Here is a 144179-nt window from a genome sequence, read left to right as displayed (position 1 = left end):
GGACGGAGATTTGTCTTCCAACAAGACAATGATCCAAAACATAAAGCAAAATCTACAATGGAATGGTTCAAAAATAAACATATCCAGGTGTTAGAATGGCCAAGTCAAAGCCCAGACCTGAATCCAATCGAGAATCTGTGGAAAGAACTGAAAACTGCTGTTCACAAATGCTCTCCATCCAACCTCACTGAGCTCGAGCTGTTTTGCAAGGAAGAATGGGAAAAAATGTCAGTCTCTCGATGTGCAAAACTGATAGAGACATACCCCAAGCGACTTACAGCTGTAATCGCAGCAAAAGGTGACGCTACAAAGTATTAACTTAAGGGGGCTGAATAATTTTGCACGCCCAATTTTTCAGTTTTTGATTTGTTAAAAAAGTTTGAAATATCCAATAAATGTCGTTCCACTTCATGATTGTGTCCCACTTGTTGTTGATTCTTCACAAAAAATACAGTTTTATATATTTTATGTTTGAAGCATGAAATGTGGCAAAAGGTTGCAAAGTTCAAGGGGGCCGAATACTTTCGCAAGGCACTGTACATTTGCACACACTGTACATATATTTCTCTATTGTGTTATTGACTTTATGTTTGTTTATATGTAACTCTGTTGTTGTTTTTGTCGCACTGCTTTGCTTTATCTTGGCCAGGTCGCAGTTGTAAATGAGAACTTGTTCTCAACTGGCCTACCTGGTTAAATAAAGGTGAAATACATGTTGTTTTTTAATAACCCGCTGGGGGAATGAGGGGGCGGAGTTTGGTTACAAAGATTTGACCACTGTCCAGAATTTAGCTGATGTACAATTGAATGTTTACATACGCCTTAGCCAAATACATTTAAACTCAGTTTTCCACAATTCCTGACATTTAATCCTAGTAAAAATTCCCTCTTAGGTCAGTTAGGATCACCACTTTATTTTAAGACTCTGAAATAATATAATAGCAGAAAGCATGATTTATTTCAGCTTTTATTTCTTTCATCACATTCCCACTGGGTCATCAGTTTACATACACTCAATTGGTATTTGGTAGCATTGCCTTTAAATTGTTTAACTTGGGTCAAATGTTTTGGTTAGCCTTCCACAAGCTTCCCACAATAAGTTGGGTGAATTTTGGCTCATTCCTCATGACAGCTGGTGTAACTGAGTCCGGTTTGTAGGCCTCCATGCTCGCACACGCTTTTTCCGTTTTTCCTAGAAATGTTCAATAGGATCGAGGTCAGGACGTTGTGATGGCCACTCCAATACCTTGACTTTGTTGTCCTTAAGCCATTTTGCAACAACTTTGGAAGTATGCTTGGGGTCATTGTCTACTTGGAAGACCCATTTGCATCCAAGCTATAATATATGCTTCAATATATCCACACAATTTTCCTTTCTCATGATGCCATCTATTTTGTTAAATGCACCAGTCCCCCCAGCAGCAAAGCACCCCCACAACATGATGCTGCCACCCCGTGCTTCACGGTTGGGATGGTGCTTCAGGGTTGGGATGGTGTTCTTCGGCTTGCAAGCCTCCCCCTTTTTCCTCCAAACATAACGATGGTCATTACGGCCAAACAGTTCTATTTTTGTTTCATCAGACCAGAGGATATTTCACCAAAAAGATTCTTAATTGCTGAGTGGCCTTTCAGGTTGTGTCAATATAAGACTCATTTTACTGTGGATATAGACAGTTTGGTACCTGTTTCCTCCAGTATCTTCACAAGGTCCTTTGCTGTTGTTCTGCGATTAATTTGCACTTTTCGCACCAAAGTACGTTAATCTCCAGGAGACAGAACACGTCTCCTTCCTGTGCGGTATGACGGCTGTGTGGTCCCATGGTGTTTGTACAGATGAACATGGTACTTTCAGGCATCTACAATTCTTTTCTGAGGTCTTGGCTGATTTATTTTGGTTTTCCCATGATGTCAAGCAGAGAGGCACTGAGTTTGAAGGTAGGCCTTGAAATACATCCACAGGTACACCTCCAATTGACTCAAATTATGTCAATTAGCCTATCAGAAGCTTCTAAAGCCATGACATAATTTTCTGGAATTTTCCAAGCTGTTTAAAACGCACAGTCAACTTGTTGTATGTAAACTTCTGACGTCCTAACCGACTTATAGTTTGTTTACAAGAAATTTGTGGAGTGGTTGAAAAATGAGTTTTAATGACTCCAACCTAAGTGTATGTTAACTTCCGACTTCAACTGTATGTTGTCTTTGCTTTTCTAACCAGAGTAAGATATCAATTTCTCAAATGTCTGAAGGACTGCCAGTCGGAGGTAGAACCAGTGAATCTAGCCTTAGCACAAGCTAAGTTTCTTTCATAAAATCTTTCAGATAATTAATGCGTGAACCATGGGTTAGATTTGTCCTTTACCCTTAATCTCTTATATGGGGGATACTTATCTGTAACAGAGTTAAATAAAGAGGTAAATCATTTAAGGTCCTGATCCAAATCAGAGATAGAGGACACAACCTCCCTATCATACAACCCCAGGTCATACAGGAAAGGTTGCTCATTGAAAGCTCTAAAATGTATCTTTGTAATAATGCGCAGATGGAATTTAGGTAGCTTAGTATCTCTAATGCAGGCAATGGGACAATGGTCACTAAGCTTGTTAGCAAATATTCCATTGGCTCTATACTTATGAGGGGTGTTTGGCAGAATGATATCCAAAATAATAGATTATTAAATTTTTTTTAGAAGTTTGTGCGGGTTGATTTAGTTGAGTCAAATTTAACTCCGTACAAATATCTTTCAGTCTATCTGATACTGGCATCAACCAATCCGGGTTAAGATCACCCAATATTAATAATTCAGATTTAGCATTGTTAGACAGCAATTCAGACAATTTTCTAAGAGCAATTGGGAGGGCCGAGGCAGGGCGATAAACTCCCACTAATGTTAGTTGGGCATTATAACCAAGGCCCACATTTAGGATAATACGTTGAAATTGCTTGGAGACAGAGGTGAAACACACAGTAACATTCAAGTTGTTCTTTAGGAATATGGTGACACCCCCACCTCTGCCAGACCTATGAACATTTTATCCATTCAGAGACGCATCAGAATCTTACACAGACTTTTTTAAACCAAGTTTCAGTATTATCAAAATGGCTGGGCTGGTTTGAGAATCTAGAATCACAATAAGTTTGATTTTCGAAATCAAACTTTACATTAATCAGTCCAAGGCCACAGCTGCGGGAATTCAGATCAGTCGGAGTCTCTAACATAAACATGCTATGATCAGTAGGTAACCCTCTATATAAAATAGCCATGGAGTTGGCTTAAAATGGTATAGATACAAGATTGTTTAGAACTGTGCAATTTGGTCTATGTCTCGAACGAGGACGTAGATTAAAACAAGAATCAATGAGGGTTACCTGTTGCGGGCAAGGACTGATATCCCATCATAGCCTTTTTGGTACCTTTTCGATGTTCGCACTCAGCATCCAAGCTGCTCTCCTGTTCGGGTGCAGGCCGTCCATTTTTAGAAACTGCAGTTGCTCCCAAAACAGATCGAAATTGTCAATAAAATCCTATGCTTTTTAGAGAAGAGTCCTGATTTCTTCCAAAAGTCCAGTGCGAATAGCCGGGAGAGGCGATCAATTCCACAACCATGTTTTTGGATAGGGACAGAAAAAATGATCTGCTTGCCCGTAGTCTGTCTCACAGTTATTCAAAGTCCTGTCTCAACTCAGCCCATTGCCGCAGCTTGATGTCATTTGTAACAGCATGCACAACCACTGCGTCCAGCTCTGGGTTTTGGTCTAGAATGATCGCAAGCTCCCGAGTGATGTCATGCACTCTGACACCAGGGAAACAGAAAGTCTTTGCGCTGTTAACCACCTCATCCCATACAATGGAACTCCCAACAATGGCTACCATGGGTGGGGGAGTTTGTGGATTTCCAGGTGGCACAGAGCCAGTGGTCTGTAATGGCTGTATGGAGGAATGGTCTAAGAACCCTCCCAATGTGTTCTCCAATCTCATAAAATATTTTAGAAAAAGGCTCAGTCCCATTATCCTTGCAGGGTGAGGTATTGAAAGGTATTGAAATATTGCCAATAATTTTGACACCTATCTTTTTGAGAGAAAGTATTACTTCTTAAACAAAATCTTTCTCTGAGCAATTGTATTAGTATAAATTAATTCAATTCTCACCACCCAAAAAATTGCATACTATATAGCTCAGTATTTGTATTATTTATGTTAGTCTTTTTTGCTCATCTGTATGAAGGGTGCCAGTAACTTCAGACCTGACAATATAGGCCTTGTGTCTCAGAGTCCACCAACCTCTGTGTGGCTCGACTTCTTCATGGTCCTTCGAGCCAGATAGTCTGACCAATTTGAAGACATTGAGGAGCCCATCCTGATTGATGGCCATGCTCACAAACAGCAGAACAAACAGGACCTGGCCAAACGACTATCAAGCATGTACATGGAATAATTTTTCCTGATTATCTGTGTAAAGTACTGTGTTGATTGTGCTTTTCTATCCAATGTAAGGTAATTACAAAGATAGTTTGCCACAGTTACTCTGGAACTATTCCACTGTAATGTCAAGTGTTGAGAAAATATATATTTTTCTATCCCTTTGAATGGGTTAGGGGCATGATGTCAGATATTCATAGCTTGTAAGAGGGAGAAAAATACACTGGAAAAGCTGTTGTGGAGTGATGAAAATTCTCTCTCTCTCTCTCTCTCTCTCTCTCTCTCTCTCTCTCTCTCTCTCTCTCTCTCTCTCTCTCTCTCTCTCTCTCTCTCTCTCTCTCTCTCTCTCTCTCTCTCTCTCTCTCTCTCTCTCTCTCTCTCTCTCTCTCTCTCTCTCTCTCTCTCTCTCTCTCTCTCTCTCTCTCTCTCTCTCTCTCTCTCTCTCTCTCTCTCTCTCTCTCTCTCTCTCTCTCTCTCTCTCTCTCTCTCTCTCTCTCTCTCTCTCTCTCTCTCTCTCTCTCTCTCTCTCTCTCTCTCTCTCTCTCTCTCTCTCTCTCTCTCTCTCTCTCTCTCTCTCTCTCTCTCTCTCTCTCTCTCTCACTCTCACTGAGGGGCAAATAAACACTCCTTTAAGGGAAGTCTGGGATTTTGACATTGGAAGTAAAATAAAATGTGTGCAATGGAGGGCTCTTAGACTACCTCATGAAAATAATATGGCAGAGTGTTTCCGAGAATACCAATGAGCTCAGGACAATTCCAACAACTAAGAGGTTGCAACACTTTCCACTGCCAACTCAAACTGATTATCTAATATGCTCAGGCACAGAGTAAATATAAATTTGCATTCCCCCCAAAATTATATTAGAGAAAGTGTGAAAGCAGAAAGCTGTACAATAGGTCAAACATAAGATGTTATTTTTCTGTTAGTCACACAACTATATTTTACATGAAACAATGCTCGGAGAATGAGAGAACTTCAGGGTAAATCCATTGAATAACACAAACTTTACTGGAAAATAACATCATTCTGGCTCACCCTGATAACTCCAGGATAGCAGATTTGATTGCATAGGAACCTGCAATTTCTATTGTGCACAGAAATGAATCTGTCCACAATACACACTTCAATGTGATGGGTTTGATTATGGCTTTCAAAGGCAGACACACATCGACTTGGTACAAGGCCAATGTAAACCATGTAAGACAAGACAGAATCTCTGTCGTCGTATAGACATGATTGACAGATTCCTTTCACTTGGGTGGCTGGCACTGGTAAGCTGCTAGCTTATGTAAATGTCCTCGCTCAACCAGAGTATTTGGTGGTGAGTCAGTGCATATGTATGTCTGACAGTGCTAGGTTGGGAGGGGAAGGCTTTGTATGGTATCCTCTGGTTACCCCTGTCCCTATGGAGAGCCCACATATCTGTGAGGATACAAAGCCGCAGGCTGACTATGCTAAGCTAGTGAGTCATCCTTACAGACAGAAGTACATGCTAGGGGTAGAAGCAGTGTGTAACCAATAGCCTGTAGGGCAAAAAGCCTATAAACGGGGAGTGTGTGTGACGCAACTGGATTGCTAGGAGTCCAACTGTAAAGAGCTGGTTGGACACCGACCTAGGTTGTCCTCACAAGTCTGGCTAGGCCACAGAGGAATATGCCGGGCTACAAGTCCACGCTTAGCTAATCCGGGAGGCATTTCGAAGGACTAAAATATCCCCTGGAACTACTTAAGGGCTCAGCGACTTCCAAAAAAAGACCGGAAACTTCCTCAAAAGAGACACACAGTAGGTTCTGAAGCAGAGAAATCAATGCCGCTTCTCTTTCTCCAAAAGTTAGCTGAAGAGTAGAGCGAGTAGAAGTTTTGCCGAGCTCTGGGCGACCTTGTTGTTTGTAAAGACTCAGTGAGCAATGTGTTTGAACAGAATGTCTACTCTCTGTGAGACCGAGGGATATGGAGGTGGTACGGCGTGGTGGTGGGGGACGACAAGGCTCGTTGCTGAGCAATACTGACCCATAAGCCTCACTGTCTGAGCGGGAGCACAAGGCCACACCGTCATTCGCGGTTTTAGAATCACATACCTTTGTTTAACACAGCCTTGGCTTTTGTGACGTGTGTATCAGGTGCCTTTACCAACCCACGCCCTCCGGTGCTTTCAGTGCAAACACCTCATAACAATTTCTTGTTCATTGAAGAAACGTTGCCAGGAATGCCTAGGGTCTTTTGAAAAGATGCTGTTCATACAGTTCTCAAAATACTTTCCTTTGACATGGTGGGCCGTTGTGGCAAGGTTCAGTGAGAAGCTATTGTATAGCATGCATATATAGCATGCATATATACAACTGTATAGCATGCATAACTCAGTGATTTTACCATTCAATCACTCATAACTTCTTAGACAAAATAATTCATGTGATTTGTTTGGGGGGATGAAGTGAAATATGTGTGACGTCAATGCATGCTACAATGACCAAGCTTATACAATCAATTGATTGTAGTTTAAGCTAGTTTAAGTGCTTTGTGGTGAACAGAAATAAACCCATTTACACTTCCTGCATTGGTTATGGCCATTTACACCAAATCCTTATACATAAATCAAGGCTAGAGCACTCCAGCATAAGTGTACATGGAACCATGTAATTGCAATGTAGGAGCACTGCCACAGGGCTATTCTTTTAAGATAAGTGTAGGTGTCAGAAGAAATGTAAAAGCATCACAAATTGATGTTCATTTCCAGTCTCATCTCTAAGCTGAAATGCTTTGAGGGGATTCTGAATCAGGCTTTGTTTGCCACAAAGGCGGCATCATCATATACCCACATGTGGGTATTGTCCTAGGGTAACACAAACAAGAAGAAAAAGTGCACAAACCCGAAAAAAACTGACAAACAGGGAGGGACTATGGTGAAGGCCAGGGGTGAACCTAGAGTATATTGTTGCTTCCAATAGGTCCCCTGCTTCATCCGTTTGTGGACCAACTTAAGCGTACACACACAGCTGCACAGCTCTCACACACAACACTTACAGAAGCCCTTGCGTGGACTGAGAACCATTTTGACTGTGATTGGGCCTCTAGGGCCAGGGCCGAGGGGCCACATTGGCAGGGGAGCCCCATTACCTATGTAATGTGATGGCTATGGAGTGGGCTCCCAATCGGCGCTGGCCCCCAGGTGCTGACACAGGGCAAGTGTACGAAGCGGGCCCCTGACAGCAGGCGAGGGCACTGAGAAGTACTTGTTTGTTAATGAAATGGCACCAACTGTCATCATCCACTGTAAAGGTTTTTGTTTTTCAAACTCATCACCAAGAGAAAAGGCAAAAATAGCATGCACTGCACGGTACAATTGACTTGGTACAAGAGGAGTGGTAACAGACGCTAAACACCAGGCACGACATAAAATCAGGCACTATGGTGACCGAAACAGTGAAACTACTGTTCTGGTAATGGCACTGGCTTCTAAACATCGTAAATAATCTACTCCATATACCTGAAAGTTAATATTCTAGAAAGTAGAGATCACAGTGCAACTAAAGATCGGGAGTAAGAAGATAAGCAGGATTAAAACGGAGATCATTTCCTCAGATGCACAATATTCACCATATACATTTGCAGTCATTCAGAGAGAGACAGAGAGAGAGAGAGAGACAGAGAGAGAGAGAGACAGACAGACAGACAGACAGACAGACAGACAGACAGACAGACAGACAGACAGACAGACAGACAGACAGACAGACAGACAGACAGACAGACAGACAGACAGACAGACAGACAGACAGACAGACAGACAGACAGACAGACAGACAGACAGACAGACAGACAGACAGACAGACAGACAGAGAGACAGACAGGTATGTAGTAGAAAGACAGATGGAATATTACAATTCAATCATAAACATTCCACATTTTAAAAAGTCCCTTTTCATTAGGCTTATCAAGTAAGGACTATAGGAGTATTGACTGGAAGTGGCCCGTTTTCCAATTCCATTCAATACAACTTTATTAGGTTCCACAGGCATCAGCTTAGAACCAAGCAAAATCTGTAATATTTAACATTTTCAGTAAAAACATTTAAACATTTTGTGGGAAATAGTAGGGAGAAGAAAACAGAAGTATGAAAACAGTATAAAAACACTTTTTGCGCACACTTTGTGCTCCAAGAGCAACAGGAGAGATGCAAGTGATGTGTCTGCATGCGTGTCTGTGTGTGCCTCCTGCAATGTGTCTATTAGGCAGGTTTTAATAGCTGTGTAACGCTTTAGTATTTTTAAAGGTTGTCACTGCGATTTAGAGGCCCCTGAAAGCCTGCTCCATTCTGCCAGCGATTCCCCGGTTTTCTGTGTGCTCTCCAAGACGCAGGATCTTCAAAGAATGGTGAGACCACTAGAAAAACAACACTGGAAAAACAGGCCATTGAACAAGATTGAAGATTGTAGCACAGTGTCCATACTCCTGTGCTACAACACAAAAAGACAAACCTCATGTCAAAGTATAACTAAGACTACGAAAGTCATTATCGAGGGCTTTCCCTCAAGAATAAGCAATTCTACATAAACTGTAACTTGGTGTTTCAATCATGATCAATACAATTTTAGCATTGTCAATCCATTCCTGTACACAGGTTGTCTATCAGGAATTTTTTTAAATTATGGAATGAGTTCACATTGAAACAGGAATGCAACCAAATCGGACTAACATCACTACAAAAAGGAAGCCCTGTAGCTCTGCCACAGTGGTATGATTAAACCCATACCTCCAGACTCTGAGCTGTGGGTTAGAGGTGGAGAACCACATAGCTTATCCAACTGCATCTCCCTACTTCCTAGTAGGGGTCAGAGTTTGGGGTTGGCTCTGTGGTGAGGACGTGTCCCCACCACTGTGGAGGGGGCATATGAAGGGTGCCCGCTGTGCTAAGGCCGGCAGGTGGTCATCACTGTCAATCAGTGTAACGCAGCGCGGCGGGCACACAGACACACGCGACCCCGCAGTCCCACCAGGCCGACTCTGGCACCATGGAGAGCCTGTCTGCTTCCCCTCTCAGTTCATAATTACCGAAATGACTCATCAGAACGCAGTTAAGAACAACAGAGCCCTCACATCCTCTCGTCCAATAGAACTAATAGCTGTTGGAAAGCCACATGAAATTCAATTCAATTTACTTTTTTCTCCACAGTGCATAGGAACAATAGGGAAAGCACAAATGATCTACATGGTACAATCAATTTCAGGTGCTTAATGGTAAATGTGGAGGACAAACAAGCTATTCAAACAACATTCTGTTAATGGACAATCGGGGCATTCTTGTCGCGAGAAGGTGGCCATCAATAAAACCCTTCTTTGGAAATTACAGATGGCCATTTCAGTAGACTGAGTAAAGCTTAAAATATAACAATAATTGTGGAATAGGGGTTCAAATCAAACTGAATTCTTGTTAAAATTATCCCTTTGAAGAGTTGATCCATAACATCACTGCTTCTGTACAGGGAGCTGGTCATGTGCTTGACTGCACCTTAGATTCCAGGACCAGTACAGCATCATATCTACCCCTCACCATCTCCTACTGTAGTTTATGTCTATATTTTAAGAGTAATCCACCACCCCTCCATGCTAATACAATTACCGACCATTGAGGGAGGACTGGCACAGTCCACAATTAAATTAATACTGCTGTTTGTGTCACACAGTCATTTTCATTAAAGGGGATCTGCTGGAACACGGCTCCAGGAAGGAAGAGCCTGCTGTCTGTCTCCAGGCAACCAGGCAACCAGGTAGCCCATAACCCCACCATAGTGATACCGCACATGCTCAGAAACCATAGAAGAATTGATATCACATCAACACTATCCAAATGGATAGGGAACTGATCTGAGGGAACCACCGAATGAGCAAATAAGAGTGTAAAGACTGCAATGGTACCTTATGCATGAGTAGATAATAGATCAAAACAGATAAGCCATTATTTATCTTCCTTTAAAAAGGGCAACTTAAGCAAAGCCGTGGTTGAGTGCTAACACTCCCGGCACATGTCATGTATACAAATCCCCCTACCGAAGACCAGGTTCAATCCGTGTCCACCCTTCCCACTGTTACTCCTGTATCCCCTTCTGATTTCCATATGGTCTCAATAAAGTGTCAGAATACCATAAAGATTCAGTATGTTTAAACAGTAAACTTCACAACTATCACTGAACAGCTATTGAAACTAACACAAGAGTTTTGTGGTCTCTGGCCAGTGCCAAAGAGGTTTGGTTTGTTGGATAAGAAGATAAATATTGAGAATGCAGAGGACACACAGAGGTAAGAGCATCACCATTAAACATTATATATGGGTCGTTCCACAAATAGAATACCCTAAATGTGTGTACCCTAACTTGGTAAAAAAAAAAAATGAAAATAATAAAAATTAATTTGAACATTCTGTCATAAATGCTCAAATTCATACAAAAACATGCTTTCCCATCTCAAGAGGTTAAATAAAAGTGCCAATAAAGTGCCATTAAATTTGATTGACCATAACATGGTTGAGGTTTTCACCTTAAATCAACCATAAATCCCCTTGTGACAGGGGAAATGGAAGCTTGTTGTGTGCAACAGGGAGGGGCAATTGAATGCAAGCTTCACAAACCTTTTTTAAATGTAAAAAATGTCTAGCCTATGGGTTACAGGATTGACGTGTTATGCTTGAAGATCTCAGTTTTCCATCACAAAACACCAAAAAAATTGCCAAAAAGAGTAGCAGCAGCTCATCTGTTTTTACACTATGACTTTACTATTGCTTATATGTTCAATGTTTCTTTTGAAAAATTATTCTAAAATTAATAGTTTTCCCATAATCAAACAAAAGTTCTGTTCACTTAACCTGAAAATGAGGAAGAGACTTAAATGTATCAATAATTACATTAAATATATAATCATCTTCAGAAATGACAGTCAAAGCAAGAACATAACTAGGGCTTTACAATGATGGTAAAAAACGTAGACATGTTGGGGTTAAGTGGGTTAAAATCAGAACGTTGATTATTAGAAATGCTGATTTTTACACTTTAGCAAGTCTTTATTTGGATACATTGAGTGCTCATGTGGTCTATATTGAAGGGCACATTTAATATAACAGGCTATTACAATGTAATATTGGTGCACAATTTCTACTTACAACATCAAAGGGATGCAAAATGTACTCTATTCGTGGAATGACCCAACTTCTTAGGTAAGTCATTGGCCCCATTGAACAAAAAAAGTGTAGCGTCCAAGCCAAGAGCCTGTCTGCATGGCACACGACAAGGTTTTCCACACAGAATGGGCCCTCCGCAGCTTCTTACTATGCTGTAGTGAGGTGTGTGTTCGGAGATGCAGTGCATGACTAACTTACAATCTTTATGTCCAGCTTTGGGGAAACAGCAGGTGAACCAGACATTAAGGTTGGCCTTGGTGATAAAGGTTGACAACAGGGTTGAAGAGGGAAAGCATTCCATTCATCTCAGCGGAGACAATCACTTGGGATTTTGACTGGCCATTTTCTTTTGTGTTGAGACAATTTTTCTGAAAGATGCCTCCGGACATAGTTAGCAATGAATAGCCAGTCGCTGTGGCGCAGTTGAGGTGTAACTGAAAGATCATTCATGAAATTAGGATATTTAATACAATTAAAAAGTAATTTACGAATCATTCAAATCCACTTGTGGCATTCACCTCACTCAGTCATTTACCAATTTCAAATGGGAATATACAAAGTATCAAATTACTCTGTCTGTGTGATAACTGCATACACCTTTTGTTCCAGCATCCCTTTTACTTTCTTTTTTTAAGAACAACTATAACGGTGGACCCTTTAGTGATTAATACATTCCTTGCTAAGGGCCCAGATAACATTTCATACAGGCTTAAATAAAGACGCCTTAGGAACCTGAATGACTATCGGTAAGATCTACTGCCCATAAAAAAAGAGCTGTCGGACCACTGAATAAACCGACACAGGTCTGTTTTGCATACTAATACCTTTAACTGACACCGACACAATTACTGCAGCCTCCTGGGGAGATAATAGGGCTGCGTGTGGGAGACAGAGTCTCCTCCATCGGTGCATCAGCATTGCTGACGAGCGCCACATAAAGAGTTGCGGGCCAAAAGGACCCCTGTCTCCTGTTAGCTTTTCATCCATCCAGATCATTAGGAGAGCCACGTTTAGCTAAAGTGTTCCACTCTACTTACTTCGCACACCTTTGGCTATAGCTAGTACAGTTTCCCTCACTTAAATGAATAACTAGAGTGTGAATCACTACCATTGTATGTGCAGCTCAATAGAGTGGTGAGGAGGAGGAGTCTACTGTGTCTGGAAGCGACTTCACCATACATTTTCTGGATTAAGGTAAAAACTCAAATATCGTTTTAAACTTTGTTTTATCATTGACAGTTACAACTGAATTCGGAATTGTATATCGATTCGCTCTCCTTAAATATTTGTAATCTGATGTATTTGTTTCAGTCTCCGAATTGTTTAATCAAACTTTGCACAGTCAGCTCCTGATATCACGGCATAAAAACTACAGTCTGTGTACCGAATTAGCCTAGTACGCATGTCTGCCCAGCTATATCCTGTCCAAAGCTTGTTTTCCTTGGCTAAACTAGCTGAACTATGCTAGTTTTCAAAATTCATAAATACTGCACCCTCAACTTCAAAACTCGTTTGCTAGTTATACAATTATGTAACTAAGAAATTCGCTGGAAAGAAAATGTAAAATTAGTTACTGTTTTTTTGAATATTCATGACTGGTTCGAGCTATCTATCGTGCCGTAAGACAACAGTGGCGAAGGATATAATTTCTACTTAAAATTAATTTTAACGGATCCAAATTCAGTTTTGGGATCTACCAGCATCATTTGCGTATGGTTGGCTGGATGTTTTTTGGCTCAATGGGATACGTAGTTATTTTGCCAGCATAGCCAGATACAGTTGAAGTCGGAAGTTTACATACACCTTAGACAAATACATTTAAACTCAGTTTTTCACAATTCCTGACATTTAATCCTAGTAAACATTCCCTATTAGTTAGGATCACCACTTTATTTTAAGAATGTAAAATGTCAGAATAATAGTAGAGAGAATGATTTATTTCATCACATCCTCACTGGGTCAGAAGTTTACATACACTCCATCACAGGGTTTGTGATGGCCACTCCAATACCTTGAATTTGTTGTCCTTAAGCCATTTTACAACAACTTTGGAAGTATGCTTGGGGTTATTGTCTATTTGGAAGATTTGCAAACAAGCTTTAACTTCCTGACTGATGTCTTGAGATGTTGCTTCAATATATCCACACATTTTCCATCGTCATGATGCCATCTATTTTGTGAAGTGCACCAGTCTCTCCTGCAGCAAAGCACCCCCAGAACATGATGCTGCCACCCCCATGCTTCACGGTTGCCTGCCCCTTTTTCCTCCAAACATAACAATGGTCATTATGGCCAAACAGTTCTATTTTTGTTTCATCAGACCAGAGACCATTTCTCCAAAAAGTATGATCTTTGTCCCCATGTCTGGCTTTTTTATGGCGGGTTTTGGAGCAGTGGCTTCTTCCTTGCGCTCCTTTCAGGTTATGTCGATATAGGACTCGTTTTACTGTGTTTCCTCCAGCATCTTCACAAGGTCCGTTGCTGTTGGTCTGCGATTGATTTGCACTGTTCGCACCAAAGTACGTTCATCTCTAGGAGACAGAACGCGTCTCCTTCCTGAGCGGTATGACGGCTACATGGTACCATGATGTTTACAGTTGCGTACTGTTGTTTGTACAGATGAATGTGGTATCTTTGGGCATTTGGAAATTGCTCCCAAGAATGACCCAGACTTGTGGATGTCTACAATTTTTTCTGAGGTCTTATCTGATTTCTTTTGATTTTCCCATGATGTCAAGCAAAGAGGCACTGAGTTTGAAGGTAGGCCTTGAAATACATTGTAACGGTCTTCTAGGTGTGAAGGAGAGTCGGACCAAAATGCGGCGTGTAGATTGCGATCCATGTTTATTGTGACTATAGCAACATGAATCCAAATACAAACAGTGCAAAATAATAAACGTAATGAAAACCGAAACAGCCTAAACTGGTGCAAACTAACACTAAGGACAATCACCCACAAACACACAGTGAAACCCAGGCTACCTAAATATGGTTCCCAATCAGAGACAATGACTAACACCTGCCTCTGATTGAGAACCATATCAGGCCGGACATAGAAATAGACAAACAAGACATCCAACATAGAATGCCCACCCAGTTCACGTCCTGACCAACACTAAAACAAGGAAAACACACACGAACGATGGTCAGAACGTGACAGTACCCCCCCTCCAAGGTGCGGACTCCGGACGCACAACTTAAACCTATGGGGGAGGGTGTGGGTGGGCATCTGTCCGCGGTGGCGGCTCTGGCGCTGGACGTGGACCCCACTCCATAACAGTTTTAGTCCACCTCCTTAGCGTCCCTAGATAGGTGACCCTTCTTAATGACAGCTCGGGACAGAGGGTCAGCTCGAGACAGAGGGGCAGCTCGGGACAGAAGTAGCTCGGGACTGATGGGTAGCACAGCACTGAGAGGAAGCTCAGGCAGGTAGTTAGATCCGGCAGATCCTGGCTGGCTGGCGGTTCTGGCAGATCCTGGCTGACTGGCAGATCTGGAAGAGTCTGGCCGACTGGCAGATCTGGAAGAGTCTGGTCGACTGGCAGATCTGGAAGAGTCTGGTCGACTGGCAGATCTGGAAGAGTCTGGTCGACTGGCAGATCTGGAAGAGTCTGGTCGACTGGCAGATCTGGAAGAGTCTGGTCGACTGGCAGATCTGGAAGAGTCTGGTCGACTGGCAGATCTGGAAGAGTCTGGTCGACTGGCAGATCTGGAAGAGTCTGGTCGACTGGCAGATCTGGAAGAGTCTGGTCGACTGGCAGATCTGGAAGAGTCTGGTCGACTGGCAGATCTGGAAGAGTCTGGTCGACTGGCAGATCTGGAAGAGTCTGGTCGACTGGCAGATCTGGAAGAGTCTGGTCGACTGGCAGATCTGGAAGAGTCTGGTCGACTGGCAGATCTGGAAGAGTCTGGTCGACTGGCAGATCTGGAAGAGTCTGGTCGACTGGCAGATCTGGAAGAGTCTGGTCGACTGGCAGATCTGGAAGAGTCTGGTCGACTGGCAGATCTGGAAGAGTCTGGTCGACTGGCAGATCTGGCTGCTCCATGCTGACTGGCTGCTCCATGATGACTGGCAGCTCTGGCTGCTCCATGCTGACTGGCTGCTCCATGCTGACTGGCAGCTCTGGCTGCTCCATGCTGACTGGCTGCTCCATGCTGACTGGCAGCTCTGGCTGCTCCATGCTGACAGGCTGCTCCATGCTGACTGGCAGCTCTGGCTGCTCCATGCTGACTGGCTGCTCCATGCTGACTGGCGGCCCTGGCTGCTCCATGCTGACTGGCGGCCCTGGCTGCTCCATGCTGACTGGCGGCCCTGGCTGCTCCATGCTAACTGGCAGCTCCTTGCAGACTAGCAGCTCTGGCGGCTCCTTGCAGACTGGCAGCTTTGGCGGCATCCTGCAGACAGGCAGCTCTGGCGGCTCCTTGCAGACTGGCAGCTCCTTGCAGACTGGCAGCTCTATGCAGACTGGCAGCTCCTTGCAGACTGGCAGCTCCTTGCAGACTGGCAGCTCCTTGCAGACTGGCAGCTCCTTGCAGACTGGCAGCTCCTTGCAGACTGGCAGTTCTGAACAGGCGGGAGACTCCGGCAGCGCTGTAGAGGAGGAAGGCTCTAACAGCGCTAGACAGGCGGGAGACTCCAACAGCGCTGGAGAGGAGGAGGGCTCCGACAGCGCTGGACAGGCGAGGCGCACTGTAGGCCTGATGCGTGGTGCTGGCACTGGTGGTACTGGGCCGAGGACACGCACAGGAAGCCTGGTGCGGGGAGCTGCTACCGGAGGGCTGGGGTGTGGAGGTGGTACTGGAAAAACCGGACCGTGCAGGCGCACTGGAGCTCTTGAGCACCGAGCCTGCCCAACCTTACCTGGTTGAATGCTCACGGTCGCCCTGCCAGTGCGGCGAGGTGGAATAGCCCGCACTGGGCTATGCAGGCGAACCGGAGACACCGAGCGCAAGGCTGGTGCCATGTAAGCCGGCCCAAGGAGACGCACTGGGGACCAGCTGCGTAGAGCCGGCTTCATGGCATTAGGCTCGACGCTCAATCTAGCCCGGCCAACACGTGGAGCTGGAATATACCGCACCGGGCTATGCACCCGCACTGGAGACACCGTGCGCACCACTGCATAACACGGTGCCTGTCCGGTCTCTCTAGCCCCCCGGTAAGCACAGGGAGTCTGCCCAGGTCTCCTACCTGGCGTAGCCATACTCCCTGTTAGCCCCCCCCCAAGAAATTTTTGGGGCTGCTTCTCAGGCTTCCATCCGCTACGTCGTGCTGCCTCCTCATATCTGCGCCTCTCCGCTTTCGCCGCCTCCAGTTCTTCTTTGGGGCGGCGATATTCTCCTGGCTGAGCCCAGGGTCCTCTTCCTTCTAATTCGTCCTCCCATGTCCATACCTCCTCTTTGGGCTGCTCCTTTGGGCGGCTACACTCCCCTGGTTTAGCCCAGGGTCCTCTCCCGTCGAGGATTTCCTCCCATGTCCAGAAATCCTTATTGCGCGTCTCCTCGCGCTGCTCCTGCCTGTTGACACGCTGCTTGGTCCTTTTGTGGTGGGTGATTCTGTAACGGTCTTCTAGGTGTGAAGGAGAGTCGGACCAAAATGCGGCGTGTAGATTGCGATCCATGTTTATTGTGACTATAGCAACATGAATCCAAATACAAACAGTGCAAAATAATAAACGTAATGAAAACCGAAACAGCCTAAACTGGTGCAAACTAACACTAAGGACAATCACCCACAAACACACAGTGAAACCCAGGCTACCTAAATATGGTTCCCAATCAGAGACAATGACTAACACCTGCCTCTGATTGAGAACCATATCAGGCCGGACATAGAAATAGACAAACAAGACATCCAACATAGAATGCCCACCCAGTTCACGTCCTGACCAACACTAAAACAAGGAAAACACACACGAACGATGGTCAGAACGTGACATACATCCAGAGGTACACCTCCAATTGACTCAAATGATGTCAATTAGCCTATCAGAAGCTTCTAAAGCCATGACATAATTTTCTGGAATTTTCCAAGCTGTTAAAAGGAACAGTCAATTTAGTGTATGTAAACTTCTGACCCACTGGAATTGTGATACAGTGAATTATAAGTGAAATAATCTGTCTATAAACAATTGTTGGGAAAATGACTTGTGTCATTCACAAAGTAGATGTCCTAACCGACGTGCCAAAACTATAGTTTGTTAACAAGAAATTTGTGGAGTGGTTGAAAAATGAGTTTTAATGACTCCAACCTAAGTGTATGTAAACTTCCAACTTCAACTGTATGTAACCTTGAAAAAGGTTAAACCTGTTGTCTAAATTAGACTTTATTCCTATAATTTGTAATCCAGGCATGTCAGGAGTTAATTGACACGAGAAAACTAGTAACAATACAGAGCACAAATGGCTGTAATAAATGGATAAATCACTTCCGGAAACAAAGGGTCTGCAGAGCTCCTCCCCCTCCCCAGCACTCTATTAGACTTGTGTTTCTGTTGAGAGACGCTCATGCGAGACAATGCCTCACCATAAGGTAAGGTAGACCTACAATCAATAATAAAGTGCAGATTACTTGGCTTACGAATATGCAGAGCTCTTGTAACATTTACAATTTGGGGCAAGGCTCTTTTTTAATCCACACTATTTCTGCAACTCACCGCAGTACGATTAAATTAAGAGCCCATTGCAAAATGCACACCACATAGCTCTACTGCAGCTGTTTTATCAACAACTTTAATACAGCCAGTTACTGGACAGGCTAGTGAGAGAACCACATCAGTGCTGGACCAAAATGTCAAGAGACACCAAGTGTGTATTCCCATCAACCTCCCTGTCCCTCAAGTTTTTCTGTAAAGTTATTTCACCACATCCAATCATGACTGCCTGTCAAAGCAGAAGGAATTGCTTGACATTGTGAACTTCCGTGGAGAATGCCTGAACACAGCACTGCAGTCTGACTGTGTCCCTTAGTGGGAAGATAATTATTAATTTCCTAAGACACATTTTGAATGGAAACCCATACTAGCTCATTTTAATGTCTGCAGATTACTTCATCGACTCGACTGTGTGTTACAACAATTGTGTCAATTCCAAATATTTTTACATGAGAAGTGGGTGAAAGGCATCTTTTTGGTGTTTCTCAATGGTAGAGATGGTACAGTATAAAGCAAATCAAGCAACATTGTAAATACATCCCAATAGGCCTCTATGCTTATCCAATGTTAAGCCGAAACTACAATAGGCTTTCACTGTTTTCATAATGCCTCCTAGAATAATCATTAGGTCGGAGTAACACATCATCGCTCCCTGGGCAAAGCTCCAGCAGACTCTCTATAGCCAGTCCTCATCTCGTATTCAGGCCGTGTCTGGAGCTAATCAGGGGAGACTGGAGTGTTATTAATTATGTTTGCCAAATGACTGCCCCCACCCTCCCTCCACCGCACCATCACCCACCCCCTCCTTCCCCAACCCGTATTAGAAAATGGCAGTCGTTGCATCCGTCCCCATCCTTGGCAGAGGAGGTGTTTTGTATTCCTGAAAGAGGTGTCATGTTAGCATTTCGCAACAGTGTAACTGACAGATCAGAGTCATTATCGGATATTTTGTAGGGGGAGGCTACGTTCCGCAGACGCACATTTGGAAATGTTAAATCAATTATATCAAACTTGCGCTGTAAGTGAGGTAATGACATCGTATATTGCAGGTTGATCATTGCTTTCATCGGTGACTGAGGCCACGTATATAGTGCACTACTTTTGATCGGGTCAAAATTAGTGCTCTATGTAGGGAACAGGGTGCTATTTGGGACACAGGCTGAGTGTCATATTAATGTTCAGTTGTTGCTGATACCAATGGCCAGGAATAGAAGGTGTTAATTATACATCTTTTTGTTATGTTGTGAAGAACGGTATCAGTCAGACTAGTGATGCTCTTCAGGTGAAACTGTTGCTGGCCAAGGGAAAAGGTGAGGGTGGATGACTCATCTTACACAGAGGACAGAAGGATCATTAAAAGGGTGTTGAAATGCCAATCTCTCCAATAACCTTCAACTACAAGACCCAAACAAACTGCCTGCGATTGACCAATCTCATATAGAGCGCTTACATAAGGGGTGTGTAACCTCTGACCCGGTCTACAGCATATCGCATGCAGAACGACACCATTTTGCTTCAGTTGAAATCAACCAATAGAAAATGAGAACAATAATGTAACTCAAATACAGTAGCCTATAAAATGGCAGAGTACTAGCAAACAGGTTTTGAGGAAGTATGAGTAGTATGAAGAAAAACAAAGATGATGTTCTCAATCAGCCAGCAGCTCTGCATCACAGCCGGTAACTTGATTGTATTTACGTCAATGATTTCCTGTGTGGCTGTTGTGTAATTAACTGTAATTAATGACAAGAACAGAGTAAAATGGACTTGTGTACTCCAGTTCATACAAGAACAGTTAGCGCTGATAGTGTGTTAAGCAGGGTCCTGGTACATATTGTACCGAGCTCTGCAAATGCTACTGATTTCACATAAGAGATTTATCACATATTGGAGCCTCAGAGTCCCAGGTTCTCATTAGATGGGCTCAATCGGTGCTAACTGACAGGGAGAAAAAATGTCACTTCATCAAGCCTGTGTATGGCATCGTCTAATTGAGTAAGCTCATTTGAGGAAGACGCGATCACTAAACAGCATTTCATTAAACCAAGACGGAGCAGCACGTGGAAAATGCACATTTCCTATTCTCTCTCATCAGGTTAACTGCAGGTAATGTTAGGGTAGCTCTTAAAGAAAAGGGGAGACTGTCAACATACATGTACGTTGTGTTAAAACGGCGAGCGTATACAGGAACTGGCCGCGGTGTGTATGTAAACGATTCCTCTTCAGTGCCGAATCCCTCAGGTCATTTTTCATTCAGAAAACCTTTGCTCAAACACTGTGGCAGGTTTTGGAATGGAAGAGTGCACAATGAAGTGCAATTATACAACCTCAGCGTAAAGAGAAAAGAAAAAAAAGAAAAAAAGAATAGCAGCAAACTTCAGAAATGTCAAGGTAGATTAGATAAATTAAGTGAGGGAGAGAGAGGAGGAGTGGAGAATGGTTGGAAGTATAAGACTGGGGTGCATGGGGAAGTGGGAGGGTTATTCACAGAGACCGACAACAAGCAATTTTCCCTCCTGCTATCAGGGAAATCAATGAAAGACTTACAGACACTACTGTAAGAGCCTTATTGGTTATTTTCCCTCTCTCGCTTCAAATTCCAGTTGAGCTGGCACACAGCTGCACACGGCTACCTTGGTAATGACAGAAAAAGTAGCTTGAAAGACTACATCAAAACAAAGCGATGTGAACATAAAGACCCAGGTTGTGCGTGGGCTCAAGGCTTCATTGAAGGAACGCACACAAAGCCAACTAGCGTGATTTCACATTGGATAGAGTGACAAAAAAACAAAAAAAAAACAGATTGAATTAAGAAATGGTTGCTTGGGGTGATATGATGACATTCTTCCTTTTTTACTTAGCATCTTATGATGTCCATCATTCATTCTTGCGAGAACAGTAGTCTGGCCATGGTTGCATCATCTACAATGATCGGAGGTAGAAATTAATTTGTAAAAAAAGAGTACCATAGAGACAAATACTTTTCATATATCTCCTTTTGCACCTTCAGTGCTTTGGATTCCAGTAAATATACCTAGTAAAGTACACAATGTCTGCTAAATGTCATCGTCATTAAAAGCTACTCCAGTCTAGAGCTATATATCATGGTGAATAGCTTCAACATACAGATTGTGTCTAAAAGGGAGTCAAATAGACTGGATCGAAAGTGTGCTAGTGTCTCAAATAGAAGAAAATAAATCACAAATCAATGCAAAAACCAAGATCTAATGGGAAATCTGGAGACAAAACTCAACTATAATAACACACTTAAAAATGGTTGCTATTCAAGCTCGATTGAACATGCACACACATGAAATGGTTCTGCTACCTTATAAAGACTAATGAATAAGATTCAAATGAAGAAATAGTGGGAATGAGTAATTGCTCTGACTAATCCCTAAGTGGCTTGAAACAGGACGATGTTGAGTGAAAACAAATGAGTGAGCAGGGGAGTCCCAGCGCCTTGCATAGGGCTAAACCCCATTATGTTCTGATTAATGACGGCCCGCCGCTCGCAGGCGACATAAATCAACGCCTTATAAATAGAAATCCATTCTCCGGCTTCCCTGGAGGTAATCCATGCAGTGGCGCATTCTACACAGCCCGGGCTATCCTTGATGTCCACATTTGTATATAAATTACATTCATATTTTCAATCAATTACAGCAATGGGGTATTAGGCGGAGAAGTGGAAACAACAAAAAAAAGACTGTGGACCATTATCCATGCAGTCTATTCCCAACTATTGGGCAGAGATGGATTTCCGGGTCCTTTTCCATTTAGTGGTGCAGAGTAATTTTGCTAGTTGGCTAACAGAGTACACGTAGATGAAAATGTTTTGCCATTAAGCAGACACTCTGATCCCGAGCGACAGTAGTGAGTGCATACATTTTCATACTGGTCCCCTGTGGGAATCGAACCCACAACCCCGGTGTTGCAAGCGCCATGCTATACCAACTGAGCGACACAGGACCCTGAAGTCAAATGAAGTCATTATCCTGCAAAGTTAGCCAACACGTTTACGGCACTGGACGGCGGTAGCTGGCGTTGGTGATACAGTACCGCTTAAGTAATGATATAAAAGTATACAGGAAAAGGGCAGATAAAAGAAGAGGGTATGAAATGTGGTAAATTGCTTTCTTTGTATGGATGCATGAAGGCCAAGAGAAGTACAAAATAAAATACAAATTAAAATCCCCAAATAAATTAAGGCTCCACGTTCTGCATGGTCACAGTCGGGAAAGTCAACGCTTTCAACAAATGTGTCAAGTGAGCACATGAAAGAGAGTTGTTATCTTTAAAAAAGCGGGAGCCACAAATTGGCGAGACACCATTGCTGTGCAAATGAGACCTAATTGGGCTTGAGTTGTGCCAGCGGGCGTTCTGGCTGTGGAGGGCAGGGATAGCGGTGGGGGATCCCATACTGGCATTACACCACACCCACTGGCAGAAACCGAGAGAGACAGGGGGTCTTGTCGGGGCTGGAACACCCGAGGACAGGGTTTCCTTCCTGGGATGGAGAACAGGAGCTTTGCTCAGTATTTACATTTTACATTTGTCAGAGGGCTAAGGGGGGTTCAGCTCTGTAAGCACTCCTGTTCAGGTTTCTTCCGGTAGGTGGGTGTGCACATACTGCTTCCGAATTTAGAGACATTATTGTTGGGAACGCAACATGGAAGGGAGAGCGCAAACAAGTGCCCTTCTTGGGCACCAACACCTGTTGCTCTGAGCTCACATCCCCTCAAGAGTCCTCTACACAGAGTCAATCTAGGCCGGCTTGACATGGCAGCCAAAGCGGTCAGAGCTCTTAATTTGCAATGCATTGCAACAGGCTAGACTTGTTAGATACTGGCCTAGTGTGTAGGGTTAGGCAACACACAGGGGCTGATTCACTCTCTCACCTCTGCCCTTATTGATTAGGCCTATGAGATGTGAAAGCAGTGTAAACAACACCTTGTCTAATAAAAGGTGATGTGGGTCCACACAGCATTCCCATATTGCTTAAATCTAGCTCGTCCTGTCAGGTCCGTTGAAAGTAGTCAACAAGAACAGGGGGAAGGGAGGGGTTTGATGGATTAGAACACACTCTGGGTATAATATGGGACTTTTATCCAAGGCCACATTGAAAGTCACACCTATATGGCCAATGCAGTACATATTCCACAACCCTGACCATGCTCTGTCTAACCGACTGAGCCATTGGAGCCACATAGATAATGTTGAGTTCTGGGTGTACTCACTGGGGGAGGGGAAGCTGTGGTCTGTGTCGTAGTCCTCAGGGGGAGCGGTGCTGTGGGGGGGCTTGCTGGTTAGGCTGGAGCGGCTCTCTGACAGCAGGCTGCCCTGTGGTCCCCAACCCAGCCCTGTGGGGGTCCCAATCCACCCCCCACTGAACACTGTGGACAAACACACAGGGCCAATAGGTTAAAAGGCACAGTCTGAAAGATTTCCTACTGTTCAATAGTTTTGCTGTTCATTGTGATTGATATTGATTGTTCAAGAATAAAGCTCATCAATGGCTTACACTCGAAGTAAAACTGTCTTATCCCCATACAATTTATAAATCAAAGGTTGTATTACTCCATTGTGTATATTTGTGGTGTCTTATGCATGCCAGGGTCAGAGAGAAGGTATACAGAGGGATGTACCTGAGTCAGTACGCTGCTTGCCCTCAGGGAGACCCTGGCTGGACACCTTGCTCTTCACGCTTCCCTCACTGTGGTCCGACTCACTGTCGCTGCCACTAGACACCACTGCAGACACACAGAAGAGACAAGACAAGAGGGCACGTCAAATAGGGGATTATAACAAGACCAGTAGGTATCACATAAAAACAACACAACACCTTAGCTCTTATATCAAGAGATCTGAACCTCTTGACGAAGTGACTAGGTGATTCTCCTACAATATAGACCACGTGTAAATTAATAAAAAAGTTTAAAAGGGACAGCCCAGTGTCACCCCATAATGGCATTAATGTGTTAATTAAGAAGTTATGGGCGTTATTCATAGGGCTGGGCGATATGTGCAAAATATTATATCACAGTATAAAAAATAAAAAATGAAGGTATTTTATGTTTTTGAACAATAAAAGTTCTGAATTTGCTTTATGAGTAGTGCGTGACCCTAGGTTGGCAACACATACATTCTAAGTGAATTCAATGGGTCTTTCGCCATTCTTATTGCTTTATACTGTTCAATTTAACATCAACCCCCCCAAAAAAATCTGCATTTTCATCAGTTTCTGCATTTCCTGCACTCATTTGAGATAATTTCCATACTGCCACATAGGGCTGCACGATATGGGCAAACAATCTAGGCCTTATTTTTAATCAAATGTTGCAATTGCGATATCAAACAACTGTTGGAATCATGGAAATAGAATGACTATTCTAGTTCTATAGTTAGAATATAATAGTGGGCACTTTGAATACAGTGTTGTTTGACTTGACCACGAATTAAAATACCAGGGAAGTGTTATTGTCACATGGTAGGAACCAAAGTGTTGAGAAGTGTTTCCTAGAGGCCCCTATAATCTTTGGCTACATTAAATGTTTTCTCCTAGCTACTTTATGTAGCTAACATAAGCTTGCTTTGCGTATTCCTCTTTGATTTAGAAGACACTGTTGCATAAACAACATGCCAATTTAGGTCTACACCATCACTGGTATTATCATGCTGTATAGCCAATTTACGTTTGCTCTGACTCAGTACATTTATTGGCTAGCAAGCGATTAGGATTAGCATTAGTGGCTAAAAACTTGCTAAGAAAAGACAAACTAGCTGTTTGCAGATGTAAGAAACAAACTTACATTATTCAGCCCCCTTAAGCCCCCTTAAGTTAATACTTTGTAGCGCCACCTTTTGCTGCGATTACAGCTGTAAGTCGCTTGGGGTATGTCTATCAGTTTTGCACATCGAGAGACTGACATTTTTTCCCATTCCTCCTTGCAAAACAGCTCGAGCTCCGTGAGGTTGGATGGAGAGCATTTGGGAACAGCAGTTTTCAGTTCTTTCCACAGATTCTCGATTGGATTCAGGTCTGGACTTTGACTTGGCCATTCTAACACCTGGATATGTTTATTTTTGAACCATTCCATTGTAGATTTTGCTTTATGTTTTGGATCATTGTCTTGTTGGAAGACAAATCTCCGTCCCAGTCTCAGGTCTTTTGCAGACTCCATCAGGTTGTCTTCCAGAATGGTCCTGTATTTGGCTCCATCCATCATCCCATCAATTTTAACCATCTTCCCTGTCCCTGCTGAAGAAAAGCAGGCCCAAACCATGATGCTGCCACCACCATGTTTGACAGTGGGCATGGTGTGTTCAGGGTGATGAGCTGTGTTGCTTTTACGCCAAACATAACGTTTTGCATTGTTGCCAAAAAGTTCAATTTTGGTTTCATCTGACCAGAGCACCTTCTTCCACATGTTTGGTGTGTCTCCCAGGTGGCTTGTGGCAAACTTTAAACGACACTTTTTATGGATATCTTTAAGAAATGGCTTTCTTCTTGCCACTCTTCCATAAAGGCCAGATTTGTGCAATATACGACTGATTGTTGTCCTATGGACAGAGTCTCCCACCTCAGCTGTAGATCTCTGCAGTTCATCCAGAGTGATCATGGGCCTCTTGGCTGCATCTCTGATCAGTCTTCTCCTTGTATGAGCTGAAAGTTTAGAGGGACGGCCAGGTCTTGGTAGATTTGCAGTGGTCTGATACTCCTTCCATTTCAATATTATCGCTTGCACAGTGCTCCTTGGGATGTTTAAAGCTTGGGAAATATTTTTGTATCCAAATCCGGCTTTAAACTTCTTCACAACAGTATCTCGGACCTGCCTGGTGTGTTCCTTGTTCTTCATGATGCTCTCTGCGCTTTTAACGGACCTCTGAGACTATCACAGTGCAGGTGCATTTATACGGCGACTTGATTAAACACAGGTGGATTGTATTTATCATCAATAGTCATTTAGGTCAACATTGGATCATTCAGATATCCTCACTGAACTTCTGGAGAGAGTTTGCTGCACTGAAAGTAAAGGGGCTGAATAATTTTGCACGCCCAATTTTTCATTTTTTGATTTGTTAAAAAAGTTTGAAATATCCAATAAATGTCGTTCCACTTCATGATTGTGTCCCACTTGTTGTTGATTCTTCACAAACAAATACAGTTTTATATCTTTATGTTTGAAGCCTGAAATGTGGCAAAAGTTTGCAAAGTTCAAGGGGGCCGAATACTTTCGCAAGGCACTGTATATAACTTTAGGGGATTTATATTAAGAAGAAAAGTTAATACAGTATCGTTGCCATCAACATTGTTGCATGTGCTGCATTGACCAAGCACACTGAACACAAGTGTCTTGTGGTTGAGGAACAACAAATGCACTCCTTGAGTGACAGAGGGCTGGGCTAGGTCTGTGTGGAAGCGGCATGGAGAGAGAGAGAGAGAGAGAGAGAGAGAGAGAGCGTGGAGAGAGATGACTCAAGTAGCAAAGTAAACTATAAAAATGTACTTTACACGTGGCACATCACATTTAACAAACCAAACATTCAAATACCGTTAAAGAAGGTAAAGTAAAATCCCAAACCGGTCCGTGCATCAATACCGGTATATCTTCAAATATGGTATACTGCCCAGCCCTAGTTATCCAGCTGCAGGTGCCTCTGTATGACCTGAAGAGGGGTTCCAGTTATCATGCAAATATAATCATAAACCATTATCATAGCACAGAGACAAGCTCTCGCTCTGCTGGGACCTTCTATTGGTCTAGTTCATACTGGTTTAAACAACCACATCATGCTAGCTGCAGTATCGTAAACGACACATGGCAGCCAGAGAGAGAAACTGAATCTGATTAAAATGTAAACCAATGGCTTCAGAGAGCAAGTTGCATAATCCCCTGTGCTTCGGGGTGTGCTGGGGCAATTTAGGAGTTAGGCAGGGGTGTAAGGGCACCTAACCAAGTCTGCGCCGCTCTGGCCCTCGCCATTGCATCACCCCACACTGGCCCTGATCAGTGGCCTGAGGCCAGTCTGCAAATTATAATTTTTTATAAAGGTGAGAGAGAAATAAAAAAATGCGGGAAGACCGGTGCGGGTCTGCCTTCCAATTTTTCGCAACCCATCTGCCATGGTTTCAATCAGGCAGGAAGGCTGGCAGTGCAAGGACTGAGTGTGTGCCTTCTCTCTCTCGCTTTCTCTCCAAAGAAACAGTCTCCTTCATTTATACACACACATTCACACATTCATATTGACTTGCATATACACAGGTGCAGCCACAAACCCACACTGTCATATTGTACACACACACACACACACACACACACACACACACACACACACACACACACACACACACACACACACACACACACACACACACACACACACACACACACACACACACACACACACACAATCCTTTCTCATGCTCCCTGTGAAATACCACCCGGCTCTTCAATCTGGTCTAATGAATACGGCCAAGGGAGCAGCGACTTCTATGTCATTGCTGACTCACGCGATTCCCTCCCGCACCAGCCCAAACTGTGTCAGCCCCGCAGGCAGGCAGCTATGGAGGTGAATATGAGTGCGTGTTTTGGCTTTTCAACTTTCCCCAATCCAAAACGACTGCGCGGATCAAGTGGGGAAAAAAGTTACTATTGGAGTGGAAAATGTAAAGTTCTCAACTTCAGATTGTGCTATGCAAAACATGACACCACTTTATACAGCCTAAGCCTCAAGGACCTTTTGAATTCAAGTTTTCTAGTGTTCTAGAGGATTACAGACAGCCAGATCTAAAAGGCATATTTCAGCCATTTTATGGGAAGACCTATATTTAGGTTTTTATTTCCAGTACATCTTGCTGCTCGACATCAATTCTCTGAGGATACCATCGTAATGTGCAGCATATGTGCAATTTCCTTCCATTGTGCCCTTGAGCAAGGCACTCAACTCCAAAACTACACCCAGAAGAGTTGCCAAGTGATTGACTCTGTACTTTTCTCCACCCTTATTGTGCCAACAAACATCTGGGGTGCAGAGGTAAACATCATTCACCTAAAAACACAGAGCTGCACAGCAATAAGCTAAAAGGAAATAAGGAGAGCCTCTGGCTGGTCTAGTGGGTAATGCTGCCTGCAGCACATATTGAGTACAGGTTAGCGTGCAAACTAATCCCACTGCTCTTACCTATATGGCTCATTCAACCTACACCCCTCACCCACACAACTATCTATCCCTATAAAATTTGAAAAATACGAGTGAAATTCCAGTCTCCTTAAAAAAATACAATGAAAAAAGGGAAACCAGTGGCATTTTGCGCGCTCTCTACATGCTTGTTGCTGTTGGCATATTGTTCCTCCCATCTCATTAAACAACCAATCAACAGCGGTGGCAAACTAACCAAATGAAGAGTAATGGCTTCACTGGAGGAGACACTCTGGTTTCAATTATTTGACTTCCCGATTCAGATGTGGGGCGGCAGGTAGCCTAGTGGTTAGAGTGTTGGACTAGTAACCGAAAGGTTGCAAAATCGAATCCCCGAGCTGACAAGGTCTGTCATTCTGCCCCTGAACAAGGCAGTTAACCCACTGTTCGTAGGCCGTCATTGAAAATAAGAATTTGTTCTCAACTGACTTACCTAGTTAAATAGAGGTTAAAAAAATACAAATAAATGTCATAGCTAGTGTGGTTGGGTAATGCAGTCAGCGGTCTCAGTGAGTACAATGTGTTTGTGTGACTCAGTCACACAGCGAAGGGCAAGAATGTGAGTGAGGCATGACTGAGGTGTTCATGACTGTGTGGAGACTGAGGTGTTAATGACTGTGTGGTCATGTTCTGTTATAATCTCCACCTGGCACAGTCAGAAGAGGACTGGCCACCCCTTATAGCCTGGTTCTAGGGAGTTTTTCCTAGCCACCGTGCTTCTACACCTGCATTGTTTGGGGTTTTAGGCTGGGTTTCTGTACAGCATTTTGTGACATCAGCTGATGTAAGAAGGGCTTTATAAATACATTTGCTTGATGGAGTAGATGGCACCAAATACAAATGACAGACTTCTTAGATAGAGGTCAAGATTTAACATGTCGCTCTAACTAACAGATTGAACAGCACTATTTGTGTAGGTTGTTTGCTAGTATAAAAAAAATAGCCCAAAATATGTATTGTCACACACACCAGAGACTTAGTGGTAAGTCTTCATCCAGTAGTACAGTATGTGTATTGCACCTGCAGTACTGTGGGAATGCACACGGCAGCCATTTTAGCGCTTCATTTGAACAAACACAATAAAGCGCATGGCTCACGTTGAGGTTTGACTAGGAAAGTGGTGTTACCCTCTCCTTCATAAAAATAAATCTACCTCAGAAGACATTTGGCCAAATAAACATTTTTAAGAGTCACCGTCTCGAGCCTACGCCACAGATGGCGTCTGCGTTAAAAGCGTGGTTGTTCTGTCAAGTTTTCTTATTTCTCCCTGTCTCTGTGAGCCAATTTGGAAGGCCCTGTTGAATGATTGGTAGCATCACCGGCAGGCTGGCTATCTCTACCACTTATCATGCAGAAACCTGGGGTCTCCAAAGAGAGAGAGAGCAAGAGCAAGATCTCTAATTTCAATTGATCTTGTCCACTTCGAATATGACTCATACCTCTGAACAGCTCGTTTTAAGCACAACTCACGGGCAAGGAATGTTCATTGGCGTTTTTTCAATATTTATCATCATCTTCAAAGCGTGATGTTTAAATGGGTGTCGGAGTAGGAAAACACACAGTGTGAATTTCTGCAGCGTTTATCCTGAATTACAGATTGAAATGCCTCCCTTTTTAGTTGCCAAATGGAGCACTTATTCAGGCACATCACTTAGTACGAGAGATTCATCCTGTTAGTGGGAATGGGGAGATTGTCACCCAAGTCAATGAAAGCACATTTAATTGATGGTCATGATGACATGCAGTGGCAGGGTTATAGAATTCTTCTGAGCAATGGTATACAAAGCCATTGACCTAGAACCTTCCTTACTTTTAAAGCTATGGACAAAGCCAATGAGATTGTACAGTTTTGTCATTTAAAATCACTGTTACCGATAGCCTTAAAACAGAACAGATGTATGGTAAAAGGAGAATGGATGTGGGACAGGTTCACTTGATTAAAAAGACCTGAATCAATATCAAATCTAAATGTATTTGTCACATGCTTCGTAAACAACAGAAGTAGACTAACAGTGAAATACTGACACAATGAGTAACGGATAACTTGGCTATATACCAGTACCGAGTCAATGTGCAGGGGAACGAGGAAATTGATGTAGATATTTACATATAAGTAGGGATAAAGCGACTAGGCACTTTATCCCTAAAGTGACATAGCAGTGGCTATGTGATGAGTCAAAAGAGTTGCAAAAAGGGTCAATGCAGATAGTTAAATAGTTAACCAATAGCTACCCGTACTAACTATTTAGCAATCTTATGGCCTGGGGGTAGAAGCTGTTCAGGGTCCTGTTCCGGGCCTGAAACTAACTTGTTGGTCAACCAGCCACAGTGGAAGGTAGATTAAAAAAAAGATCTACCAGCCACTCAGATTTTTTACCAGACAACACATTTTTTGGGGGCCAATGTTTTAGTCCTGTATTGACAGTTTGATGGCTAATTGGAGGTCATAATGGGATTTATTATAAGCGTCTGAATTAGTGTCCCGCTCCTTGAAAGCAGCAGCTCTAGCCTTTAGTTCAGTTGTGATATGTACGTACGGTCACGACGTGAATGACGTCGTCGATGCACTTATTAATGAAGCCGCTGACTGATGTGGTAAACTCCTCAATGTTATCGGATGAATCCCAGAACATATTCCAGTCTGTGCTAGTGAAACAGTCCTGTAGCTTAGCATCTGCTTCATCGGACTACTTCCATATTGAGCGTGTCACTGGTGCTTCCTCTTTGAGATTTTGCTTGTAAGCAGGAGGATAGTTTGATTTGGTTAGATTTGCCAAATGGAGAGCGAGGGAGAGATTTGTATGAGTTTCTGTGTGTGGAGTAAAGGTGATGAAGTGTTTTTTTTTGCTTTTAGTTGCACAGGTGACATGCTGGTAAAAAAAAAAGTCAGCAGACACTAGGAACGCTGGCTCTGGATGTGCATTTGTAATTTCTTGTTTGCTTATGGCCCTATACAGCTCGTTGAGTGCAGCTTTAATGCCAGCATCGGTTTGTGGTGGTAAATCTCGCTCAACAGAGAAGAGGGCATTTCCCATTTCAACCTTTGACTGAATGGAGATCCAAAATATATTATCCAGAGACAGAGCAACCCTCCCTCTCCCTCCATGTCAACCCAGCATCCCTCCATCCTATAGCGGGATATTATGATCTTTACTCGATTAGCACAGCCAAATACAGAATTTCAGGCACACTAATGAAACCCATTTTGGGAATTTACATAACTGATCTCTGATTAACCCAGGGAAATTAATTCAAATGATCTTGGGGCATTTCACCATGGAGGAAGAGCTGATAGATAGTCGGAGCTAACCGAAATGTAGCCCCAGACAATAAGGCTGCATCTCAAATGGCACTCTATTTCCTATAAAGTGCACTATATAGGGAAGAGGGTGACATTTGGGACTCACACCATTCATCTAGATAGGTGGGGCGAGGTCAAGCACAATATCTTTATCTATGGCCGATTCGAAACAACACAGGTCAATGAATAATAAGCAAGATGCTATTTGGACATGGTTGTGATTAGTAAAATGACTGGTTTCGTGCCTCGAAAAAGAAAAGGTTGATTAATACATGAACACGCACACGACTCACAAACAAACAAAAAAATGGTTGAAGCATCCACCCACACTAAGAAAAGGCTGTACGCTTTTTATTTAAGTAATATGTGTTCAGGTAGTGGAAATGTGTCTAATAAGCTATGTTTGTTAATGAATATTTATATTTTGTGTTTTTAAGTTATCATTTCAGTTTTACTTGGTGTTATCACTGTTACACACAATAAGTTACACACAATAAGTTACACACAATAAGTTAGACACAATAAGTTACACACAATAAGTGTGTAAGTAAAACAAACTCGTCATCCAAACACAGAATCCTCTGTATTCTAAGTGTTCTAAACTGGTGGATATTTTAATATATTTTAATGAGCCGAGCCAGTCATTAGACAGTGAATCATCTCCCTATCTTTAGAGCCCAGTGTCTCTCCATGCTGTGCAACAGCCACAAGGCTCCACCTAAAGCTGGAAATAGGACTGAGGCCAGACCAGTGCTCTCATTGCTCAATCTCACACTTCCCTGATGAGAGCCCTTCATGACTAGGAAGAGAGGTAGGGAGTGATATCAGTGCATGCCCGCTCACAAAACAAGGCAAGAATTGGTTCAGAATTCCATTTGTGTGTTATAGATGCACTAGATAAGTAGCCTATAGAGGTAAATTCATGGAAATCACCACTATGGATGTGGGAAGACTGAATCACAAAAGCCCATCAATCCCAACCCCAAAAAATACATGTGGTTCAAAAATCTTATTTGTGGCTTCATAGTTCATAAGAGTAAGATGCTTCACTCCAATCACTCAAATCAAATCATGCTGCCAGAATGAGGTTTATAGTAATGTTTTGCTCTTGATGCTGTATTGTTAGTCCTTCATGTTCTAATACTTTAATGTTACCCCTTCCTTGTGTTTTTTGTATTAAATAATTTTTTTAAAACAATTTGTTTTGCTCTTTGCACAATTATTTTGCGATACAAAAATGTTGCACTTACAGTACTACACCCCTGCAGAGTCCCCTTGTACCTTCCACTGACACAGTGTGGTGTTACTCTGCGTGCTTCCTTAGCTCCTAAAAACTATACTCAGATCAGCTTTTACACCTTCTGGAGTCTGTGTCCAGATTGTTTCGCGGTGAGCCCTCCCCTGCCTCTGCAGCTCTGTATCCGCTCACCTGCACTGAGGGGGTTGGCCACGGTGCACACAGGTCACAGCCGGAACTGCCTGCACCATCTGATCCCACTCGTGCTTTTTGCTGGGACCACAATGGCTGACCATGACTCAGCCTGGACTATTGGAAAGCACAGGTGAAGCGGGCCCAAACGTGACAAGCCCATAGCTCATGCTATATGATGTAATGTGAAATGTGTAATGCTATGTAATGTGTGCGTGTGCAGTGTCTTCTGAAGTGCTGATGAAAAGATGACTGTTTGGTAACCTAGTTCATCTGTAATGTGAAATAACAGTAGACAGTATGTTAATACAGTCTCAAATATTAATGTACTGGGTGTATGATTCATATTGTAATGATTATATTGCAGTGTTTCCCCTATATTCATTTAGCAGTGGCAAGCCGCTGGTGCTAAATCGTTGCTGCCACTCCAATAAATATATTTTAAAAAGATATGATTATCATTTTTGGCAGTGTAAACGTAAAACAACAAAAAACATATATAAAGTATGTTGAAAAGATAACAGAACTATATATACTGTATGTTTAAATAAGATCATAATTCAGAACTAACTAAAAAACTAGACAGTCAGAGAATCTAAAATTCCCCAAATGTCTTGGCATGGGGCTCTCAATGATTTTGTTATGTTTGAGTCACTCATATAGCATAATAACACAGCATAAGCTATGGCAAAATGTGTAAAATTGCAGGGAACTATCTTTAAAACGGTAAAATGTTCTCTCCGCCCCATGGAAAAATGTGTAGAATAGTAGGAAAGTAGCTTTAAAACAGGTTTTTTTTCTCAGCCCCATGAAGGGAGACTTTATAGAAATCCCCTTAAAAATCCCACAGGTCCACACCCTGACAGGTATGTGTAGTGACCTACAGTATACATAAAAATACACACACACATACATACACATACACACACACACACACACACACACACACACACACACACACACACACACACACACACACACACACACACACACACACACACACACACACACACACACACACACACACACACACTTCATGTGTATTGAACTATACAGGTTATGCACAAACACACAAGGTACAGGGAGTGTGCTATGCAGCACACACGCACAACGTGCACAACACACACACACACACTGAACTACTTCATTGAATTAAGAATAACAGATTGTTGGGTTTTACCGTGTTACACCCAATTTATTTAGCATAAATCGCTCGCTCTTTTTCCCCTTTTTTCCAACTGCTTACACACGTTTTCAAAACTGTCTCCTTTTTTTCAAAACTCTACACACAATTCCCAAAACTGCACACACAAAATGCAAAATGCCTCACATCTACTTCAAAATGTAACACTGCATTCAAAATGCCATAAACACATGTCAGAATGAAGCATTTGCATCAAATGGCAAACACTGCTTTCATAATAGTACATTTTTGGATATACTATGTTAACACTGTTGTTCTAAATCTAAAGCTCTTTGGTCTTTCATAGGCTTATATCTACATTTCAATACAATGTTCTACAGTGAAAGTAATCTGCCGAGAGGGGTAACAAGTACACTGTAAACACCAATGCAATGTAGAAACAGAAAATATTTATTCGGCCAAACATTACTGTTGTATACAGTAGCAGACAACAAAACCATAAACATATGTAAACCAAAAGTATATTCTTTAGAATACAGTAAAGAACACAAATGTGTGTGTGGGGTCCCGGGGGGACAGTCCAGTAATTGGTAGGGGGGGGGGGGGTGTCACCAGTGCTAAGCTACCATTCATCTCTTCTCCAGCCTGGGTCTGGCCACAATACTTCGTCCACATCACAAGATACGCTTTCTCTTGCCAAACGTCGAGGGAAGTATCTCCTAGCGTGGCGTATCCAACCTTGGACAGAGGCAACCTCTATGTCCCCACATGCGTCCTCCATTGCCTGGAGAAGCGACATGCGGGCATAGGGTTGGCGATCATACACTTTCCAGCGCCGGGCTGAGAAGAATTGCTCTATGGGGTTTAGGAAAGGTGAATATGGGGGTAGGTACAAAACTACAAATTGTGGATGGGGTGGCAAACCGGTTTTGGACCAGAACAGCCCAGTGAAAACTAACATTGTCCCATAAAACTCTAGCAGGCTCCTGATCTGGATCAGGGACAAGCATTGTGTAAATTGCATCCAGAAAAGTGAGCATATGGCCGGTGTTGTACCCAGTGTGGCATTGTGATGGAGGACCCCGTTTTGAGTGATGGCAGCACACATATTACCCCCACGCTGTCCAGGGACATTGGTAATTGTCCTCTATTACATTTCTTCCGCGGCGCCTGGTTTTGGTGAGGTTGAAGCCAACCTCATCCACATAAATAAATTCATGGCGAATTACATGGGCATCCAGCTCCAATACTCTCTGTAACAGACAAAAGGTTAAAGATGAGTAAATATGGTATGTCTGAAGTACTGGAAGTAGTGTTGTGTCGCATATTCTTGACTCTGTCAGAGTTTCTCTCAAATGGCACCTTGTAAAGTTGTTTCATCGTCACTCGGTGCCGTTGGAGGATGCGTTGTATGGTCGACAGGCTTACAGCATTGATGTTGTTAAATATGGTGTCATTATTCAAGATATGCTCTCTTATCTCTCGAATCCTAATTGCATTGTTGGCCAAAACCATATTTATAATTGCAGTCTCTTGTACATCTGTAAACAAGTGTCCTCGTCCTCCATGATGTCTATAGTCATTATATAGTTGCATACCTGTTCTCATTTCTGAAGGTTCGAATTATGGACGCCACTGTAAATCGACTCAAGTTGGGCTCGACTCTCAGTCCAGCCTCTCTCATGGTCAAACCGTGGTTGATCACATGATCAACAAGTGTTGCCCTAATCTCATCAGAGATGGCTCTCCTTCCTTCTCTTCTCTGCCCTCATCCTCTTCTTCCTTTTCCTCTCCCTCCTACTCCTCTTGCTCTCTGTCCATTGTTGGCATCCATTGTTCAAAACAGGTAATTTACAGGTAATTTATAGGCCTATACTACAGTAAAGCAGTGATCGGTTAGTGATCAGTTAAGCTATTAGTGTTTGCACATGTTTGCACATGTGAGGAGTGTGTGTGGTGAATAAGTGTAGCATTTTGATTGGTTGTGTTTGGAAAAGGAAAGCAAGTCCCTTCCTGTTAGATTTTTGTGTTTTAGGTAGAGAATTGTGTGTAGTGTTTTGAAAAAAAGTGTTTTATGCAATTGACAACTGAGTCAAAGGCTGAGAAATAGCTTATGGTTTTGGATATTTGGTGTGTAGTTTTGCACTTTAAATGAGAGGTTTCAAAAATCGTGTGACATGAAAAGATTTTGTGTGTAAGCAGTTGGAAAAAAACTGTAAAAGGGTTAAGCAATTTGCAACCAGCTGCTCGATATTTCCGGTAGTATTTGACATCAATTTTATCTTTATTAATGGACCAGTCCTGGAAATAATGCAGTGGGTTTTCTTTCTCTTTCAAGATGCGGTCATAAATATGATGCAGTTTAAGAGGTGGTCTGAGGGGCGTCACCTCACTTTCAATTTGGGGCCAATTAACATACATGTATGCAAAGGTTTGAGAACATGAATTCAAAGTCAGAAAGCAGGCACCAGTCATATTAATGCCAAATAAAAACACATGTTGCCCTTCAGGCTTACAGAATGTTGAAATCTAAATCTAAAATGGCACTAACTGCTTACCAAACTCAGGGTGATATACGCTAAGCTCAGACAGATGTTTTTCGCTCAGGATTCAATAAATACAAGTCTTCAGTTATGGCCTTGTGATAGAGAATAAACAGAGGAGACGCTCACATATCTATTGAGGAAAATGCAGCGACAAACACTTTTAGAATAGCTTAGGAGGACAGTCAGAAACACATCTGTGGCCTTGCATCAAAGGCTGTTTGTTCATCCCACAGGTGACTCATAGCAAATATGTGGCATAATGGAGCTCAGAGGCCCCCAGCTAGCCATTCAACATCAGAGATGAGGATCTTGGCCCTGAGAAACTCCATAGAGAACATAGATAAGACCTTTAGAAAGGGAGACTTGCATTCTAAGGCAATGATACTTTTGACCTTGTTGGTTATAAAGCTGTGAGAGTAACAGTGTCCAGCTTTTAATTAAAATGTTATAGTAATTGTAAGGTGCATCCAAAGCACAACTGCAGATAATATATAATGTGTTATACTGTAGCGCCACAGAAACAATAGACAGTGATGATGATGCATCTCCCTGTTACCATTGTCATGTTATCAGATTTGACAACTGAAGATAAATGGCAACAAAGATCTGGATTCACCTTCCCTTGTAGGGAGGAGATATTGGACCTGAAGCAGCCCACACATATCATAACAAACATTTCTTAACCTTGCTTCTCTAAAACTGTGAGAGTAAAACAACAAAATGAGGAGTTGACTGGATGTCCATTGGGTGGTGAAGCATTCTTAATACGCAAGGGAAACCCAGCAGCATTGCAATTCTTGACACACTCAAACTGGTGTGTCTGGAACATATGAATGGCACACATACACAATCCATGTCTCAATTGTTTCAAGGCTTAAAAATCCTTCTTTAACCTGTCTCCTCTACTTTATCGACACTGATTGAAGTGGATTTAACAAATTACATCAATAAGGGATCATAGCTTTCAGCTGGATTCAGCTTGTCAGTGTGTCATGGAAAGAGCACTGTTTTGTACACTCAATGTATACTATGTACTAACCATACTAAACACTATTTAGAACATACTATTCAGTAAAAATGTATGTAAGCAACAAAACAACATACTAAGCTAATCCATGCAAAGAAGGCGTTATCTTAAGTGCAATTTGGTTGTTCCACACCATTCGTTCATTAAAGCATAGCCCATCACCTTGATCCAATTATCAGCTTTTGTCAAACACGTGTGCAGGAAAATACTATTATTTTCCTCAATAGTGTGCAGTGAATTTATGCTAAATGAAAACTTAAATAAACATGACATCCTGGCATTTAATGTACTAATTTGTAACAATTTCACATACTATCATACTCTTTTCTTTACTACCCAAAAAGCCTACTAATAGTATGAGTTTTCGGACACGCCCAGTGAAGCTTCATCCTAATTAAACATGGACTTAAAGAGTATTCTAAAATCTAATCTATGTCACTGTTTTGTAACTTTACAAAAACAAACTGAAATCATGATGAATTTCTGTCTTATAAAGAACTAATGTTTTTTTTAGTTCAAGCATGTCTCAAAAGAAGCCGCAACAGGACACCAAATGTACCCATTTTAAACTATTCCAAATAAGGAATAACTGCATTACAGTGGACATGGGGAGTGACTGACTGACCTTTGCTGTGTGCCCATGTGTAGGTGCGGCTGACAGTGGAACTCCTGGCCATCTTCTGCCCTCCTCCATTGGCTCCTCGCAGTCCCAGAGGAGCACCACTCGGCCCCTCCTTCCCAGGGTACACATACTTGGGCATGAACTTGTAGAACCAGGCTCCAGAGCGCTTCCACACCTAGATAACACATACAGAAAGGCTGTCATCAGTTTTGAGAACAAATGTATGTGTTCCTACTAGTTCAAGTAGTACTTTTTCAGTTTTCATAAGTTTTCTCCAGTTTCCTGGAAACCGAACGTGGCCCTGGTTTACAAATTGTGAGGCGCAACCTCACATCAGACAAACATTGAAAATGTGAAATTTTCATACAGTATATTAAACATAAAAAAATGACAGTTTTTCCATGCATACCCAAAAGGACAATAACTATAATTTAAAAAAGACAGATTGGTCTAAAAGCAATGTCTGAGGTCCCATAGGCCACAACAGTCCTGTCTGGAGAAGCACTGACAGTCTCCTGACATAAGCATGCTAACAAACTGGTGGTGGGCGCTAGGCTCACTAGGTTCAGTGCTGTGGGCAAGCCATGTGCCACTAATGGACAGCAGGCACTAAAATGTCAGGGCCGATAGCAGCTGCTCCAGAGTTGGCAAGTGCCACCTCCCAGCCGGAAACACTTTCCTCATCTCTGCCGGCCTACTGCATTATCACATTTTATCAGGAAGGCAACATTTTCAGATTTGCATCAGCAAGTAAGCTCCCCGAAACCCCATGAAAATCAGCAAGAAGAAGTAGGCATTCCAAAAATGATGTTCTCATTCTGGCTTCCACTTTGGGGGAAATGTATGTACAACTGAAGTACAGTGTACTGAATTGAAAACAAATGCCTTTTTTCCTTATAACCTATAGTCAGTAATCAAGAATATCATTTTTTACTCAAACTATCAAGTCAGATTCTGAAATAAATGATGCAATTGCATGGTAACCATGGCCAATGGTGATGAATGACAGGAACTGCTCAAGCTCCACATTAAAATTCAAATTCTTGGATGACCATGGAGCTCAAATGCAAGGTTAGAGAACTGTTTTCTAGTAAATAAGGGTTCAACTGTATTTCTTTGAACCCTGCACTTCAATTTCAAATAAAATCAAATCAAATTGTATTCGTCACATGCGCCGAATACAACAGGTGTACCTGTTGTACCTTACAGTGAAATGCTTACTTAAGAGCCCCTAACCATCAATGCAGTTTAAAATATATATATACAGAGTCAATGTGTGGGGGCACTGGTTAGTTGAGGCAATATGTACATGTGGGTACAGTTATTAAAGTGACTATGCATAGATGATAACAACAGAGAGTAGCAGTGGTGTCAAAAGGGAGATAATGCAAATAGTCTGGGTAGCCATTTGATTAGGTGTTCATGAATCTTAATGCTTGGGGGTAGAAGCTGTTTAGAAGCCTCATGGACCTACACTTGGCGCTCTGGTACTGTTTGCCGTGCGGTAGCAGAGAGAACAGTCTATGACTGTGGGTGGCTGGAGTCTTTGACCATTTTTAGGGACTTCTTATTACACGCCTGGTATAAAAGTCCTGGATGGCAGGGAGCTTGGCCCCAGTGATGTACTGGGCCGTTCGCACTAGAGGTTGACCGATTAATCGGAATGGCCGATTAATTAGGGCCGATTTCAAGTTTTCATTACAATCGGAAATCGGTATTTTTGGGTGCCGATTTTAATTTAAACAAAAATACACCTCTTTTAACTAGGCAAGCCAGTTAAGAACACATTCTTAATTTCAATGACGGCCTAAGAACGGTGGGTTAAATGCATCGCTCAGGGGCAGAACAACAGAGTTTTACCTTGTTAGCTCGGGGGAACCAATCTTGCAACCTTACAGTTAACTAGTCCAACACTCTAACCACCTGATTACATTGCACTCCACGAGGAGCCTGCCTATTACGCGAATGCAGTAAGCCAAGGTAAGTTGCTAGCTAGCATTAAACTATCTTAGAAAAAACAATCAATCAATGACTGTCGTTGCTCCAATGTGTACTTAACCATAAACATCAATGCCTTTCTTAAAATCAATACACAAGTGTATATTTTTAAACCTGCATATTTAGCTAAAATAAATCCAGGTTAGCAGGCAATATTAACCAGGTGAAATTGTGTCACCTCTTGCGTTCATTGCACGCAGAGTCAGGGTATATGCAACAGTTTGGGCCACCTGGCTCTTTGCGAACTAATTTGCCAGAATTTTACGTAATTATGACATAACATTGAAGGTTGTGCAATGTAACAGGAATATTTAGACTCATGGATGCCACCCGTTAGATAAAATACAGAATGGAATAAACAATTTTTTTTCACTCGAGGTGATAGTTTCCGGATTTGACCTAAGGCTCGTATTTCTGTGTGTTTATTATAGTTAAGTCTATGATTTGATAGAGCAGTCTGACTGAGGGGTGGTAGGCAGCAGCAGGCTCGTAATAGTCAAAGGTATATGGTTTAGAGAGAAATAGTCGACGCGTTATAATTCCTATAATAACTTGCGGCTGAACTTCAAAGGGGTTCCTTCGTTATTTTACCGTTCATGTCTTCCATAGAGAATGTCTTGATCTACTTCAAATAAGGTCTGTGTTTCGTGCAGACTTAAACCACCTCTGCGTTTTGATACCCATGTAAATCTCACTAGGATAAGGTAACGTTTGTCAACATATTTTCATAAATCCACTCTACAAAAAAAATTATCTTCGCTTATATTTAGCCAATATTGATCAGAGTTACCTTGTCCTATGGATATCTACACAATTATAAAATTGGCAAGGTGGTGTAAGCCTACATGAAACACAGACCTTATTTTAAGTGAATCTAAAAATATCCTATGGAATAAATGAATGAAGGAACCGCTTTTTCAGATTTTGCTAGAAGGTGTCATGGGAATTATGACTCGCAATTTGGTAGTCAATTCTCACCATGCCCATTGTTAAAATAGGATTTCCTGCACACAGAAATTACAGTTTTTGTTTTCAACATTCATCACAGTTAACTTAAACTCTATTTTTATTCAAACAGTCAGCAGACTCTTCAGTATCATTGACACTTCAGAGCTGTGGGTGTGTGTGTTTTACAGATGGCAGAGAAAGGGAGAACACCAGTGTGGGACTTTTACATGGAATTGGCACCAGGGAAGGTGTCTTATTTATGATAAAGATGTAAGCATGGGGTCAGCAACGGCTAAATAAAAAAATACCACCAACCTGTGGAATCACCTTAAGAACACCCATCCAAAAGCCCATAATATGTATTATATTAAGTTAAAATAAAAGTGTTCATTGTTCATTTAGTATTGTTACAGACTCGGACTGGGAGAGGTTGAAAATGTAAGTGACGACACTTGCCAGTTGGTCAGCGCATGCTCGCAGTACACGTCGTGGTAATCCATCTGGTCCTGCGTACTTGTGAATGTTGACCTGTATAAAGGTCTTACCAACATCGGCTGCGGAGAGCGTGATCACACAGTCTTCCGGAACAGCTGGTGCTCTCATGCATGTTTCAGTGTTATTTGCCTCGAAGCGAGCATAGAAGTAGTTTAGCTCGTCTGGTAGGCTCGTGTCACTGGGCAGCTCTCGGCTGTGCTTCCCTTTGCAGTCTGTAATGGTTTCAAAGCCCTGCCACATCCGATGAGCGTCAGAGCCGGTGTAGTACAATTCGATTTTAGTCCTGTATTGAAGCTTTGCCTGTTTGATGGTTCGTCGGAGGACAGAGCAGGATTTCTTATAAGCTTACAGGTTAGAGTACCACTCCTTGAAAGCAGCAGCTCTACCCTTCAGCTAAGTGCGGATGTTACCTGTAATCCATGGCTTCTGGCTGGGGTATGTACGTACGGTCACTGTGGGGACGACGTCATCGATGCAATTATTGATGAAGTCAATGACTGATGTGGTGTACTCCTCAATGCCATCGGAGGAATCCTGGAACATATTCCAGTCTGTGCTAGCAAAACAGTCGCTGTAGATTAGCATCTGCTTCATCTGACCACTTTTTTATTGATCTAAATCACTGGTACTTCCTGCTTTAGTTATTTCTTGTAAGCAGGAATCAGGAGGATAAAATGATGGTCAGATTTGCCAAATGGAAGGCGAGGGAGAGCATTGTATACATTTCTGTGTGTGGAGTAAAGGTGTTTTATTCCCCTCTAGTTGCACATTTAACATGCTGTTCTATCCTGCCGGTACAGTATATAACCAGCCAGCTGTATGTTGATCGTGTCATCGTTCAGCCACGACTCCGTGAAGCAAAAGATATTACAGTTTTGAATGTCCAGTTGGTAGTTTAATCTTGCGCGTAGGTCATCTATTTTATTCTCCAAAGTGTGCACGTTTGCTAGCAGAATGGAAGGAAGTGGGGGTTTATTCGATTGCCTACGAGTTCTCAGAAGGCAACCCGCCCTTTGGCCCCTTTTTTTCTGCCTCCTCTTCACGCAAATCACAGGGATCTGGGCCTGTCCCGAGAAAGCAGTATATCATTCACGTCCGGCTCTTCAGACTCGTTAAAGGAAAAAAAATATTCTGCCAGTCTGTGGTGAGTAATCGCATTCCTGATGTCCAGAAGTGATTTTTGGTCATAAGAGATGGTAGCGGCAACATTATGTACAAAATACGTTTTTAAAAAGAGTTACAAAAAAATGCAAATAAATGAAAAAAGAAAAAAACGATTGGGGACATGTAAAACGTCTACCCTCTTCTCTGGCTCCATTATAGTTGCTAAATGCCTTTTATGCTCGCTTCGAGGCAAGCAACACTGAAGCGTGCACGAGAGCATGGTCTGGACAACTGGGGCAGCAGGGTAGCCTAGTGGTTAGAGTGTTGGACTAGTAACGAAAGGTTGCAAGTTCAAATCCCTGAGCTGACAAGGTACAAATCTGCCGTTCTGCCCCTGAACAGGCAGTCCCACTGTTCCTAGGCTGTCATTGAAAATAAGAATTTGTTCTTTAACTGACTTGCCTAGTTGAATAAATAAAAAAAATAACGCTCTCTGTATTTTATTTTTTATGTATTTCACCTTTATTTAACCAGGTAGGCAAGTTGAGAACAAGTTTTCATTTACAATTGCGACCTGACAAAGATAAAGCAAAGCAGTTAAACACATACAACAACACAGAGTTACACATGGAGTAAAACAAACATACAGTCAATAATACAGTAGAAACAAGTCTATATACGATGTGAGCAAATGAGGTGAGATAAGGGAGGTAAAGGCAAAAAAAAAGGCCATTGTGGCAATGTAAATACAATCTAGCAAGTGAAACACTGGAATGGTAGATTTGCAGTGGAAGAATGTGCAAAGTAGAAATAAAAATAATGGGGTGCAAAGGAGCTAAATAAATAAATAAATAGATACAATTAAATAAATTAAATACAGTAGGGAATGGTAGTTGTTTGGGCTAAATTATAGATGGGCTATGTACAGGTGCAGTAATCTGTGAGCTGCTCTGACAGCTGGTGCTTAAAGCTAGTGAGGGAGAGTGGTTCCAGTTTCAGGGATTTTTGTAGTTCGTTCCAGTCATTAGCAGCAGAGAACTGGAAGGAGAGGCGGCCAAAGTTTTTGGGAGTCACCAGAGAGATATACCTGCTGGAGCGCGTGCTACAGGTGGGTGATGCTATGGTGACCAGCGAGCTGAGATAAGGAGGGACTTTACCAAGCAGGGTATGGTAGATGACATGGAGCCAGTGGGTTTGGCGACGAGTATGAAGCGAGGGCCAGCCAACGAGAGAATACAGGTCGCAATGGTGGGTAGTATATGGGGCTTTGGTGACAAAATGGATGGCACTGTGATAGACTACATCCAATTTGTTGAGTAGGGTATTGGAGGCTATTTTGTAAATGACATCGCCGAAGTCGAGGATTGGTAGGATGGTCAGTTTTACAAGGGTATGTTTGGCAGAATGTGTGAAGGATGCTTTGTTGCGAAATAGGAAGCCAATTCTAGATTTAACTTTGTATTGGAGATGTTTGATGTGGGTCTGGAAGGAAAGTTTACAGTCTAACCAGACACCTAGGTATTTGTAGTTGTCCACGCAGTCAGAGCCGTCCAGAGTAGTGATGTTGGACAGGCAGGCAGGTGCAGGCAGCGATCGGTTGAAGAGCATGCATTTAGTTTTACTTGTATTTAAGAGCAATTGGAGGCCACAGAAGGAGAGTTCTATGGCTTTGAAGCTTGCCTGGAGGGTTGTTAACACAGTGTCCAAAAAAGGGCCAGAAGTATACAGAATGGTGTCATCTGCGTAGAGGTGGATCAGAGACTCACCAGCAGCAAGAGCGACATCATTGATGTATACAGAGAAGAGAGTCGGTCCAAGAATTGAACCCTGTGGCACCCCTATAGAGACTGCCAGAGGTCCGGACAACAGACCCTCCAATTTGACACACTGAACTCTATCAGAGTCGTTAGTGAACCAGGCGAGGCAATCATTTGAGAAACCAAGGCTGTCGAGTCTGCCGATGAGGATGTGGTGATTGACAGAGTCGAAATCCTTGGCCAGATCAATGAATACGGCTGCACAGTAATGTTTCTTATCGATGGCAGCTAAGATATCGTTTAGGACCTTGAGCGTGGCTGAGGTGCACCCATGACCAGCTCTGAAACCAGATTGCCTAGCAGAGAGGGTATGGTGAGATTCGAAATGGTCGGTAATCTGTTTGTTGACTTGGCTTTCGAAGACCTTAGAAAGGCATGGTAGGATAAATATAGGTCTGTAGCAGTTTGGGTCAAGAGTGCCCCCCCCCCCCCTTTGAAGAGGGGGATGACCGCAGCTGCTTTCCAATCTTTGGGAATCTCAGATGACACGAAAGAGAGGTTGAACAGGCTAGTAATAGGGGTGGCAACAATTTCGGCAGAACATTTTAGAAAGAAAGGGTCCAGATTGTCTAGCCCGGCTGATTTGTAGGGTCCAGATTTTGCAACTCTTTGGATTTGGGAGAAGGAGAAATAAGGAAGGCTTGGGCGAGTTGCTGTGGGGGGTGCAGTGCTGTTGACCGGGGTAGGGGTAGCCAGGTGGAAAGCATGGCCAGCCGTAGAAAAACGCTTATTGAAATTCTCAATTATAGTGGATTTATCAGTGGTGTTTCCTATCTTCAGTGCAGTGGGCAGCTGGGAGGAGGTGTTCTTATTCTCCATGGACTTTACAGTGTCCCAGAACTTTTTTGAGTTAGTGTTGCAGGAAGCAAATTTCTGCTTGAAAAAGCTAGCCTTGGCTTTTCTAACTGCCTGTGTATATTGCTTTCTAGCTTCCCTGAAAAGCTGCATATCACGGGGGCTGTTCAATGCTAATGCAGAACGCCATAGGATGTTTTTGTGTTGGTTAAGGGCAATCAGGTCTGGGGTGAACCAAGGGCTATATCTGTTCCTGGTTCTAAATAAGCATGCCCCATTCAATAAATTTAAGATGGTTAGGAAGGCATTTAAAAAAAATAACCAGGCATCCTATACTGACGGGATGAGATCAATATCCTTCTAGGATACCCCAGCCAGGTCGATTAGAAAGGCCTGCTCGCTGAAGTGTTTCAGAGAGCGTTTGACAGTGATGAGTGGAGGTCGTTTTGACTGCTGACCCATTACGGATGCAAGCAATGAGGCAGTGATCGCTGAGATCTTGGTTGAAGACAGCAGAGGTGTATTTAGAGGGCAAGTTGGTTAGGATGATATCTATGAGGGTGCACGTGTTTACGGCTTTGGGGAGGTACCTGGTAGGTTCATTGATAATTTGTGTGAGATTGAGGGCATCAAGCTTAGATTGTAGGATGGCTGGGGTGTTAAGCATGTTCCAGTTTAGGTCACTTAGCAGCACGAGCTCTGAAGATAGATGGGGGGGCAATCAGTTCACATATGGTACCCCAGAGCACAGCTGGGGGCAGAGGGTGGTCTATAGCAGGCGGCAACAGTGACAGACTTGTTTTTAGAGAGGTGGATTTTTAAAAGTAGAAGTTCAAATTGTTTGGGTACAGACCTAGATAGCCTGCAGAGTTCTGTCCTACTATCTTTGCAGTAGATTGCAACACCGCCCCCTTTGGCAGTTCTATCTTGTCTGAAAATGTTGTAGTTAGGGATGAACATTTCAGAATTTTTGGTGGTCTTCCTAAGCCATGATTCAGACACAGCTAGAACATCCGGGTTGGCAGAGTCTGCTAAAGCAGTGAATAAAACAAACTTAGGGAGGAGGCTTCTAAACACTAACCAGAACAGCAATGGACAAGGCATATTGACATTAAGGAGAGGCATGCTTAGTCGAGTGATCAAAAGGGTCCAGTGAGTAGTGATGGTTGGTTGGGGTCACGGCGATTCAGACAGCTAGCTGGGCCAATCGGTAGCAAGCTAGCATAGGATGGAGGTCTGTTTTTAGCCACCTCGTGCGTTTCCGTCGGTATGATTAGTGGGGTTCCGTGTGGTAGAGGGGATCAATCCAATTCGCAAAAAAAAAATAGATATAGTTATAGAGGCCCAAGAAAAAAAAGAAAAAAATTGTCCGATAGATTCAGATAGCAGCCGATAAAACAGCTAACGAATAGCGGGCCGCAGATGAGCGTTCAGGTAACGTCGCGACGGAGGAGCCAGCTGGATAACTCCCTTGGGCAGATAACGTCGGTAGTCCAGTTGTGAAGGCCCGGTGGGGCTCCGCGTTGGCAGTCAAACGGGTCCGGATAGGTGATTGTAGCCCAGGAGTGACTGGTAGCCGATGTGAGCAAGACCTTTAAACAGGTCAACATTCACAAAGCAGCGGGGCCAGATGGATTATCAGGACGTGTACTCAAAGCATGCGCTGACCAACTGGCAAGTGTCTTCACCGACATTTTCAACCTCTCCCTGACCGAGTCTGTAATACCGACATGTTTCAAGCAGACCACCATATTCCCGGTGGTGCCCAAGGAAGCGAAGGTAACCTGCCTAAGGTAACATGCCACGTTGGTAGCCGTGAAGTGCTTTGAAAGGCTGGTTATGACTCACATCAACAGCATCCTCCTGGATACCATAGACCCACTCCAATTCGCATACCACCCCAATAGATCCACAGATGACGCAATCTCAATCGCACTCAACATTGCCCTTTCCCACCTGGACAAAAGGAACATCTATGTGAGAATGCTGTTCATTGACTACAGCTCAGCGTTCAACACCATAGTGCCCACAAAGCTCTTCGCTAAGCTAAGGACCCTGGGACTAAACACCTCCCTCTGCAACTGGATCCTGGACTTCCTGACGGGTCCCCAGGTGGTAAGGGTAGGCAACACCACGTCTGCCATTCTGATACTCAACACTGGGGCCCCTCAGGTGTGTGTGCTCAGTCCCCTCCTGTAGTCCCTGTTCACCCACGACTCCAACACCATCATTAAGTTTTCTGACGACACAAAAGTGTTAGCCTGATCACCGACAACGATGAGAAAGCCTATAGGGAGGTCAGCTGCACCATCAAGAGCACTGGTTGCATCACCGCCTGATATTGAAAATGCTCGGCATCTGACCATAACACGCTACAGAGAGTAGTGCGTATGGTCCTGTACATCACTGGGGCCAAGCTTCCTTCCATCCAGGACATATATACTAGGTTGTGTCAGAGGAAAGCCCAAAAAACTGTCAAAGACCCCAGTCACCCAAGTCATAGACTGTTTTTTCTGCTACCGCACGGCAAGCTATACCGGGGTGCCAAGTCTAGGACCTAGACGCTCCTTAAAAAGCTTCTACCCCCAAGCCATAAGACTGCGGAACAATTAATCAAATGGCCACCGGACTATTTACATTGACCCCCCCATTCATATTTTACACTACTGCTATGCTGTTTATTATCTATGCATAGTCACTGCACCCCTACCAACATGTACAAATTACCTTGACTAACCTGCACATTGACTCGATACCGGTACGACCTGTATGTAGTCTCGTTATTGTTATTTTATTGTGTTACTTTTTATCATTTTTTACTTTAGTTTATTTGGTAAATATTTTCTTAACTCTTTCTTGAACTGCTTTGTTGGTTAAGGGCTTGTAAGTAAGCATTTCACGGTAAGGTCTTCACGTTGTATTCGGCGCATGTGACAAATAAAGTTTGATTTGGTTGTGATTTGAAAGGTCCGTCATTAATGAAGGCAGGATATTCCCTTCAGGACCCTCTGCTGATGAACTTAAGCATCAAAGCCTTTAGGTCAGTTTTAGTAAATCATCTCGCTCTCATTAGCCTACCTCAGTAAGTACACAGGCATTTCTCTGGCCAATCAAAACAGGCAGACCTTTTCTCTACATTTAAGTGTTTCTTAACGAAAAGGTCTCCTCAGGAACTCAGAGGTTAGCAGACGTTCAAAGGCTTTTGATTGCCTTCAATTATCCCTAATCATCCTCTATCAGGGTTTGGTGATAAAAACCCATACCTCACCATGTTTTAATGAGGTAAATCACCAGTTTAAGGCCTATTGGAAGGTACCATCTAAAATATAGATTTTTGCCAGTTGGAACGCAACCAGCTCAGTTGACACACCGGTTTCAGTGTAGATCACAGCAACTGTAATATTATCCTGGGTGTCAAAGCTGAGAAATGATCAATTGCTTCTCTCAAATTCATCTCTCCTTGACTGTAAATGACATCCCTTCCCTTGGGACTGACAGGTGAAATTGAATGAGAAAAACAAATAGACTGAACCATACACAATGGACTGATGTGGTAACATTAAGAGAAGCAGGGACATCTCTCATGCCAGTAAAAAGTCACTGTATGAAAGCTACCGTATGAAAATGACCATATATACATCAGCGTTCCTACAAAATGAACATGCCAGAGAACAAAACCAATAGAAACGTGTCAAATTGAAATTACAAATCCACCGGGTGAAAAGGGATGACAGGCACTCTCATAACCTGTCTTTATGACAGACGTGACAGAGATGTATTGCATTGACCTCTTTACATTAAATTATTTATCATAGGAGGGGGAGAAATAACAAAAAGGTAAAAGCTGCCAGGCGGAATTTCTCTCATTATTTAATCACGGTAGTAGTCATTGCGGTAAAGGAAGAGCATGCTCTACTGGGGAATCACAACTGTCGCTTCAAGGACAACATAAAGGGGGGAGATGGTGGTGAGACAACTTTCTCCACGTCAGGTCCGATAATATGGGCCTTCATCATCTTAGCTGCCATGTTGAGGGGGCTTTAAATCTAGGTTAACAAGCACAGAATAGATCCACCCTACATTCGTGGTTAAACAAGTAGCAGGCGTGCTGTTAGCGACTGTGCTCTGCCGAGGCCACAGGATTGATGTCTGTGATGGGACTTATGTAGCACAGCTTATTTTGTTCTTGAAATGACTGTTTAAAGACTGTTTGATGAGTTCCTCTGGGTGTACATGCAGTGACGCATCTACTTTATTAAAGAACAACATACACAGCAGAAATCACCCCTGGAGAACACAACCAAATGTATGAAATTCATGTTATTTTTTTCTTAGTAATCTTTTGCTGCAGATCACAAGAAAGAGTGATGCAAGGTGGAAATTACAATGATACTGCTAAGATGAGTATTTGGCTATAATAGGATTATAAGCAGTCTTCCGAAAAACTGTTTTGTTAAAATATATAATATAGCATCCTCCCCAACTAAAATATGCAAATCCTCTGTTATAAAGCCGAGGAGTAAAAGCAACTAGAGTTCAGAAAACAAACTTAATTTCCTTGACAAACAATCAAAGTGCAATGTCTTTAGCTCCTGCTTTTCAATTCAAGATAAACATATTGGATGAGAGACTCATGTCAGTGAGTTTTCCCGTTGTTTGCCTCACCAATTCAACATGTAACATGCGCAAGAATGCTGTATTGACAATATGTCAGTCAACTACACTAAGGATTTGTCATCGAAGTAAGGTCATCTGTCACCAGGCAGGAAAAAAACACATTGCTTAATCCAGGAATGGGGAACCGGCGGCCCACATTTTGTAGGCCCTCCCCCAACAAAAATAACTCAGTCGGGGTCTCAACTTACTGTTTCGAGTTAGAATAGTAGTATACACAAGGTGCAATTTTGAAATTTGATTGTGCATCAGCAGTTTCTCTCTTGTTATGTCAGTCACTGATACTTTTTGATTGCTAAGTTAGTTTAGTAGCCAACTATCTAAACTTCTTATCATGTTAAAAACATGCAAACATTTCTCTCTACCCGATGGAAATATGTGTAGAATTGCAGATATCTCTCCGCTGTCAAGAAGGGGGCCACTAAAATGTTTTGCTCGATATGTGTGAATGGGGGGGTGTGGGTACGCAGACCCGCGGGCAACTGCGGCCCCTCATGATTTCAGATTGTTTGTGGCCCCACTCCCTTCAAAGTTGCCCATCCCTAACTTAATTTTTCAATGACAGCCTAGGAACATTGGGTCAGAACAACAGATTTGTACCTTGTCAGCTCGGGGGTTTGAACTTGCAACCTTCCGGTTACTAGTCCAACGCTCTAACCACTAGGCTACCCTGCTGCCCCGATGGCAACTTCTATGTGGAGTGTGAAGAAATAAAGATATGCATTTAATTGAAAATATGTTAATGTTTAAAACTTTCATCAGTCTGACTAGCTTCACTATTTTTTCTGGTCTCAAAAACCTTTATACATTTCATACAGTTAGTTCAGTTAAGACACAATCTGCCTTAGAATGGGGAAAGACCACAGTACAAACAAGATATGAACCACTTTTCAAAGAGGAATGACTTGCGGTGTAGGTTAGCAGCACAGCGCTGATAAACCATGCTGAGAAACCCACAGCTGTACAGATGTCATCTTTGAAATTAGACAACAGAGACAAGAGACGGCTGCTGGGGTTTGGCACAGGTGTAACCACAGTAATATGAGACGTGTGAGAGGAAAACTGTGGATCTTTACTAGTGCGTACAGCCCACCACCAGACTTGTTTTTCATTGGGAAGACAGACTAACATGGTGAGAACCTCTGAATGCCATGATAGACAGCCCATACACACTGGGGACTGTTACAATACACATTTGATCATCAATTGCAGGGCAGGTCTGCCAAAGACAGAAAAAGAATCCATGCATGACACAAGTCATTTTTTGTCCAGCCAATTACCACCTGGCCGTGCTGCTCCTCCAGTTTCAACTGTTCTGCCTGCGGCTATGGAACCCTGACCTGTTCACCGGACGTGCTACCTGTCCCAGACCTGCTGTTTTTAACTCTCTATAGACAGCAGGAGCGGTAGAGATACTCTTAATGATCGGCTATGAAAAGTCAACTGACATTTACTCCTGAGCTGCTTACCTGTTGTACCCTCGACAACCACTGTGATTATTATTATTTGACCATGCTGGTCATTTATGAACATTTGAACATCTTGGCCTTGTTTTGTTATAATCTCCACCCGGCACAGCCAGAAGAGGGCTGGCCACCCCTCATAGCCTGGTTCCTCTCTAGGTTTCTTCCTAGGTTTTGGCCTTTCTAGGGAGTTTTCCCTAGCCACCGTGCTTCTACACCTACATTGCTTGCTGTTTGGGGTTTTAGGCTGGGTTTCTGTACAGCACTTTGAGATATCAGCTGATGTAAGAAGGGCTATATCAATCAATTTGATTTGATTTGATTTGACGTAATGAAGAGACTTACTTTACCAAAAAGCATTCACTTGTTTAAAAATAAGTAACACTACTTTTATTAAACCCCTCAGACTACAACAGTTGCCAGTGAAACAAATTGAGATAAACTTATAAGGAGAATTACCATCAGGTAAACATCCATGCAGGTAACACCAAACTATTACCAATACAATCCAGGTCTTGTCCAGCCAATTACCAATTGTGCTTCAATAGTGCCACGCCTATCCAAGCATTAATTTCCCTTTCACTATTCAACAGATTTAGGACGTGTCAATTTAAATGGAAATCGCGGCAAACAATTTCATTTTAGGCGTTTTAATTAGTGGGTATGATAAGATAACATCTTTAATTTGCATGGGGAGAGGCAGTAAATCGTGAAATTAGTTCTGTGGGTGCGGTGCATGGCCGGTCAGACTGGCAACTGGATCGGGAGTTAAAGTCAGTGGGCTTGGGGAGGAGCAGCGAGCCAAAACTCTATTAGTGCCAACCGGATCCACTGTATCACACTGACAAAAAGGGTCAGCCCGGGAGAGGTTGAGCGGCACTAACCACTAATACTCCGGCAATAATGTGTGGAAAGTGACCGGCCAGAACAGGGAACACAGCCACTGGGCCGGGGCCCAGGAGGTCTAAATAAGTTCCCCTAGTGGGGTGCAATCTCCACTTATTGGTGGTAACAGATGTCACACAGTCTAGAGTAAATCATTGACATTGATTACAGTCTAAATTTCTTAACATTTACTCCATTTTAATGTGATTTTACTTTCACAGGAAACCGAGAAAATCGGGAACATTCCCAGAACATTAGCTAAGATTGCCATTAAGGTGCCATTAACCTTTTGTGACTAGGGGGCAGTGTTTTCATTTTTGGAAAAATAACGTTCCCAAAGTAAAAGGGATATTTTGTCAGGACAAGATGCTAGAATATGCATATAATTGACAGCTTAGGATAGAAAACACTCTAAATTTTCCAAACCTGTAAAAATATTGTCTGTGAGTATAACAGAACTGATATTGCAGGCGAAAGCCTGAGAAAAATCCAATCCGGAAGTGCCTCATGTTTTGAAAGCGCTGCGTTCCAATGCGTCCCTATTGAGCAGTGAACGGGCTATCAACCAGATTACTTTTTCTCCGTATTCCCCAAGGTGTCTACAGCATTGTGATGTAGTTTTACGCATTTATGTTGAAGAATACCCGTAAGCGGCTACATTGCGCAACTGGTCACCTGATGGCTCCCAGAGTCATTCTCGCGTAAAGTACAGAGGTAGCCATTATTCCAATCGGGCCTACTGAAAAACCAATTGTCCCGGTGGATATATTTTCGAATAGATATTTGAAAAACACTTTGAGGATTGATTATAAACAACGTTTGCCATGTTTCTGTCGATATTATGGAGCTAATTTGGAATATTTTTTCGGCGTTTTCGTGACTGCAATGTCCGGGCGTGTCTCAATATATTTCACTTGTGATTTTCATGAATAGGAATATTTTCTAGGAATATTTATGTCCGTTGCGTTATGCTAATTAGTGTCAGTCGATGATTACGCTCCCTCATGCGGGATGGGGAGTCATTATTAAGGTGCAGTTAGGGTTTTATCTAAATATACATACATACATACATAGATTATTTCACTTATAATCCACTGTATCACAATTCCAGTGGGTCAGAAGTTTACATACACTAAGTTGACTGTGCCTTTAAACAGCTTGGAAAATTTCAGAAAATTATATCATGGCTTTAGAAGCTTCTGATAGGCTAATTGACATCATTTGAGTCATTTGGAGGTGTATCTGTGGATGTATTTCAAGGCCTACCTTCAAACTCAGTGCCTCTTTGCTTGACATCATGGGAAAATCAAAAGAAATCAGCCAAAAAATGGTAGACCTTCACATGTCTGGTTCATCCTTGGGAGCAATTTCCAAACGCTTCAAGGTACTAGGTTCATCTGTACAAACAATAGTAGTAGGAAAAAAAACTATGAAGATACCGCAGTCTAGCCAAGTTAAAACACACTGGGCAGAAGGGTACAACGATTAAAGAGAATACTGTAGCTAAGAGGGACAGAGCGGTAACCTCACTACTGTTCCTGTAAACAGACGAGGGATACGGGTGGAGAAATGCAACCACTCAGACAGTCATGGCCACAGACCGACCATCCACTTGACCAAAATTGAAGTTTACAATGCTTTTTTAATGTAAGAATGTAAAAAATTGGGAAAAACAAGCTCACATTTTAATCTCTGACAGGGCAAGAGAAATAAGGCATCCGCAAGTCACATTCAATAAGAATCAATGGGCACATCAACCTCAATGTCCCCCTCACCCCAAAAACCCACAAAGAAATGCTCCTCCAACCTGTGAGTCACAGGGGTGTCAAATACAGACTTATTTTTGTTTTAATTAGAATGCCATCAGAGGATGAACTGTTGAAAGTAAGACCGGAATGGAGCCCAAGCATCATAGAACCGTTTGGAGTTCCCACATGTATTGAATTACATTTTCTGTCATTTCAGAGAGCACAACACATCTCCCACCCAATATTTATAAGATGGAGGAACTGCCATCTTCCAGTTCTGGAGTATTAGCCGGCTAGCTACAAGAGTTGTATAAGCAATAGTGTTCGACTGAATTCTTGACAAGGGGGTACCTATGGGCAGTACTCCAAAAAGGGCTGTAAGGGGAGACAGAGCTATAACATTTAAATATTAATTCCCAGAAACCAGACAGTTTGTGACAGTCCCAAAACATATTCAACAGTGTAGCTGGATCGGTTTTGCATCGGACACAAATAGGATCAAAATCAGAGAATATTCTTCCAAGTTTGGCCCCGAACCAGTGGAAACGGTGAACCACCTTGAATTGAATGAGGCTGTGTCTAATGCTAAAATAGGACGAATGCACCCTGTGCAGCACAGATTCCCAGGTGTCTTCCACAAGATCCTCTCCCAAATCCTTTTCCAATCGAGTCTTTAATGATTGCATATACAGTGGGGAGAACAAGTATTTGATACACTGCCGATTTTGCAGGTTTTCCTACTTACAAAGCATATAGAGGTCTGTCATTTTTATCATAGGTACACTTCAACTGTGAGAGACGGAATCTAAAACAAAAATCCAGAAAATCACATTGTATGATTTTTAAGTAATTAATTAGCATTGTATTGCATGACATAAGTATTTGATACATTAGAAAAGCAGAACCTAATATTTGGTACCGAAACCGTTTTGCAATTACAGAGATCATACGTCTCCTGTAGTTCTTGACCAGGTTTGCACACACTGCAGCAGGGATTTTGGCCCACTCCTCCATACAGACCTTCTCCAGATCCTTCAGGTTTTGGGGCTGTCGCTGGGCAATACGGACTTTCAGCTCACTCCAAAGATTTTCTATTGGGTTCAGGTCTGGAGACTGGCTAAGCCACTCCAGGACCTTGAGATGCTTCTTACGGAGCCACTCCTTAGTTGCCCTGGCTGTGTGTTTCGGGTCATTGTCATGCTGGAAGACCCAGCCACAACCCATCTTCAATGCTCTTACTGGGGGAAGGAGGTTGTTGGCCAAGATCTCACGATACATGGCTCCATCCATCCTCCCCTCAATACGGTGCAGTCGTCCTGTCCCCTTTGCAGAAAAGCGTCCCCAAAGAATGTTTCCACCTCCATGCTTCACAGTTGGGATGGTGTTCTTGGGGTTGTACTCATCCTTCTTCTTCCTCTAAACACGGCGAGTGGAGTTTAGAACAAAAAGCTCTATTTTTGTCTCATCAGACCACATGACCTTCTCCCATTCCTCCTCTGGATCATCCAGATGGTCATTGGCAAACTTCAGACGGGCCTGGCTTGAGCAGGGGGACCTTGCGTGCGCTGCTGGATTTTAATCCATGACGGCGTAGTGTGTTACTAATGGTTTTCTTTGAGACTGTGGTCCCAGCTCTCTTCAGGTCATTGACCTGAAGGTGATCCCTCACCTTCCTCATGATCATTGATGCCCCACGAGGTGAGATCTGGCATGGAGCCCCAGACCGAGGGTGATTGACCGTCATCTTGAACTTCTTCCATTTTCTAATAATTGCACCAACAGCTGTTGCCTTCTCTCCAAGCTGCTTGCCTATTGTACTGTAGCCCATCCCAGCCTTGTGCAGGTCTACAATTTTATCCCTGATGTCCTTACACAGCTCTCTGGTCTCTCACAGGCCTATTGGAAAATGTAGGTGTGTTAGCTCTGACAAAGTTCCTAGTCTGAAGAGAGCAGAAGAAATGGGATTGGGGAGGTTGAACCTTTCCTGTAGCTGAGCAAAAGAGGCAAATGTATCATCAAATAATAATTAGGATAGTGAGGAGAGGCCAAGTGGGTGCCAGATGCCAAAAGCCCCATCATTTAAAGATAGAGGATATAAAATCTTCTGATAGATCGAGCCTAAGAGAGAAAAGCCTCGGAGGCTAAAGGCTAAACAGAACTGATTCCAAATTTCAATCGACTGCTTTACAATTGGGTTGACACACCTTTTGCCTAGGGACACTGGGAGAGGCGAGCACAACGCAGAAGAAAGTGCAGCAGGTTTACATGATTGAGACTCCATCTGGACCCAGAGTGGTCTAGGGCCAGTAGGATCAGTCTGCAGCCAGTAGAGAAGGGCTCTGAAATGTGCAGCCCAATAATATTTGGTAGAGCTAAACCACCCAGTGCCTTAGGCTTCTGTAAATGTTTTCTACCAATCCGTGGTACCTTGCCTTCCCAAATAAAATACATGTTTGATCCAGTGAATTAAAAATATTGAATTAAGTGAGTAAAAAAAAGTGAATAAAAAAAAGAGTTTGGAATAGAAATTGGGTAAACATTGAAATTAATATAAACATGTGGGCAACACATTCATTTTAATGACATTAACCCTTCCATTAAGAGAAAGAGGAAGACTTCCTGCTTTTGTGACTATCTTTGGCTGGGAAAAATAACTGTGTGTTTTTTGGGATTTGGTGGTGATCTAACATAAATATATGTTGTGTTTTCGCTGTGAAACATTTTAAAAATCGGACACGATGGGTAGATTAACAAGATGTTTCTCTTTCATTTGCTGTATTGGACTTGTCAATGTGTGAAAGTTAAATATTTCAAAAAAATATTTTTTTATATACCGCGCTTGTCACGGCAGATTTCCTCCTCTTCCTCTGAAGAGGTGAAACAAGGATCGGACCAATACGCAGCGTGGTAGGTGTCCATGGTTTTTAATAAGAAAAAATAAAAATAAACACAAATACAAAATAATAAAGTAAACTGGCAACGAAACAGTCCCGTGTGGCACAAACACAGGAAACAATCACCCACAAAATACCCAAAGAATATGGCTGCCTAAATATGGTTCCCAATCAGAGACAACGATAGACAGCTGCCTCTAATTGAGAACCAATCTAGGCAACCATAGACATACAATTTACCTAGACAGGGCCGGCCCCATAAACATACAAAACTACCTAGAAAGGAATCAACCCCATAAACATACAAAACCCCTAGACAAGTAAAAACACATAAATCCCCCATGTCACACCCTGACCTAACCAGAATAATAAAGAAAACAAAAATAACTAAGGCCAAGGCGTGACAGGGAGGGGGGGTGCTAGCGGAACCCCTAGCCATAAGAAGTTTTTTAACTCCCAAGTATGTGAATTGATCCTGGACAATCCTAAACTGAGGCTTATAAAAGAACACTTTAAAGCAGGAAAAAGCGCATTCTTGCCTAGATTCAGCTTGTACCCTGAGATTGATCCAAGCTTTTTACGAATATATGAGGCATGTGGTAATGAGGTATCAGGGTTTATTTAATTTTGTATTTTCTTCCATATGGAAGAGCAGGACATTCCTGGCCTTGAATCAATTTCTAGGAATAAGGTGATTTCAGAAGAAAATGTGTAAACATTTCTAAAAACATAATTCCACTTTGACATTATGGGGTATTGAGTATCAATTTAATGTATTTTACATTCAGGCTGTAACAACAAAATGTGGAAAAAGTCAAGGGGTGTAAATCCTTTATTAAGACACTATAATTGATCTTGTATCAGAATCCAGTAGCCCAAGCAGAATCCAGTAGCCCCTTCCTGCAGTCAAATGATCAAATTCCCCTCTAGTGACCTCATGGGTGGAATGTTATTAATATTTGTTTTAATTTCATCATTAATAAACATTATAAAAAGACCTGCAGAAAATTCAGTTTCATTATATTTCAGTCTTCTGTGACGTATGTAATATTGGGATGTAAACTCAAAATGTAATACATTTCAGCTCTATATCTGACATGGTGCAGGTGTCATATTTTTGTTATCGCATAAATATGTATGTGAGGTGTATACTTTTGTTTCGAAGTGGATTTGTTTAAGACTACTAAGAAACACTCCGTGACACTGATTTAGCCCACTTCAGTAAAAAGTTAAAGGTGAGATCCAATGAGGTGCAGTGCAGCACTAGAGCACTCTAATCAACTAACACCACCACCATTTTACATTCCAGTTTTCCCTCAGTCTGACGATTACGATGGTACAAGAAGACAGCTGGTACACGGGTATGAGGTATGTGGGGTATGAGGTATGTGGAGTTCTGCAGAGATGTTTGTCTTTCTGGAAAGTTCTAACTCCACAGAGGAACTCTGGAGCTCTGTCAAAGTGACAATCGGGTTCCTGGTCACCACCCTGACCAAGGAAATGTTTTTGGTACCCTTCCCCAGATCTGTGCCTCGACACAATCCTGTCTCAGCGCTCATCGGACAATTCCTTCGACCTCATGGCTTGGTTTTTGCTCTGCCATGCACTGTTAACTGTTGGACCTTATATAGACAGGTGTGTATCTTTCCAAATCATGACCAATCAATTGAATTTACCACAGGTGGACTCCAATCAAGTTGTAGAAACATCAAGGATGATCAAAAGAAACCGGAGTTCAATTTCGAGTCTCATAGCAAAAGGTCTAAATACTTTTGTAAATAAGGTATCTGTTTTTTGCTTGTAACAAATTTGAATAAATACCTGCAGTCAACTTGTGCAGCACGTTAGGAGATAAAGCAGATTATGTTCTTCATTTCACCTGTTACATTATGAAGCTTACCATAGTTCCCCAGAACAGTTGAACTAGTGTTTGTTAATAGCACAACAGGAGAAAGCGGGAGCAGGTAAGACCAGCTGTGTTTTGAAAGGGGTCACATTTTATATTTATATTCCAACTCATCCCAAAGGTGTTTGTTGGGGTTGAGGTCAGGGCTCTGTGCAGGCCAGTCAAGTTCTTCCATACCAATCTCGACAAACAATTTCTGTATGGACCTCGCTTTGTGCACAGGGGCATTGTTATGCTGAAACAGAAAAGGGCCTTCCCCAATCTGTTGCCACAAAGTTGAAAGCACAGAATTGTCTAGAATGTAATTGTATACTGTAGCATGCATTAAGTTGGCACTATGCACTGGGGCAGGTAGCATTCTCCTGGCATCCGCCCAACCCAGATTCATCCATCGGACTGCCTGGCATTGCACATGGTGATCTTAGGTTTGTTTGCGGCTGCTCGACCATGGAAAACCATTTTATGAAGTTCCCGACGGACAGTTATTGTGCTAACATTGCTTCCAAAGGCAGTTTGTAACTCAGTAGTGAGTGTTGCAACCAATGACTGTCATGTATTGTCATGTTGTGTCTTGTTTCTGTCCTCTCCCTTCACCCTGTCTCCCTCTGCTGGTCGTTATTAGGTTACCTTTTCTCCCCCTCTTTCCCCCAGCTGTTCCTTGTCTCCTCCTAACTACCTCGTCACCCCTTTTCCCACCTGTTCCCTTTTTCCCTCTGATTAGTCCTCTATATCTCTCTCTGTTTTTGTTCCTGTCTTTGTCGGATTCTTGTTTGTGTTATTCATGCCTGAACCAGACTATCGTCATGTTTGCTGCAACCTTGTCCTGTCCTGTCGGAATCTGCCGGTCCATCTGAGCCTACCTATGTTTTGTTATTAAAGAAGTTCTGTTTACGTTAATTCGCTTTTGGGTCCTCATTCACGCACCGTAACAGAAGAATCCGACCAAGAATGGACCCAGCGACTTCGGATCCTCTCCACTCAGCCGTCGAGATCCAGGGAGCGATGCTAGGCAGATACGAGCAGGAATTGTCTGCTGCTCGACATGCCGTTGAGACCCTGGCCACCCAAGTCTCCAACCTCACAGAACAGGTTCACCATCTCCGCCTCAATCCACCGGCCACTTCCAGGGCTTTCGAATCTCCGGAGCCCAGAATCAATAACCCGCCGTGTTACTCTGGGGAGCCCACTGAATGCCGCTCGTTCCTCACCCAGTGTGATATTGTGTTTTCTCTCCAGCCCAACACTTACTCCAGGAGCACTGCTCGTGTCGCCTACGTCATATCTCTCCTTACTGGACGGGCTCGTGAGTGGGGCACGGCAATCTGGGAGGCAAGGGCTGAGTGTACTAACCAGTATCAGGACTTTAAGGAGGAGATGATACGGGTTTTTGATCGATCTGTTTTTGGGGAGGAGGCTTCCAGGGCCCTGTCTTCCCTATGTCAAGGTAATCGATCCATAACAGACTACTCTATTGAGTTTCGCACTCTTGCTGCCTCCAGTGGCTGGAACGAGCCGGCTTTGCTCGCTCGTTTTCTGGAGGGTCTCCGCGCAGAGGTAAAGGATGAGATTCTCTCCCGGGAGGTTCCTTCCAGCGTGGATTCCTTGATTGAACTCGCTATTCGCATTGAGGGACGGGTTGATCTTCGTCACCGAGCTCGTGGAAAGGAGCTCACGTTCTCCGTTGCCTCCCTCTCCGCATCACTACCATCTTCCTCTGCCGGCTCGGGTGCTGAGCCTATGCAGCTGGGAGGTATCCGCATCTCGACTAAGGAGAGGGAACGGAGAATCACCAACCGCCTCTGTCTCTATTGCGGTTCTGCTGGTCATTTTGTCACTTCATGTCCAGTAAAAGCCAGAGCTCATCAGTAAGCGGAGGGCTACTGGTGAGCGCTACTACTCCTGTCTCTCCTTCAAGATCCTGCACTACCTTGTCGGTCCATCTACGCTGGACCGGTTCGTCAGCTTCCTGCAGTGCCTTAATAGACTCTGGGGCGGAGGGCTGTTTTATGGACGAGACCTGGGCTCGGGAACATGACATTCCTCTCAGACAGTTAAGGGAGTCCACGGCCTTGTTCGCCCTGGATGGTAGTCCTCTCCCCAGGATTCAGCGTGAGACGCTACCTTTAACCCTCACTGTTTCTGGTAATCATAGCGAAACCATTTCTTTTTTAATTTTTCGTTCACCTTTTACACCTGTTGTTTTGGGCCATCCCTGGCTAGTTTGTCATAATCCTTCCATTAATTGGTCTAGTAATTCTATCCTCTCCTGGAACGTCTCTTGTCATGTGAAATGTTTAATGTCTGCTATCCCTCCTGTTTCCTCTGTCTCTTCTTCACAGGAGGAGCCTGGTGATTTGACAGGGGTGCCGGAGGAATATCACGATCTGCGCACGGTGTTCAGTCGGTCCAGGGCCACCTCTCTTCCCCCACACCGGTCGTATGATTGTAGTATTGATCTCCTTCCGGGAACCACTCCCCCCCGGGGTAGACTATACTCTCTGTCGGCTCCCGAACGTAAGGCTCTCGAAGATTATTTGTCTGTAGCTCTTGCCGCCGGTACCATAGTCCCCTCCTCCTCTCCCGCCGGAGCGGGGGGTTTTTTTGTTAAGAAGAAGGACGGGTCCCTGCGCCCCTGCATAGATTATCGAGGGCTGAATGACATAACAGTGAAGAATCGTTATCCGCTTCCTCTTATGTCTTCAGCCTTCGAGATCCTGCAGGGAGCCAGGTTTTTCACTAAGTTGGACCTTCGTAACGCTTACCATCTCGTGCGCATCAAGGAGGGGGACGAGTGGAAGACGGCGTTTAACACTCCGTTAGGGCACTTTGAATACCGGGTTCTTCCTTTCGGCCTCGCTAACGCTCCAGCTGTCTTTCAGGCATTAGTCAATGATGTCCTGAGAGACATGCTGAACATCTTTGTTTTCGTTTACCTTGACGATATCCTGATTTTTTTCACCGTCACTCCAGATTCATGTTCAGCACGTTCGACGTGTCCTCCAGCGCCTTTTAGAGAATTGTCTTTTTGTGAAGGCTGAGAAGTGCTCTTTTCATGCCTCCTCCGTCACATTTCTCGGTTCTGTTATTTCCGCTGAAGGCATTAAGATGGATCCCGCTAAGGTCCAAGCTGTCATTGATTGGCCCGTCCCTAAGTCGCGCGTCGAGCTGCAGCGCTTTCTCGGCTTCGCGAACTTCTATCGTCGTTTCATCCGTAATTTCGGTCAGGTGGCAGCTCCTCTCACAGCCCTTACTTCTGTCAAGACGTGCTTTAAGTGGTCCGTTTCCGCCCAGGGAGCTTTTGATCTCCTCAAGAATCGTTTTACATCCGCACCTATCCTTGTTACACCTGACGTCACTAGACAGTTCGTTGTCGAGGTTGACGCGTCAGAGGTGGGCGTGGGAGCCATTCTTTCTCAGCGCTCCCTCTCTGACGACAAGGTCCACCCTTGCGCGTATTTTTCTCATCGCCTGTCGCCGTCGGAACGTAACTATGATGTGGGAAACCGCGAACTGCTCGCCATCCGCTTAGCCCTAGGCGAATGGCGACAGTGGTTGGAGGGGGCGACCGTTCCTTTTGTCGTTTGGACTGACCATAGGAACCTTGAGTACATCCGTTCTGCCAAACGACTTAACCTCTTAGAGCTCTAGGGGCGCTATTTCATTTTTGGATAAAAAACGTTCCCGTTTTAAGCGCGATATTTTGTCACGAAAAGATGCTCGACTATGCATATTCTTGACAGTTTTGGAAAGAAAACACTCTGAAGTTTCAGAATCTGCAAAGATTTTGTCTGTAAGTGCCCCAGAACTCATTCTACAGGCGAAACCAAGATGATGCATCACCCAGGAATTAGCAGAATTTCTGAAGCTCTGTTTTCCATTCTCTCCTTATATGGCTGTGATTGCGCAAGGAATGAGCCTACACTTTCTGTCGTTCGCCCAAGGTCTTAGCAGCATTGTGACGTATTTGTAGGCATATCATTGGAAGATTGGCCATAAGAGACTACATTTTCCAGAGGTCCGCCCGGTGTCCTTTGTCTAAATTTGTGCGTAATCTTCAGGTGCGGTCATTTTCTCCTGGGATTCAGGAGAGAAAGCATGTATCCAAGAACGATGTATCAATGAAGAGATATGTGAAAAACACCTTGAGGCTTGATTCTAAAAAACGTTTGCCATGTTTTCAGTCGATATTATGGAGTTAATTTGGAAAAAAGTTTGCGTTTTGAGGACTGAATTTATGGATTTTTTTTGGTAGCCAAATGTGATGTATAAAACGGAGCTATTTCTAATACACAAGGAATCTTTTTGGAAAAACTGAGCATCTGCTATCTAACTGAGAGTATCCTCATTGAAAACATCAGAAGTTCTTCAAAGGTAAATGATTTTATTTGAAGGCTTTTATGTTTTTGTTAATGTTGCGTGCTGGATGCTAACGCTAATGCTAACGCTAAATGCTAACGCGAAATGCTAACTCTAGCTAGCTACTTTTACACAAATGATTGTTTTCCTATGGTTGAGAAGCATATTTTGAAAATCTGAGATGACAGTGTTGTTTACAAAAGGCTAAGCTTGAGAGATGGCATATTTATTTCATTTCATTTGCGATTTTCATAAATAGTTAACGTTGTGTTATGCTAATGAGCTTGCTGATAGATTTACACAATCCTGGATACAGGGGTTTTTTCATAGCTAAACGTGACGCAGAAAACGGAGCGATTTGTCCTAAACAAATAATCTTTCAGGAAAAACTGAACATTTGCTATCTGAGAGTCTCCTCATTGAAAACATCTGAAGTTCTTCAAAGGTAAATGATTTTTTTGAATGCTTTTCTGTTTTTTTGTGTAAATGTTGCCAGCTGAATGCTAATGCTAAATGCTACGTTAGCCATCAATACTGTTACACAAATGCTTGTTTTGCAATGGTTGAGAAGCATATTTTGAAAATCTGAGATGACAGTGTTGTTAACAAAAGGCTAAGCTTGAGAGATGGCATATTTATTTCATTTCATTTGCGATTTTCATGAATAGTTAACGTTGCGTTATGGTAATGAGCTTGAGTCTGTATTCACGAACCCGGATCCGGGATGGGGAGATCAGAAAGGTTAATGCGCGTCAGGCGCGCTGGGCGCTGTTTTTCGCTCGTTTCGAGTTCGTGATTTCTTATCGTCCGGGCTCTAAGAACACCAAGCCTGATGCTTTATCTCGTCTCTTCAGTTCTTCAGTAGCCTCCACTGACCCCGAGGGGATTCTCCCTGAGGGGCGTGTTGTCGGGTTGACTGTCTGGGGAATTGAGAGGCAGGTAAAGCAAGCACTCACTCAAACTCCGTCGCCGCGCGCTTGTCCTAGGAACCTTCTTTTCGTTCCCGTTCCTACTCGTCTGGCCGTTCTTCAGTGGGCTCACTCTGCCAAGTTAGCCGGCCATCCTGGCGTTCGGGGTACGCTTGCTTCCATTCGCCAGCGTTTTTGGTGGCCCACCCGGGAGCATGACACGCGTCGCTTCATGGCTGCTTGTTCGGTCTGCGCGCAGACTAAGTCCGATAACTCCCCTCCTGCCGGCCGTCTCAGGCCGCTTCCCATTCCCTCTCGACCGTGGTCTCACATCGCCTTAGATTTTGTCACCGGACTGCCTTCGTCAGCGGGGAAGACTGTTATTCTTACGGTTGTCGACAGGTTCTCTAAGGCGGCTCATTTTATTCCCCTTGCTAAGCTTCCTTCTGCTAAAGAGACGGCACAAATCATCATCGAGAATGTTTTCAGAATTCATGGCCTTCCGTCAGACGTCGTTTCGGACAGAGGTCCGCAATTCACGTCTCAATTTTGGAGGGAGTTTTGCCGTTTGATTGGGGCTTCCGTCAGTCTCTCTTCCGGCTTTCACCCCCAGTCTAACGGTCAAGCAGAACGGGCCAATCAGACTATTGGTCGCATCTTACGCAGTCTTTCTTTTCGCAACCCTGCGTCTTGGTCAGAACAGCTCCCCTGGGCAGAATACGCCCACAACTCGCTTCCTTCGTCTGCGACCGGGCTATCTCCTTTTCAGAGTAGCCTCGGGTACCAGCCTCCGCTGTTCTCATCTCAGTTCGCCGAGTCCAGCGTCCCCTCCGCTCAGGCTTTTGTCCAACGTTGCGAGCGCACCTGGAAGAGGGTCAGGTCTGCACTTTGCCGTTATAGGGCGCAGACTGTGAGAGCTGCTAATAAGCGTAGAACTAAGAGTCCTAGATATTGTCGCGGTCAGAGAGTTTGGCTCTCCACTCAGAACCTTCCCCTTAAGACCGCTTCTCGCAAGTTGACCCCGCGGTTCATTGGTCCGTTCCGTATTTCTCGGATCATTAATCCTGTCGCAGTGCGACTTCTTCTTCCGCGATATCTTCGTCGCGTCCACCCGGTCTTCCATGTCTCCTGTGTCAAGCCCGTTCTTCGCGCCCCCCGCTCGTCTTCCACCCCCCCCCATCCTTGTCGAGGGCGCACCCATCTACAGGGTCCGTAGGATTTTGGACATGCGTCCTCGGGGCCGTGGTCATCAGTACCTAGTAGATTGGGAGGGGTACGGTCCTGAGGAGAGGAGTTGGGTTCCCTCTCGGGACGTGCTGGACCGTGCGCTGATCGATGATTTCCTCCGTTGCCGCCAGGTTTCCTCCTCGAGTGCGCCAGGAGGCGCTCGGTGAGTGGGGGGGTACTGTCATGTATTGTCATGTTGTGTCTTGTTTCTGTCCTCTCCCTTCACCCTGTCTCCCTCTGCTGGTCGTTATTAGGTTACCTTTTCTCCCCCTCTTTCCCCCAGCTGTTCCTTGTCTCCTCCTAACTACCTCGTCACCCCTTTTCCCACCTGTTCCCTTTTTCCCTCTGATTAGTCCTCTATATCTCTCTCTGTTTTTGTTCCTGTCTTTGTCGGATTCTTGTTTGTGTTATTCATGCCTGAACCAGACTATCGTCATGTTTGCTGCAACCTTGTCCTGTCCTGTCGGAATCTGCCGGTCCATCTGAGCCTACCTATGTTTTGTTATTAAAGAAGTTCTGTTTACGTTAATTCGCTTTTGGGTCCTCATTCACGCACCGTAACAATGACAGACTATTTTTAAGAGCTATGCACTTCAGCCCTCGACGATCCCATTCACGGCTCCTAGGCGTTTCCACTTCTCAATAAAAGCACTTATAGTTGACCGGGGCAGCTCTAGCAGGGCAGTAATTTGACGAACTGACTTGTTGGAAAGGTGCCACGTTGAAAGTCAGGAATTCTGCCCCTGAACAGGCAGTTAACCCACTGTTCCTAGGCCGTCATTGAAAATAAGAATTTGTTCTTAACTGACTTGCCTAGTTAAATAAAGGTAAAATAAAATACAATTATTGTATAGTGTAGCTTGTGAAGGTGAAATGTGAAATGCTTACAATGAAAAACACGTTATTTTATGCAAATATGTTGCATGGGCCTCATATTTCTAATGTGTATCATAGAAAGAATGAAGCCAGCTAAATGTCCTAATGTTTTGCTTAAAGTTAATCTTGCATTTTACCAGAGAAAAGTAGACTGGTTACACTGAGAAAGGTACCAGAGAAAAGTAACTACATATCAGTCAGAGCGCTGTCTGCTGATAGAATGCCCCTTCATCAATTCTAATCCAGTAGAGAAGAGCAAATGAAGCACAAACCCCCCCCCCCCCCCCCCCTCCTCCCCCTTGAACTAAACCAGTAATACGGTAAATCCCGAGATGAGAGAAGACCGGTATGACCATATGAACATCTGGATACCGCTCAACCCTAATCTGAACACTAATCTGTGGCAAAGAGAGAGGGAGAGGAGAGTTAACTAAATAGAACTGAGGGAAAGGAAACTAAACTCAGGAGGGGCGCCTCCACAGAGGCATGTCATACCAAGCCCGAATCTGACTGAAGACAGCCATTTTGAGTAAGCACCGGCACCATCTAAGGACGGTCGAAACACTACCTTTCAAACGGTGACTATCTGCGGGAGCAGATTCACAGCAGAGGGGAATGACAAATGAAGACTGCCTTTCGAGGCACTGTGTGTGGTTAAAACATTTGGCAATGAAAACAATTTGAACATCAACGTCTTTACGGTACAGTGCCCTCTCTCAATCCTCAATTCTGCAGAGCCGTGGAATTATTCATAAGCTTCTGTGATCTCTCTGCTAAAACTAACCCCATCCTCATTCTCCCTCCACCTCCCCTATTAAAGTCAGGGATGCCTGGTGATCCATATGTCAACATGGAGGAAATGAAACTTGAACAAAGGCGGCCTACCTAAAACCAAGGTCTGTGCAGTACGGTAATAATACATCTAGGTCGTCAATTCACAGGCTCTAAGCAGCTTTTGGGGGCACTACCGTGATATGGCTTTCCATGAGGGGAAAGTTGCAAATTACTTGAATAATCTGGATGCCCCCACACATGGAACAGGCCAACCAATAAACTCCTTGAGGGAGGCCAATGAAAATAGTCCTATAGTATAGTGAATGAATATAGTCCATTGACTGCTGTTACTGTAATTTCCAAAATGGTGTTTGGCTTGAATGACAACTAACAGTACAGCTGAAATAATGCACATCCGTTTTGTCTATGGCCAGGTATCAAGATCCTGATCCAAGATTGATATACGAATGGAGGAGAAAATGACAGGAGTAAATTGCAGAACACTTTTGAAAGGCATACCTTGAAGGGTCATACAATGCTCCATGTCGTTACTGCAGTGCTGGCACATCCCCCGAAAAAAAAACTGGCATCGCAAACCCTTTTATCGCTCTTTTATCAGCATTAAAAAGGTACATTTCCATAATTGAAAAGATGAAAGATGAATCCCCCAATCAGGCTTGTGCATTGTAAACAACACTGTGGTGAGATGCACATCCAGATCCAGCCAGCCCTGCTGATGACCAATGGGTGCCAAAATCAAGCCCTGAGAGAAACATCCCTGGAGAAGCCAACCTACAGCACTCTGTCTGAAGTCTGTCAGCTAGCTACAGCCCTGTGGGACCACAGACAGATACTACACTCAACAAAAATATAAACACAACATGTAAAGTGTTGGTACCATGTTTCAAGAGCTGAAATAAATGATCTCAGAAATGTTCTATATGCACACAAAAAAATTATTTATCATATTTAGTGCACAAAAGTGTTTACATCCCTGTCAGTAAGCATTTCCTGCCACCTGGCAGGTGTAGCATATCAATAAGCTGCCAGATAACTGCCAGATAATTGAATGTTAATTTCTCTTCCATAAGCAGTCTCCAACGTTGTTTTAGAGAATTTGGCAGTCTGTCCAACCGGCATCACATATGTGGGTGAGCAGGTTGCTGATGTCAACGTTGTGAACAGAGTGCCCTATGGTGGCGGTGGGGTTATGGTATGGGCAGGCATAAACTACAGACAATGAACACAAATGCATTTTATCGATGGCAATTTCAATGCACAAAAATACTCTGTCGAGATTCTGAGGCCCATTGTGAGGCCCATTTTTTTAAGGTATCTATGACCAATATATGCATATCTGTATTCCCAGTCATGTGAAATACATAGATTAGGGCCTAATTCATTTATTTCAATTGATTGATTACCTCATATGAACTGTAGCTCAGTAACATCAATGAAATTGTAGCATGATGGATTTATATTTTTGTTACATAGGTGGCTGCTGAGGGGAGAACGACTCATAATAGCTGTAACGGCGCAAATGGAATGGCATCAAACACCTGGAAACCATGTATTTGATGTATTTTATAACATTCCACTAATTCCGCTCCAGTCAATACCAGGAGCCCGTTCTTCCCAATTAAGGTGCAACCAACCTCCTGTGGTAAACATTGTCTCTGGATGCTGCTGTTGCTAAGATACTTCCATTAAATTATACTGTTTTGCTTTTGCATTTCCATTGCACTTTTCTCAAACTGAAAGTGTTCACTGAATGGGCTTACCCCCTTATAAATATATAGGACTCACCACAATGGAAAGCATCCATCTGGTATATAATGTGAATAGTAATTTTAAGAATAATCAAAAATATGTTTTCTTGTAGTTGCCAGTTCAACTGCAGATGGGCTATCCAATTGTAGGGATGCACGTTACCTCTCTGTGTTCACTGCAGATCTTGCACAGCCACTGAGTTCTCTTCTGACTGCACTGGGGCTCTATGCCACACTTGGTGCACACTTTCTGTAAGAGAGAGAGAGAGAGAGAGAATAACTTTTTTTTAAAGAAGACCCGATTTTGAATTGACCATGAGTGGTGTACTGAGTGGACAAAACACAAAAAGGTCATACAATACTTGTATATGTATTATATACTGTAAGTTAAAAGTTATAGAAATACTTAGCTATAAAGTTGTTGCACAAAAGACTGCTGTCTTTTGTAACAGTGAAAAAAGTACATGATAATTTTACAGTTTGGCTTGAATTACTATACAAAATGCAATGTTCCATATTGAAATTGATAACAGTGCCAAGTGAAAATCTTTTAGTGAGTCCAACAACTTTGTACTTCATAAAATTGGAGCGTGTCTGATAATATATATCCTGCAATAATGAAATGAATGTCAATAAATATAAAGCTTTTGAAAGGACACTTTTTTTTATTGTTTAAAGAACGAAACAGAATAAAAATCACTGATATTCAATTATAGTGTACCATCAATAGTTATCAAAGTGTTGGAAATTTGCTGAGCCATCACAGCCAAGTTTGTGACATTGAAAAGTTCACAGAAAAGTCACTGTGACACATCATGTATTTCCATGATGTGAAGTCAAGTCATTGCACAACTCAACAAAACACTGCTCAACCTCCTCCCACCACAAATAAAGGGGGTGAGTCATTTGAACATGCAGACTTATGCGGAATTTCAAATGGGCTCTAGCCCCTACACACTAGAAACTTCTGAAGACAGCTTCCTTCTGCATTCTGAATGGCTGGCTGGGTGTAGTTTTCATCATACTGCATCAATCTATCCAGTCCTCTCAGATCTACAGCAGTGGCCTGGGAGTAAAGGGCTAAGGGATCGACTTGGAACTGAGCATTAATACAATCATCAGAAACATATTTGTAAACATTGAAAGTGCGTGGGAAACAAAATAGTGCTGTTTGAGGCCATGTGGCAGAGAGTGATATGGGCGCTGGAGATGTGAGCAGGTGGGTCTGGGCAAGGATGATGTTGTGAATGTTTGTATGTTCTCGTTTGTATGTGTATGTTTTGCATTGCTTAAAATGGAAAAAATCCATTATCTTACAACAAGAAAAAAGGAAACATTTGTATGTCCCTAGAGAACAGCAAAGATCTTCAGTGTGTTCACCTAGCGTAGCCTTTGACAAAGCGAGAGCTTGGTTGGATGCAGCAGTGTAAAAAATATCCAATTACATAACCTGAAGAATCGATTTGGAAGCAGGGTTGATTATGATGTTGAAAAGCAAGCATTTCGCTACACCAGCAATAACATCTGCTAAATATGTGTATATGACCAATACAATTTCACTTGATAAAATCACCGGAAGGAAGCTTTAATCAAGCCTAATGCAATGGAGGAGAGACCTTGGCTGAAGTGCTCATGATTGTCTTACCTGAAGTAACTCAGTATTTTTAGAGAGTGAGAGAGAAATAGAATATCTGGGTCTCCACCTCCTAAGATCAAACATTTTCGGTCAACTGCCAAACTGCTACTAAAATAGTAGTTTACTCTAACAGAATGTTAATATAAATGGAATGTTATGCCAGAAAGCTGGCCATCGCATGTAAGATTTGCTTCTGGGTTCCAGGATAGCTGGCTCAAAAATGCCTGACTATGGCCATCTCATCTGTACTCTAGCTACAGAGCATAGTCTGATGGATGTGTACACCTGTCGGTTTTCACACCGAGAGCAGGTCTTCTTCTGAAGACTACCGTCACCTAGTGACCAATACATTTGTCTACCTTCCAATTACATACTAACAAATCTGGGCTGTGTTTAGACTGGGGGGATTTATTGACAAGACTATAAACTTTCAACAAGTAGTATATATATGCATGCCTCCACACCTCTCCCTCCCAGTTAAAATGGTGAAGATATCCATATATCCATTTCCTATGAGACTGTAAACACAGCCTGCTCTATGTTCCTCTTCCAGGGCTTTGCTGCCCTCTCCTGTACTTAAATTTACTACCGGGCTTTTTCTTTCTACAATCTTCAAACTGACCTCTCCACATTTGCTTTCATGTCGTCGAGCGATACATAAAACAGTCTAGCATAGACCACTTAAGGAGTTTGCATAACATCATGAGTTCACCATTGAACATATCATGCAACATCAACTAATCTACAGTATTTGTACATTTTTTACAGGGAAATTAGTAGGAGAATGAGTATATTCAGAAATATTTGCCCATTTGATATGTTATTTTACATAAATTATCATAAAACACTCCCGCTTTCATGCTTTAGGTAAGCAATTTAGGCATTCACATCTGAGGTCTCTGCTGCAACCCTATGGTGAAAAGTGATTACTACAAGCTGGCTATCCAGTCAAGTCCATGCTTTGGAACAGTGAATTGAACTGCCATTCACTATAATTAAACAATATTCCCAAATGATGAGTCCTATTTATTTTTTTATTTATCTGTTATTTTACCAGGTATGTTGACTGAGAACACGTTCTCATTTGCAGCAATGACCTGGGGAATAGTTACAGGGGAGAGGAGAGGGATGAATGAGCCAATTGTAAACTGGGGATTATTAGGTGACCGTGATGGTTTGAGGGTCAGATTGGGAATTTAGCCAGGACACCGGGGTTAACACCCCTACTCTTACGATAAGTGCCAAGGGATCTTTAATGACCTCAGAGAGTCAGGACACCCGTTTAACGTCCCATCCGAAAGACGGCACCCTACACAGGGAAATGTCCCCGATCACTGCCCTGGGGCATTGGGATATTTTTTTAGACCAGAGGAAAGAGTGCCTCCTACTGGCCCTCCAACACCACTTCCAGCAGCATCTGGTCTCCCATCCAGGGACTGACCAAGACCAACCCTATACATTCTGTTTACGTCTAATAGGCCTAGGCCTGTGCCTTGCTTGGCGAGAGTTATTACGTTATTGACATGACAGAGCTCTTGTAAGTATCTGTTTGAGATGAGAGCCATTATAGGCACTATTGAACAGCAGAATGAACCCCCTCTTATCTGGTTTATACAGTCGCATACCACTTATTACATTTCCTCTCAGAGACCCACATAATCTATTTCCCTTTGGTTGTTTCATTTCCTCCCTTCTGATCTCATTATGTCCCAGTGCCATTGGCCTCTAGCACATGGAGCAGAGGAGTTGGAGAGAACACTCGGAAAACGCTATGACCGATCTAGATAAAGCTACTGGTCATAGGAGAAGTTCAATGGGCTTCATGGCCAATATGTCAAACCCACAGTATATGTAGGAAAATACTGCAATGGTAATGATTCACGGTTAAAAAGAGTAGTGAACGCATCTCATCATCAAGCCTTTAGTTGAATCAGGTGTGTTAATTATCAACATCATCGATAAATACAAAAGCATATTTTTTGACGCAGTTACTTTCCATTATCGACAGGGCTCTAGACTAACTTTTTCCAGTGTCATCAATAAGTAAGACAAGAAAGAAGTTGGCTATTTCCTCTAACTTATTCAGGGAATGCATGATTGACATTTTAATTTGTAACATTTCAAAATAGGATTCAGAATGATCAGTTATTTTTGGCTCCTTAGAGATGAATTTGCCCCCATCTTTTTTTGTGGATATTGACCTAGGCTATATGCTACATAATTCACCACCTGAGGAAGTGGGAACTCAAAACACATTAGCTAGATAATACATTTTAAATAGGATATTGTTGCTAGATAGCCATGTAATTGATCTAACAGTAAATGTAAAGCGGCAATCTGCAGTTCAAACAAAAACAAAGTGAGGGATGGGGCTGGAGAAATGTAACCCCTCAAATTCATAGATAGATGGTCAGTCATTGCACCCATAGCTCTATGATATCAAAAGTATAGTTTCAACCATGTTTTGAGGCTATAATAGTGTTTGTTTACAATTACCTTGTTTAAAAACGATGGAGTAAATCAATCTTTTATTTGGTTCTGATGGGGTACAACAGTTGAACTAAGCTCATAAAGGCATTTCTAACTTTTGATTTTTGTCTAACATTGGGTATATCTCATTAATTGAATCGCAGATTGAACCTTTAAAGTCCTACAAAAACGTTCCATTGGTAGGCTACTTGATGTATTCACCCCAAATCGCAAGCTCCTCTTCGTTCTACTAGTGCATCATCTCAATTGCATACTCCGGTTGTAAACTAGTGCCATTGCCTAATCACAAAAATTACAGATGTAAGCAAAAAGAGGAAGGCAATATTGGTATTGGTAATTTATTTTCCCTGCTCTATCCCCTACAGTACTTTCAAATGCTGGGAAGAGTTATGGATTAAGAGATTTGGATGAAAACCAAAGATACTGCAACCCTTCAGGTCTGTTTGGGCCTCTGCTATAGTAGAACAGAAGAGTAGGTGCGGGGACCTTTACCTTGCAGCAGTCCTGACAGAAGACGGAGGGGGTTCCAAGGAGGCCCAGGACCTCCCCACACAGCAGGCACTGGGACTGGCCGTTTCCCATCGCACTTTTCCTCATGTTGTCCAGACGCTCCACCAGCCTTCTGAACACACACACACACAGACACACAGACACAGACACACACACACACACACACACACACACACACACACACACACACACACACACACACACACACACACACACACACACACACACACACACACACACACACAGACACACACACGCACGCACACACACACACACACACACACACACACACACACACACAGACTCACACACACACACACACACACACACACACACACACACACACACAGACTAAAGTTGGCTATGGACTGCAACTGACAGCTTAAGGATAGTCATTCCAGATAAACTACCAGAAATTCATGGTTTTATTCAAATTTTCAATAGCAGTATCAACCGCATGTGTGGTGTGTGTGTGCGCGCGTGCGTCCTACCCGATGCGGAGCTGTTCAATCTGTTCCAGTTCCTCCGCCCTGCGGATGACACTAAGGATGTTCTCCATCTCCTGCTGCTCCAGCATCTGTCTCTTCCTCTGTCGGTCTGTACAGAAGGTGTGGACAGACCAGCCTGTCTGCAGCCTGGGACACAGACACACATGTTGCTTTACGATGTTCATCAATTTTCATGTTTATTCTTTCGTGTCATTACATGTGGCAGTGCAGGCCAAAGTGAAACATGTTACGTGACTAACACAGGCTTATGCATGCACGTATGCACGCCTTACAAAAATATCTATCCTGCTAGCAAAAACATCTCCTTATATGACTGCACTGAACACAAACAAACTACTACACATGCAAAATGTTGTTTTAAATACAAAAATATAAATTGCAGTGTAAGATCAAATGGTCATAAAGGTTTTATAAAACAGAACTGCCATGCTATCAAAAACAAGTTTCAACAAAACACACACTCAGTTCTACAACAAAAACTATACCATGTGATGAAAATAATGATGGGCACGGGAATACTTTACATAACCATTACATCTTCTCCAGGTGACACGGCAAAAACACTCACATACTTAGTGAGATGGTAGAGATTTTGGAGTGCGTACTCACTTGGCTCGAAGGGCCAGCTGCCGGTCGTTGGGACAGACCCACTGATCGTTCCCTGTCCCAAACATGGCCTCCGTCATCTTTTGAGGGCTGATGACAAAGGCTGCAAAAACACATCCAGACACTCAGTCCAACTAAATGAAAGGCTACACACCATCTGGGAAAATCACTTCAAAAAGATATTGACCCAGCACTGTAATACCCCCTCTAATTGAGTTTAGTTGTATATACTTGTGGCTTTTGTACATAGATCGCAATAGGAAAGAGGTTTGTATGACATTATCAAAATATGTTGATAAGTGAATGAGTACTGCTAGGGAAGAAAGTGAAAACCAAATCAACAACATGATAAAAACGGAACTACAGATAATAAACTGACCAATCAGTAAGCAAAGAAGATGGAGGGTCATGTCCATGAAGAGAGGGACATAAAAGTGTGCCTATGTCTCGGCTCTGTAGGGCAGCTAACACGAGACCAGAAGTCAGTTCTGGGTGGATCTTCACAGTGCAGGCAGAAATACAACAGTCTCTGTTGCCAGTGACAACTTCAATAATGCTTCCTGCCTTGGGCAACAGATCATCGTGATGGTCACGCCATCTCCATTTGTCTGCCAGGCAATACATCCATTGCTTCAGTTGTTTGTTTAATATATTCATTAACAGATGTGTGTGTGAAATGGTCCACTTGCGTGAGCCAACAACAACAAGTTATTGTCCACAAATGTTATTTTTCATTTTCTTCTTTACTCTTGGATTGTACTAACACGAGCTATTAGTAGAACATCAATGTCCAGTAAATGGGTAGCTCCTGGATAAACCCATTACTGATTGTCATTTCAAATGGAAAAGGATGAAAGAAGGCCCTCGTATCGAAACAAACAGATGACATTCTTGTTGGGAGTGTATTGATATGTGTATCTTAGAGGGCAATGCAAAGGTAAAAGCATTTGTCTCTGTGAAGTAAAGCAAAGGCAGCTATTTATCACAGGCCCAAACAATGAGTCACTCAGTTCTCTAGTATGTGGGCACACATGCAAACAACCATTACAGCTGATTTCACCGTGCTGGAAAATGGTTTGCTTTACTGAGTACTGTTACCAGACTATCAATAAGGAATTATAAGCACTGTGGGAAACATCTGCCTACTTCCCTCATAGGGGAGGACAGCACATGCACACACACAACATTTATTCACATTTTGTAAGCTAATTTTATCATGTCAATATCCAAGTCACTGTCCTAATTTCTAAGTGTTGTTGGGATACTGCAAGGGTCTGAGTGCCCCACTCTCATTTGCTCGAAGAGGGGTTTACTATTTAAATCAGGCATTCTTTGATTCTGCTCCCCCTTTTGCTCCCCCACTAGCAAACACACTACTGTAGATGCAGAGCCCCTTGTGTAAAGAGTAATGCTCCCCTTCTCTAACCACATCTAGGCCTACTCCTCTCCCACCGGAGACCGGGGTTCAATCACTGCACCAACCCTTCAAGCTATTTTTCCCAATTGCCTGTATTCCTCTGGCATTTCAAATTGGTCTCAAAGTGAAAATACTTATGATTTTTTTTTTAAAGTTTAAATTCCATTAAAAAACAACACTGATAACCTGTAGAATGCGATGGACTTTATAAGGTGATTTGGGCATGAGCTAAACATCTGCAGAGACGTTTACAGCAAACGTAATCTCCACAAAATGTCCTTTAAATGTATATCACTGTGCGCAGGTCGTTAATCTGTTGGATTGAATCCAATGCCGGCCTTGGTCTACATCTCAGTAGGCTAGAAACCTCACCTTCCTTTTTCTCTTTCATTACCACTAATCGTAAAAGACAGGGACACAGATATCATATAGGCTTCTGTTAATTGACCAGGACAGAAGTCACTTTAGACAATTTAAATATATATTTTATGAACATGTATTTTTTTTTTTACTCTTTCCCTCACTAACACTTACAACCTCCCTACCACAATTATTCTCTGGCTATAAACCTAAAACACCATGTCACAGAGATGCCACCGTGTTCTTGTTAATGGCTGAGCAATTAAATCTATTTACCTTTCCAACCCACCTAATGGCCTTTGTTCAACACTAGTGCTCTGGCCTCAGCCCTGGCTGACTGCATTAAGTACGGCTAGAGCACAACAAACAAAAACAGCAGAATTCATTAGGACACAAACACGTTTACAGGCTTCAGATTGAATTTGCCAAATCAGTGAGATGGAACTCTACATCAAGTTTCATAATGCTCACAAACTTCCCTATTTGGCCCTGTAACATGTACATAAACCATTTAAGAAGAAAATAGAGTATTGTCAGCTTGTTACATCAGGTAATTCAATTATGTATGTGCATACAAAGAGATATGCTCAATTTATAATACACTGCCTTGTGATATACTTCAAAGTGCACTTTTTCCAACAAATTGGCTATGAAACAGAGCAACATTAAAGCAGTCATCATCGGCTCTTATCTGGCAGTAATAACTGACTGATTTCCAGCACACGTCTCAACCTTATCAAACAGTTTTTCCATTACATAAACTACAGGGATCTATCTAGCTCTGGGGCAATCGCTCTCTGCACCTTTTCAAGGGGAAGGCCTGCCTTGGCATAAAGCTGTTGGCAAACAGTCAAAAGAAGGGAGAGAAACTGTTTACCTGCAAAATTCCCCCCCTTCCTTTGAACGAGCGAGAGCTATGAGAGCCAGTTATATCGCTTTGCTGTGGGCTAGGCCTGTGAACAAAAGGCGAGAGCGGGTAAAAGAAGGAAACAGTGAAGTCAGGCGTTTAGCTCTTAGTCTTAGTTCACAGCCTGCCTGCCTTGTCTGACAGGCTGGTCACATGACAGGAGAACAATTGCCCACAGAAACATCCTGTTCCTTCCAGATGAATGCACTGTAAGTCACTCTGACTTATAAGATAAGAGTGTCTGTTAAATGACTAATGTAAATGTAAAACAGACTACTGTGATTGACTAGGATAACAAAAGCAGTGGCATGGCTCTCCACCCGACGCAAGCACACAGGAAAAGGCTAACATGGTTACCATTGACATGCTTTTACCAACAATTCTGAGAGTCTCCTTTATCTTATTTGGGGAGGGCCCTTTGTGCATAATGCAAGTCATTGAAATTAAATGTGGCAGTGTTGCTTTCAATTGCTGTAACTTGTCTGTTGTTGTAATGTGTATGCCCTGGCTGATTGAGGTTGAATGTCAACTCTACCTGAGGACCCAGTCCTCTGTGATTCCATATACAAAGTATATGTAGGCATTATTCTCAAAATCTATTTAGACTGAATAAATATATTAGTTTATGTGGCCCATTCAAAACATTTTTAGCATATAGAACAGCATGAAGCAATTGCCATAAAAATCTTACCAGGTGGGATATAAAAAGTGATACAAATGTGACCCCTCCCCCCTTCCCAAATGAAAGTGCCTACTTGCCTAGAGTTCGTGTGTAGCACAGGTTTAACAGTCATGCCTCTGATATATTGCTAATCTACCTGCTTGTTTTCAGGCGACTTTAGAGTGGCACATTTCTAGTGACAACAACTTTACTTATACAGTCTGTCCCTACACAGGATCCTACACAGGATTCAGTGTCTCTTGTGGTTTCTCTTGTGTTAATTTAGGCGGCAGGTAGCCTAGCAGTTTGGACGTTGGGCCAGTAACCGAAAGGTTGTTGGTTTGAATATCTGAGCAGATAAGGTAAGGAATCTGTCGATGTGCCCTTGAGCAAAGCACTTAACCCTAATTTGCTCCAGGGGTGCTGTTCTACTATGGCTGAACCTGTAAAACAACACATTTCACTGCATCTATCTGGTATGTGACAATACAAAATACATCTAATTAGGTCTTTGATGCATTTTCTGTGCTGTACATTTTTCTTTCAAGTTACAAAGTTTTGACATGTTGTGCTCAAATCTTCAGTCTGCAATTTCATTCATGTAAGGAACTTCAGGCCAAGGTGAATGTTTGTATGCATTTAGTTATTATGCATAAATTATGTGCCATGAATTCTAGCTCACAGATAACATTTCTTTAGTTTGAAATACTATGAAGAGGTAATTTCTCTACCAAGGTAAAGTTGGTTTAATATTCACACATTCAACAAACATCCTTCCGTCATTACATCACTGCGAAAGGGTTTTCTAATGATCAATGACATTCATCAGACATTCGCCAAAAGCCATTTACAAATGTAAAAATCAATAACTAATTCACTGTTTGTCACAGAAACATCAAACAAGGTGTGATTTATTCTATAAATGTCTAGTATACTTTTACAACCTTTGCTTTGAGTAAACATTCCAGTTCTGATTTGATAGAAATACATAACATCTATAAAATGCCATTTAAAGCTATATAAATCAGTAACGTTTTCACTGATTATGACAGAAAAATCAAACTAGGTATGATTTATTCTATGAACGTCAAGCATACTTTTACAAACTTTTGTTTAGTGGAAAAATTCCAGCTTTTAATTTGATAGAAATACATACAATCTATCTAATGCCATTTTAAACTGTATACATCAATAACTAATTCACCATTTGTCACGGAAACATCAAACTTGGTATGATTTATTCTATAAATGTTTAGCATACTTTTACAACCTTTGTTGAGGAAAAATTCCATTTTTTATATTATAGAAATACATAAAATCTATAAAATGCCATTTAAAGCTGTATAAATCATCAATTAATTCACAGTTTGTCACAGAATCATCAAACTAGATATGATTTATTATACAAATGTCTAGCATACTTTTAAAACCTTTGTTGTGAATACAAATGCCAGTTTTGATTTTATAGAAATACATCAAATCTATAAAACATCAAACAAGGTTCAATTTATTCCCAGTTCTGTGAACTTTGAGACTGGTGTTTTGCGGTTACTAATTGATGAAGCTGCCAGTTGAGGACTTTTCTCAAACTAGACACTCAAATGTACTTGTCCTCTTGCTCAGTTGTGCACCGGGGCCTCCCACTCCTCTTTCTATTCTGGTTAGAGACAGTTTGCTCTGTTCTGTGAAGGAAGTAGTACACTATGTTGTACGAGATCTTCAGTTTATTAGCAATTTCACCCATGTAATAGCCTTAATTTCTCAGAACAAGAATAGATTGACGAGTTTAAGAAGAAAGTCCTTTGTTCTGGCCATCAAACCCACAAATGCTGTTGCTCCAGATACTCAACTAGTCTAAAGAAGGACAGTTTTATTGCTTCTTTAATCAGAGCAAGCTTTAATCAGGAAGGTTTTCAGCTGTGCTAATTACGAAAGGGTTTTCTAATGATCAATTAGCCTTTGAAAATGATAAACTTGGATTAGCTAACACAACATCCCATTGGAACACATGAGTGATGGTTGCTGATAATGGACCTCTGTACACCTAGGTAGATATTCAATTTACAAAATCAGCTGTGTCCAGCTACAAAAGTCATTTACAACATTAACAATATTTACACTGTATTTCTGATCAGTTTGATGTTATTTTAATAGACAAAAAATGTGCTTTTCATTCAAAAACAAGGACATTTCTAAGTGACCCCAAACTTTTGAATGGTAGTTTATGTCATGGTTAACTCTTATATGACTGAAGATGCAGAATTTTATGGCAGGCACTTTCTAATAGTGTATAACAGACTCATTAGAACTTTGACCACACATCCTCTAGATGGACTAGATGCCTTCTGTTAAATCAAAACTGGTATTTTTACTTAAAATTAAAGTTGTAAAAGTATCCTAGGCATTTATAGAATAAATAACACCTTGTTTAATGTTTCTGTGACAAACAATGAATTAGATATTGATTTATACAGTTAAAATGGCATTTGATAGATTTGATGTATTTCAATCAAGTCAAAACTGGAATTTTTACTCAAAACAAAGGTTGTAAAAGTATGCTAGACATTTATAGAATAAAGCATACCTAGTTTGATGTTTCTGTGACAAATTGTGCATTAGTTATTGATTTACACAGCTTTAAACTTGAATTTTGTAGATTTTATGTATTTTTACAAAATCAAAACTGGAATTCTTTCTCAAAACAAAGATTGTAAAAGTATGCTAGACATTTATAGAAAATATCTTACCTAGAATTGATGATTCTGTCATAATCAGTGAAAACGTTATTGATATATATACAGTGCCTTGCGAAAGTATTCGGCCCCCTTGAACTTTGCAACCTTTTGCCACATTTCAGGCTTCAAACATAAAGATATAAAACTGTATTTTTTTGTGAAGAATCAACAACAAGTGGGACACAATCATGAAGTGGAACGACATTTATTGGATATTTCAAACTTTTTTAACAAATCAAAAACTGAAAAATTGTCCGTGCAAAATTATTCAGCCCCTTTACTTTCAGTGCAGCAAACTCTCTCCAGAAGTTCAGTGAGGATCTCTGAATGATCCAATGTTGACCTAAATGACTAATGATGATAAATACAATCAACCTGTGTGTAATCAAGTCTCCGTATAAATGCACCTGCACTGTGATAGTCTCAGAGGTCCGTTAAAAGCGCAGAGAGCATCATGAAGAACAAGGAACACACCAGGCAGGTCCGAGATACTGTTGTGAAGAAGTTTAAAGCCGGATTTGGATACAAAAATATTTCCCAAGCTTTAAACATCCCAAGGAGCACTGTGCAAGCGATAATATTGAAATGGAAGGAGTATCAGACCACTGCAAATCTACCAAGACCTGGCCGTCCCTCTAAACTTTCAGCTCATACAAGGAGAAGACTGATCAGAGATGCAGCCAAGAGGCCCATGATCACTCTGGATGAACTGCAGAGATCTACAGCTGAGGTGGGAGATTCTGTCCATATGACAACAATCAGTCATATATTGCACAAATCTGGCCTTTATGGAAGAGTGGCAAGAAGAAAGACATTTCTTAAAGATATCCATAAAAAGTGTTGTTTAAAGTTTGCCACAAGCCACCTGGGAGACACACCAAACATGTGGAAGAAGGTGCTCTGGTCAGATGAAACCAAAATTGAACTTTTTGGCAACAATGCAAAACGTTATGTTTGGCGTAAAAGCAACACATCTCATCACCCTGAAGACACCATCCCCACTGTCAAACATGGTGGTGGCAGCATCATGGTTTGGGCCTGCTTTTCTTCAGCAGGGATAGGGAAGATGGTTAAAATTGATGGGAAGATGGATGGAGCCAAATACAGGACCATTCTGGAAGAAAACCTGATGGAGTCTGCAAAAGACCTGAGACTGGGACGGAGATTTGTCTTCCAACAAGACAATGAACCAAAACATAAAGCAAAATCTACAATGGAATGGTTCAAAAATAAACATATCCAGGTGTTAGAATGGCCAAGTCAAAGTCCAGACCTGAATCCAATCGAGAATCTGTGGAAAGAACTGAAAACTGCTGTTCACAAATGCTCTCCATCCAACCTCACTGAGCTCGAGCTGTTTTGCAAGGAGGAATGGGAAAAAATGTCAGTCTCTCGTTGTGCAAAACTGATAGAGACATACCCCAAGCGACTTACAGCTGTAATCGCAGCAAAAGGTGGCGCTACAAAGTATTAAGTTAAGGGGGCTGAATAATTTTGCACACCCAATTTTTCAGTTTTTGATTTGTTAAAAAGTTTGAAATATCCAATAAATGTCGTTCCACTTCATGATTGTGTCCCACTTGTTGTTGATTCTTCACAAAAAAATACAGTTTTATATCTTTATGTTTGAAGCCTGAAATGTGGCAAAAGGTCGCAAAGTTCAAGGGGGCCGAATACTTTCGCAAGGCACTGTGTATATATATATATATATATATATATATATATATATATATATATATATATATATACATACAGTTGAAGTCAGAAGTTTACATACACTAAGGTTGGAGTCATTAAAACTTGTTTTTCAACCACTCCACAAATTTCTTATTATCAAACTGTAGTTTTGGCAAGTCGGTTAGGACATCTACTTTGTGCATGACACAAGTAATTTTTCCAACAATTATTTACAGACAGATTATTTCACTGTATCACAATTCCAGTGGGTCAGAAGTTTACACTGTACAAACAACAGTATGCAAGTATAAACTTCATGGGACCACATAGCCGACATACCGCTCAGGTTGGAGACACGTTCTGTCTCCTAGAAATGAATGTACTTTGGTGCGAACAGTGCAAATCAATCCCAGAACAACAGCAAAGGACCTTGTGAAGATGCTGGAGGAAGCAGGTACAAAAGTATCTACAGTGGGGTGAACAAGTATTTGATACACCTCCAATTTTGCAGGGTTTCCTACTTACAAAGCATGTAGAGATCTGTAATTTTTATCATAGGTACACTTCAACTGTGAGAGACGGAATATAAAACACAAAATCCAGAAAATCACATTGTATGATTTTTAAGTAATTCATTTGCATTTTATTTTATATCTAGTATGATGATTCTTTCATAATCAGTGAAAATGTTATTGATATATATATATTTTAATGGCATTTTATAGACGTTAATGTATTTCTATCAAATCAGAACTGCATGGTTTACTCAAAGCAAAGGTTGTAAAAGTACACTAGAAAACATTTATAGAATAAATCCTGCCTAGTTTGATGTTTCTGTAACAAATGGTGAATTAGTTATTGATTTATACTTCTTTAAATGGCATCTTATAGATTTTATGTGTTTGTTTCAAATCAAAACTGGAATGTTTACTAAAAACAAAAGGTTGTAAAAGTATGCTAGACATTTATAGAATAAATCATACCTAGTTTGATGTTTCTGTAACAAATGTTGAATTAGTTATTGATTTATACCGCTTTAAATGGCATTTTATAGATTTTATGTATTTCTATAAAATCAAAACTGGAATTTGTATTCACAACAAAGGTTGTAAAAGTATGCTTGACATTTATAGAATAAATCATATCTAGTTTGATGATTCTGGGACAAATGGTGAATTAGTTGGCTTTTGGCAAATGTCTGTTGAATGTGTGATAAATGTTTGTTGAATGTCTGTTGAATGTCCAAATGCGTGAATATAAAACCAACTTTACCTCGGTCATTTCTCTTACCTGTGTGTGTCCGGAGATGGAGGTCAATAGTGGATCCGGGCAGGTTTTCCCTCTCTCTGCTCCAGCTGCTCCTGGAACTTGACACAAAAACACCTGTCTGGTACAATGAAAACACATCCAATAAAGGGAAGCTTTGGAGTGGACTTCTGTGCTGTTTCCTCCTGTCAATTTATCAGAAGGAATATGGGAACGACCATTTCTAGTGTCACAGGGAGCAAACGACAGCCATGTAATGGTCTAATGTTCCATTTGCTTCCCAATGTGTCGTTAGCTTGGCACAGTGGACAAGTGGTTCAGGTTATCTAGTGGCGGCTGCTCCACCCACCCACCCACCCACCAGAGAAAGTCATTAGCCCACGTGTGCTCTGCTCTCCACCGCAAGCAGCAGCCTCTCTCTGGGCTTATGAAAATGGGAGAGAGGATTGTATGGCAAGTGTTCTAGTTCAGTGTTCGACCAGTGTTCTGTGGCATAATAGACATATTTACATTTTGCAATATAAAACCATTGCTGTCTCATCATAATTGTATATAATGCAAATATTGTATTTAGTGTCCACAAATATATTAAATACATTGTTGAATGATAAATGTACATGTTAATTTCATAATACTCATACTTTGAGGCATTAAATACAATCATTGCATTATACACAATTATGATGACCGTATGCTTTACAATCAATTCGAGACAAATAGGATAAAAGTGTGATGACCATTCAGGATTAAAACAGCTAAAAACTAAAGCTAATCATGCATAGGTCAACTTCATTATACGGGACCAATGAGCATGCCCCTCAAAAGTCTCGAAGCAACTAAAGGGCAAGCATCTCTAATGACAACAGAGCACATCTGTCACACACTCTCACTCACTCACCTCTCTGGAAAAACATTGGCCAAGTCAGTTGCATTATGTCTTTACATCTACAGTAACCATTTCAGATCAGAGGGGTAGGTAGGTTTACTGTGGATCTGTTTCAGAAGACATGATGTCTGGAGGGTGGGCTTACTGTGGATCGGTTTCAGCAGACATTAGAAACGTATGCCTACCACACGTGCTACCTGGAAATGTAGCAATATAGCCTATCCATTAAATGTTGTTTACTAAGTAACGCACAGTCAAAAGATTTACACTGGATATAGTGATCATAAAATAGTGGCTATATCTATGAGAACCAAGGTTCCAAAAGATGGGCCTAAAATATTGTATAAGAGATCATAGAAAGGTTTTTGCTGTGACCCTTATGTGGATGATTCCAATTATTGATACACATGCACCTGTTAAGAAACTGACTGTTAGAACTGTTAAAGGCTCTATGGATTGATGAGGAATTGAACAACTGTATGAAAAAGACGTGGCTAATAAGAAAGAGACATGGCTAATAAGAAAGAGACATGGCTAATAAGCCTGGCTGCACATCTAAATGGCTGACTTATTGCAAAATGAGAAATGATGTGACTAGAAACTGTATTATGAAGCCAAGATCAATGACATAATGAATTATGGAGAAAAAAAATTGCCGTACTTTAAATGAAATTATGGACAGAAAGACAAATTCAACTGCATCTTTCATCAAATCAGATGGCTTATTCATCACAAAACCATTTGATGTTGTCAATTATTTGAATGATTACTTTATTGTCAAAGTGGCAAACCTAAGCAGGAATACCAACAATGAACAGTGAACAATCATATATAATACATAAAAAAAACTAATAATGAAAGAAAAGCATTGTAAGTTTGAATTTTGTAAAGTGTGGGACAGGTAAAAAAGAAGTGTTATCAATCAATAATGACAAACCTCCTGGCATTGCCAACTTAGATGGAAGGCTGCTGAGGATGGTAGCTGACTATATGGCCACTCCTATCTGTCATATCTATATCTTTGTCCTCAGGCCTGAAGGGAAGCCAAAGTCATTCCGCTACCCAAGAGTGGTAAAGTGGCCTTTACTGGTTCTAACAGCAGACCAATCAGCTTGCTGCCAGCTCTTATCAAACTGTTAGAAAAAATTGTGACCAAATACAATGCTATTTTCTCTGTAAACAAATTGACAACAGACTTTCAGCAAGTTTATAGAGAAGGGCACTAAACATGTGATGCACTGACACAAATTACTGATGATTGGTTGAAAGAAATCGGTAAGAAGATTGTGGGAGCTGTACTGTTAGATTTCAGCGCAGTCTGTAATATTATTGACCATAACCTTTTGTTGAGAAAAGTATGTTTTATGGATTTTTAACCTCTGTAACCTCAGAGGGTTTTATTTATTGTTAGCTTCTCTAATGTCAAACATGTAGGGTGTGGTGTACAGCAGGGTAGTTCTCTAGGCCCTCTATTTTTTAAAAATATATTTTTACCAATGACATGCCACTGGTGTTACCTTATACTGTAAACTGTCATGGTCAAAACATATAGATTCAATGGTTGTAAAGACGGGGAAAGGTCTGTCCGTAATAAAGAGATGTTCTGCTTTTTTGACACCATACTCCAGAAAACAAGTCCTGCACACTTTAGTTTTGTCTTATCTTGATTATTGTCCAGCCATGTGGTCAGGTGCTGCTAAGAAAGTTAACCTTCAGCTGGCCTAGAACAGAGCAGCACGTCTTGCTCTTCATTGTAATCAGAGGGCTAATATACATTTGAAGTTGGAAGTTTACATTCACTTAATTTGGAGTCATTAAAACTTGTTTTTCAATCACTCCACACATTTCTTGTTAACAAACTATAGTTTTAGCAAGTCAGTTAGGACGTCTACTTCGTGCATGACACAAGTCATTTTTCCAACAATTGTTTACAAACAGATTATTCCACTTATAATTCACTGTATCACAATTCCAGTGGGTAATAAGTTTACATACACTAATTTGACTGTGTCTTTAAACAGCTTGGAAAATTCCAGAAAATTATGTCATGGCTTTAGAAGCTTCTGATAGGCTAATTGACACCATTTGAGTCAATTGGAGGTGTACCTGTGGATGTATTTCAAGGCCTACCTTCAAACACAGTGCCTCTTTGCTTGACATCATGGGAAAATCAAAAGAAATGGACCAAGAGCAATTTCCAAACGCCTGAAGGTACCACGTTCATCTGTACAAACAATGGTATGCAAGTATAAACACCATGGGACCACGCAGCCATCATACCGCTCAGGAAGGAGATGCGTTCTGTCTCATAAAGATGAATGTACTTTGGTGCGAACAGTGCAAATCAATCCCAGAACAACAGCAAAGAACCCTGTGAAGATGCCGGAGGAAACAGGTACAAAAGTATCGATATTCACAGTAAAACGAGTCCTATATCGACATAACCTGAAAGGCCGCTCAGCAAGGAAGAAGCCACTGCTCCACTGGTGCACTTCACAAAATAGATGGCATCATGAGGCATGACTCAGTTACACCATTTCTGTCTGAAGGGTGCATTTTGGCTCATTCCAACTTATTTTGGGAAGCTTGTGGAAGGCTACCTGAAACATTTTGACCAAAGTTAAAGAATTTAAAGGCAATGCTACCAAATACTAATTGAGTGTATGTAAACATCTGACCCACCGGGAATGTGATGAAAGAAATAAAAGCTGAAATAAATCTTTCTCTCTACTATTATTAACATTTCACATTCTTAAGATAAAGTGGAGATCCTAACTGACCTATGACAGGGAATTTTTACCAGGATTAAATGTCAGGAATTTTGAAAAACTGAGTTTAAATGTATTTGGCCAAGGTGTATGTCAACTTCCGACTTCAACTGTAAATACTATGCATGCCAGTCTCTCTTTGCTAAGAGTTGAGGAGAGACTGACTGCATCACTTATTTTTGTAAGAAACACGTTGAAAATTCCAAATTGTTTGCATAGTCAACTTAAACACAGCTCTGCCACACACACACTTATCCCACCATAGTCCCCAAATACAGAACAAATAAGTGTACAGTATTATATAGAACCATTATTGCATGGTACTCCCATCTCATACTGATCAAATGAACAGCAAACCTGGTATAAAAAACAGATAAAGCAACACCTCATGGCACAACACATCTCCCCTATTTGACCTAGACATTGTGTGTATGTATCGATTGGTAGGCTGTGTGTGCCATTTTTAAATGCATGTAGTTTTGTCCTTGAGCTGTCCTTGAGCTGTCTATTAATGTTCTGTATTATTTCATGTTTCATGTTTAGTGTGGACCCCAGAAAGAGTAGCAACGGCTTTCACAACAGCTAATGGGGATCCTAATAAAATACCAAGAATACAAACAGTGCGAATGAGGACAATTTCTTTAGCCTTTTGGGATAGAATAACTTTCCATGTAGGCCTAAAAAGTTCAAACGTTTTCCAAGTGCTAGGCTACACCATTCATGAACATTTGTAAACTAACTGAATTAATCATGAATGATTATTCAAGATTTTGAAAAATTAACTCACCAATATATCATATTAGAGTCAAATTAACTAATTTTAAATGTTAGGTAACATCATTGAAATTAAAATGTCTATTATGTAAACTAGCAAAACCAAAAGTAATCTACCATGCGGGCAATTGAAGGAAAGCGTGATTGATTGAATCAACCTACATCAGCAACGCATATCATCTTCTGAGGCCAAAATAGTCTCATCTGCGATACAAAATTGAAAGTCAAAATGTTCAACAATTCCTTGCATTTGTAGGTATTTGGATTAGCAAATGTCAAATATATTCAATGCTATCATCAAAAGAATTTTGAAATAAATTCTCTAAATCAGATATCAGGTGTTTTAGTGCTACTGTTGGATCAAGTCTGTAAATTCCATCAGGATCACCTAGCTGCCTAAACCAATTTTGTCACATATGTAGAGACCACAGTATAGATAATATTGTAGCAAAATCAGAGAGAAGGGCCCAAAAATCCATTGAGTTAAGGTTATGTTACTTACTTCCTTCAGTAAGTCCTTCACGTGTACATGCCTCTCCTGATGGCCACCATTACCCCATTCCACTTGACACCAATGTAGCGAACAGAAAGCCACCATCCGAAACCCAGACCTCATTTAAGTGGTCTCAAAACCAAAACATCTAGTCTCCATCTCTGGAAAGGGATACTAGGGCTTTGTTCTGTGTTTATGTAGCCTTCACACCTGGCCTGATGGAGAGATATGCTTAGATGTTTCCTTGACTTCCCTCCCCCCTATCTGTGAAAGGGCCCAAAAATCCATCTGAAAGGTCAGAATCATATTCTCCAGGTTAAGGGCCTCTGGCAGCCAGGGAATCCATTATTGACAACAAATAGAATTAGCAACACAGATGGCCAGGCTCAAAGTGCCCCATGTAATTTATTTTCCCCTTCGGCCATTTTAAAACTCCTAGCTTTGCTATTAAGGATAATCTCCCATTTCCTTCTCAAACTCTTGTAGTCCAGATACCAGAAAAATCAAGCAATTTGTGGTAGAAAATGTAATTACTATACTTAAAACAACTTGGTGTAGTTTATTGTAAGTCTTTTTGAATGATATCCAATGTAGCCAAGGTGGGGTTAGATTCTAGCCATAAAACAGGGGCCTGTTTAGTGGGGTGCAATACCCTTAATGTTGAATATAGACATTGTGTATAGAACTGATATTACACGCTTTTCTGCATTAGTGGTAATACAGTTCTAAACATTCTGTAGCGTCACACCCTCTTGAATAAGTCACAGATGTGCCACAGTCCTTCACCAGGTTGCGTGCCATGGTCACCAAGTATCAGTTGAATTTGACAGTAGAACATATTCATCAGTAGTCTAACTTTGATTTTATTCAGCAAAGCATATGCCTATTTTACGAACAGTACAGAAACAGAGGGATTGTCAATCATCATACAAACGGAGCAGCGGTTGTTAACATTTCAATCATGCAACAAGACAAGTGAAAGAATTGCAATGGCATCATACCTGTGTTTTGAGTTGGAGAAAACCATCCACAAATACAATTACTGAGCCACACAAAAGAGGGGGAGATCAATATGATCTGAACAACAGCCCAGGAGGCTGTCTGTCTTCTGTCAATTTCCGTTTAATAAGATAGACGTCACCATCACTGCCATTTCAGTGCCAGGAACAAAATTAATCTTTCTTCACAGAAACGCAGGTTGCAAACTGGAATGGAACCAGCCATTTCTAATGCATGGTTTTCAGTAGTTTCTATAGGTTACCTACATTGAAAAAGTAAACAAATCAAATGAGTTGAGGGCCCATGGATAAAAAAAGTGAGAGAAGGCTTCAAAGACAGGATGATGATGGTGATGAATGTTTTGTAGGACAAAATATGTAATGACTGAAGCAAATGTCAATCTATGTGAATCTCAAAACAAAGTCAGACATGACAAATTGTGTTTGGACCATTTGTCATGGTTGAAAATCAAGCTGAATGTTATTTACACTATTACATAGATACCGTCCCAATTGTTGAGCTGCAGTTTAAGATGGCATATATGTTCAGTTAACTGTATGCTAATGCTAAGGTTGAGACATAGAACATGTTGGGATAGAGAGGAGAAATGTGAACGTGAACACAAATATCTTCAACAGATGACAAGTTTATTTCAACTCAAATAATTTACAGTTGCACTGGAGAAAAGTTTTGGTCATCGTTACCTTTGACCCCTTGTATTCACATTTAAACAGAGGAGCTATTTACTGGGATGGTGCAGCAGGTTAGTGCAAAAGGCATAATGTGCTGCTAAAATAATTGAAGGAAAACAAGGTCAAATGGTTGCCATGCTCAGTATTGGGGGATGGATGTCGTAACATTTAAGGTCCGGGTGAGAACAGATAACTAATATCCTGTGCTGTGAGAGTAAGGTCAAATTCATATCTAACATACCTCCTGTACCAGAATACAAAATGTTGGTGATCGTATAGTCAACTATACTACATACAGGGTGTGACGAAACCCAGGGACACCTTTGGCAAGCTAAGCCTGATGTGATGCCTATGGAGATAATTCTGAATGACGGGATGATGAGCATGAACTGAAAGCAAAACAGACAGACCTACAGCCATCTACATCGAGGACAAAAACAACAAAGTAATATTAAGGCAATCTTTCAAATGGGCAGGCATTTCTCACAGGGAAGAAAAGGACAAAATCATAGGCATTACAATAAATGGTTGCTGGGCTGACAACACAATGCTTTGTTTGTCACCCATCAACCCAGGACACAGTCTTTACTATGTAGTTATGAAATGACACACTACAATGTAATATATTCAGCTCTGACTGAAAGCACTAGACAAAAAGGATTTGGATGCACCCACCTACAGCTGCATAGTTTAAACCTTAACATGAACTAACAAGAGAGGAGATATCAGTGGAATTAATGCAGTTCTATGGAAGAGGGGGGGGGGGGGGGGGGGGGGGGGGAGCATGTATTGTATGCCACACTCGGTTAGCTACTGCAGGAAAACCAAGTTGATATGACAGCACCCTTAAAACCCATTTCAAGTGAAATCTGAAAAACAATTCTAAAAATGATAAAGGGATCCATTCAATCATCCTCAAATAAAAGCTAGGATCATACTGACATGTTTGAGAAATTGACAGATGAAAAATATGCAATTTTAAAAAAGTAATTGCAACAAGAAAAACAACAATATAATGAAAATACTGTTCTGTCAAAACAAAACTGGAAATTAAAGTTTGGGGTAAAGGCTCATTGACAAAACTAAAATCGAATCAAAAAAAGGTACATCACATTCCAAATTGTTTGGAATAAATGTTTGTACATTTAATTATCATAGTTGTAATGTTGGATCGCTGCTGTAAATTGATTGTGTAGCTTTTACATTCATTAAGTATATCAATAACGGAACAAATTGAAATAAAAAAAAAAACAGGTGAATCAAAATTGATTCATCGTTGCCAGTGAAGAGCTTTGTCATATACAATAAATCATTCCACAATTACACACTTCTTTCTCCATTACCAGAACCCACATTAAAAACAATAGTGCTTAAAATAGAGCACAAACAATTATTAACATGCATTCCAACTTTCAATTACTCAAGGGCCTACCAGTCGTCAGCATACACTAAATTCAAGGAAAAAGAGCGTTCTTTCTGCTATGCATGACAAGCTTAGATGTCAGAAGTATCACAACACTTGATTTAAAGCACGACAAGCTTATTGGAAGAACATAGGAGATGGAGGTTGACATTTTGTTGCTACCAATCTTTCTTGAAGTCCACTTGAAATAGACATGCCTCTTGTCAGTTAAAATGTAACTTCCAGGTGCTATAAAAGGCGTGTGGCCTAAAACACTCCTGAGGCGGGTAAGCCGGCCTTCCACACACAGAGACACAATTGCAGGACTTTCAGAATGCAAGCAAGGATAAACCACTCAAGAATACACAAATTAATGATGAAGAAACTAAAGGGGAAGAGAAAGGCAGCAAAATCTTATTTCAGTGTGACAAAGGCCCGTTGTCACGAGGAAACCAAAGACTTTTCACCATACACACATGAAGACACGTAGGAACTTGTATTACCCGGACTGGATTATGTGAGGGTCAAATGTGTGACGAAAATGGGACAAAGACTGGTGACAATGTGGAAGTGCAGTTTCCATTCGGTCAATTTTGTGTTAGGACTTCTAGCTTTGCTGATATTGCATTTTGGAATTTTGTCACCAATGGCACGGGGGGGCTCAGGCAAACTGTTTCTGTACTGAATTCATGAGTTCCTACAAATATTTACACAGTAGATACAGGCACTTATATGTCTTTGGTTGGAGTGATCCAACATTGCAGAAAAATGCATTCAGAGCTGTACAGCCCAGTATTATTTTCAGGGTTCAGTAGGCAACTGGTCTTTTTTTATTTTACTTCATCCTCGGTTATATTTCAGTTCTGATGGCGATCCTAGAGTTCTTCTTACCCCTCTGACAAGGCCACCTGAGAGGAGAGAAAAAATAAATTAATGCCGCTGCAGAATCATCCCTCTAACCAACTAGTCTGTCACAGCGTACAAATGAGGACCCTAGGGATGTTATGCTGAATAACAGCTTCCTAATGAGCCAAGTCAACTGTAAAACAGGAGCAACCAGAGTTTTGTAGTGCTCAGGCATGTCGGGAATGCTCCGTCAGATACTGTAATCAGACACCTGGAAATCTGTTTAATTTTCAAGTTTTAATGTCACATGCACAAGTATGTATGTGCATATATAATATATACACTGCTCAAAAAAATAAAGGGAACACTTAAACAACACTATGTAACTCCAAGTCAATCACACTTCTGTGAAATCAAACTGTCCACTTAGGAAGCAACACTGATTGACAATAAATTTCACATGCTGTTGTGCAAATGGTATAGACAACAGGTGGCAATTAGCAAGACACCCCCAATAAAGGAGTGGTTCTGCAGGTGGGGACCACAGACCACTTCTCAGTTCTATGCTTCCTGGCTGATGTTTTGGTCACTTTTGAATGATGGCGGTGCTTTCACTCTAGTGGTAGCATGAGACGGAGTATACAACCCACACAAGTGGCTCAGGTAGTGCAGCTCATCCAGGATGGCACATCAATGCGAGCTGTGGCAAGAAGGTTTGTTGTGTCTGTCAGCGTAGTGTCCAGAGCATGAAGGCGCTACCAGGAGACAGGCCAGTACATCAGGAGACATGGAGGAGGCCGTAGGAGGGCAACAACCCAGCAGCAGGACCACTACCTCCGCCTTTGTGCAGGGAGGAGCACTGCCAGAGCCCTGCAAAATGACCTCCAGCAGGCCACAAATGTGCATGTGTCTGCTCAAACAGTCAGAAACAGACTCCATGAGGGTGGTATGAGGGCCCGATGTCCACAGGTAGAGGTTGTGCTTACAGCCCAACACCGTGCAGGACGTTTGGCATTTGCAAGAGAACACCAAGATTGGCAAATTCGCCACTGGCGCCCTGTGCTCTTCACAAATGAAAGCAGGTTCACACTGAGCATGTGACAGACGTGACAGTCTGGAGATGCCGTGGAGAACGTTCTGCTGCCTGCAACATCCTCCAGCATGACCAGAGGTAGCCTGACTGCCATTAGGTACCGAGATGTGATCCTCAGACCCCTTGTGAGACCATATGCTGGTGCGGTTGGACCTGGGTTCCTCCTAATGCATGACAATGCTAGACCTCATGTGGCTGGAGTGTGTCAGCAGTTCCTGCAAGAGGAAGGCATTGATGCTATGGACTGGCCCGCCCTTTCCCCAGACCTGAATCCAATTGAGCACATCTGGGACATCATGTCTCGCTCCATCCACCAATGCCACGTTGCACCACAGACTGTCCAGAAGTTGGCGGATGCTTTAGTCCAGGTCTGGGAGTAGATCCCTCAGGAGACCATCCGCCACCTCATCAGGAGCATGCCCAGGCGTTGTAGGGGGGTCATACAGGCACGTGGAGGCCACTGTGCATAGAGTCAGTGTAAAAAGAAAAGGTCAATAAGGATGACTCCTATTTTGCTAGCTATTTGTCAGTCTTATTGCTTGGGGATAGAAGCTGAGAGCCTGTTGATGCCAGACTTGATGCACCGGTACTGCTTGCCGTGCAGAAGTAGAGAGATTAGTCCATGGCTTGGGTGGTTGGAGTCTACCGATTTTCCAGGCCTTCCTACCACACCACCTGATATGGATGTCTTGGATGGCAGGGAGCTGTGCCCCAGTGATGTACTGAGCTGTTCGCACCACCCTCTGTAGCGAGGTGCTATTGCCATACCAGGCAGTGATGCAGCCAGTCAAAATGCTCTCAATGGTACAGCTGTAGAACTTTGAGAATGAGGGACTATGCCAAATTTTTTCAACCTCCTGAGGTGGAGGCGCTGTCGCCATTTTAAGCCTTTAGTGATTTGGATACGAGGAATTTGAAGCTCCGTCAATGTGGGCATTCTCACCCCCTCATTATCTCCTTGGTCTTAATGATGTTCACGGAGAGGTTGTTGTTCTAACACCACACTGCCTGGTCACTGACCTCCTCCCTGTAGGCTGACTCATCATCGCCAGTGATCAGGCCTATCACCGTCATGTCATCAGCAAATTTGATGGTGATGGAATCGTGCGTGGTCATGCAGTCGTGGGTGAACAGGGAGTATAGGAGGGGAATAAGCACACCCCTGTGTTATTGGTCAGCGTGGCGGAGGTGTTGAACGCTAAGCTGTAGTCAATGAACAGCATTCTCATAGGCATTCCTCTTATCTAGGTGGGTAAGGAGTGTGGAGAGCAATTGAGATTGCTTCATATATGGATCTGTTGGGGCTGTATGCAAATTGAAGTGGGTCTAGGGTGTCTGGGACAGAGTTAATGTGTGCCATAATCAGCCTCTCAAAGCACTTCATGATTACAAAAGTGAGTGCATGTGGCATGAAGCCTTAGGAGTTCTTTGGGGATTACAGACTGGGACAAACGTGGGGATTACAGACGGACAAGGAGAGGTTGAAAATGACCGTGAATATGCCTGCCAGCTGTCCTGCGCATGATCCGAGAACACGCTCTGGAATACCGTCGGGCCCTGTGGCCTTGCGTGTGTTAACCTAATTAAAGACCTTTCTCACATCGTTCTCGGAGAGCGAGATCACCCAATCCTCTGCATGTGGCAGGGGCTACGTCCCTCACACCCGGCACGATGTCGTTGTTGTCAAAGCGTGCATAAAATGCATTAACATCGTCAGGTAGAGAGGCATAGTTGGGCAGATCACGGTTGGGTCTTCCTTTGTAATCCGTAATGGACTGTAGCCCCTGCCACATGCGGCAGGTGTTGGAACCTGTGTAGTATGATTCCACCTTATTCTTATACTGTCCTTTTGCTTGTTTGATGACTCTGCGGAGGTCATAGCGGGACTCCTTGTACTTATTCCGGTCCTGCACTGTTGACTCAAGATTGTCTACGATAGCTCTGTGTGTAGTTGCACCAACCTCAGTGTTAATACAGGGCTTTTTTGGGGGGAAGCAGCAAACCCTCACCGTGGGGACAATGTCGCTGATCCATTTTCTGAAACCGGTGACGGGGGTGATAAACTCATCAATGTTAAACATCCTCCAATCAGCGCTAGCAAAGCAGCATAAGCTCTGATTCTGGTGACCATTTCTCAACGGAGAGTGTCACATGTACTTAATGTTTGAGTTTCTGGAAGCAGGAGTACAGAGTCGTGATCTGATTTGCCAAATGGTGGACGAGGGTGGCCTTGTATGCTTGCTAGTGGGCATCACGTGTCTTAGTGAAGCAGAATTTAAAATAGCTGGCAACCAGAAAAGCGGCCTCTGGATGTTGATTTTCTTGCTTGATTATAGCCTTGTACAGTTCACTAAGTGCCAGCTTGCTATTTTTCTTATCCTGAGGTGGAATGTATACAACAGTCACGATAACAGCTGAAAACTCCCTCGGGAGGTAGAAGGGTCGGCATTTATTGGTTTTATTAACAAAATGACAGTTTTACCCCAGAGACTCAGCAATATCTTTTCACACTGTTTAATGCGATATAAAAGGTGACTAGCTGTGCTCTGTATTGCATTCTGTTGTACCTTTTCACTCCGGGTGAAGTTTCCCCTAGATTCAGATCTAGGATCAGCTTTGCCTCCCCCAAACCTCAACCATTAGTGGTGGAAAATTCTAAACTGACCCAATATCAGTGTCTAAGGGCAACTTCACCCGACACCTACCTACCTTTTCAGCGCAAAAGTCTGGGTTGGTGGTTGTCCGTACTTTCCCTGGCCGGCCCTTGATGACAGCATAACAGAACATGGTGATGACCATCACAAAGAGGAAGTAGCTGGTGTGCATTAGGTGCAGGTTGATGAGTGAGCGGTCGTCCTGCAAAAAGAGAGAAATAGCCTCAGCGCCAGGTAAACACTACCTCATGAAGGACGACATAGTGCATACTGTACTTGGAAACGGGCTATTTTCTCTAATAGCAACCCCCCCCCCCCCATGTATTGTTCCTGTCATTTCAAATATAAATAATGTTTTAGGAAAACTGGTTGGTAATTGAATAATGCCACTGGTCCCCTAGGATAAATCTGGTTAAAGTCAAATGTAATTTAATTGCAAATTGTGCTTCTGCAATATTGCTCTATCTTTAGTCAGTTAGAACATATTAGCTAATGTGCACTTGGGGATTTAGATTTACAGTTTCCATTATGAATGCATTATAAAATTGAATTGGAGAGAACACAGAAGGATGATAAAAATCACTCATGATATGAAGTTACACATAATTAAACTAGACAAGAGCCTTTGTCCAAGCTGTATACCAAAAACAGTACTTATCTTCTTAAATGGACCCATTTTGATAAAAGTATGTGGGCACCGGCTTGTTGAACATTTCATTCCAAAATCATGGGTATTAATATGGAGTTGGTCTGCCCTTTTGCTGCTATAACAGCCTCCACTCCTCTGGGAAGGCTTTCCACATTGCCGCGGGGACTTGCTTCCATTCAGCCACAAGAGCATTAGTGAGGTCTGCACTGGTGTTGAGCAATTAGGCCTGGCTCGCAGTCGGCGTTCCAACTCATCCCAAAGGTGTTCGATGGGGTTGAGGTCAGGGCTCTGTGCAGGGCAGTCATGTTCTTCCACACCGATCTCAACAAACCATTTCTGTATGGACCTCGCTTTTTGCACGGGGGCATTTTCATGTTGAAACAGGAAAGGGCCTTCCACAAACTGTTGCTACAAAGTTGGAAGCACAGAATCACCTAGAATGTCATTGTATGCTGTAGCGTTAACATTTCCCTTTAATGAAACTAAGTGGACTAGCCCGAATCATGAAAAAAACAGCCCCAGACCATTATTCCTCCTCCAGCAAACTTTATGGTTGGCATTATTCATTGGAACAAGTAGCATAATCGACCAACATAAGTGCCCAACCTCACTAATGCTTGTGGCTGAATGGAAGCAAGTCCACGCAGACTTCCAAGAAGAATGGAGGCTGTTATAGCAGCAAAGGAAGGACCAACTCCATATTAACGTCATGTTTTTGGAATGAGATGTTTGACGAGCACTTTTGGCCATGTAGTGTAAAAAGCTTTACTCTCAAACGTTCTCAGTCTAAACCCTCAGCAAGGTTATCCACAAACACAGGCTGCGTCTGAAATGGCACCCATAGGGCACTGGTTAAAAGCTGTGCACTAGAGGATACGGTGCCATTTGGGACTCGGACATAAAACAGCACTGCTGCAGACAGTGGCTGCTGACTCACGTCTGGCACGATGACAGTCAGCTTGGGGTTGAGGGTGTGGTACACCTTCCCGATGGCTCCTTTGTAACACCAGAAAGGGTTGTAGTCCTGCGTGTACTTGGTGTCCGAGTCACGGGCCGTGGTGAAGATCTTGTACCAGGACGTGGCGTTGGTGTAGGTCTCTGGGACACAGTGGGGCGGTTGCCTGGAAGGCGACATTTAATAAACTTGAATATCTTGCCCTGTTCCAATCTATTTTATTACGGTCAGGAGACATGGTCATGAAAAAAACTCTTTGTTCTATGTTAAAACTATTCTGTTTGGACCATGAAGTTCTGCACCAATGCTTAGTACTCAGTTTGATAAAACTTGAATTTAATACAAAAGTCTCCTTGTACCGTAGTACAACTGATATTCTACGAACAGTGTGCACTTAGTTGTCAGTGTTACTAATGTGAGGTTATTCACTGTCATGAGCAAATGACTGATGATTCCATCAGTTTTATTCCAATGTCAAAAGTAATTTTAATATTTCACTATACATATTACAAGATTGCCTAAATGAAAGTCCAACATTGACTATCAAATACAGGTTGAGTCATGAAATACAAAAATCATTTAGTATATGGATGCATCACAATTCAGGGGTTTAGTGGCACTCACACTGTGACAGGGAAGACGTTGCTGGCAGCAGTGATGGTCATACAAGTGCTAAACACGACTTGTTCACAGTGGCCGTGCAGCACGCATTCATCAGAATTCCATGACGCTGGCAGTGTGAAGGTGATGTTCATCTCCTCGTGGGCATCCCTGCCTTTGAGGACACACACACGTAAGCAATGTTCCCTCTAAGATGCGTGCAGCTCCCCTCGGACTGCCACACAGAATAAGATTGAACTTCACTCAACTTTCTACAGTTCTCCCCTTTAGTTAACACTGTCAACGTTTCGCTCCACTTTGGGAATTGTGAACGAATCAACGCAATAGCCACTTTCAATGTAATATACCGAAACAAAAACTAACTACGCAAGATTTAGTATGCAAAAATAACTGTGCAAGAGATGTTCTTATAAGTAGTGCCATTAGAATAGGATTCGATTACACTGACAGGCAAGTCAGTACTCTACACAGACCGGTGCGCCATAACCAATCAGAGTTGCAGTAGGCCTACATGCATAGCCATATATGGATCTGTGCCATTCACTTTAAACTGGACTGTGTTTAGGCTACAGCAGTCTAAACCCCGTGAGTAGATGCGCTTGTTTTGAGATCAAAGTGAGAGTTGCATGTAGCCATGTGTACACATTTGATCATATTCTTTGCTAGTTAGTGAGTTATTAGCCCAGTTCTAGCTCATTTATAGTCAACAATGGAGAGTGTTTGCTTCCAACAAAAGCACAACGTGCACATTTCTAGCCATCTTGGAAAAGCAAGACAGGTAAAGACCTTTATGTCTTAACTTAAGGATCGGACCCCTTTAAAAACTGTTTTTTGTGCCTAAAATTACATACCAAATCTAACCGTCTGTAGCTCAGTACCTGAATCAAGGATATGCATATTCTTGATACCATTTGAAATTAAACACTTTGAAGTGTGTAGAAATGTAAAATTAATGTAGGAGAACATAACACATTAGATCTGGTAAAAAAAAAAAAAAAAGTGTTTATTTTTCATCTTTGAAATGAAAGAGAAAAACCATTATATGACATAGGACTCTAGTCACAATTTCAATTTTGACCAATAGATGGCAGCAGTGTATGTGCAAAGTGTCAGACTGATCCAATGAACCATTGCATTACTGTTCAAAATGTTGTATTAAGTATGCCCAAATGTGCCTAATTGGTTTATTGATACATTTTCAAGTTCATAACTGTGCACTCTCCTCAAACAAACGCATGGTATTATTTCACTGAAATAGCTACTGTAAATTGGACAGTGCAGTTAGATTAACAAGAATTTAAGCTTTCTGTCCATATCAGATATGTCTATGTCCTGGGAAATGTTCTGGTTACTTACTACGTCATGCTAATCACATTAGCGCACGTTACCTCAATCGTCCCGCGGGGGGTGGGGGGTTGAGCATTGATCCAGTAGAGGTTAAAAGGGACAGTGTTGTATTTTGAGACAGCCAATAAAGTAAGTAGCCAATAGGCAGCATAACGTCTGATTCTGTAAAGTAGTTTCTTGCATCAAACACAACATGTTCAGTCACCTCCTTGTCTGAAGGACAAGTGGATAAACAGGTTAATGGCAAGCCCTGCATGTTTTTGATTTTCTTAGTCTCATGGAATGTAAGCATTGAACACCACAGAATGGCTGCTACCGTAGGCTGAATGATAGAACGGGGATGTGTTTTTCTCCATTGCTTTTCTTAGTAGGCATACATTATGATCAAATAGCCACAGTAGCCTACTTGGCCACTTACAATGTAAAGCTAGTACAGCCTCACTGTTCACAGTTAACATGCACCGGAAGTTGCAGAGTTTGCTCAGTGCCAAAATTGAGGAAATGTTGCTTGTAAGTACTCCTGACAGGTAAAACAGCATCACAGTTGGCCCCTGGACATGTAAAGAATGTGCAGTTGACAAGAGCTCCACTGTAAGGAATATGACATATGTCCTGCAACAGCCCATTTAGCCTCCATCGATATATCTAATGCAATTCACATGTAAAGTTTTATTTTGGGGGGAAAACAAACGCTGACTGCAGGGGTTTTTCCTGCCATTGAAATCCTTGGGCAGGGCAAAAAAACTATTGGGATGGAAAAACACTGAGTGTAAACGACTTAATCAGATATCACACAACAACACGTCTGCCAGGCTGAGCTGCAACATTGGTGCCCCTCAGGGGTGCGTGCTTAGTCCCCTACTGTACTCCCTGTTCAGCCATGACTGAGTAGCCAAATACAACGCCAACGCCATCATTAAGTTTGCTGTTGACACAAGTGGTAGGCCCGATTACAGACAACGATGAGACAGCCTATAGGGAGGTCAGAGACCTGGCAGTGTGGTGCCAGGACAACAACCTCTCCCTCAATGTGAACAAGACAAAGGAGCTAATTGTGGACTACAGGAAAGGGCGGCCCGAACAACCCCCATTAACATCGACAGGGCTGTAGCGGAGCGGGTCGAGAGTTAAGTTCCTTGGTGTCCACATCACCAACTAAATATCATGGTCTTGTACGGCAAATTGTTATTTTTGTGCGTTTCTTATAACTCATTTCTTTGTTCATGCAAGTGGCTGACTGAACAAATCCTCACTATCAGTAGCTGCAATTTGGCAGTATGCCCACACCTTGTTTTTACGAACGAAAGAACTCAGTTAACCTCTTGGATTTAGGGGGCGCTATTTAAATTTTTGGATGAAAAACGTTCCCGTTTTAAACAAGATATTTTGTCACGAAAAGATGCTCGACTATGCATATAATTGAAAGCTTTGGAAAGAAGACATTGATGTTTCCAAAACTGCAAAGATATTGTCTGTGAGTGCCACAGAACTGATGTTACCGGCAAAAACCAGATAAAAATCCAACCAGGAAGTGCCACATTTTTTGAAACCGCCTCATGCCAATGACTCCTTATATGGTTGTGAATGAGCTAAGAATGAGCTTACGTTTTCCACGTATTCCCCAAGGTGTCTACAGCATTGTGACGTCTTTTTAGGCATTTCCATTGAAGAATGGCTGTAAGGGACCATATATAGCATGTGGTCACATGGTGTCTCCCTCAGAAAACCTTGCGTAAAATACTGAGGTAGCCATTTTTCCAATCGCTTCTTATGAGAAACCAATTGCCCCGACGGATATATTATCGAATATATATGTTAAAAACACCTTGAGGGTGGATCCTAAACAACGTTTGCCGTGTTTCTGTCGATATTATGGAATTAATTTTGAAAAAAGTTTGGCGTTGTAATGGTAGCATTTTCACGTCGATTTCTCAGCCAAGCATGATGAACAAACGGGAGCTATTTCGCCTACAAAAATAATATTTTGGGAAAAAAGGAACATTTGCTATCTAACTGGGAGTCTCCTGAGTGAAAGCATCTGAAGTTCTTCAAAGGTAAATGATTTAATTTGGTTGCTTTTCTTATTTTCGTGAAAATGTTGCCTGCTGCCAGCAGAGCCTAGCATAGCATGCCATGATAAACTTACACAAATGCTTGTCTAGCGTTGGCTGTAACACATATTTTGAAAATCTGAGATGACAGTGTTGTTAACAAAAGGCTAAGCTTGTGTTTGAATATATTTATTTCATTTCATTTGCGATTTTCATGAATAGGAAAAGTTTCTAGGGGTATTTATGTCCGTTGCGTAATGCCTTATGCGTTTGAGGCTATGATTACGCTCCCGGATAACGGGTTTGCTCGTTGCAAGAGGTTAAAGGTCTCAGCTTAGAGAGAAGAAGCCTCATGAGGTATTGATCAGTCACATGAATGAAACAAAATGGTAATGATCAATTAATTATACTAAATTACGCAAATATAACTTCTCTGCGTATAGCCATATATAAGACAACAGCTGCGACTGCCCAGGCAGAGCTCCTGATTGAGTTGGAACCTCTCCAGCACGCTGACAAATAAACAATGATTCAATTAAGATTGACTTAGAGTGTCCCTGTGTAAGAATTTCCACGACAGTCCAAACACACCAAGACAGTCGTGAAGAGGGCACAACATATTTTCCCCATCAGAAGACTGAAAAGATTTGGCATGGGTCCACAGATCCTCAAAAAGTTCTAAATCTGCACCACAAAGAGCATCCCGATCGGTTGCATCACCGCCTGGTAAGGCCACTGCTCGGCATCTGACTGTAAGGCGCCACAGAATATAGCACGTACACCCTAGTACATCACTGGGGCCAAGCTTTGTACCATCCAGGACCTATATACTTGGCAGTGTCAGAGGAAAGCAGTACGGAGCGCCAAGTCTAGGACCAAAAGGCTCCTTAACAGCTTCTATCCCCAAGCCATAAGACTGCTGAACAATTAATCAAATGGCCACTCAGACTATTTTACACTGACCCCCCCCTCCCCCATTTGTTTTTACACTGACCCCCCCCCCCCCCCCCCCATTTGTTTTTACACTGTTGCTACTCGCTGTTTATTATCTATGCATAGTCACTTCACCCGTACCGACATGTACAAATTACCTTGACTAACCTGCACAACGAATCGGTATCCCATGTATATAGGCTCGTTATTTTGTTGCATTACTTTTTATTATTTTTTACTTTAGTTTATTTGGTAAATATTTTCTTAACGCTTTCTTGAACTGCATTGTTGGTTAAAGTCTTTTAAGTAAGCATTTCACAGTAAGGTTGTATTCGGTGCATGTGACAAATACAATTTGATTTGATGTATGTAGAAAAGATAATGGACCTCTATATATTTTTTTATAATATAATTTGAGAACTAACAATTCTCAAAATAAAAGCTAGACAGTGAGGGTTAACTGAAAATTCCAAGAACAATGAATTTGACAGTATTGATTTTATTATTATGTTTGAGCAAAACACAGCACTGCTTTAAAAACGGTAAATTTCTCTCAGCTCCATGGCAGAATATGTAGAATAGCAGGAAATTAGCTTCAAATCTAAAAATGTATTATCTCAGCTTCATGGAGAAATTTGTAGAATTGCAGGAAACTGGCTTAAATTAAAAATGTCTTTACACCGCCAAGATGATGGCCTCCTACCATGTCCCCTGCCACCTAAGCCCCTTTTGATCCAGAAAACACAGGACTGCAAACATACATATTCAAACAGTCAGACAGCTTTGAGACTGGCCTACTATGCCCATGCAAAGCCTGCAGGTGACGCGCACGGAGAAGGAATTTGGCATTGATTTCTAATAATCCTTATGTTGACAAGGGACTATTGTCTCAGTTAAGTGGCAAATTGCAACAACAAAAAAAAAGGGGGGGGGGGGGTGTACATCAATACCTATTCAGTCTGGGACTGAAACACACTCCGTAGCAACAGAGGCCAAAGGCACTTTGTTCCTCTCCCTACCATGGGACAGACTGGGAGGAGTATCGGGACTACTAGCCTCTGATTGACTATACAATGCTTCACTGTTCACTCCCACTGAGCCACTCTTTAAGCTCCCCATGAAACATGGTAACTCAAAACCTATCGATAAAGGATTTCCTGAACCACCAAAGCACTGGCTAACAACACTCAGACTCCTGAGGAGTTGTGACAAAAACACAAAACAAATGCTTACACAAAGGATGGCTACTTACAGTCATAAAGCCACCGCTTTCCTGCATCCACTTACAGGTGAATCGAACTCACAACTAAATAAATAATGTATTGGCTTGGACAGTCAAATAACACACTTCAACACAGAGGGGCTTTTATAGACTTTGCATCCACCATAGTTGCTGGACCTGTACTGAAAAGGACAATGTGAAAGAAAACATTTAAGCAGCTCGGTACGATAGTGTGAAAAGGATTAATGCACATAGACCCTGTAACATGGAGGAAGAAGGGACTGAAGACACAAGTGGACTCACCGGCCAGGCCAACCTGTCCCACCAGCACGGTGGCGTAGAGGTGGGTGATGTTACGTGAGTAGCCCCCGAAGGGCCTCAGTGGGTCCAGGGTAAGGGTGATGGGAACAGAGATATTGATCGGGCCCGGGTCCTCCAGAAGCAGCGGGGCCTGGGTGCTGGAGCGCGCCTGGCCACTGGTCACCGTGCTTTCGGGCGTGGTTGACTCGTTCAGGCTGTGCTTGAGCGTCTCATTCTCTGATACGCAGAAGTCAATCTCGTTGAAGCGCAGGAGGAAGATGTTCCAGTCCTGGAGAAGGGGAGGAGACTGAGTCATGCATCTATCCATCTGTGGCTCTGCTGTTGAATAGCACAGCTTATGGCTGTTGATTATTTTTAAATAATCACCAATAATATGGTTAGGTTAAATTGTGACTATCAAGTCACACTTCAAGAAATTAGTTCAGCTAAATGAGCTAATAACTTTGATGTATGACAGCCATTTATAGTTCAGCTTCAGATATCAAGAAACCTCCTGCTGCATGGGTTTTGTACATGTTCCTATGACAGCATCCGTATTGATGTACCAGTGAGAGGCGTGTCCCTCCTACCTCAGTCATCTCTGGGGATTTGATCTCCTTGATTTTGAAGAAGTAGCCAATGGTGAGGAAGGCGATAGCCACGGCGCTGACGCTGACCATAAAGATGACCAGTGGCGGACGATTATTGATGTAGCTCCTCAGGTTCTCCAGAGGATTTAACAGGTACACCTGCAGACAGACAAGGCATGCACACCTAATTTGGTTTCACTGTGCCTCAGGCTCATACAATGCCAGGTCTCAACTCATCAAGCTTGATGAAAAGTGTCAAAGACAAACACAATGGACACAAATACTCAAAGGCATTTGCTGTGTGGCTAACTGGAGAAAATAATGAGCTTGAGATACTGGCATAACATTTATGGAAAAAACAGCATGGTTGATTGACTCAACTGGGGCACAGAGAGGGATTGTTTATGACAATCATTAATTGGCATTTACTCCACACAGAAGTGGTTTTCATGGTTCAAGAAACGTATTGCTGCAAAGAGGGAAGAAACAGTATCAGAGCTTGGCATCCTTGTCAGAAAACAAGCGAATTAGGTGGCGTGAGGTAATGAGAATGTCTACTTACCTTTTTCATCAAAGACATGAACACACATCTGACATAACTCCATAGTGAATTGCGTGAGTACATCCCTGGGCCCTCAACAGGGCTGCCAAACCACTACGCACGTTGCCAAAGAGAAACTACTGCGCTGCTTCCCCCTTCTTTGCATACAGCGAAAAATAGATGCCTGAAAGTCAATGTCCTTAGTTCAAGCTCACACTAAAATGGGGTGCCATGCAACCTTGCATAAGACCTGAAAGACAAGGGATATTCCTGTTGAAACATGCTGCACACACTCTGATTGTTGTTGTTTATTACTTAAGGATATATTTTAGCCTCATCACAGGCTGCTTGTTGGCAAGGTCTTCGGGATCCAATTTGACAGAATATGAATGACAACAATGTACCTTGGTTAGTACAATTCTAGTTGAGTTGGTTTACAATGCTAACTAGCTAGCTCCCTATCTACCAAGTAAAGTAGAATTACATGACTAACGTTAGCTAGCGCTGGTTGCCATATTAAAAACGAAAATAATACACAAACGTTAGCTAGTAGTTAGCTTGTTAACGTTAGTTAATTCATAATGTCTTGTGTCGATGTGAGTATGCTTGGCTGCAATTAGTTAACGTTAGCTAGCTAACGCGTTAAATACAATACATGAATGGCAATATACTGCCACTGGTAATTATTTTGGCTAGTTAGTTAGCTAACATATGGATTGCAAGCAACCGAGTTTATTATTTGTAAACTACCTAAACTAGCTAACTTTAGCCAAAACAATCAACATTTAAAGCAGATGGTGTACTGTAACTAACGTAGTTATGCTAACGTCGTTAGCCATCTAGCTAGCCAAATACACCGAGACCGGTATTAACTAAAGTTAGCCATCTGAACTATAGTAAAAGGCCTTACTTACGTGGGGTGCATGGCGTTAGCTATATCGAACACATGTTAACAATAGATAATAGTTAAATATAATAAAAACTCACCATTTTCTCAGCGCGCACGAAGTTAGCAGATATTATGTGGCTTCGCTGACGGGCTAACTAGCGCGCGCTACTATACTTGCTAGCGGAGTGTCTAGTCGCAGAGTCCCGGGAAAAGTAAAGACCGGAGAATGGAGACAGTCGGGATTTTAGTTTTGAAATAACCACTTACTCCTTTCCATTATTTGCTTATCCCAGCGAGGCTCAAATGTTACACATTTGTTTGTTTATTAACCTTGTTTTACTCGGTCGTTTCCCCCCCACTGCTGAGATGTTTTGCTAGTGTTACGTACTATTTTAATATTCTGAAGAATTTACGCCGAATTTCTCCATAAGTGCGTTCACAAGCTACACATTTAGCGTATGCGATGACAGGGCATGTTCAGAGTGTTTGCACGTTTTCATATCCGGAATTACGTCGAGACCACTTTCTCTGGAATAGCTTCCGAAAATATAGCGGCATTATATATATTTTCAAAAACTTGAAAGCATAACAAACTACCATGGATAGTTTGTCAAAACTGTAAAGTTGAAGTGCACGTAGACCATGTAACCATTTAGACATCTCACATTACAGTGGACGGCTTGCTAGCTTCTTTCTGGACATAGCTACTGCTAGCTGCCTAGCTAGCTATGTGCCATGGTTGTTCTCAGAGATGGCATGTGTCCTGGATTGAGTGAAGAATTGGTTGTGGCTTTACGAGCAGCAGACATTACAACAGGTACGTGGGTTTTAATCAATTTGTTTACTCTGGTTAATCTAGCTAGTAGATGTGGCAATGTTGGTATGACAAAGTATTGAAATACAATAATAATACAATCAGTTGCATTATCCTTTTTTTAAGTGGAAGATCTGGTGTCATCAGATACAGAAGACCTTGCTCAAAAATGTTCCGTGTCCTATAAGGTAAAACATGCATGAAGTAATGCATTTCTATAATCATTATGTGATCTTGCAGACGTTGATTCAACTTTGATCTAACTTTATTAAACGAGCATCATTCGCCTGAGTAGGGTTGTGACAAGATGGAGTAGTGCTACGACCGGAAGTGACGTTTCTTGGCAGGTTAGGAAAACATTTTAGCTAACCCTAAACCTTTTCCTAATCTTAACCTAATTATCCTAACCTGCTCCGTTAATTCTCCTAATACAGAGGTGTCAAACTCAATCCATGGAGATCAAGACAACCAGGTAAGGGGAGTTCCTTACTAATTAGTCAACTTAATTCATTAGTCAAGTACATGGGAGGAGTGAATAACAGCAGACACTCGGCCCTCCGTGGAATGAGTTTGACCTGGTACTAACCTGTTGCGTAAGTTCTCCTAACCTGCTACGAACAAGTTACTTCTGGTTGTAGCTGTATTCCACCTAGTCAGAACCCCTGAGTAGCCGGTTCTCTGCACGTAGAGAATTAACGTGATGCGCAGATGCCTCAGGAAGCTCCAGATCTTTTATTGCTGCAGACAAAAGATCCTGATGAAGTTGGACCCGCAACCACTCCGTTTCTATAATGAGACAATGTTACAAACACTTTTGGCCACAGACTAACTTTGCATTTCAGGCCCTGCTGGCTATACGCAGAGTGCTCCTTGCCCAGCACACAGCATTCCCTGTATCAGGTGCTGATCTATATGAAGACCTGCTGAGTTCAACAGCCATCCTCTCCACAGGCAATCCTAGGTGAGAATCTGCACATCACATTGAAGGCCCTACATCGAAACTGTCTGAGGGACTTTCTATCAGCCAAAACCAGTCAAGTGCTTGTAGTCTTGATGAGTATAAAAAAAACAGAAGAAGTCTAGCATGAGACAAAAGTTATTGGATAAAGTCTTGAGGGTCGATAATTACAGTTGAAGTCAGAATTTTACATTCACCATTCACATTCACCAATTTTTCACAATTCATAACATTTAATTCTAGTTAAAATTTCCTGTCTTGGGTCATTTAGGATCCCCACTTTATTTTAAGAATGCGAAATGTCAGAATAATAGTAGAGAGTGATTTATTTCAGCTTTTATTTCTTTCATCACATTCCCAGTGGGTCAGAAGTTTAACTTGGGTCAAACTTTTCGGGTAGCCTTCCACAAGCTTCCCACAATAAGTTGGGTGAATTTTGGCCCATTCATCCTGACAGAGCTGGTGTAACTGAGTCAGGTTTGTAGGCCTCCTTGCTCGCACATGCTTTTTCACGCTTTTTCTATAGGATTGAGGTCAGGGCTTTGTGATGGCCACTCCAATACCTTGACTTTGTTGTCCTTAAGCCATTTTGCCACAACTTTGGAAGTTTGCTTGGGGTCATTTTCCATTTTGGAAGACCCATTTACGATCAAGCTTTAACTTCCTGACTGATGTCTTGAGATGTTGCTTCAATATATCCACGTAATTTTCCACCCTCATGATGCCATCTATTTTGTGAAGTGTACCAGTCCCTCCTGCAGCAAAGCACCCCACAACATGATGCTGCCACCCCCGTGCTTCACGGTTGGGATGGTGTTCTTCGGCTTGCAAGCCTCCCCCTTTTTCCTCCAAACATAATGATGGTCATTATGACCAAACAGTTATATTTTTGTCTCATCAGACCAGAGGACATTTCTCCCAAAATTATGGTCTTTGTCCCCCAAAAAATCAAATTAATTGCAAAGTCCCTCTTTGCCATGTTAATGAACTGAAAAAAAAACTATTTCCACTGCATTTCAGCCTTGCCACAAAAGGACCAGCTGACATCATGTCAGTGTTGACGAGGACAAGGCTGGAGATCACTCTGTCATGCTGATTGAGTTCGAATAACAGACTGTTCTTCCTCTGTCAACCATGGTTAGTTGCAAGGAAACACGTGCCGTCATCAATGCTTTGCACGAAAAGGGCTTCACAGGCAAGGATATTGCTGCCCATAAGATTGCACTTAAATCAACCATTTATCGGATCATCAAGAACAAGGAGAGCGGTTCAATGGTTGTGAAGAAGGCTTCAGGGCGCCCAAGAAAGTCCAGCAAGCGCCAGGACCGTCTCCCAAAGTTGATTCAGCTGCAGGATCGGGGCAGCACCAGTACAGAACTTGCTCAGGAATGGCAGCAGGCAGGTGTGAGTGCATCTGCACGCACAGTGAGGCAAAGACTTTTGGAGGATGGCCTGGTTTTAAGAAGGGCAGCAAAGAAGCCAGTTCTCTCTGGGAAAAACATCAGGGACAGACTGATATTCTGCAAAAGGTACAGGGATTGGACTGCTGAGGACTGGGGTAAAGTCATTTTCTCTGATGAATCCCCTTTCCAATTGTTTGGGGCATCCGGATAACAGCTTGTCCGGAGCAGACAAGGTGAGAGCTACCCTCAGTCCTGTGTCATGCCAACAGGTATTGCTTCTCAGCCAAGGGAGTGGGCTCACTCACAATTTTGCCTAAGAACACAGCCATGAATAAAGAATGGTACCAATACATCCTCCGAGAGCAACTTCTCCCAACCATCCAGGAACAGTTTGGTGACGAACAATGCTTTTTCCAGCATGATGGAGCAACTTGCCAAAAGGCAAAGTGATAACTAAGTGGCTCGGGGAACAAAACATCAATATTTTGGGTCCATGGCCAGGAAACTCCCCAGACCTTAATCCCATTGAGAACTTGTGGTCAATCCTCAAGAGGCGGGTGGACAAACAAAAAACCCATAAATTCTGACAAACTCCAAGCTTTGATTATGCAAGAATGGGCTGCCATCAGTCAGGATGTGGTCCAGAAGTTAATTGACAGCATGCCAGGGCGGATTGCAGAGGTCTTGAAAAAGAAGGGTCAACACTGCAAATATTGACTCTTAGCATCAACTTCATGTAATTGTCAATAAAAGCTGTTGACACTTATGAAATGCTTGTAATTATACTTCAGTATTCCATAGTAACATCTGACAAAAATATCTAAAGAGACTGAAGCAGCAAACTTTGTGGAAATTAATATTTGTGTCATTCTCAAAACTTTTGGCCACGACTGTACAGTTGCAAACCATAGTCTGACTTTTTTTATGGCGGTTTTGGAGCCGTGGCTTCTTCGTTGCTGAGCGGCCTTTCAGGTTATGTCAATATAGGACTTGTTTTGCTGTGGATATCGATACTTTTGTACCCGTTTCCTCCAGTATCTTCAAGGTTCTTTGCTGTTGTTCTGGGATTGATTTTCACTTTTCGCACCAAAGTACCTTCGTCTCTTGGAGACAGAACGTGTCTCCTTTCTGAGCGGTATGACGGCTGCGTGGTCCCATGGTGTTTATATATACTTGCGTACTATTGTTTGTGCAGATGAACGTGGTTCCTCCAGGCGTTTGGAAATTGCTCCCAAGGATGAACCAGACTTGTGGAGGTCTACAATTTTTGTCTGTCTTGGCTGATTTCTTTTGATTTTCCCATGAGGTCAAGCAAAGAGGCACTGAGTTTGAAGGTAGGCCTTGAAATACATCCACAGGTACACCTCCAATTGCCTCCAATGATGTCAATTAGCCAATCAGAAGCTTCTAAAGCCTTGACATCAATTTCTGGAATTTTCTAAGCTGTTTAAAGGCACAGTCATCTTAGTGTATGTAAACGTCTGACCCACTGGAATTGTGAAATAGTCTGTCTGTAAACAATTGTTGGAAAAATTACTTGTCATGCACAAAGTAGATGTCCTAACCGACTTGGCAAAACTACAGTTTGTTATCAAGAAATTTGTGGAGTGGTTGAAAAACTAGTTTTATTGACTCCCACCTAACTGTATGTGCTCGAATCATATCAAAATGCAGCACTGTTAAAAGATTGTTACTTATCAAAATGAACCCCTGGGGCAGCAGGTAGCCTAGTGGTTAGAGCGTTGGACTAGTAACCGGAAGGTTGCAAGATCGAATCCCGAGCTGACAAGGTAAAAATCTGTTGTTCTGCCTCAGTTCTTCTAGGCTCTCATTGAAAATAAGAATTTGTTCTTAACTGACTTGCCTAGTTAAATAAAGGTAAAAAAACGAATTGAGCCCTACTGATCCCCAGATGGATAGGCTAGTAGTTTGTCCCAGGCTAACACACACAGTGCTACTACAAGCATTAGTTTGGCTAAACATGTGTACATACACCAGATGACAGGGGACACCGGATACATACACAACAATGTAAATCACGGTTATGTGATGGTATTACAACAGACAGCAGAAGACAAATCTGTTTCAATGGGCAATTAAGGTTGTGGGCGATTCCTGTTACATTTGCATGCAAAATCTCAACTGTAATGTCTTACAGCATGAACAAACAAAATATATATGAAACTTTGATGTGTGTGTCTATAGTACCCCTTGGGGGGAATGCATATCCAAAAAAGCGGACTTATAAATATTAGCATGTTGGAGAAATATAGCAAATAAGAGGTGCTATGGATGTTACATGGAATGGATAAGCTTTTTGAGAAGAATGAACATATTAGCATAAGTCTGTGAGTTTGTCTTAGGTCAAAACATGGTTAGCCATTTCGAAGGAAGGCTTGGCTGCACACAAACAATAATTTAGAAAATACTGTCATTTCCATTAATACTTTAGGGAGGAAAAACTACTGTTATGGATGTTACACCACACAAAGTCTGAGATAGACATTCAAATCAATCATAACACATTTGTTGTCGTCTGAAACATTTCTAAAATGTCAATTGAAGGCATAGTAGTTTAGGACTATATAATTACAGGATAGCCTGAATGCATGCAATTTTCTATGTTAACCCCTTACACTTACACTTTGGAGATTATGGGGACATTATCAGACCTAAGGTTCACCTGAAACAAGACTGAATCCAAATATTACACTTTTGATTGTGTGTTTTAAATTTACTGTACCTTTTTAGCAGCATTTTGTCTATAAAGAAATCTGAAAATACTCTGGATACATTCAGTAACATAATAAGAATATTCATTGACATTTTGGAGTAGGTGCAAGATAGAAGGGAAAAAAAAGGTACAAGGGTTTTAGTGAAAGGACTAACTGCTGTCTCCAAGTTGCTGTCTCCATACACCTCTCCAAACTGTGCACATTTCCAAAGTAATTTCAATGCACTTTTATGACAAGGAAAGAGCCTTCAACTACAGTGCCGTGCGAAAGTATTCGGCCCCCTTGAACTTCGCGACCTTTTGCCACATTTCAGGCTTCAAACATGAAGATATAAAACTGTATTTTTTTTGTGAAGAATCAACAAGTGGGACACAATCATGAAGTGGAACGACATTTATTGGATATTTCAAACTTTTTTAACAAATCAAAAACTGAAAAATTGGGCGTGCAAAATTATTCAGCCCCTTTACTTTCAGTGCAGCAAACTCTCTCCAGAAGTTCAGTGAGGATCTCTGAATGATCCAATGTTGACCTAAATGACTAATGATGATAAATACAATCCACCTGTGTGTAATCAAGTCTCCGTATAAATGCACCTGCACTGTGATAGTCTCAGAGGTCCGTTAAAAGCGCAGAGAGCATCATGAAGAACAAGGAACACACCAGGCAGGTCCGAGATACTGTTGTGAAGAAGTTTAAAGCCGGATTTGGATACAAAAAGATTTCCCAAGCTTTAAACATCCCAAGGAGCACTGTGCAAGCGATACTATTGAAATGGAAGGAGTATCAGACCACTGCAGATCTACCAAGACCTGGCCGTCCCTCTAAACTTTCAGCTCATACAAGGAGAAGACTGATCAGAGATGCAGCCAAGAGGCCCATGATCACTCTGGATGAACTGCAGAGATCTACAGCTGAGGTGGGAGACTCTGTCCATAGGACAACAATCAGTCGTATATTGCACACATCTGGCCCTTATGGAAGAGTGGCAAGAAGAAAGCCATTTCTTAAAGATATCCATAAAAAGTGTCGTTTAAAGTTTGCCACAAGCCACCTGGGAGACACACCAAACATGTGAAAGAAGGTGCTCTGGTCAGATGTTGCCAAAAAGTTCCATTTTGGTTTCAATGCAAAACGTTATGTTTGGCGTAAAAGCAACACAGCTCGTCACCCTGAACACACCATGCCCACTGTCAAACATGGTGGTGGCAGCATCATGGTTTGGGCCTGCTTTTCTTCAGCAGGGACAGGGAAGATGGTTAAAATTGATGGGAAGATGGATGGAGCCAAATACAGGACCATTCTGGAAGAAAACCTGATGGAGTCTGCAAAAGACCGGAGACTGGGACGAAGATTTGTCTTCCAACAAGACAATGATCCAAAACATAAAGCAAAATCTACAATGGAATGGTTCAAAAATAAACATATCCAGGTGTTAGAATGGCCAAGTCAAAGTCCAGACCTGAATCCAATCGAGAATCTGTGGAAAGAACTGAAAACTGCTGTTCACAAATGCTCTCCATCCAACCTCACTGAGCTCGAGCTGTTTTGCAAGGAGGAATGGGAAAACATTTCAGTCTCTCGATGTGCAAAACTGATAGAGACATACCCCAAGCGACTTACAGCTGTAATCGCAGCAAAAGGTGGCGCTACAAAGTATTAACTCAAGGGGGCTGAATAATTTTGCACGCCCAATTTTTCAGTTTTTGATTTGTTAAAAAAGTTTGAAATATCCAATAAATGTCGTTCCACTTCATGATTGTGTCCCACTTGTTGTTGATTCTTCACAAAAAATTAGTTTTATATCTTTATGTTTGAAGCCTGAAAGGTGGCAAAAGGTCGCAAAGTTCAAGGGGGCCGAATACTTTCGCAAGGCACTGTATAAGGTGCTTTTTTTGACCTCTCCTAGCTTTGCTATTGAGGAACTGACGCAAGCACAGTTGTAGTTTTTTTGTTTGAAATACAGCCCTGTGTCCCCAACATCACAATTACTGTTCTTGTTTTATGCAATCCAAAAGCATACCATTATACATTTGTAATCTGGGTCAGGTGGGCTTAATTTGAAGCTAAGTTATAAAATACAATCTTAGTGTTAGGCTTTCAAAAGGCACTTCAGACAAACCGATTTGTAATTTTGGTATACATAGAATGGAGTCATGAGTGCATTCAAGTGCATGTTCTGCAGTAGATTTTCTTCACAATATGCCAAACATAGGCTCATTCTGTTCAGGACAACCCAGGGTATAACGCATGTCATCCTTGTAACTGTGGATCAAACATAGCGATCATGAACGTTGATAATTTTAATTACATGAGTTTTCAAATTTGGAAAATGTGAAGTGAGCATTTGGACTCATGGGTGAGTGGTTTGCTTGTATGACATCAAAGCGGTGTCATACAACATGTGCAAAAGAAGCCCAACTAGCTGGAGAGGTGGGGGCATCTTCTTGTTACTTGGTGCTCAAATTTCTAATGGCTGTGAGTCAAAACCCATAAAGGCTGTGAAGCGGAGAACAAATTAGTCGCTTATTAATGACAATTTCCTATTTTCAACCGGTATACGGGATGACTGGCTGTGAGTGGAAAGGGGTACCTGGTCAAATTAAGCCTGCACTCCGACGTTAAGACCTTAAGGATAATTATGAAAGTGGTTTCATTTGTTAATGACTAACTGTATTTTGCATGCTCAGGTTAACTTTCCCATTGAATTGCCCTTTTATTATTGTACTATGACTTGATGGGTTGGTTTTAGCACCTGGCAGGACTTCATAGCCTTGGTGAATGATAGTGTTTGTTTTCTTCCAGTCTAGATAAGCTTCTAGACTCTGGCTTGTACACAGGAGAGCTCACAGAGTTGGCAGGAGGCCCTGGAAGTGGAAAAACCCAGGTGACCTTTTTCCCACAATCGTATATCATGTCACTGGCAAAGTTTACACCTTACTTATCAGTGTGGTTGGTTTTCATAGAATGACCCAATGGATGCTGGTATCACTACTGTCTAGTGTATTGAGTACAACATGTTTATGCTGCCTACATTTCTCTCTTTTTTAGGTGTGTTTTGGTGTTGCAGTGAATATATCTTACCAACTGAAGCAGAGCGTCATATATGTTGACTCAACAGGAGGACTGTCGGCAAGTCGCTTGCTTCAGATGCTCCAAGCGAAGTCGTGCAATATAGAAGAACAGGTGAGCTGGAAGAGGCTGTGACAATGAAAATCTAGTTGAATTAACATTCATTTTCATCAAAACAATTCTCACCACACAGTTCTTACCCGTTGTTGTGCAGATGGAGGCTCTTCAGAGAATCCAGGTCTTTCCAGTGTTTGACATTTTCTCGTTACTCGGCTGTCTACATCATTTTCGATGCGTTGGACTTCAGCAGGTAGTCCTTTGAATGCGTGTCCCCCAAATGGCACCTTATTCACTGGTGCACTAATTTGGACTGGGCCCAAAGGGCTCTGGCCAAAAGTTGTGCACTATATAGTGAATAGGGTGCCATTTGGGATGGACTGTATTTGATGTTGCTGAAATATTAATTAAATTGAGGTAGTTTTAAGATAACTATGATGACAACTGAATTTTTTTTTACATAACTGATCATTCATAACTGAATTCAATCATTCTTGCATCTGTCTTGTCATATTTGACAGGCATCTGCGGGAGGTGGCTCAGTCAAAGCTGTAATTGTGGATTCAGTGTCAGCAGTTATTTCTCCCATACTGGGAGGCAAACAAAATGAAGGTACTATGATGAAAAGTTTCGTGATATTTTCAAGTAGATTATACCTGTTCATTTATCACATATCTTAATAACATTCCCTTTTGAAATAACATTAAGATATAGTTTCTGAAAACACACTGTATAAAAGGACAGCCAGTGGAACATAATTGTACTCTCTGCAAAGGGAGTCACCATTGTGGTTTTGATAAAGGCAATTTTAGCATTGTCTATTTATATAATGACCTTTGGTGACTGGAATTTCTAGGCATGTCCATGATGACGCAAGTGGCAGGGCTGTTGAAGACAATCGCCAAAGACTTCAATGTAGCCGTTCTGGTGAGGGCAACTGATGAACTATTGTTTTTGGTCCTGTTCGGACATCTACACTAAGGGGGGGTTATTTTGAGACATGAAAGATTGGAGAGTCCGATTCAAACCATGCTAACTGGTAGCTTAGGCTGTACGTGTGTAGCGAGGTTCACACAGGCCACACAATGTGTTGTAATATTTAAAATTGGCAGCAGCTAATGGGGATCCATAATAAATACAAGTGTGCTATGACCTATGAGCCTAATCAAATGCCACAGTGATAAGAATCATGTACCCTCAGGTGACAAACACTGTGACCAGAGACGGCAATGGGCAGCTGAAAGCCGGACTGGGCCAAACGTGGAGTCACGTACCTAGAATTCGGATTCTACTGCAACGGCTCGAGAGGCCGGGATCCACTTGTTCTAGTGTACGCACTGCCACTTTGGCCAAGTCCTCAAGACAGGTGAGGTGTTGACATGGGCTTGTCCATGTTAGTATTCATTCTTTGTCCAAATAAGATTGAAAATAATGGACCTCATGACATTTTCTGCCTCAGTTCTGTGAGATGGAAATCTGTGGTATAACCCAAAAATGTGATGTCATATGGAATCCTTTCCTGCAAAATGAGTGCTGTTGCATTGGAGATGTGTTCAAATAGGATCAAACTTAATGGAGATTTAACCTGTTCTGTCTCTTAGCCTTGTCATCTGAAAGAAGAGTTTGACTTGCAGTGCTGGGGCAGGTCTGAAGAACAGCTGTATGGAATGTCAGGAAAGAGGAAGCACACTGAGCCCAGCTAGGCCTCAACATCCATGGTGGTGCTCATTAGGTATCAAATGGAAGAAAACTGACAAATGGAGAAAAGGATATTCAAACCAGTTTATTTTAAACATTAGCACATCAAAGGTATTGTGTGAATTAAAGGATATTTCTGACATCATAGATTTGTCACCTGGTTGCACTCTGGTTTACAAAATTAATAAACCCCAATTTAGTGTTCCACTTGGCCATAAAAAAAAAAAAAGTTAAAAAAATTGTGACAGTATCCTGTTGTCTTTTTTTCCCCCATCTTGCATTTCATGTGGAGAACATGCATTGTTAGAAGAAGCCCTCTCCTAGATACTATGACAGTCGACTTTCATGATTTGTATCATTGGACATGTCCAAACTACTTTAATTCGTCCTAATAGTATTGTTATCTACACTACACACTTGATCAAAGGAACCCCATTTGAAGTGAGAACCTTGGCTTTGAGGTAGGTCAGCTGGACCTAACCCGTTCACACAGCATGGGCACACAATTGCAGAAACCAAACTGATAAAGACTATCTTAAGTAATTATGGTTTATTTGAACCAATGCTACTCGGATACAAAAAAAAGACTGGAAACAATAAATAGAAAGATCCATGGATGGAAACATTACTCAGCCCATAGTAGACAGATACTACTCCTAGCCTGACGTAGTTAGGCCTATATCTTTCTTAACTCTAATCATACTCTGCCATGACCATCACAATATCTCATGATCTGGTCCTGTGTCCTTGTGGTTATATCATTCATAGCAACATTCAACTAAGTTTATATCGGTTTTTAGCTTGGATCAAGCTCAGCTGTAAAACATGATCAGCGTATAATGGTCCATTGTTTGTTAAGCCAACACACTTCAAAATCGCACCAGTGTTCGGGGGGGGGGGGGTGTAATTAATGTTCATCAGCATGGAGGTACCACCCGTCTCTTGCGGATACACTCCCAGATCCAGCCGGGGGTGACTCTCTGGGCATGGCTGTCCTCCTCGGGCTCAGTCAGGGTGTGTGTGGCCGAAGCGGCGTCATACTCCGGCACCAGGTCCCCGTCGTAGGCCACAAAGTAGCGCCGCAGCTTGGTGTGGTCCTGCACAGAGTCTGGCAGAACAAGCTTCACACCACTGAAAATGTCCAGTAGAGTCTGGGGAGAGCAGGAAGTCTTTAAGACACAATCCTTAGTTTAATTTATTAAAATGACAGTAAGTATTACAGATTGCACCTTTAACTAAATACAGTTTTACAGATAGATCATCCAATAATAAATAAAAACATGTTCTAATATTTCATCTACTAGCATGTCTTGTTAGAACTTTTTGTTTAGAAGAATTTGAGCGTAAATCACAGTTGGTGACAAATGGAACAGAAACAATGAAGCACCCACCTTGTCATTCCTGGGTTCTGCTAACATGGAGGGGGCCATTTTAGTCTTGCTTTGTCCATTACTGTGATGGACAGTTTCAGTCTTTACCTGGAATACATTGGAGCCCAGATACATTTTGCGGGATGCAAGGCTGAAATCTATTCTGGATGTGAGAAATGTAATGACCCAATAAAAAAAGTCTACTGATGCTACTCCATGGTTCACCTATGCAGCACCCTACTGCCAAATAGGATAACACCAGTTGCTATGGTTGAGTGTAGGGTACCTTCTTTGCGCTGGGCTCTTCTGAAGGCATTTTCCTCTTGGTTGCTGGAACAGGCGAGGGAGGCTCTGTCTTTACTGCCTTAGCTTTGGGGGTATTGCTGTTGCCTGTGCCTAAGGTAATGGAAACATCACATTGAATCAAAATATATTAGAGTCGAGTTGGAACCGATTCAGGGAACAGAACCTGAAACGAACAGAACTGTTACTTTCAAATCTTAAAACGATTAATATTTTTTGCTCCCAAAAAATATTTCTAATGTCTAGTACATAATTCTGTAATTCAGTGAACTTATGCTAAACCCATTCCAACTGATGTCATGATGTTCAGCACTTCAAGCCAACCCCCCTTCAATGTCCACCCTTCTCTCATCCACCCATGGCATTTTTGTCCAATCTCACGCTTGTACTTAACTGACCAATTAAAACATGTAAACTAGCTTTCCCATTCCATATCAAGCTTCTATATCGGTGCTAATTGGTGAGGTAAAATAATTAGAAATGTAAAAACGATGTAGGGTTAAAACATTTACAGAAAGGAACTATATGAATATGACTTTGGGGTTCGAACCGGTTCAGAATTTTATGCTGGTTGGAACACTGGACCGGAAAAAAAATAAATGTTCAGAATGGAATGATTTGATTGGAAAATAATTTTGGTTCCAAGTTGTTAGGAGTACATTATTACTATCATGAGGAGATCGTGTAGTTTCCCTAAAGTTTCAAACAAAAAGGATGGAAATCTCAAACCAAGGAGAGTTGTCATACCATGTTTTTTTTATTTATGATTTGGGTACACAGATGCAGTACTTACCAATAATGAATTGGTAATGAATTCTAACAGTACGAACATGTGTAATAAGTATGAATATATACATATCCGCTTCCCATAGGGAAATGGGTGCCATTTCAGACATGCATATACACATACTTATTGACATATGTTCATAGTGTTTGTTTGCATTATTGGTGAGTAAAGCGTCATCTACATACCCGAGACCAGACCCATGCCTATGGTACTCACTGGTCTTTCTGGGAGTGACTGGTCTCTGGGAGGTGGAGGGTGGAGAGTTGCTCCCACTGTCTCCTGAAGAGCCCTTGTCATCCTCACCTCCTTTGGAGGGCCCTGCTGTCACCTCAAAGTCACATCTCTCCTTGGAGATGCGGAAGAGCTCCTGAGGGAGAAAAACAAAAGTTGTGAAGTTAGTATTACTAGGGGATATGCAAATGATCTTTGAGGAATAGTTGTGCTGCGTACACCAACGGACAACAACCATTTATGACAGGAAAGGTTTTGTATTATATAGTAGAGATGTCATAACAAAAATACTCGATGCGAGTTTGAGCTATTGCGTATAAAGGTCTATTCAGCTCAAAAGACTACCTTATCACACCAAAACCACCTCAGCAGCAAACCAAATGAAAAGACTCCACTCAATGCCATCTGTGTATAACGCATTTTGGTTGTCGATACATCGATACACAATTATAGTACAAGTTCCACTGTATTCGTATCTGTTTGACTAAAAGACAACGGCTGACCAAGTGGTACCGTTTATTGTTGATCACATTTTATCCTTTACTTCTACATGGATATTAAGTTGGTTGCACAGAGTACCTATAAATAAGTATTCAATGGTTTTACATTACAGATTGAAAAAAAATAAAATCCAATAGAAGCCCTACATAGTTGCATGATCAGGGTGTTCCTTACTTTGAGCTGCATCAGGTTGGTGGCGCTCTTCCAGTCCTTGTCGTCACGGACACGCGTCATGCGGGGGAAGCGGATGGATATGCCGTCGGCGGTGTGCATCTCCGACTTGGAGAACTCCGCCCCCGTGATCTCCCACACTGGCGCTTTCTATCTCGGGGAGAGAGACAAAGGAGGAAAAATTCAGTATAACTCAGGCTGCGTCCCAAAACACATTTTAGTCAATTAGCAGATGCTCTTATCCAGAGTGACTTCAGTTTAGTGCATTCATCTTAAGGTAGCTAGGTAAGACAACCACACATTACAGTAAGTACATTTTTCCTCAAAGTAGCCATTGTGTACATTTGTTTGGGGTGGGGGGTGCTCAGGGATTATTTAAGATACTCGTCAACGTAGGGTTTCAGATGTTTTTGGAAGATAGGCAGGGACTCTGCTGTCCTAGCTTCAGGGGAAGCTGGTTCCACCATTGGGGTGCCAGGATTGAGAAGACCTTGGACTGGGCTGAGCGGGAGTTGACCTGCCATAAGGGTGGGAGGGCCAAGCGACTAGAGGTGGCAGAACGGAGTGCTCGGGTTGGGGTGTAGGGTTTGAGCATAGTCTGAAGGTAGGGAGGGGCAGTTCCTCTTGCTGCGCCACAGACAAGTACCATGGTCTTGTAGCGGATGCTGAGTGACATGGGAGAACTTTATATTTGCAGAGAACCACAGGGTCTTGGCCAAGGTTTTTTGCACTCTGAGGGGGATATTGTGGAGTTGTCAACATTGGAGAGGTCTTGGAGCAGGCAGGCCTTCCCCGGGAGGAACATCCAAGCTGAGATATCTGCCAGGCACGCTGAGATGCGTGTCGCCACCTGGGTGTCAGAAGGGGGAAGGAGAAAAGTAGTTGAGTGTATTCCGCATAGCAATGATAGGAGAGACCATGTGAGGATATGACGGAGCGGAGTGATTTGCTGTATGAAGAGGAGAGGGCCTATAACCAAGCCCTGGGGACACCAGGAGTGAGTACATGGTGCAGACAGATCCTCTCCACGTCACCTGGTAGGAGCGATCTGCCTGGTAGGATACAATCCAAGAGAATGCAGAGCCTGAGACACCCAGCCCTGAGAGGAGGATCTGATGATTCACAGTGTTGAAGTCAGCGGCGAGATCGAGGAGGATGAGTCAGCTTTGGCAGTACGGAGAACCTACGTGACATAGAAGAGCAGTCTCGGTTGAGTGATCCGTCTTGACTGGTTAGGGTCAATAAGATTGTCTGAAAGCGATAACGAGGGAGTTGATCAGAGACATCACACAAGTGTTTTGGAAAGAAAGGAAAGATGGATACTGGTCTTTAGTCAAGTGTTTGAGATGTCGTGAACCTTTTCAAAGTGGTTGATGAAGTCGTCTGCAGAGGGAGGGAGTGCAGGATTAACGACGGAGGAGACTGTAAAATAGTTTCCTAGAGTTAGAGGCAGAAGATTGACAGAAAGTGGTTTTAGCAGCAGATACAGAGGAAAAGGTAGAGTCAGGAAAAGGATAATAGGTCCTCCAGAAGTATTCAGACCCTTTGCGATGAGACTCGAAATTGAGCTCCGGTGCATCCTGTTTTCATTGATCACCCTTGAGATGTTTCTACAACTGGAGTGGAGTCCATGAGGTCTAAGGAATTGTCAGTAGAGCGCCGAGACAGGATTGCGTTGAGGCACAGATCTGGGGAAGGTTACCAAAACATTTCTGCAGCATGGTGGTCTAAGAACACAGTGGCCTCCATCATTCTTAAATGGGAGAATATTGGAACCACCAAGACTCTTCCTAGATCTGTCCGTCCAGCCAAACTGAGCAATCGGTGGAGAAGGGACTTGGTCGGGGAGATGACCAACAAACTGATGGTCACTGACAGAGCTCCTCAGTGGAGATAGGAGAACCTTCCAGAAGGACAACCATCTCTGCAGCACTCCACCAATAAGGCCTTTATGGTAGAGTGGCCAGACGGAAGCCACTCCTCAGTAAAAGGCACATGGCAGCCTAAAGGACTCAGACCATGAGAAGCAAGACTATCTGGTCGAATGAAACCAAGATTGAACTCTTTGGCCTGAATGCCAAGCATCACGTCTGGAGAAAACCTGGCACTGTCCCTACGGTGAAGCATGGTGGTGGCAGCATCATATGCTGCAGGGACTGGGAGACTAGTCAGGATCGAGGGAAAGATGAACGGAGCAAAGTACTGAGAGATCCTTGATGAAAACCTGCTCCAGAGCGGTCAGGACCTGAGACTGGGGCGAAGGTTCACCGTCCAACAGGACAACGACCTTAAGCACACAGCAAGACAACAGGAGTGTCTTCGGGACAAGTCTCTGAATGTCCTTGAGGGGCCCAGTTAGAGCCCAGACTTGAACATCTCTGGAGAGACCTGAAAATAGCTGTGAGGTGATGCTCCCCAATCAAACCGGAAAGAGATTGAAAGGTTCTGCAAGAATAATGGGAGAAACTCCCCAAATATAGGTGTGCCAAGCTTGTAGCGTCATACCCAAGAAGACTCGAGGATGTAATCGCTGCCAAAGGTGCTTCAACAAAGTACTGAGTAAAGGGTCTGAATAGTTACGTAAAATGTGATAACAATAGAAACGTTGGTGGAGGACGGTCTAAATATACACAATTACTTCCTAACAGTATCTTACTCACAAGGGCTGGCTAGAGCTATAGGTGCTGCACAGATTGGTCAATCTTGATAACGTATGGATCTGTTCATGCCACGTATGGAAGTTGATAAAGATCAGATCAGCCTTGCGATGAATAGTAGTTACATTTATGTGTAATTATAGAAATGCTGATGATAACAGTATAAATAAGTCAGTGATATACTTTTTAAGAAAGCTGAGACTTTATAGCTTCCTTGTACAGTGCCGTGCAAATGTATTCACCCCCTTTGACATTTTTCCAATTTTGTTTGCATTACAACCTGTAATTTAAATGGATTTTTATTTGGATTTCATGTAATGGACATACAGAAAATAGTACAAACTGGTGAAGTGAAAAATTACTTAAAAAATAAATAAATGGAAAAGTGGTGCGTGCATATGTTTTCACTCCCTTTGCTATGAAGCCCCTAAATAAGATCTGGTGCAACCAATTACCTTCAGAAGTTACATAATTAGTTAAATAAAGTCCACCTTTGTGCAATCTAAGTGTCACATGATCTCAGTATATATACACACACCTGTTCTGAAAGGCCCCAGAGTCTGCAACACCACTAAGCAAGGGGCACCACCAAGCAAGCGGCACTATGAAGACCAAGGAACTCTCCATACAGGTCAGGGACTTGTATGGAGAAGTTGTGGAGAAGTACAGATCGGGGTTGGTTATAAAAAAATCGCAAACTTTTAACATCCCACAGAGCACCATTAAATCCACTATTTAAAAAATTAAAGAATATGGCACCACAACAAACCTGCCAAGAGAGGGCCGCCCACCAAAACTCACGGACCAGGCAAGGAGGGCATTAATCAGGGAGGCAACAAAGAGAACCCTGAAGGAGCTGCAAAGCTCCACAGCAGAGATTGGAGTATCTGTCCATAGGACCACTTTAAGCCGTACACTCCACAGAGCAGGGCTTTATGGAAGAGTGGCCAGAAAAAAAATAAGCAAACATATTTGGTGTTTGCCAAAAGGCATGTGGGAGACTCCCCAAACATATGGAAGAAGGAATTCCGGTCAGATAAGACTAAAATTGAGCTTTTTGCCATCAAGGAAAACACCATGTCTGGCACAAACCCACCACCTCATCACTCTGAGAACACCATCCATTGGCAGGGACTGGGAAACTGGTCAGAATTGAAGGAATGATGGATGGCGCTAAATACAGGGAAAGTCTTGAGGGAAACCTGTGTCAGTCTTCCAGAGATGTGAGACTGGGACAGAGGTTCACCTTCCAGCAGGACAATGACCAAGCATACTGCTAAAGCAACAAGTGGTAGGCATGTTGTGTAAATCAAATGATACAAACTCCCCAAAAATCCACTAATTCCAGGTTACAACCTGGAATTATTTGTAAGGCAACAAAATAGGAAAAATGTCAAGGGGGTGAATACTTTCACATGCCACTGTATAAATGACTCAAAGCCACATCTAAATCACATTTACATTTTTGTCATTTAGCAGACGCTCTTATCTAGAGCGACTTACAGGGGCAATTAGGGTGAAGTGCCTTGCTCAAGAGCACATCGGCAGATTATTCACCTAGTCAGCTCAGGAATTCAAACCAGCAACCTTTCGGCTACCTGCCACTCCACTATGGAGAGCCTAACTTAACTGAAAAGCCTAAAGAAGTCTGGAGATTCACAATTTTTGTCTCTGAATAAAATGCAGTGGGAGATTAAAATGCATTAAACAATATTAAATCTCACCTCAGGATCGCGGATAATAAAATCAGGGTAATAGTTCTTGATGATTTTCAACCAGCCAGGGATTTTACTGGGTTCCTGGAGACAGAAATGAGATGTACACATAAACATTAAAGAACAGTCCTCATACTTCGTGAATTTTAAATACCCTCCTAGCCCCTAGGCACTCCTGTATATCTGAAATGAGTGAATAGGTTTAAACAGCATGGTAAATCGCTCCATCTTGACTTCTGATAGACTTGGTGAAATTTGCACCATACTGCTTACGCCTATTCAGGCGTGCCTAGTCCCTAGGTCAGGGGTATTCAAATCTTACCCTACGATGTCCGGACTACTGCTGGTTTTCTGTTCTACCGGATAATCAACTGCACCCACCTCATGTCCCAGGTCTAAATTAGTTCCTGATTTGAAGGGAAGAATGAAAAAAAAGCAGTGGAAGTGGCTTCAAGGTCCAGATTTGAATTTGAGGGCCCAAGTTGGAATTCAGAAAACCCTATTTCTCCAACAGGCCACTCAAGAGTGAACTGTCGGGCAGTCCCCACCCAAGCTGCTTGAGTCACCTTGCTGATTTTGATCACGTCCAGCTCCTTCTGGAGTCGGGTCAACATGGCGTCATCGTAGCCTCCGGAGCACTTGGTCACGGTGCACCACTTCTTAGAGTTCGGGTCATAGCAGCCCATTAAGAAACTGGACATTATCCCGCCTGTTAGAGACATACACCACATTATAAAAACACATTCAAGTGAGGTATTTTTCTATCCCCACAGCCCAAAATGGTCAGATTCTGTAGACGCTGCATATATAGACTACATCCCAAATGGCACCCTATTCTCTATATAGTGCACTAGTTATAGGGCTCTGGTTAAAAGTAGTGCACTAAATAGGGAAAAGGGAAAGATGCCATTTGGGATGTACACAGACTATAAGCCATGAGTTGCCATAAGTGAAATTAATGTTAGAGTGGATGTACACTGAACAAAAATATAAAACACAAAATGGCGGTCCTATAAAAAATATAGATAATAGATATAGATAGATAAAAAAACTAAAACAAAATGTTCAATACGCATATAAAGCTGAACAATGGCACCTAACCAAATGTGCTATTGTGTGCGTTTTTTCATTAAGTCGGACACTAACATTAAGGGACTTTAATGCAAGGAAAGTTAAATCCGTTTTACCTAATTTCTACCAGCATGTTACATGTGCAACCAGAGGAGGAGAACAATTGACTCCACACACAGACGCATACAAAACTCTCCTTCGCCCTACATTTGGCAAATCTGACCATTACTCTATCCTCTGGATTCCTGCTTATAAGCAAAAACTAAAGCTCAATACGGAAGTGGTCAGATGAATTAGATGTTAAGCTACAGGACTGTCTTGCTAACACAGACTGGAATATGTTCTGGGATTCTTCCTATGGTATTGAGGAGTACACCACATCAGTCACTGGCTTCATCAATAAGTGTATTGATGATGTCCCCACAGTGACCGTACGTACATACCCCAACCAGAAGCCATGTATTACAGGCAACATCCGCACTGAGCTAAAGGCTTGAGCTGTTGCTTTCAAGGAGCAGGACTCTAACCCAGACGCTTATAAGAAAACCCGCTATGCCCTCCGACGAACCATCAAACAGGCAAAGCGTCAACACAGGACAAAGATTAAATCGTACTACACCGGCTCCGATGCGAGACAGTTGTTTGTGTCAGGGCTTGCAAACTATTACGGACTACGAAGGGAAGCACAGCCGTGAGCTGCACAGTGACAACAGCCTACCAGACGAGCTAAATTACTTCTATGCTCACTTCGAGGCAAGCAACACGGAAACATGTATGAGAGCACCAGCTGTTCAAGGACGGCTGTGTGATTGCGCTCTTCGTAGCTGATGTGAGTAAGACCTTTAAAACAGGTCAACATTTCCAAGGCTGCAGGGCCAGGCGGATTACCAGGATGTGTACTCTGAGCATGTGGTGACCAACTGGCAAGTGTCTTCACTGACATTTTCAAACTCTCCCTGACCAAGTCGAATACCAACATGTTTCAAACAGACCACCATAGTCACTGTGCCCAAGAACACCAAGGCAACCTGCCTAAATGACTACTGACCCGTAGCACTCACGTCTGTTACCATGAAGTGCTTTGAAATGCTGGTCATGGCTCACATCAACACCATTATTCCTGAAACCCTAGACCCACTCCAATTTGCATACCGCCCCAACAGATGATGCAATCTCTATTGCACTTCACACTGCCCTTTCCCACCTGGACAAAAGGAACACCTATGTGAGAATGCTATTCATTGACTACAGCTCTGCGTTCAACACCATACTGGCCTCACAGCTCATCAATAAGCTAAGGACCCTGGAACTAAACAACTGAAACTGGATCCTGGACTTCCTGACGGGCTGCCACCAGGGGATAAGGGCAGGTAACAACACATCTGCCACGGTAATCCCAAACACGGAGGCCCCTCAGGGGTGCGTGCTCAGTCCCCTCCTGTACTCCCCATTCACCCATGACCACATGGCCAAACACCATCATTAAGTTTGCCGACGACAAAACAGTGGTAGGCATGATCACCAACAACGATGAGACAGCCTATAGGGAGGTGGTCAGAGACCTGGCAGCCTGGTGCCAGGATAACATCTCCCTCAACATGATCAAGACAAAATGAGATTGATTGTGGACTACAGGAAAGAGATGGCCGAGCACGCCCCCATTCTCATCGTAGTGGAGCAGGTTGAGAGCTTCAAGTTCCTTGGTATCAACATCAACAAACTAACATGGTCCAAACACACCAAGATAGTTGAAGAGGGCACGACAACACCTATTCCCCCTCAGGAGACTGAAAAGATTTGGCATGGGTCCTCAGATCCTCAAAAAAGTTATACAGCTGCACCGTCGAGAGCACTGGTTGCATCACTGCCTGGTATGGCAACTGCTCGGACTCCGACGGCAAGGCACTACAGAGGGTCGTGCGTACGGCCCAGTACATCACTGGGGCCAAGCGTCCCAGTGTTAAAGGAAACTCCTAAAAATGGTCAGACTCCAGCCACCCTACAGCAAGCAATACAGGAGTGCCAAGTCTAGGTCCAAAAGGCTTAAAAGCTTCTAACCCCAAGCCATATGACTCCTGAACAGCTAATCAAAATGGCTACACTGACTATTTGCATTGACAACCCACCCCATTTTTACACTGCTGCTACTCCATCTATGCTTAATCATTTTACCTCTACATACATATTACCTCAATATCTCAACTAACCTGTGCCCCCGCACATTGACTCTGTACCGGTACCCCATTGTATATAGCCTCTCTACTGTTATTTTATTGTTGCTCTTTAATTATTTGTTATTTTTCTATTTCCTTAAAATAGTTTATTTTAGTTAACACTTTCTTGAAACTGAATTGTTGGTTAAGGGCTTGTAAGTAAGCATTTCACTGTAAGGTCTACTACACCTGTTATATTCGGCACGTGACAAATAAAACTAGATTGAAAAGCTTATTTCTCTCAAATGTTGTGCACAAATTTGTTTACATCCCTATTGGTCAGCATTTATCCTTTCCCAAGATAATCCATCCACCTGACACGTGTGGCATATCAAGATGATTAAACAGCATCATTGCACCTTGTGCTGGGGACAATAAAAGGCCACTAAAATAAACTCAGCAAAAAAAAAAATGTCCTCACTGTCAACTGCGTTTATTTTCAGCAAACTTAACATGTGTAAATATTTGTATGAACATAACAAGATTCAACAACTGAGACAAACTGAACAAGTTCCATCGACATGTGACTAACAGAAATTGAATAATGTGTCCCTGAACAAGGGGGGGGGGGGGGGGGGTCAAAATCAGCTGCATTAAGTACTGCAGTGCATCTCCTCCTCATGGACTGCACCAGATTTGCCAGTTCTTGATGTGAGATGGTGGAAGAGTAGGGTAACAAGGCACCTGCAAGTTTCTGGACATTTCTGGGGGGGGGAATTGGCCCTAGCCCTCACCCTCCGATCCAACAGGTCCCAGACGTGCTCAATGGGATTGAGATCCAGGATCTTCACTGGCCATGGCAGAACACTGACATTCCTGTCTTGCAGAAAATCACACACAGAATGAGATATATGGCTGGTGACATTGTCATGCTGGAGGGTCATGTCAGGATGAGCCTGCAGGAAAGGTACCACGTTAATTGCCTGCAATGACAACAAGCTCAGTCCGATGGTGCTGTGATACACCGCCCAAGACCATGACGGACCCTCCACCTCCAAAATTGATCCCGCTCCAGAGTACAGGCCTCAGTGTAACGCTCATTCCTTCGACGATAAACGCAAATCCGACCATCCGACAAAACAGCGGCTCGACAGTGAAGATAACTTTTTGCCAGTCCTGTCTGGTCCAGCGACGGTGGGTTTGTTCCCATAGGCAACGTTGTTGACAGTGATATCTGGTGGACCTGCCTTACAACAGGCCTAAAAGCCCTCAGTCCAGCCTCTCTCAGCCTATTGCGGACAGTCTGAGCACTGATGGAGGGATTGTGCGTTCCTGGTGTAACTTGGACAGATGTTGTTGTCATCCTGTACCTGTCCCACAGGTGTGATGTTCGGATGTACCGACCCTGTGCAGGTGTTGTTACACGTGGTCTGCCACTGTGAGGACGATCAGCTGTCCGTCCTGTCTCCCTGTAGCGTTGTCTTAGGCGTCTCACAGTACAGCCATTGCAATTTATTGCCCTGGCCACATCTGCAGTCCTCATGCCTCCTTGCAGCATGCCTAAGGCACGTTCACGCAGATGAGCAGGGACCCTGGGCATCTTTCTTTTGGTGTTTTTTAGAGTCAGTAGAAAGGCCTCTTTATTGTCCTAAGTGGACATAACTTATCTTAATTGCCTCCCGTCTGTAAGCTGTTAGTGTCTTAGCAACCATTCCACAGGTGCATGTTCATTAATTGTTTATGGTTCACTGAAACAGTGTTTAAACCCTTAACAATGAATATATGTGAAGTTAATTGGATTTTTACGAATCATCTTTGATTCTGGGCCCTGAAAAAGGGACGTTTCTTTTTTTGCTGAGTTTATGTAGTTGTCACAACACGTCTATTGCCTGAGAATTGAAAGTTAATTTCCCTACCATAAGCATCCTCAAACGTCGTTTTTAGAGATTTTAGCACTGTCTAACCGGCCTCACAACCGCAGACCACACCAGCCCAGGACCTCCACATCAGGCTTCTTCACCTGCGGGATTGTTGAGGAGTACTTCTGTCTGTAATAAAGCCTTTTTGTGGTGAAAAACTCATCCCGATTGTCAGGGCCTGGCTCCGCAGTAGGTGGGGATGGCTGCCAAATATTTGGGCCAATGCCCTCCCAGGCCCACCCATGGCTGCACCCCTGCCCAGTCGTGAAATCCATTAGATTAGGACTGATTTCCTTATATGAACTGTAACTCTGTAAAACCTTTGAAATTGTTGCATGTTGCGTTAATATTTTTTTTCAATTTACAGTTGAAGTCAGAAGTTTACATACACTTAGGTTGGAGTCATTTAAAACTTGTTTTTCAACCACTCCACAAATTTCTTGTTAAACTATAGTTTTGGCAAGTCGGTTAAGATGTCTACTTTGTGCACGACCCAAGTCATTTTTCTGTTTACAGACAGATTATTTCACTGTCTCTCATTTCCAGTGGGTCAGAAGTTTACATACTGGAAAATTCCAGAAAAGTATGTCATGGCTTTAGAAGCTTCTGCTAAGCTAATTGACAATTTGAGTTAACTGGAGGTGTACCTGTGGATGTATTTCAAGGCCTACCTTCAAACTTAGCGCCTCATTGCTTGACATCATGGGAAAATCAAAAGAAATCAGTCAAGACCTCAGAAAACAATTGTGGACCTACACAAGTCTGGTTTCCAGATGACTGAAGGTACCACGTTCATCTTTACAAACAGTACGCAAGTATAAACACCATGGGACCACGCAGCCGTCATACCGCTCAGGAAGAAGACGAGTTCTGTCTCCTAGAGATGAACGTACTTTGGTGCGAAAAGTGCAAATCAATCCCAGAGCAGCAGCAAAGGACCTTGTGAAGATGCTGGAGGAAACAGGTACAAAAGTATCGACAGCCACAGTAAAAACGAGTCCTATATCGACATAACCTGAAAGGCCACTCAGCATCCACTGCTACAAAACTGCCATAAAAAAGCCAGACTACGGTTTGCAACTGCACATGAGGACAAATATTGAACTTTTTGGAGAAATGTCTTCTGGTCTGATGAAACAAAAATATAACTGTTTGGCCATAATGACCATTGTTATGTTTGGAGGAAAAAGGGGGAAGCTTGCAAGCTGAAGAACACAATCCCAACCGTGAAGCACAGGTGTTGCAGCATCATGTTGTGGGAGTGCTTTGCTGCAGGAGGGACTGGCGCACTTCACAAAATAGATGGGATCATGAGAATGGAAAATTATGTGGATATTTTGAAGCAACACCTCAAGACATCAATCAGTCAGGAAGTTAAAGCTTGGTCGCAAATGGGTCTTCCAAATGGACAATGACCCCAAGCATACATCCAAAGTTGTGGCAAAATGGCATAAGGACAACAAAGTCAAGGTACTGGAGTGGCCATCACCAAGCCCTAACCTCAATCTTATAGAAAATGTATGGGCACGACTGAAAAAGTGTGTGCGAGCAAGGAGGCCTACAAACCTGACTCAGTTACACCAGCTCTGTCAGGAGGAATGGGCAAAATTCACCCAACATATTGTGGAATGCTTGTGGAAGGATACCCAAAACGTTTGACCCAAGTTTAAAGTGGCTAAGGTATGTATGTGAACTTCTGACCCACTGGGAATGTGATGAAAGAAATAAAAGCTGAAATAAATCACTCTACTATTATTCTGACATTTCACATTCTTAAAATAAAGTGGTGATCCTAACTGACCTAAGACAGTAATTGTGAAAAACAGAGTTTAAATGTATTTGGCTAAGGTGTATGTTAACTTTCTATTTCAACTGTATATATTAAATGAGAATCATGGTTGATCCGAGTCATTTTTCTACAGCAACCCACTTTTGCCAGACAAAAAAAATATATACTTGATTAGCTCAGTCAGGTCAGGTGTCAGTGTAGGGCTAAAACGAAAATGTGGTCCATTGTGATTGTCCTAAGAGAGGGTTGGGAAACACTGCCTACTATAGCATTACGTCGCATGAATTAGTGCTAAACATAGCTAAATGTTTTACCACGGAAACCGTTTGTATCACATTGTAGTCTTTAGGGCAAACAGTTCATGTTACAAAGCGGTGTGCTACGGTGTTTACTAATGAATATGGTATACTGACCGTTTGAGCCTTTGCCATAGAAGGCTCCCAGCACCACCAGGTCTGCTGTGTCGGCCATTGCTCCCTCGTTCAGGTAGTCCTTTTTTACCTTCAGCCAGTGGCGCTTCCCTGGCTCATAGGTGCCCTTTGAATTCACACAGATTATGATCAATTCACATCTGTGTATTGTTACATAGGAGTGTTTTTAAAAAAAACATTATATCAACCCTCTATTCAGGAGAAATAAACACGTTTGCCATTTCCACAGATAAAAATGCTGTAGAAAAAAATAGAGACTTGGCTTATTGTTTCACATTGTTCCTTATAACATCAATTGCTCATTCCCAAGCCCCCAGATGTACAGGCTATCGATAGGAAAGATGTGTACAGTAGTCAGGGGCCTAGTCCAAAAACAACCCCTTGCTCCTACTACCTCGGCACTTAAATAGATTTAAGAGGATTGGATAGGTATAAGCAAAAACAGCAAACATTACACCTAGCCAATCGAAGGGCAAAATTGGCGCTGCTGCCTTAATTGCTTATATCTTTCAGATGTACATTAAGTACCTACCTAGGTGGTAGGCGCTAGCGGTTATTCCTGGGCCGGGTTAGAAGTTATTTCTGTCTCACCTTGAGGTCTTTGAGGACCAACCCCTCCAGTCCCTCTCTGATGACCCGTGTGATCATCTCTGCCAGGTCAGCCGCCCTCTGTGAGACAAGACAGTAAACGCAAACAACCAGCACATCAGGGTCATGTTCAGTCAGCACAAAAAAGTTATGAAACAGATTGAAACGGAGGTATTATGTGAACTAAAACATTTGTCTTAGTTCTCCGTTGCAAAATGTTTTGCTACGGTGTCCCCTAATGAACGTGACCAGTTTCACTCTGCTACATGGGAGAATCCATTGGCTTGGTTAATTATAAGTTCGAAAGACACGTTTGAAGGAGAGTAGTTGCAAATATATATATATATATGCAACTACTCTCCTTCAAAAATAAATATATATTATTTTTTTATCTGGCACAAGAGACACCTGTCTGATTCACACCTGTCTCAGTGGACTAATCCATTGCGGAGGCTGCGGGCTTAGTACACCAGTAGTACATTTACCGTTAATTCTCATCATTTCTAATCTACAAAGTTTGTTTGGTTTTGATCATTTCTGTTAATGCATTCAATATATTGTTAGTCTTTTACCGTTCTCTTTGTTGGAGTGGACACTATTTGCGGACCGCACAACCTAGGCTACACATGTGAGGAACAAGTTTTGGTTTTATTCATTCCATTTAAGAGTTGTCAATTTATTAATTGTCTTTTGTTTGGAGTGCTCCCGTCAATGGTGAGTAGGAATGCACACCTGATTATGCATAGAAGTAGGCCTAGGCTACCTGGCCTGTGCGCAAATGTAGAGCTTCTTAAAGTAATTGTTTCTTTGCCTCAAAACAGCAAGTAAGCAAAGTCTGTTTTTACATCCATTGAAAAAGTTCCTCAAAGTAGCCTATTCGAAAAATCTTTCCAGCACTCTTTCGATAATCACACAAAAATATCATGCTCTGATCCGGTGGGAACATAAAATAGGCCTACCCGATATAGCCTACAGCTGTGTCTGGCCAGAGCTCACTGGTGCAGGTAGCAAGTTTGCTAGCAGGAGCTTCAGGTGGGACCAAGTTGATACAATGTTTAAAGTTCCTTGCACAGGCAATATAATATTTATTTTTAAATCAGGTTATTGTCTACCTGCAGGCTGCAATGTTTTTATTTGTTTGGCTTTATGTAAGCGATTTTTTACATATTTGGAAATTAAAGTTACTTCTAGAATTTTGATTAATCACATAATGAAACTGGCACGCAGATCGGTAGAAATGGTAAGAAATTGGCACGCCAAATGGAAAAGGTTGCCGACTCCTGGTGTAGCCTATTATCAGCAACTTCAGGAGCTTAACAGCAGAATCTGCAAAGGCCAGCAGCAGCTGGAGGAGAGGGTTATCTTGATCTTGGCTCCCTCGAGTCATTTGTGTGTATTAATTATTTTTATCAGTGTGCTTAAAGCACCAGTAGCCTACATATAGTTGATTTTATTAAATACAGAGTGTGTCTATATAGGGAAAAATACGTTAAATTTAGACCAATCAATTGGTCGAAAGAACAAACAAATCTCGGTCAACAAAGATTTTAGTTAAAAATAAAGCCATAAAGGAGAAAAGTTTCAGACGTGACGTGGGTCTACATACAGTGACGTGCTTCATCTCGGAGAACAGGATCCTGTTGGGAACCTCCACCATGTTGTCATGGAGGAACTTCCTTCGTTCGTACAGGGGCCTGTGGAGAAGAGAGCACGGTTAAGTTCAAATAGCCACGTAACAGAAGAAAATGCTCCAAAATGGAGTGAAAGAGGGAGATACCATCTAAACTTCTCCAATAAGAGAGTAGCTCATTTTCCACTGCAAAATGTTTCAAGGTTTTGCTATGGTGAGCCCCAATGAACATGACCCAGGCTGTAACTTTGAATGTGTGTAAAATTAAAATTAAAATAAAATTAAAAAGGACTGGATCAAACAGAAATTAATGCAGACAGACAATGAACATGATATTCACAACATACAGTACATCAAAGCTTCTACAATAGGGAGGGATAGGATTTGAGTGGACACAAGTAAACTGTCCATGCAGTTTTTTATTTTTATTTATTTCAGCCAACTCAAGGATGAGTGAATGTACTTACATAGTGAATTCAATACAAGCCTCAGTGTTGTAAATCTACAGAGAGAAGTGACTACAGACAAACTTACTTCTCCATCAGACTCACGCCGTTGAAATAGATGCAGTCGAACACAAACAAGCACACTTTGGCGTCTTCAAAGGCTGCTTTCTAAAAAAGGAGAGAGAACCATTTCTCCTGACACGCACTCTTGCTCTGTATCACACACACACCGGCCCCCCCTTACCATAACACACCAGCCAACACCCCCTCACCCCACACAGACAGCCCCGCAAACCCAAACAAGTGTACACTCCAAAGAGAAGTCAGTGGAAAGATGCATTTGGCAGGCATGCTCACCTTGTGCACCCCCAGTGTCCCGAAGGGTAGTGGCTTGCTGGTATTGGTGTCGATGAGGAGCACCTCGGCATCCAGGATCATGCTGTTGCCACCAACGAAGGCCTGAGGGATGAACTCTTTAAAATGGGCCACCTGGAACAGAGGCTTTGGGTTAGATATGGAAAGGCATCAAAACACCAAGGGGCATCAGAAGGGGAAAATGCGTGTGTGTGGTCTGACCTTGTGTGGCAACACAGGTTTAAGGCTGCGGCTGAAGTAGCTGAAGTGGTCTCCATTCTTGTGGACCTGGACACGCTCGCCGTCATACTTGATTTCAGAGTACATGCCGTTGGGGCACTTCTTCATGGCGTACGGGATGGACTTGCATGCCTCAGCCTGGGAGGGAGAACCAGTGACTTGTATTAGCCCCATACATCGGACTAGGGAAACCTATAATTATAGTTGGGTCTGCCTTCAGTGTATTCAGCTCTTCCTAGGTTTGCAGTCTCTGCATTGGAAATCTGGGTCTGTATGTATCAAGCGTCTCCGAGTGGGAGTGCAGATCAGTTTCGCCTTTTATAATCACAAAGAATAAGATTACATGGACACGGGGACCTGATCCAAGATCAGCACTTCTACTCTGAGACACTTGATACATACTGTACAATGCATTCGGAAAGTATTCAGACCCCTTCACCTTTTCCATATTTTGTTACAGCCTTATTCTAAAATGGATTAGATTGATGAGGGGGAAAAAAAACAAATCGACACACAATACCCAATAATGACAAAGCAAAAACAAGTTGACATTTTTGCAAATGTATAATTTTTTTTTTAAAGAAATAACATGTAAGTACTCAGACCCCTTCCTCAGTACTTTGTTGAAGCACTTTTGGCAGTGATTCCAGCCTCGAGTCTTCTTTGGTATGATGCTACAAGCTTGGCACCCCTGTATTTGGGGAGTTTCTCCCATTCTTCTTGCAGAACCTCTCAATCTCTGTCAGGTTGGATAGGGAGTGTCGCTGCAAAGCTATTTTCAGGTCTCTTCAGAGATGTTCGATCTGGTTCAAGTTCAGGCTCTGGGTAGGCCAATCAAGGACATTCAAAGACTTGTTCCTAAGCCACTCTTGCATTAACTTGGCTGTGTGCTTAGGGTCGTTGTCCTGTTGGAAGGTGAACGTTTGCACCAGTCTGAGATCCTGATTCACCGTAGGGATGGTATTGGCCAGGTGATGAGTGGTACCTGGTTTCTTCCAGACGTGACACTTGGCTTTTAAGCCAAAGAGTTTTGGTCTTCATCAGACCAGATAATCTTGTTTTTCCATGGTCAGAGTCCTTTGGTGCCTTTTGGCAAACTCCAAGCGGGCTGTCATGTGCCTTTTTGGTAGAGTGCTGCAGAGATGGTTGTCCTTCTGGAAGGTTTTCCTCTGTGTTGATGGGAGCTCTGTCAGAGTGACCATCGGGTTCTTGGTACCCTCCCCGACTAAGGCCCTTCTCCTCCGATTGCTCAGTTCTAGGAAGAGCTTGGTTGTGCCAAACTTCTTCCAGTTAAGAATGATGGAGGCCACTGTTCTTGGTTACCCTTCCCCAGATCTCTGCCTCGACACAATCCTGTCTCGGAGCTCTACGGACAATAACTTTGACCACATGCCTCTGAAAGGCACTGTTAACTATGGGACCTTAGACAGGTTTGTGCCTTTCCAAATCATGTCCAATCAATTGAATTTACCACAGTTGGACTCCAATCAAGTTGTAGAAAAACCTCAAGGATGATCAATGGAAACAGGATATACCGGAGCTCAATTTTGAGTTTCATATCAAAGGGTCTGAATACTTATGTAAATAATGTATTCATTTTATAAATTAGCAAACATTTATAAAAACCTGTTTTCTCTTTGTCATTATGGGGCATTGTGTGTAGATTTATGGGGGAAATAATTATATGAATCCATTTTAGAATAAGGCGGTAACGTAACAATGTGGAAAAAGTGAAGGGGTCTGAATACTTTCCAAATGCAGTGTACATATGGCCCCTGGTTGGGAGGTACGTCTGACCCTGGTCTTACTGTAGGTCTGCTTCAGTGTTTAAGAGGGACCTAATACACTGAAGCAGACCTTTGTTAACATTTAGTTGAGGGATGATAACCCACTCACCTTGGGGCAAAATACATTAAAGTAATACTGTATGGGTTGGAAAGTGCCCTAGTTGTTCATATTTACTGTTCTGTACTTGGTATGCTGGATGTAGCATGCTTCAAATGTGACAGAACATACAATTTTACTGCGAGGATACATTTAAATTCCATTCATATTTCTGCTGTGTATACACGTTGTGTCTGAAGTGACTTGCGTACAGCATGGCTTGCGAAATCGCATAAGATCAACCAAAAACAAATTCTCATTCAGAATTCATTCTCTGTTATGCAGATCTCTCAGTTGTAGTCAATTGGTCTTGGGAATATTCTGTTTTTCTGATCACAGAATCCCTTTCTAAACCAGCTGAAACAGTTAAATGAGCCCATCAAATCACATTATTGGTAATTTAGCATATTAGCATATGCTTTTGCGGGTGTAGGGAAATGCTTGTGTTCCTAGCTCCAACAGTGCAGTAATATCTAACAATTCACAACACACATAAATTTAAAGTAAAAAGAAGAGTTAAGAAATATCAAATTTATTAGGACGAGCAATGTCGGAGTGGCATGGACTAAAATACAGTAGAATACAGTATATACATATTAATTAAGGCATTATGTAAACATTAAAGTGACCAGTGATTCCATGTCTATATAGGGCAGCAGCCTCTAAGGTGCAGGGTTAAGTAACCGGGTGGTAGCCAGCTAGTGATCTGATGGCCTTGAGATAGATGTTTTTCAGTCTCTCAGTCCCAGCTTTGATGCACCTGTACTGACCTCGCCTTCTGAATGGTAGTGGGGTGAACAGGCCATGGCTCTGGTGGTTGATGTCCTTGATTTTTTTTTATATATATATATATATATATATATATATATATATATATATATATATATATATATATTTTTTTTTTTCCTTCCTGAGACGCTATAGGTGTCTTGGAGGGCAGGCAGTGTGCACCCGGTGATACATTGGGCAGACCGCACCACCCTCTGGAGAGCCCTGCGGTTGCGGGCAGTGCAGTTGCCATACCAGGCGGTGATAGGGTCCGACAGAATGCTCTCAATTGTGCATCTGTAAAAGTTTGTGAGGGTCTTCAGGCCAAGTTGAATTTCTTCAGCCTCCTAAGGTTGCACTTTCTTCACCACACTGTCTGTGTGGATGGACCATTTCAGATTGTCAGTGATGTGTACGCCGATTAACTTTTTGAAAAAGCTTTTCACCTTCTCCACTGCGGTCCCGTCAATGTGGATAGGGAAATGCTCGCTCTGCTGTCTCCTGAAGTCCTTCGTTTTGTTAACGTTGAGGGAGAGGTTATTTTCCTGGCACAACTGCCTTCACCTCCTCCCTGTAAGCCGTCTCATTGTTGGTAATCAGGCCTACAACTGTTGTGTCATCTGCAAACTTGACCATTGAGTAGGAGGCATGAGTGGCTAAGCAGTCATGGGCGCCCTTCAGGAAGTCCAGGACCCAGTGGCAGAGGGCGGGTTCAGACCCAGGGCCTCAAGCTTAATGATAAGCTTGGAGAGTACTATGGTGTTGAATGCTGAGCTATAGTCAATTAACAGCATTCTTACATAGGTATTCCTCTTGTCCAGATGGGATAGGGCAGTATGATGGTGATTGCATTATCTGTGGATCTATTGGGGTGGTATGCATATTGAAATGGGTCTAGGGTGTCAGGTAAGGTAGATGTGACATGATCCTAAACTAGCCTCTCAAAGCAATTAGTGACAGAAGTGAGTGCTACGGGGCGATAGTCATTTACTTCGGTTACCTTTGCTTTCTTGGGTACAGGAACAATGGTGTCCATCTTGAAGCAAGTGGGGACAGCAGACTGGGATAGGCAGAGATTGAATATGTCCGTAAACGCGACTAGGGACGAGGACGTTGGCCACGGAGAACCAACTGTACTTGGGAGCGGGCAGCGTCGGTGGCACTGTGTTATCCTCAAAGCAGGCAAAGGTGTTTAGCTCGTCCGGGAGCAAGACGGTGTCTGCGACGTGGTTGGTTTTCCCTTTGTAATCCGTGATTGTCTGTAGACCCTGCCACATACATCTCATGTCTGAGCCGTTGAATTACAACTCCACTTTGTCTCTGTTCTGACATTTTGCCTGTTTGATTGCCTTGGGAGGGAATAACTACACTGTTTGTATTCAACCATATTCCCAGTCACCTTGCCATGGTTAAATGCGATGGTTTGCGCAAATGCTGCCATCTATCCACAGTTTCTGATTCGGGTAGGTTGTAATAGTCAAAACGGACTTCTATGCACTTCTATGCACTCAGTCACTGTGTCAGTGTATACATTCAGTAGCAGGTGTGTGTACTGACTAAGTGTATGTCAGAGTGAGTTTGTTTGTGTGTCAAGTTCATGTGTACAGGGCGAGTATGTATGCAGAGGGCAAGTGTGTGCATGTCTGCTTAGTGTATGTGTGCATCTGTGTGTGTGAGAGCATGTGTGTGTATGTGTGTGAGCTCACCAGCATAGGCTGCACTGGGGTCATGAGGGAGGCTTCAATAGTGAGGAGCTTCCTGGGGCCTGAGCCGTTGGTGGCGTCCTGCTGGTTCCTCAGCACGCGCTCTATCACGTCCCCTAGGTTACGGGAGGCCTTGAAAGCGTCGTAGGCATTCGGGTCCACTGCATCCAAGCTGTTCATAAGATACATTTGATTGAGAAGGGGGTTCAAATATACTGCAATAAGTTTCAAAGTTCATGTATGCTTTGAAAGCCCTAGCATATTAGGTTTAGAAGTTGTAGCATAGAGTTTTAATGTTGTCGTGTCAGGTTAGGAGTAAATCTAAGGTGACTTACACATGCTTAGCTCCAGAGTTCATCTTTAGATCATGCTTAATGAGTCTGATGATACATTTCAGGTCATTGCCGGTACATCTGCAACAAAGACAGGGTTGACTTGTGTGAGTTTGGCTGCAGTTATATAATTTGATTATATTCAGAAGTTGACTCTGTCCCTTAGTCTTTTGATGCATAATATGTTGGTGCAGTAGGAATTGTGGACAGACACTGAATTACTAGGAATTTTAAGATGTCAAATCATTAAGTACAGTATAGGTCTACATTGTTTTTTTTTTTTTTTTACTTTTTGGATATGTCCTCTAGCTCTTTCTGCTGTTCATCCTCCTTGGTTAACTGGGCCAGACGGGTAAGGGACGCATCCACTTCCTGAATCGTGAGCAGACTCTTGGCGGCCGGTGGGAAAGACTTGCCTTCTTCAAAAAACATCCTCACTGTCTCCGACACATCCCCCTGTACGCCCAGAATAAAGATATCCTCAATACACGTCAGTCCTGAAACCCCCAATTCTGGGGCCACATGGGCTGTATGTTGTGAAAGCGCCTACTCAGCATAACCTACCATTTATGTCTGCCTATGTACTAGTGTTTGTTCCCAGCTGTGTTTTGTGTATGCAATGTGAGATGTCATATAAGAGGACAATCTTAGCACAATGAACATGAATCTGAATAACTTGTCAGAAGCACTGACTGTCATGTTCTGGACTCAACAAACACCGACCTGTTCCAGATCTCGCACCATCTCCTCCTGGTTGCAGTTGAAGATGCGGCTGAAGAGCTTGACTATCTGTTTGTCGTTGAGGTTGTACACACTCTTCACCACCCCTGGGAGAAGCAACTTCACCGTCAGGTACACATCTCCCTTGAATTTATCTAGTAGGGAGAAGAGAAAAAGAAAATGAGGTATTTCAGTAATTCTACTTGCCTACTTAAAAAACAACATTTTAGGACAACATTCAATGCAGTACAATTTACAACATGAATTAAGCTACGAACGCACACACACACACACACACACACACACACACACACACACACACACACACACACACACACACACACACACACACACACACACACACACACACACCTCCCCCTGAGCCTTTCTTCAGGAAGTCGTGAATGATCTGTGTCTTGACATTGTAGCTATTCTTGTCTGCCACCATGGCACAGAGCTTGCGGAACTCCCGGAGCAGGCTATCCTTGTGTTTGGGGTCACAGAGCTGTGCAGAAAGAGGACTGCCCTGGATGGGTTTGGCTGGGGATGGGCCTGGGCTGCTTGAGCTCCCAGCCTTAGTAGCTGATTGGAAAAAGGACAATATGATTGAAAAAAATTAAGATGAGATAATACAACAGGGTTATGTTCTGGTGGAATGGACAGAGGAAAATAGTTTTGAAACTGATAAACATTTGCACTTCTGTAGCAGGACTAGCTAGTTTTCAGATGTGCACACACACTGGTTGATCCATCCACTGGAATACCCTCTCACCTGTGAAGCCAGAGAACTTCCGTGGTGCATTCAGAGAAGGGTCAGCAGGCGGAGCTGATAGCTGACCACTGTTGTTCAGCTTGGCTTGCACCTTCTTCTTTGGGCTCGTGTTAGCTTTGGCCATCAAGTCTGAAAGAGAATGAACAAGTTCTTAAATGGCGTCTCAATTAACATGACAAGAAAAGTTTAAAGACGTCAATATTTTCTTCCATGGTGAACAACACCAACTTGAGTGCCATGACATGCATCCTATGAGTCGGTCAGTATATGCATTACAAAAAACATTTCAGTTCGGTATGTGGAACTTAATCTTGCTATATTGAATGAAGTATATAAACGTTGTACCTCCAACAAGTTTGTTGATGAGCTCCTTGTCCTCATCCTGCAGCTCCTCCCAGCCCTCCAGGTCTGTGATGTCCTCGATCTTCTTAGTGGTGGCCCGGGCCCGCTCCAGCTTCTCAAAGATACACTTCACATGGTACCACTCCTTCATCTCCCCGGCAGACTCACTGAACGGGTTAGGCACAATCTTCCCGATGCGGGTCAAGCCCTTCATGATTTTGTCCTTACACTTCTTACATCCCGCAGTGCCACGTTTGGCATACTCCACACAGTATCTCTGTTCAGCCATGTCTGTCTGGTTAGTACAATAGTGACGCCAGCAAACCTTGAAATTGGAATCTAGTGAAAGACTGCGATTCCAAGGGGGCTGGGTGCACTGATGGCAGTCCAAGGGATAGGGGAGGATGCCCCTACAATGGGGTAGAATTTGGAAGTTTGCAGATAAGGGATAAGCGACAAACAGTTTCCAGGTGGGTTGACACCTGCACAGTTTCCCAAAATGTATATTGTCGACAGTCTTAAGTGCCAATGAAATACAGAATCTCTGCATCCAATATGGTTTGGTGATATCTAAAATGTAAAAAGGTTAAAGGTTATTCACAACGATGCATTGCAGTATAGATAATAGCCAACTATCTGCCTGGAATATAGCTAGCTACCCCCACCCCCCGCTTTTGGCGATTAGCCAGCTAGCTAGCTAATAACAAATCCAGAAAAGCTAGTTCGTGTATGGAAATGGAGATGCTGCCCAGACAACGCCATATAGTATGTATGGAGTAGCGTATTACTCCCTAAAGTAATGAACGTTTCACAAGAACACTTAACCGTAGCAAGCTAGAAGTATGACAACTCGCTAAAACTCGTTACGTGTACACGATTGCAGTCATTGGCTAACTGGTTGCTACCTAGCTAACGTTAGCTTTAAGCTAACTTTAACCAAATGTGGTAAGGTTCAAAATGGGCTCAGACATGTTATTTACCTTGGTTTAAAGTGGGGGAGGAGGCTCATTAGCTTACATATTACAAAAGCGGTTCGCTTAAACTAGTTAGCAGCTAGCTATAGGCTACACAGACATTGAAAAGGCAACACTCAGTTCCCTTTAAGTCCTAGCTAGCTACCACGCTTCCTCTTTGTTCGCCTGCGTTTTCTGGGTTTTGCGCATGTGCGGGTATGCAGACAGATATGATAATGAGACGCAAGACCAAATCAAATTGTCACATGCGCCTAAGACAACGGTTTTAGGCCGTACGGTGCTTACGAGCCTTTCCCAGCGATGCAGAGTTAAAAACAATAAACAAAGACAAATACTAACACAGGAGGAATAAAATATACAGGAAAGGAGCTTTATACAGTGATTAGCAGTAGGCTACCATATCAATATGCAGGGGTACGAGGTATTTGAGGTAGATTTTATATGTACACAGGGTAAAGTGTAAAGGCAAAGTAAAGGCAGGGTAAAGTGCAGGCAAAGTTTACATGATTGAAGATGATTCTAAATTCTAACCCTGTGTCATTATACCATGCATTATTACTACACACACACCGCCAGAGTGCCACCCTGAGGGTCCTTTAGTGCAAGGTTTCCCAAACTCGGCCCTGGGGCCCTAACCAACTCATCATCAAGCTTTGATTATTTTAATCAGCTGTGTAGTGCTAGGGCACAAACGGTGGGGCCCCAGTACCGAATTTGGGAAACGCTACTTCACCGCTACACACAAATACTTTAAAAAAATATATAGAGCTCGCCAGCTTGTAGTCCTAAGAAACGGAAATTAGTTATTGGTTCGTTCAGCCATTCCTATGGGGGAAAGAAGGGAGTTTTGGGATAACTAATGAAAATAAGATCTGAGGTTAACACAGACTTAGGAGATCTTATACATTTTGTCCTAAGAGATAACATCAGTCAGTCATGACCTTTATGAATTATGAAGCCTTTATGT

At 42.4% G+C, this 144179-nt stretch overlaps 4 protein-coding genes across 8 annotated transcripts; 1 reads left to right on the top strand and 3 right to left on the bottom strand.

Annotated features, from left to right (window-relative positions):
• Positions 1-23243: 23243 nt before the first annotated feature.
• On the bottom strand, positions 23244-84233 carry doc2b (double C2-like domains, beta). Its single transcript, XM_036934557.1, has 8 exons — positions 83944-84233; positions 74900-74999; positions 74273-74416; positions 73764-73893; positions 69309-69395; positions 38512-38683; positions 23885-23989; positions 23244-23632 (listed from the first exon to the last, which is right to left on the bottom strand). Exons 2-8 carry the CDS (start codon positions 74974-74976, stop codon positions 23244-23246), a joined length of 1104 nt encoding a protein of 367 aa, XP_036790452.1. The 5' UTR covers positions 74977-74999; positions 83944-84233.
• A 6229-nt stretch (positions 84234-90462) lies between these two features.
• Positions 90463-107237, bottom strand: tmem248 (transmembrane protein 248). Of its 3 annotated transcripts, none has more exons than XM_036989833.1 (7): positions 106723-107237; positions 105195-105353; positions 104608-104893; positions 98755-98905; positions 98113-98296; positions 96578-96728; positions 90463-92841 (listed from the first exon to the last, which is right to left on the bottom strand). In XM_036989833.1, the coding sequence occupies exons 1-7, from the start codon at positions 106723-106725 to the stop codon at positions 92774-92776; spliced, it is 1002 nt and encodes a 333-aa protein (XP_036845728.1). In that variant the 5' UTR covers positions 106726-107237; the 3' UTR covers positions 90463-92773. The 3 variants fall into 3 exon arrangements, with proteins under 3 accessions (XP_036845728.1, XP_036845727.1, XP_021473322.1); XM_036989832.1 differs by lacking the exon at positions 106723-107237 and adding an exon at positions 105757-105975 and having other exon boundaries at positions 90466-92841; XM_021617647.2 differs by lacking the exon at positions 106723-107237 and adding an exon at positions 105757-105975 and having other exon boundaries at positions 90466-92841; positions 96582-96728.
• rad51d (RAD51 paralog D) lies at positions 105978-117603 on the top strand. The gene is made up of 11 exons (XM_021617649.2): positions 105978-106143; positions 107297-107441; positions 107565-107626; positions 108281-108399; positions 115340-115421; positions 115586-115720; positions 115821-115916; positions 116185-116275; positions 116520-116590; positions 116865-117029; positions 117265-117603. Exons 2-11 carry the CDS (start codon positions 107360-107362, stop codon positions 117364-117366), a joined length of 1005 nt encoding a protein of 334 aa, XP_021473324.1. The 5' UTR covers positions 105978-106143; positions 107297-107359; the 3' UTR covers positions 117367-117603.
• lig3 (ligase III, DNA, ATP-dependent) lies at positions 117432-143412 on the bottom strand. 3 transcript variants are annotated; one of them, XM_036989827.1, is made up of 21 exons: positions 143219-143412; positions 142242-142808; positions 141897-142025; positions 141497-141706; positions 141128-141279; positions 140694-140860; positions 140408-140485; positions 140076-140244; positions 135700-135855; positions 135481-135612; positions 135212-135291; positions 134654-134741; positions 133051-133128; positions 132442-132565; positions 125663-125805; positions 125106-125180; positions 120728-120874; positions 120038-120188; positions 119018-119127; positions 118753-118839; positions 117432-118530 (listed from the first exon to the last, which is right to left on the bottom strand). In XM_036989827.1, exons 2-21 carry the CDS (start codon positions 142786-142788, stop codon positions 118279-118281), a joined length of 3075 nt encoding a protein of 1024 aa, XP_036845722.1. In that variant the 5' UTR covers positions 142789-142808; positions 143219-143412; the 3' UTR covers positions 117432-118278. The 3 variants fall into 3 exon arrangements, with proteins under 3 accessions (XP_036845722.1, XP_036845723.1, XP_036845724.1); XM_036989828.1 differs by having other exon boundaries at positions 117432-118512; XM_036989829.1 differs by having other exon boundaries at positions 142242-142648; positions 143219-143409.
• Positions 143413-144179: the final 767 nt, after the last annotated feature.

This window comes from Oncorhynchus mykiss, chromosome 10, assembly GCF_013265735.2.
Source record: "Oncorhynchus mykiss isolate Arlee chromosome 10, USDA_OmykA_1.1, whole genome shotgun sequence".
Taxonomy (NCBI): Eukaryota; Metazoa; Chordata; class Actinopteri; order Salmoniformes; family Salmonidae; genus Oncorhynchus; species Oncorhynchus mykiss.
The sequence above is the reverse complement of the archived record's forward strand: the minus strand, read 5'-3'. Positions and strand labels throughout refer to the sequence as shown.

Excerpts from the sequence above, each read along its gene's own strand:
- doc2b (XM_036934557.1), bottom strand. The coding sequence starts at position 74,976 with ATGACGGAGGCCATGTTTGGGACAGGGAACGATCAGTGGGTCTGTCCC. Across the intron at positions 69,396-73,763 it reads TCTGTCAGGACTGCTGCAAG|AAAGTGTGCACCAAGTGTGG; the intron begins GTAAAGGTCCCC and ends TCTCTCTTACAG. Across the intron at positions 38,684-69,308 it reads TCTGCAGTGAACACAGAGAG|GTGTGGAAGCGCTCTGGAGC; the intron begins GTAACGTGCATC and ends TGTGTTATCTAG.
- tmem248 (XM_036989832.1), bottom strand. The coding sequence starts at position 105,819 with ATGTACTCACGCAATTCACTATGGAGTTATGTCAGATGTGTGTTCATG. Across the intron at positions 104,894-105,194 it reads AATCCCCAGAGATGACTGAG|GACTGGAACATCTTCCTCCT; the intron begins GTAGGAGGGACA and ends CCCCTTCTCCAG. Across the intron at positions 98,297-98,754 it reads AACGTCTTCCCTGTCACAGT|GCAACCGCCCCACTGTGTCC; the intron begins GTGAGTGCCACT and ends GTCGCCTTCCAG.
- rad51d (XM_021617649.2), top strand. The coding sequence starts at position 107,360 with ATGGTTGTTCTCAGAGATGGCATGTGTCCTGGATTGAGTGAAGAATTG. Across the intron at positions 107,627-108,280 it reads AATGTTCCGTGTCCTATAAG|GCCCTGCTGGCTATACGCAG; the intron begins GTAAAACATGCA and ends TTTGCATTTCAG. Across the intron at positions 115,422-115,585 it reads CTGGAAGTGGAAAAACCCAG|GTGTGTTTTGGTGTTGCAGT; the intron begins GTGACCTTTTTC and ends TCTCTTTTTTAG.
- lig3 (XM_036989827.1), bottom strand. The coding sequence starts at position 142,788 with ATGCAGAGATTCTGTATTTCATTGGCACTTAAGACTGTCGACAATATA. Across the intron at positions 140,486-140,693 it reads CTAGAGGACATATCCAAAAA|ATGTACCGGCAATGACCTGA; the intron begins GTAAAAAAAAAA and ends TCTTTGTTGCAG. Across the intron at positions 125,181-125,662 it reads ACGTGATCAAAATCAGCAAG|GAACCCAGTAAAATCCCTGG; the intron begins GTGACTCAAGCA and ends TTCTGTCTCCAG.